Source organism: Bos taurus, chromosome 2 (assembly GCF_002263795.3).
Source record: "Bos taurus isolate L1 Dominette 01449 registration number 42190680 breed Hereford chromosome 2, ARS-UCD2.0, whole genome shotgun sequence".
NCBI classification, from domain to species: Eukaryota; Metazoa; Chordata; class Mammalia; order Artiodactyla; family Bovidae; genus Bos; species Bos taurus.
In genome coordinates, this window is record NC_037329.1 from 108,312,793 (window position 1) to 108,456,971 (window position 144,179).

Below are 144,179 nucleotides of genomic sequence, written 5' to 3' on the forward strand. Positions count from 1 at the left end.
TCTTTGGGTTGCACTGTCCTACACATGTCTTTTGCTACTAAGTGACAAATAGAATGAGAGATACTGCAGTTTTCAGGTAATAATTTAAAAATCCTCCAATTTGTTTTCCATTGATGAGTGGCACTAAGAAATTAAAATCAGAGTGGAATTTAGGGAAGAGAATTATGCTTATGGCAAGCTTTTGGTGGGTCAAGATGTATGGTTTCTGGACTTAGACTTCATGTAAGGGCAGGGTCTTTTGACATTGGTGATTGGAGGGTCATATTAGACTAGATGAGTTTTTATAGTTATACAGTTGGCATTTAATGGCTCTGATCTGAATGAGAGTCTTAAAGACAGGTACACGGTACTTTGACCTTGGTGAGTGCTCGAAAATTTTGGAGGTTTTCTACACAGGCAAAAAGCTATTTTTATATAGAGAGTTACGTGTATGAGTTTGGAGAAGGCAATGGCAACCCACTCCAGTACTCTTGCCTGGAAAATCCCATGGGCAGAGGAGCCTGGTAGGCTGCAGTCTGTGGGGTCGTGAAGAGTCGGACATGACTGAGTGACTTCACTTTCACTTTTCACTTTCATGCATCGGAGAAGGAAATGGCAACCCATTTCCTTCCTGGAGAATCCCAGGGACAGTGGAGTCTGGTGGGCTGCCGTCTATGGGATCGCACAGAGTCGGACACGACTGAAGTGACTAAGCAGCAGCAGGAACAGCATATGTATGAGTTACTTTAACTAGCCCATGTGGGTACTAGAAAGTTATACCTTGGGCCCATGCATGGTGTGGCTGAAGGGGACAAAGCTGAAACAATTAAAGACAAAAGCGACTCTCTACCAGTCTTGGCATTGATGGGCAGAACAATACTAGCTGCATTTAAAGGACATGACAACTAAATTCCATGCATGCTATGAGGCACTGACGTGGCTCTAGCTTCAAATTGTTAATAACAGGCCAGAGAAACAGCGTTGAATTGGCTATTATGAATCCCTTTCTGCATTTAGAAGTCAGGAGGAAACTGTGGAGACATAAACTCTGAATTCATGTGAGTAGCCCATGGGTTCAATAGTGGAAAATATTCAAAGAACACCTGGGAGAGTTTCAAGGTGATTTGGATATTTATAGGGGGACAGGTACCTTGAAAGATCATACCAGAGCATGTATGGAGTTCAGGTCAGAGGAAACCATTGTTCTGAGGAACACTTGGGAAAAAGGATCTTGATTTCACTAAGTGCCTGAATGATTCCACTAGGTAGGTGCCTGAATGAGCACAGTGGTAAAGAATCCACCTGCCAATGCAGGGGATGCAAGACATGCAGGTTCAATCCCTGGGTCAGGAAAATCCCTGGGAGTAGGAAATGGAAATCCACTCCAGTATACTTGCATGGAAAATTCCATGGACAGAGGAGCTTGGTGGGCTGCGGTCCACGGGATCACAAAGAGTTGGACACGACTGAAGCGACTTAGCAGCAGCAGCAGCAGCAGCAGCAGCAGAGCTTTAGGAGTAAAGACAAAGATAGATGCAATGTATCAGAGGAAGAAGTGGTCGTGAAATAAAGGAAGATAATGATCAGAGCCACTTAAGTTTGAGGAATCAAGGCACATGTCATGGGGCAGTTGGTGTTTAAAATGGATCTTGAGGATCATGTCATCTGTAAACAATGAGAGTTTTACTTCTTCTTTTCCAATTTGGATCCCTTTTATTTCTTTTTCTGCTCCGATTGCTGTGGCCAAAACTTCCAAAACTATGTTGAATAGTAATGGTGAAAGTGGGCACCCTTGTCTTGTTCCTGACTTTAGAGGAAATGCATGATCCTCTACATAGAAAACCCTAAAGACTCCACCAGAAAATTATTAGAACTAATCAATGATTATAGTAAAGTTGCAGGATATAAAATCAACACACAGAAATCCCTTGCATTCCTGTACACTAATAATGAGAAAATAGAAAGAGAAATTAAGGAATCAATTCCATTCACCATTGCAATGAAAAGAATAAAATACTTAGGAATATATCTACCTAAAGAAACTAAAGACCTATATATAGAAAACTATAAAACACTGGTGAAAGAAATCAAAGAGGTCACTAATAGATGGAGAAATATACCATGTTCATGGATTGAAAGAATCAATATAGTGAAAATGAGTATATTACCCAAAGCAATTTATAGATTCAATGCAATCCCTATCAAGCTACCAACAGTATTCTTCACAGAGCTAGAACAAATAATTTCACAATTTGTATGGAAATACAAAAAAACCTCGAATAGCCAAAGCGATCTTGAGAAAGAAGAATGGAACTGGAGGAATCAACCTACCTGACTTCAGGCTCTACTACAAAGCCACAGTTATCAAGACAGTATGGTACTGGCACAAAGACAGAAATATAGATCAATGGAACAAAATAGAAAGCCCAGAGATAAATCCACGCACATATGGACACCTTATCTTTGACAAAGGAGGCAAGAATATACAATGGATTAAAGACAATCTCTTTAACAAGTGGTGCTGGGAAAACTGGTCAACCACTTGTAAAAGAATGAAACTAGAGCACTTTCTAACACCATACACAAAAATAAACTCAAAATGGATTAAAGATCTAAACGTAAGACCAGAAACTATAAAACTCCTAGAGGAGAACATAGGCAAAACACTCTCCGACATACATCACAGCAGGGTCCTCTATGACCCACCTCCCAGAATATTGGAAATAAAAGCAAAAATAAACAAATGGGACCTAATTAAACTTAAAAGCTTCTGCACAACAAAGGAAACTATAAGCAAGGTGAAAAGACAGCCTTCAGAATGGGAGAAAATAATAGCAAATGAAGCAACTGACAAACAACTAATCTCAAAAATATACAAGAAACTCCTACAGCTCAATTCCAGAAAAATAAATGACCCAATCAAAAAATGGGCCAAAGAACTAAATAGACATTTCTCCAAAGAAGACATACAGATGGCGAACAAACACATGAAAAGATGCTCAACATCACTCAGTATCAGAGACATGCAAATCAAAACCACCATGAGGTACCATTTCATGCCAGTCAGAATGGCTGCGATCCAAAAGTCTACAAGCAATAAATGCTGGAGAGGGTGTGGAGAAAAGGGAACCCTCTTACACTGTTGGTGGGAATGTAAACTAGTACAGCCACTATAGAGAACAGTGTGGAGATTCCTTAAAAAACTGGAAATAGAACTGCCTTATGACCCAGCAATTCCACTGCTGGGCATACACACTGAGGGAACCAGAAGGGAAAGAGACACGTGTACCCCAATGTTCATCGTAGCACTGTTTATAATAGCCAGGACATGGAAGCAACCTAGATGTCCATCAGCAGATGAATGGATAAGAAAGTTGTGGTACATATACACATTAAAAAGAATACATTTGAATCAGTTCTAACGAGGTGGATGAAACTGGAGCCTATTATACAGAGTGAAGTAAGCCAGAAGGAAAAACACCAATACAGTATACTAACGCATATATATGGAATTTAGAAAGATGGTAACAATAACCCTGTATACGAGACAGCAAAAGAGACACTGATGTATAGAACAGTCTTTTGGACTCGGTGGGAGAGGGAGAGGGTGGGATGATTTGGGAGAATGGCATTGAAACATGTATAATATCATATATGAAACAAGTCGCCAGTCCAGGTTCGATGCACGATACTGGATTCTTGGGGCTGGTGCACTGGGATGACCCAGAGGGATGGTACGGGGAGGGAGGAGGGAGGAGGGTTCAGGATGGGGAACGCATGTATACCTGTGGCGGATTCATTTCGATATATGGCAAAACCAATACAATATCGTAAAGTAAAAAAAAATAAAAAAAATAAAATGGATCTTGACAAAATAGCAGAGAATTTTAGGCTTCTTGTTCCAGAAGGGCCATGGCTAAGTCTAGTGCAGGAGGAGGAGATTTGGAAGTCCCAGCACCATCTCTGGTTCCCAGCTTCCTTCTCAGCTAGTGTGGATTCATTTTAATGATACATTTGTGTCAGGTGGGCTTTTAAAACAATCTCATTAAGGGTAAATAGCAGCCAGAAAAGGAAACATGGACATGTGTATTCTTCTATAGTTAAAATGGATAACCAACAAGGACCTACTGTATAGCACATGGGACTCTGGTCAGGTGTTACGTAGCAGCCTGGATGGGAGAGGAGTTTGGGGAAGATTGCATACATATATATGTATGGCTGAGTCCCTTCGCTGTTCACCTGAAACTCTCACGGCATTGTTAACTGGCTATACTTCAATACAAAATAAAACGTTTAAACAACAACAACAAAAAGGAAATAGAGTAGAACTATTCTCTGTTCTTTTCTGGACTTGTTCTTTCCCTATCCTCCTGCTATAACCCTTAGGAATTTGGAAGTTTTCAGGTGTGAGTTCCAGTAAAGTCAGAGATAAAATGCAATTACAGTGAACTCTTCTTGGTTAAATTGAGATTCTTGGATTATCTCCCTCATTATTTGTCAAAATAATTATTAGGTCTCAGCATGTGTGTCTGAAATCAACAGAGAAACCCCCTTTTCCATGGCCCAATCATCTGGCATGGACAAATGTTTTATATCCTCCATGTTATGATTTCTTATGCCAGATACGGGGACAGTGTAAATTTTGTGATGTTTTAAACCCTGGAATAACTTTGTTCTTGTCAGGATTATCTGAGAAATTGCCCTATTGCAATTTACCCCTAATATAAACCATTGGGCTTTTGCTATGCTTGCCTATAATGGGACTGGGACTTTTAACACATTGCTAAAGGTTAGTTTACAGACATGCTACCTTGGTGTGCTTAAATATGAAATATCTTAAATCCCATGAAAAAACACATGTTAGTGGATATCTACCAATGGTAAGGGATAAAAGAGAAGTTCATCTTGCTCAATTACATAGAAATTGAACAGATGATAGGAGGAAAAAGGGCTCCCTCAGCAAAGGAAAGCATGTTTGGGAAACAATGGAAAATCAACTTTGGCTAAAGAGTTGATTCTGAGTAGATGAGAAATAAAGATAAAATCATAAAGCTACCAAGAACAGAATTTTGAATTAGAAGAGTCTTAAAGTAGAATCAGTATAACTTTATTCAGATCAAATCTATGGAATTAGTAGGTATGTAACTTTATTCAAGTCAACATCATTTGCCTAGAGTTTGCTCATTTTAAAATGAGGCTTAAATAAAGTGAATATTGTAATATGGGAAAATGCCAGGTGAAATTCAAATATATATTAGGTGTTCAATGAGTAATCTTTAAATATTCTGAATCCAAATATATTCCCTCTTCTAATTTAATACATGAGGTACCTGGGGCTCAAAGAAATTAACTTATCTATTTAAGTTTCCAGAGTTAATAGTGGCAGAGATGAGATTCAAATCTACTTTTCTCTTCCTTCCTTGTCTAGTGGGCTTTTGACTGCATCATGTTTAAAGTGGCATGATTATTTTAGTAATAGCCTTAGAGATAGAAAGTTAGATTATGAGCACACCAGGGCCCTTGAAAGATAAGGAAAAGAATTGTGCTGTTTTTGTCAAATCACTGATGATTTGGAGCTGAGGGGAAACATGAGTCTGGTGATCTGCAGGATGGATTAGGAAAAGGAAATTTTCTGGAAGACATTAATTTCTGTTCCATCTGTAGGCTCCAAGAATATGAGGAAGGGGAGAGAGGCTCTCCCATTACCCAGAATGTGATCAGCTTCAAGCAATGTCTAGTTCATAGATGTAGTTAATAAATATGTATAATGAAAAATTTGAAAGAATTAATTAAAAAGTCAATTGAATAAATAAATAAATGAAATATCTTCATGAATGAATGTAATGGTATTTTGATTACAAACTGGCCTTTCACTTTCTTCTCCTAGTTGAACAGTAGAGCGTTCAAATTGGGACCTGAAAGCTCATAAGGATATGGTCAGTGTCTTCCAGGTTATTATTGTTAGGAATGGACTAATTTGACCAAAACCCATTATTTTTGGGGAGTAGATTATGATCCAGTAGATCCAGTCTAGTTAGGAGAATTAGATTCATAGTCAGATAGAATTGGATTTGAGTCATGGCATGGTTGTAACACTTGCTGGGTGTTCCCTGGTGGCTCAGATAGTAGAGAATCTGCCTGCAAAGCAGGAGATCCAGGTTTGATCCCTGGATCCTGGAAGATCTCCTGGAGAAGGGAATGGCTACCTACTCTGGTATTCTTGTCTGGATAATTCCATGGACAAAAGAGTCAGATAGAATTGGATTTAAACCATAGATTTGTTGTGATACTTATTAGCTCTATGATTTTGAGTGATGACTCAAGGGCAGGAAGCAGGGCAGAAGAGGGAAAAAATAGTCTACATAAGATGATTGACAGGGATTTAAAAAAAAGAAAACATGCATTTCTAACCCATGGGGATTCCCAGAAATGCTTATGATCAAAGCTCTTTCCTCTGGGCTGGGCTCTATTTTAGCTGGTGAGAGAAGAACCAGTTAAATATGAATTGTTCATCAATATAGAGCTATCACGGGAATGTGAAAATACATTTATGTGTCCACATACACTGAGAAGCAGGAATATGGTCAGTTTGTCACTTATTCATTTACTTTGCTTTACCTTTGTCCTTCCATTTTTGGACATGAAGCAGAAACCATATCCAAATAGAGCTCAGTTGTCTATTTATTACAAAGTTCTGGGGAGAAAATGTTCAGCAAAGAGAGATGTTCTCTCATTCATCTACATTCTCAGAGTGCATTCCACCTCCCTTGCATGCTGAACTTTCTACCTGGTGGTTCAGCTGTTTGTTTGTGTTTTATCCTTGTTTTAACCTCAGTTTTCCTTCCCTCTTGGGCTTCCCCGATGGCTCAGATGGTAAAGAATCTGCCTGCAATGTGGGAGACCTGGGTTCAGTCTGAGTTTGGAAGATCCCTTAGAGAAGGGAATGGCTACCTACTCCAGTATTCTTGCCTAGAGAATTATATGGACAGAGGAGCGTGGCAGCTACAGTCCATGGTGTGACAAAGAGTTGGACACAACTGAGTGACTAACACTTTCATTTTCCTTCCTTCTTACTGCCCATATCAGAGACATTCATGTCAGTTGCATCACTGATTTAAAGGAGAGCCTTAAAAGGTTCTATTTAGCTAAAAATCATTTTTATTTATGTCTTTTTAATTTATTGTTATAAACTAAGAAGAATACAAGGTATTTACTTGGTGTACCTAAGTTTCTCCTATTGCTGGAGAATTTAAACATCTAAATACATGACTAGGGGCCAGAGCCAACTGCAAGCATTCCACAATGGCAATTAATTAGCTGAGCAAGGAGAGAGCAGGAAAGGACCTGGGCAGAGGGACCCATCTCTTCTCTATGTCATAAATATCATAGGAAAAGAAAGGAAAAATTCTTCAAGTATTCTATGCTACTTAACGCACTTACTTAAAACTCTAGATGAGACTTTTCCTGATATGGTGCTTGTCTCATTTTCTTGACTTTTTCCCATAGAATTTCTCCCCTACTGCATCATAAGCACATTTAACTACTGATCATTTCCCTAATTTTTCTTGCTTTTCATACACGCTGCCTTGCATGTGTTTTCTCTGTCTGACGTCCCTTTGGACAACTTAGTTTTCTGAGCCCATTTCATCAATTGTTAGATAAAGAAAAAATTATCTACCTCATTGGGGCTGTCATGTGGATTAAATAAGATTATCCACATGATCCATGTTAAGGGCTCAGCACAGTTTCTGGCACATATAAGTGTGGCAATTTTTCATTTGTTTCTTCCTTTGTTTGGTGAATTTCTACTCATACCCCCAAGAACCATCTCAAATATACTTTTTGCTTTGAAACCTTCCCTGTTTCTGTTCAGGAAAATCATTGTTTTTATTTTATGCTTCCATATGATTCTGTCCATATTTACATTACACTCAGTTGGAATTTGGGGCTTTCCCCGGTGGCTCAGCAGTAAAGAATCTGCCTGCCAATGCAGGAGACACAAAAGACATGGGTTCACTCTCTGGGTTGGGAAGATCCATTGGAGGAGACAACGGCAACCCATCCAGTATCTTTGCCTGGAAAATTCCATGGCCAGAAGAGCCTAGTGGACTATAGTCCATGGGGTCTCAAAGAGTCCAACACGACTTTGCAACGAAACAATAACAACTGTCTTCCCCAAAGAACTGTGACCTTCTGAAATGGACACTATACCTTGGTCATGTTATTTTTTCAACATCTAACACAGTTCCTTTGCAAATAAAAATTTAACTTTTAACAAATGATTTTTTGAGCAGATGAGCAAGTGAGTCAGTGAGTGAATGAATAAATGAAAGGAAGATTGTAAAACAATGGACCATGGTGGAGTAATTGTTCCTAAAAGTGTACCTGAGTGACCGTAGGTTTTGCCTAACTAACTGGTACCTCATTCTTTTGAGAAAAGTCAGGCTGTTGTTTTTATGAGAATGTGAATAGAATAAGTTAAGAGAGCTTACTGAGTTAAGCTCACTTTTCTAGATAAGAGATGGAGAAGATGCACTGGGAGAACCTAATCACCTTTGATGGTGGGGACAAGAAGAGTAGAGAAAGTAAATAGAAAAAAAAGAAGTTAATAAAGGGAGAGCTGGCGGAGTCTGGACAGAGGGAGAATTGTGACAGCTGCTGGAAAGAGAAGAGATTTGGGAGAAGGTGAGGGAAAATTCAAAAGGCATTTTAGAAACTTTAAGCCAGCTCTCTTACCTATCTTTTGAAAGGATAAGACAGGGAATTGCTAGTGTCTCAGTGGTAAAGAATTTGCCTGCAATGCAGGAGACAGAGTTTGATCCCTGGATCTGGAAGATCCCATGAAGAAGGAAATGGCAACCCACTCCAGTATTCTTGCCTAGAGAATTCCATGAACAGAGGAGCCTGGCAGGCTATAGTCCATGGAGTCACAAGAATTGGCCATGACTTAGAGACTAAATTACCACCCCCATCCTGAACACAAACCCCAATTTACCTATTCCTGAGACTAATAATATTTTTTCTGTCATTTTCTCTAGAAACCCCCAGCTCAGAGACTGGGAATTCCTGAGGGTTGGCTCTTATCTAACAGTTGGAAATGAATTATCTGAGGAGATGCACATGCTAACAAAGCAAAAGACTTTATTGGGAAGGGACACCTGGATGGAGAACAGGAGGGTAAGGGAACCCAAGAGGACTGCTCTGCTACTTGGCTTGCAGTCTCAGGTTTTAGGGTAATGCGGTTAGTTTCTGGGTTTTCTCTCCCTAATCATTCTGATTCAAGGTACTTGCTGTTGGCCTGTGCACCATTCAGCCAAAACAAATTCTAGTGTGAGAGTTCCTGGGAGGTTGGCAGGACATATTGTATCCTCTCTCCTCCTTTTGACCCTTATCAAATTCTTCTGGATTGGTTTTACATAATATGGGCTGGGATGTCCTCCTTCCTTTAAGTTCAGTTCAGTTTAGTTCAGTTCAGTCCCTCAGTCATGTCTGACTCTTTGCCACCCCATGGACTGCAGGATGCTAGGCTTCCCTGTCCATCACCAATTTCTGGAGCTTGTACAAACTCACATGCATTGAGTCGGTGATGACACTTAACCAGCTCATCCTCTATCGTCCAAGTATCCTCCTGCCTTCAATCTTTCCCAGCATGAGGGTCTTTTCCAATGAGTCAGTTCATCTCATCAGTTCAGTTCAGTGGCTCATTCATGTCCGACTCTTTGTGACCCCATGAACCACAGCACGCCAGGCCTCCCTGTCCATCACCAACTCCCAGAGTTTACCCAAACTCATGTCCATTGAGTCGGTGATGCCATCTAACCATCTCATCCTCTGTTGTCCCCTTCCCCTCCTACTTCAGTCTTTCCCAATATCAGGGTCTTTTGAAATGAGTCAGCTCTTCACATCAGGTGGCCAAAATATTGGAGTTTCAGCTTCAATATCACTCCTTCCAATGAACACCCCGGGACTGATTTCCTTAAAGATGGACTGGTTGGATCTCCTTGCAGTCCAAGGGACTCTCAAGAGTCTTCTCCAACACCACAGTCAAAAGCATCAATTCTTCTGCACTCAGCTTTCTTTATAGTCCAATTGTCACATCCATACATGACTACTGGAAAAACCATAGCCTTAACTAGACGGACTTTTGTTGGCAAAGTAATGTCTCTGCTTTTCAATATGCTATCTAGGTTGGTCATAACTTTCCTTCCAAGGAGTAAGCGTCTTTTAATTTCATGTCTGCAGTCACCATCTGCAGTGATTTTGGAGCCCAGAAAAATAAAGTCAGCCACTGTTTCCACTGTTTCCCCATCTATTTCCCATGAAGTGATGGGACTGGATGCCATGATCTTCATTTTCTGAATGTTGAACTTTAAGCCAACTTTTTCACTCTCCTCTTTCACTTTCATCAAGAGGCTATTTAGTTCCTCTTCACTTTCTGTCATAAGGGTGGTATCATCTGCATATCTGAGGTATTGATATTTCTCCCGGCAATCTTGATTCCAGCTTGTGCTTCTTCCAGCCCAGTATTTCTTATGATGTACTCTGCATATAAGTTAAATAAGCACGGTGACAATATACAGCCTTGACATACTCCTTTTCCTATTTGGAACCAGTCTGTTGTTCCATGTCCAGTTCTAACTGTTGCTTCCTGACCTGCATACAGGTTTCTCAAGAGGCAGGCCAGATGGTCTGGTATTCCCATGTCTTGAAGAATTTTCCACAGTTTATTGTGCTCCACACAGTCAAAGGCTTTGGCATAGTCAATAAAGCAGAAATAGATGTTTTTTCTGGAACTCTCTTGCTTTTTCGATGATCCAGTGGCTGTTGGCAATTTGATCTCTGGTTCCTCTGCCTTTTCTAAAACCAGCTTGAACATCTGGAAGTTTATGGTTCACGTATTGCTGAAGCCTGGCTTGGAGAATTTTGAGCATTACTTCACTAGTGTGTGAGATGAGTGCAATTGTGCAGTAGTTTGAGCATTCTTTGGCATTGCCTTTCTTTGGGATTGGAATGAAAAGTGACCTTTTCCAGGCCTGTGGCCACTGCTGAGTTTTCCAAATTTGCTGGCATATTGAGTGCAGCACTTTCACAGCATCATCTTTTAGGATTTGGAATAGCTCAACAGGATTATCTTCACATCAGGTAGCCAAATATTGGAACTTCAGCATCAGTCCTTCCAGGGAGTATTCAGGATTGATTTCCTTTAGGATTGACTGGTTGGATCTCCTTGCAGTCCAAAGGACTCTCAAGAGTCTTCTCCAACACCACAGTTCAAAAGCATCAATTCTTTGGTGCTCAGCTTTCTTATGGTCCAACTTTACATCCATACATGACTATCGGGAAAACCATAGCTTTGACTAGATGGACCTTTGTTGGCAAAGTAATGTCTCTGCTTTTTAATATGAGGTCTACATTTGTCATAGATTTTCTTCTAGGGAGCAAGCATCTTTTAATTTCCTGGCTGCAGTCACCATCTGCAGTGATTTTGGAGCCCCCAAAAATAAAGTCTGTCACTGTTTCCATTGTTTCCCAATCTATTTGCCATGAAGTGATGGGAATGGGTGCCATGATCTTTGTTCTTTGAATGTTTTGTTTGAAGCCAGCTTTTTCACTCTCCTCTTTCACGTTCATCAAGAAGCTCTTCAGTTCCTTTTCTCTTTCTGCCATAACGGTGGTGTAATTTGCATATCTGAGGTTATTGATATTTCTTCCGGCAATCTTGATTCCAGCTTGTGCTTTACAATAGGCTTCCTTCCCTTCAGCCTCTCCGAAATTTTCCTGGTTAGTTTTCAGCAGCATGGAGTTCTTTATAGGGTCGTCCTATTGTGAAACCACTCAGGCAAGCTGTAATCATCCTTCCTGGCCAAGATGGGCAGTTTCGGTTCCCTAACCCTTTTAGCCCTCTGCATGGACTTCCCTGGTAACAGCTAAGTTTTCATCTTACCCTCCTTGATAGCTCTGACCATGGCTTCTGAGGATGTGTCCTTCCCAAGTACCGCCTGAGAGGACTTGTTCACTGACCTGTGTTGAACTTCAGCTTAACCATGTACCTTCAGAATTGATTCCTGCCTGAGAAGAGGAACTATCTCTGCTACTCTGCCTTTGCTATACTCCTTATGATCCATCTTTAACCCCAGGTGGTGCTAGTGATAAAGAACCTGCCTGCCAATGCAGGAGACATAAGAGAGTCAGGTTCCATCCCTGAGTCAGGAAGATCCCCTGGAGGAGGGCATGGCAAAAGAATTCCACGCACAGAGAAGCCTTAGGGTGGCAACGAGTCGTACATGACTGAAGGGCTTAGCACGCACACGCATACAATCCATCTCTGATCCGAGATGAGTATTCACTGAATGTGTGGGGTAGTTGGGAGCATGATGCATGACATTTGCCTTCTTGGAAAAATTTCAAAGCATTAACATCAGCTAGTCCCTCTCATAAAGCAATAATGTAAATATCTTTTTATTACTAGCCTATTTCTGCTTTGTGACAGAGGAGGAAAAAAAGTTATTTTCTCCTATGTATCATCCTATTATGTTGAAAATAAGTGAGCTCTGAAGGAAATAACTAAAATGTGATGTACTTGGTTAGTAACTGATTCTTTAAATTGATCATGTGGCAGTCAGCACAATAACATGGGTGATTTTCCCATCAGTAGAAGGAGAATCACTACAGAAATATCAAAGGGCAAAGAGAGACCCAAGATTAACAGCCATAAGCTCTTCTGAGTTTATTAGAGAATGGATTTCTGCAGGGGTTTGGGACAGAATCACTGATTTAGTAAATTATAAAATTACAAAATCAGACTGGTAACATGCTGAGCTGTTTACAAGCTAATGTTTATGAGTGAAAAGTAGACAACAGGGATGAAAATGAATTTATATGGTTTCTGTACCCTATCGTATGATTTCCCAAAGGCTATCTTAAACATGACATGTATTTTCACTAGAGGAATAATTGGGTGTGCTGGTGGATTTGTCTTAGGCCTAGCTCCTGGTGGTCAGTAAACAGGGGTTTCCTGTCCTACCTAGTATGATTCCAGAGAAGTAAGATCCTTCTTGTGACACTTGAAACAGTAATGATTTACCCCTTTGGAGTGCATTAATCTCTTTATGTGACCATCTCAAAAAAGGCAGTAAATTCTTCCTTGGTTTAGTAAGAGATTTTTGTTTCTAATACTAGAGCTCAAAGGTTTTATGTGTGTGGTAGTAATGATGAAAAGGGCAGAACACTGAATAAATAAATTGTAATTTTATCCTAATATGAAGTTATTTGGGAAATTGATTCCTAAAACTGACAGTTGAACTGTCAGCCCCAGTCATTCAGGATATGTTTGATTAATTGATCTCATGAAACTGCTGGAGACAATACAAAATCAAAGATGCCTTCAAACTCAAAACAAATGATGGACCCCACAATAAGATAAGACAGAGGAACTAGGTCCTTATTGCGTGATTTTAATAACATTTTGCCCTTTGGCAAGAGTTTTCTCTCTAAATGAAACTCTGAACTTTGGAAATTGAAGTTGGGTAGGGAAAAGAAAGGGGGTTGGCTGAAGAGATCTTAGGTTGTGTAAAATGACAGCTATTCCCACATGGCTGTCTCCAAGAGGCCTGACTTTGACGCTCAGCTGAAACATCTGCAGAAAATATGAAGAAAGCACACCCACATACAACTCAAAAGAGGACCCTTCACATGTGGCTGTTGGAATCGTTAACCAAAAAGTCAAAGCAAGTCATAGGCCAAAAGTTCACTGTAAACATAAGATCACAGAACTAACCCATTGCAATCCATGATTTGTGTCAGTGCTAAATAATCCCCATAAACAATACAAATAGAAACTTATTTTTTTCTGGTACTTTAGAACTTACAAAACACTTTTCCTTTCAGGGGACTAAGGCTTTGAATTACTCTCCTCATTTTACACATGTGGAAGCTGAGGCTTCATGAAGCTAAGTCCTTTTGTAAAGTCATACAGGAGAGCCTAGGCTTATATGCAAACATTCTGCTCACAAACCCTAGCTAATCACACTAATTTTTAGAACCCAATTAAACATTGCCATGATATATTACCTTTTAGAAAATTACATCCTAGAGTTATCTTCCAAAGGTTCTATTAGAGGAGATCAAAACTAATTAACTAATCTAAGGACTACTGAATCAGTTGATAAAATAAACCAGCCTTGCCCTCTCCATTTGTCAGTTCTAAACAGAGAGACTGGAATGAATGGGGCTGGGGCTTTAATGTCCATCTGGAAGATATCTTCTTTGCAACATTGCTGTATATCACCATATGGGTCAGAGAACCAGACTCATCATCTATATAAATATTGTTGTTAAATTACTTCTCATTGTGAAGGTTTGAGCCTCATTAGATCTAGAATAGAAAGAACACATTAGCTCAGTGTTTACAGCTAACTACTGTTTTCCATTTTAGATTTAGTGCAATAAATTTAGCAAACAACACTGAAAACAGCCCTTACTTGCTTGAAAGATATAATTGAAATGTATTATAGCATTGAAATATTACAACTGGATACAAACTTTATCTATTAGCAGTTCATTTTCATTAAAAGCTTCTAGTTTGGAGGACCCAATGGATACCACTTGGAAAGTAGAAAGAGTGAAATCATTAAGGATGCCAGTGACAGTGTTTGTTTGTTTGTTTTTTCTTTTGTAGTTGTTTGCTTCTGCTTTGTAAAAGAGAATGGTAAAGGGTTGAAGAATTTGAGAAAATTGCAAGTGAATTTGTGAAGTCAGTTTTAAAAGGCTAGGCTCTGCCACTTGTAATACTTATGCTGTGACTGGGCACCAAGTTTAATATGCTGGAGGTCTGCTGATTGCACCAGCAATGGACCACTCGCATTTGCAATTAGCCACTCACACCCTTGTTTTTCCTCACAACCCAAGAGGTTGATTATGTGATTGTTGGTATAACAATTAGTACATGTGAAGAGAAAAACTCCCCAGAAGCCTCCTAAGAGTGTTTTTTCATTGAAAGCCTCAAACATGAACTAATTAGGTCAGAAAGCACAGGAGATGGTCCACAACATATATGCTTGTTGTATGATAGAAATTGTCCCCTCCAACCAATTCTACATAGGGATGGTTCTCTGCTCCAGCCCAGAGCGGTGGTGGTGGTGGTGGTGATGGTGAGGGCGGTGTAATATAAAGGGAACTGGAAGCCATCCTATTCTTAGATACATCTTCCTCAATATAATCTGACACTGAAAACTTTAAACTACCTAGACAAAGGATAACCCAGAGGAACATACAGAAAATTAACCATCTTTCAGAATGACTTTTTCTCTTCCTCCCTCATTTCCTTCCTTCCTTCTTCCCCTCCTCCCTTCCTTCCTTCCCTTCAATTACATTCTGCTTCTAGAAGAATGGCAAATTAATAAAAAAATAAACAATAAACCACGAACAGCTTTTCAGTATAAACACTTAGAAAAGTATATAAAATATTTTAAAATATTACAAATATATGGTTGAGGTCACAAGAAAGGAAGGGCAATTTTCATATACTTACCAGCAGTAATAAATTATTAACTATAGGAAACAATTTAGATGCTTGAGGTTGGTATATTGAAGGAAAGTCAGCAGAATTATAAGTAGAATTTGACAAATGCTTTAACACGTAAGATTTTAATCCATTTCAAAAATCTAGGATTAATATGTTTAGAAAGTACCATTTAGGAAAAATATATAGAGTTTTCAAACAGTGCAATTGAAAGTTTGATGTAATGGGCTATGGGCAAGGCATATGGAACTTGCCATTCTGTATTTAAGAATCTGCATTCTTCAAACCTCGGGGAATCACATCATTCTGACTCTTCCATATCACCTTATGGTGCCTCAGCCACTTCTCTTTGTCCCTAGCCACAAGTCTAATAAAGGATTAACAAAGGGCGGAAAAAAATGAATCTGCATTCCTCAGAAGTATATATGGAACTTTTATGAAAAATGACCACATTCTAGGCTACAAATATATAAAAAATAATTTTATAGACTATTTTCTCTGACAACATGAAATAAAAATACAGCTAAAGAGAGGAAAAATCTATCCTCTTTCCTCTATATTTGGAAACAAAAGAAAAACAGTAGAGTTCTAAATTATCTGTGAGCAAAAAACAAACTTAGGTGTGAGAAAAAATGAAAATACTGAGAACTGAATAGCAGTGAAACACTCTCTTAAAAGCTAGAGGGATGCAGCTAAAGCAGCACTCAGAGGTGAATGTACAGCATTAAATGCCCTTATTAGAGAAGAAGAAAGACAAAAAACTAATGATCCTATTTAAAATAAAAGAGTTAGAAGAAAAGCAGAGCAAGAATAAGCACAATGGAATGAAGTGAGCTTAATGTAAGAATAAGAAATAATGAATTAGAGCAAATTATGTAAAAGAATGCCAATAGAACCAAAAGTTGGTTCTGTGAATGATGAATAATAGATAGGAATAACAGCAAATAAAACTAATGAGAATTATAGCATATATATTATATTAATAAATGATATTAACAATAAATATAAATACATAATTAGAGATTAAAGAAATCATAAGAATATAATATAGAATGACTTTAGGATTAGAAAATATAGACCAAATGGAGAATTTCTTAGGAGAATAAAATTTTCCATAACTAACTAAAGAAAAAAACGGGAAGCTTAAATAAATCTGTAAGTATTAAAGATATCAAACTGGTACTAAAACTTCTAGGCCCCAATTTCATTAGGTTCAGATGGTTTTAGGTTATTTTTACCAAAATGTCAATAAAAGTAATAATTACATAGACTCTTTCAGAAAACAGAAAAATTTCACAACTAATGTAAGAGGCTAATATTACTAATACTTTATTACAAACCAATTAAAACAATACAAGAAAAAATATAGACCAAATCTTACTTAAAAATATAAATACAAAAATATCAAATAAAATCTGGTGAATTAAATTCAGCAGTGCATGTCAATGGAGAAGGAAATGGCAAGCCACTCCAGTATTCTTGCCTAGAGAATCCTGTGGACAGAGTGGCCTGGTGGGCTGTTGTCCATGGGGTTGCACAGAGTTGGACACGACTGAAGTGACTTAGCATGCATGCATTGGAGAAGAAAATGGCAACCCACTCTGGTATTGTTGTCTGGAGAATCCCAGGGACAGAGGAGCCTGGTGGACTGCTGTTTATGGGGTCAGACAGTTGGACAGAACTGAAGCGACTTAGCAGCAGCAGCAGTATATGTCAAAAATTAATCACCATAAAAAGGAAGGTTTTATTCAAGGAATATAAGAAAGTTTTAACCTCAACAAATCTATCATTATAATACAACACAGTAGAAGAAAAAGTTTATGAACATTCTAATGAATTAATAAAAAAAGCATTTGATAAAATTCAGCCTATGTTTATTAGGAAATCCTCTTAGTATACCATGAACAGGCATAAAACTTTGTAATTTATAAAAGACACCTATGAAAAATCTTTAGCAAATATCCTTATTAATAATGAATCTTTTGTTGTATCTTATTCAAGTCAAGAAAGAAAAGTATGCTTATTATTGTTAGTTTTACTCTGCATTGACCAGTAGGTCCTAGGTAGTATGGTAAGATATGAAAAGTAAAACATAAATATTGGAAAGGAATAAACACTCACTCTTATATTATTGTATAGGAGAAAAAATGATTCTACAAACTACTTGAACTAATAAGAGAGCTTAATAAGGTTGTTGGTAAGATGATCAATACATAAAAAGTGATGGAACTCTATGTATGAACAACAAATATGTAGAAAATGTAAATTAAAAAGAAGGTACCATTAAGAACAGCAACAACAGCATACAAAAATGTGTGCCTATGAACAAATCTAGCAAAAGATGGAGAATCTTAGGAACCTAAAGTCTTAAAGCAGAAAAAAGTAAAAGAAAAACTGAGTAAATGGAAAAAAGTACACCTCGTTTTTTAGAGATAGAATCAATACACTGTTTTGGATTTCTCCCACATTGATCTATAATTAAAATGAAACTCCAACCAAATTGATAGTAGGATTTCACAAACTCTTCATAAAATGTTTCATTGGAAAAACATAGAGCCAAAATAGCCATCAGAATCTTAAGAAGAAAAGTAGGGGAAAATTTGACTTGTTTGACAAAAAACTAACACTAAAGTGTAGACGGTAATGACATAGCAATAGACAAAGAGATTAGAAATAGAAAAAGAAGACCCAGACTTAATTATACATCGGATAAGGTTTACAACGCAAGTGCCATTGCAGACCACTGGAGGAAGGAGAGACTATTAAAAAAAGTTGCCTCCCATCTAGAAAAAGTAAAGTTGGATCTCTCCCTAACATACAGAAATAAATTCCAGATGGAAACAACACCAAAATGTGAGAAGAAAAACTGTTAAGTGTTTAGAAGGAAATACAGGAAAGTATTTTTATAATATTTTGATAGGGAAGGTTATTTTAAGATTCAGAAAACACGAACCATTGGAAAAAAGATTACGTTCTAACCAACATTTCTAATAAGTAACAATATACACAGAGACCAAGACACTGGTTTGGTAGTGATGGTGGATGCCTAGGAATCTGTTACTTAATGTTCTGTACACTTCAAATATTTGAAAAGACTCATAGTTAAAAACGATAAGGACTAAAAGATACTTTAGACAATGTGGAATGGAGTATAGGGCAGTAAAGCTGGAAATGATAGCTTGTTTTCCAACCTTCTTGCTTCTCTCTTTCCTCCACCCTGCTAAAGTATCATTTATTCTACTTATAAGCACTTGCCTCTAGTCTCTTTCCAGTTCAGCTCAGGACACAATGCTTTAATGATGCTGAGATTATCTGAGGCTGACTATCGACAGAATTATGACTAAGAGATTCTGCTCCAAGTCCCTGGAGGCATTTTTTCTCTGACATACCAAGAAGTGTTTATCGGGTTTATGACAAAATATTTCTTAGGGGGTAGATGTATACTCCTTTCCATAAATTGGCACCCAGTCGCAGCAGGCCAATCCATTTATGAATGTTGAAAATGCCCATTCAGTGATAATTCAGCTTGTGAATTTGCACAGACAATTCCCAGAAGAGTTTGTTTGCAATTTACTTGCTGTGATCCTCCCACTTGGCCTCACCCTATGTTGCAATTGCCCCAAGCTGCCAGCCCACACAGCCCCACGTGGGTGAGGATGGTATGTGGTGAGGATCTCATTCCACCATTTGTTTTTATTATCTGAAGTCCTTTTTCTAGGACATCAGATTTCACAGGGAGGGTTTATTGTTTACACAGATTGAGCTTGCATTTTACTAGGTTCTTGGGCTCCCTATGCCATGAAAAAGCTGAGTTTATGGTAACGTGAAGACTGTTGAAGCCAGTCTGACCAGAGCTGCCCTGTTGACATGTGTGCATCCATGGAAGCGTGATGGGGCTGTCAGTTTATTGCTCTATCACCAAGAAATAGTCCCAAAGTACAAAGACAATGTAACATCAAGGTTAGTTCAGGATATAGTTGGACAAATACTGGCTTGACAGATGAAATCACGTGCAGTTATATGTACTACAGAGCCAACTAAACTTAACTAAACTTTTTGGCTCATGATGATTTTCCAGGAACAATAGATGAGTTCAGTAACCATTTAAAGTTTATTTACATAGTTGAATTAGGGAGCTTTAGGTAAGTACAGATATTAAAAGAACTCTAAACACTAATTTCTGAAATTCTAAACTGATGCCATCAGCCCGAGGTTTTGATCACTGCTGCAACACGGTGATCCATCAGGTCAGTGTGATGGACACTGCTGGCACTCTGCCCTGACCACCTATGGCCACTTTAACCCTTCAAGTGCTTTCTTCCCCTGGTTTTGATTTGTCTTTGTTGCAATGGCCCAAACCTGCAGAGAGATGGAACTGTTGGGCCTTTAGGACTTAATCCCACCATACTTCCATGTGGCCTTTAGTAGATGACAGCTGGGGCTTTGACTTTCAGAGGCCAACTCCCAGCTTCAAATAGGATCACAGTGATTCTGAGCAATATCTTACTCTTCAAACTTCTTCCAAGGGATCAGACTTCTTGCTAGTCTGTAGCCTGCATCCCATACTCTTTCAGTGACTTCTCCTGAGCAATAGACGAGAGATTGGGAATATAAAAATAAAACCCAGTAGCACACTTACTTATACCTGTCCTTAATGGGACACATATATAGGCTTCCCAGGTGGCTCAGTGATAAAGAATACATCTGCCAATGCAGGAGACTCAGGAGACATTTGATCTCTGGGTTGGGAAAACCCCCTGAATAGGACATGGCAACCTATTCCAGTATTTTTATCTGAAAATCTCATAGACAGAGGAGCATGGTAAACTGCAGTCCATGGGGTTGCAAAGAGTCAGACATGGCTGAGCGACGGAGCACACAGGCAGAACACATACCTGGATGTATTTATCTCAGCCTTGGTCACTAGGGAACCCAGTAGAATACACAGATGGTTTATTAGAGCTTTTCAGAGATGGGGAAGAAAACTGAGGGGCCCCAAACTGTTGAGGTGGCTGAGATTGAATCTATGGGTTGGGAGGAGCCAGATGGGAGACTGAGGAAGATCCTCATTAGAGAATCTGAATGTTCAAAGAAAACATTAAGCAACTTCACAGGTTTGCTTCTGGACAACGTTTATCTAAGATATTGGATGATCACCTCAGTTATTTGGATTTATTTTGCTGGTGAAGACAATTGTAGAGTTCCTTGCTTGATACTATGCCCCTCCATGACTCTGCCCTACTTCAGAATGATCTTCATATGTGAGTTTAAATAAATACAAGCTTGCCGTTTCCTCCAGAGACAGACTTTACAATCCCCAGCTTGGTAGGCTACTTGGAAACATGTCTCAGAAATCATCTGGTTTGGGGAAACATCCATGTTTTATAAGGATGTAAATTCTCTTCCAGTTAGGGATCTAGTCATCTGAAGGGCACATTATGGGCTTTGGCCCATTTGAAGAATTCTGTCTTTGTTTATGGATACATATATAGTAAAAGTTAAAAGCATGACTGGAAATGATAAACACCAAGCCAAGATGGTGGTTACTTCTTGGTGGGAAGGAGGGAGAGGAATGTGGCTAGAGAAAGGTTCACAGAGATTCAGTTATTCATGTATATTTAATTTAATTTGGCTGACAGGAATATAAAGTTTTTTAAAAAAATAGAAGTGTCCTCCAAACATTTTATTTCTTTTTAGAAAAATTTACTGGATTATAATTGATTTACAGTGTTGTATTAGTTCCAGGTATACAGCAAAGTAATTCAGTTATAAATATATATATATTCATTATTTTTCAGATTCTTTTCTCATATAAGTTATCACAGAATATTGAGTAGAGTTCCCTGTGCTATATAGTAGGTCCTTGCTGGTTATCTATCTTATATATATATATAAGATATATATATATCTTATATATATATATATTATAATAATATATATATATTAATGCTAATCCCATGTTCCTTACGTATTCCTTCCCTTCTCATAGTCCCTTTAGTAACTCAGTTTGTTTTCTATGTCTTCAAGTCTGTTTCTCTTCTGTAAATAAGTTCAGTGATTGCTTTTCTGTTTCTGAATGAGAAAGACTCCAGGTGGAAGGGGTATATCCCCTTTGCCCTTTAGGTACTCTGTCTACCTTTCTCTATCAAAGACCCCCTTGTCCTCTGGCTTCTGGTTGGGTTTACGGGGAACCCATTGACAGAATTTGGGTTTAAAGGAGGAGCATAAGAGTGTGGAATGTGTTTTTTCACTTCCTTCTCTGAGGGCCTCTGGAGACCTAACTCCTGTAGGTCTAACATCTCCATGTCATCCTCCTTGAAGCAGGCAGGGCTCCACAGAAGACACTAAGTAGTCTCCAACTAGGTGATTTGAAGACAGTTTAATAAGGAGCTATTGATAAGTGACAGATCTTATAAATCTTATATAAGTAGAGATCTTATAGCATCTGGTTCCAGAAGGGAGAGGTAAGAGAGAGGTTTTGCAACAGAGTAAGAATTCTACTTTCCTCTTCTCTGCTTCTAAGATACATATGTGTTTTTTCAGTAACAAGAAAATTCTTCCTGGGTCAGAGATTGAGGAGAGGGTTTATACTTTCTTTCAGCCTCCAAATTTGTCTTTCTACATGTGCAGCTACAGAGACCTAAATCAGTTATTACTGGGCATCTACAATTGAGAATGTAGTATGTTAGCCATCTTTGGGATACAGAATAGAAGGATTTGTCTCTGCTTTTGAGGCCCTTGCTATCTATCTGAATATTTAAGACATACATGTATGAAATCATCTGACTATAAATGAATCTCAGAAGAAATGTATAACTCATGTATATAATATATATTTGCATATTATGTATATATAACTGTCATGTACGGATATGAGAGTTGGACCATAAAGAAGGCTGAGCACAGAATTGATACTTTTGAACTGTGGTGTTGGAGAACACTCTTGAGAGTCCCTCAGACTACAAGGAGATCAAACCAGTCAATCCTAGAGAACATCAATTCTGAATAGGCACTGATGCCAAAGCTGAAACTCCAATACTTTGGCCACATGATGCAAAGGGCCGATTCCTTAGAAAAGACCCTGATGTTGGGAAAGATTGAAGGCAGGAGGCGAGGGGGACAACAGAGGATGAGATGGTTGGATGGCATCACCAGACTGATGGACACGAGTTTGAGCGAGCTCCAGCAATGGTGACGGACGGGGAGCCTGGCATTCTGCAGTCCATGGGGGCAAAGAGTTGGACATGACCGAGTGACTGAACAACATATATATAATATCTGATGCTTTCTAGCTATATTGTCTTTGGCCAGGTTGTTTAATTCTTCTGAGCTTTTGTTCACCTGCAAAAGTAGGGTTACTTTTAGGGTCAATATGATTAAAATGATAATTTTGTAAAGTTTATACACTTGCCTAGTGTACACCTCTACTTAGATGGACATCTCTACTAGACAGCTTAACTTTTACATTTAGTATTTTTCAAGTGACTTCCTAATTTGCTCTGCACTTCCAAATATCCACTTCCATGATAGAGTTCCCATTTGAGTTAATGATGACTTTATTATGTCAAAAGCCTCATCTTCCTATTTTCTGTTACATCTCACGTTCCAGCCATTGGAAAATATTCTTGGATTTCCCTTCCAATAAATCTCAAGTCCACTCACTTCTTACCATATGCACTATGGTCAGTGTGGTCGAAGCAACCATCATCTCTAGTCTGGATCATTGGAAAGTTTCCTAACTAATCTACATGCTTCTATATAAACCTCTTAGCATATGGCATGGTTGTCTCTTTTCTTAGTTTTGTTTAGATGGCCTAGAACTGTTGAAATTTAGATTCCAGAACTTTAACAATATTTTTCTTGTGGCTATCATATCTTATTGGGAACCCTTTTTTTGACCATTTTCCCTAATTTGTGACTTTTATAGTTTTTGGTAAGGAAAACATACACCCTTGCCAGAAATCATGAAGAACTCATAGAGAGTCAGCCACTGAGCTCTAAAAATTTAAAATAACATTGAATGATTATGTTAATCTGGGTGGCTAGATGCTCTATCCACACTTACTGAGAAATTTCTAAGGAGTGTTTCCCAATAAAATTCAGAAATTTGCTTAATAGTCTCTGTCTTGAGACATTCTTTTTCCTTCCAAATATGGATGATTTAAAGTTTTCTGTCACTAAAAGATTCTGAACCAAAACTCAGTCATGATATATCAATCAAACAAATCCTCATTCACCTTTGGACTATGTATGCAATGTGTTTGATAAGCATTCATAGAGGACAATCTTTATTCAAGGTGCACAGATGCATGCAGATCTAATTCGGAGAAGAATATATTTGACCTTATCCTTGAAAAACTTATGTTTCAGTGGCAGAGACAGAAATGTACACAACTTACTTTAATATACTGCATAAAGATATGATCCATGTGTGTGTAGGTCATATCAGAAGACTAAGCAGCTATTAATGTCCACAGTATGGAAATATAATTAGCAAGATGATTCTCAATCAGAGTTCATTTACACTTGCATTGTGCAACAGAGTAATTTGCCAGTTTAACTAAAATGTTGTGATTTGATAACAGGTGTTGAAACAGAAAACTGTTAATAGAATCTGGGTCCTTGCCATAAAATGTAGAGGTTATGGAAATCCAAACACAGTTTACATTTTCTCCATGACACTAAAACATTTTTGAAGGCAGGAAAATTCTTTCCCTTAAAACAACTAGTCATTTGCCTAAAGAAATGACATGAAAGCAAAATCCTTATTCTAAGCTCATCTTCTCTGTATGGACATGAGTGTGGACATACATATCTAAGCTGTGACATGTGTATCTCTCTCCTGCAGATTGGCATCCCCTTTCCTTTCTTTATTCTTTCTCTTTTAAGATATGAAATTGAAAATGTTAGTCACTCAGTCTTGTCTGACTCTGCAACCCCTTGGACTGTAGCCCACCAGATTCCTCTATCTATGGAGTTCTCCAGGCAAAAATACTGAAGTGGGTAGCTATTCCCTCCTCCAGGGGATTTTCCTGACCCAGGGATCGAACTCCGGTCTCCAGCATTGCAAAGTTTCTTTACCATCTGAGCCATCAGAGAAGACCGTTTTAACATATGCTCTCTCATTAATTCCATGTTTCAGTTTTTCTGCTTGAGGAACTTGAGCCCAAGCTAATACCTTCTGTTATACTGGTCCATTTCTCATATCCTTTCCATAGGTGCATTTCAGATGGTCACATGCTTTTCCCCTTCATCCCATTTCAGTCTAGAATTCCTCAAGTCTTCCCTGGAGCACAAATCTTTCCTAAGATCAATATGTAGTAAATTTGCCTTTGGGATTTGTTGATCCATTCCCAGCAAACCCAGTGATAAATGCTGCTTTAAAACTTGCTTTCAGCTCTAGATAGAGAATGAGTTCAATTAGTTATTTCCAAAGTGAGAGTTGATATTGATGCATGTATAATTTCATGTTATGAGATGATTCGTAATAAATCCTGCATCTTTGGAAGCCATTCACAGGAATTATCATTGCTTTCATTAATTTTATGATTTGTTTCTCTCCACCAAAAAGTTCACCGACTACATATTTAAAAGAACTTGAAAAAAATATAAAGCACAAAATCCAAGAGAAGTATCCATCAAAAAATAATTTTTTGTGTGAATAATATGTAAATTCACATCAGAGTTTCTCATAAATGGCAATGGTTTCATGGTAAATTAAAAAGTAGATTTAATAGATGCACAACATTTGGTAATGTTTAAAGAGATGACATGGATTCCCAATACAATACATCTTGTTAGAGGAGATAATGGATTGGAGCATTTTAACCCTCTCATTACAGATGAGAAAAGTTCTAAGTAGTGACAATAATGTTCACCCAATATCTGAATGCTCCCCTTCATTTCCTAGCCTTTCTTGTAGTTAACATGGCACCATATGGTCAGTTCTGGACAATGTCCTGTGAATAAAAGTGATCCTTGCAGATCTGAGGGATTGAGGGTGGCCATGAGTTTTCTGTGCTCTCTTCCTCGGATGCAGCAATCCTGAATGTCATGTGTTGGCATCACCATAAATAAGATGGTGAAAGTGAAAATGGAGTCGTGAAAGCTCAGTCGTGTCTGACTCTTTGCGACCCCATGGACTGTAGCCTATCAGGCTCCTCTGTCCATGGGATTTTCCAGGCAAGAGTGCTGGAGTGGATTGCCGTTTCCTTCTTCCAGGGGATCTTCCCGACCCAGGAATCGAACCTGGGTCTCCCGCATTGCACGCAGATGCTTTACCGTCTCAGCCACCAGGCGGGTATCATCAAATCACTCCTTTTGTTGACAGTGGAACAATGCCTTCTGCTGACCTCTGTTGGATGCAGAGTGTGAGCAACCGTCTTAGCTTGAGCTGCTATAACAAATACCACGGACTGGGGGACTTAAACCACAAACATCTATTTCTGATAGTTCTGGAGGCTGGCATGTTTAAGATCAAGATGCCAGCAGATTCAGCGTCTGGTAAGAATCTATTCTTGGTCTACGGATAATCATCTTCCTGGTATATCCTTACCTAGTTGAGAGAGAGATTGCCTCTCTTGTGTCTCTTCTTTTAAGGGTAGTAATTCCATTCATGAGAGCTCCACCCTCATGACCTAATTTCCTCCCAAAGACCTCACACCACAGTGGGGACCAAGGGGGCTTCAATGTAGGCCTTTTGGAGAAACACAAACATTCATAGCAGCAACATGTAAACCTTCACAGTGCGCTGTCACTGAGATTTGGGGTCAGTTTGTTACTAAGCATTACTTGGCCTAATAAAAATACCTTCTGCAGAGAAATAATGCTTCCTGCCTGGATTTTTTCAACACAGTGTGCTGTGCTGGGCTGTGCCTAGCTATTCAGTCATGTCCAGCTGTTTGTGACCCTATGGACTGTAGCCCACCAGGCTCTTCTGTCCATGGTGATTTACCAGGCAAGAATACTAGAGTGGGTTGCCATGCCCTCCTCCAGGGGATCTTTCCAACCCAGGGATTGAACCCAGGTCAGACCCAGGTCAGATTCTTTACCGTCTGAGCCACCAGGAAAGCCCAAGAATGCTAGAGTGGGTAGCTGATCCCTCCTCTAGGGGATCTTCCCAACCTAGGAATTGAACCCAAGTCTCCTGCATTGCAGGCAGATTCTTTACCAGCTCAGCTGCCAGGGAAGCCCTTTCAATGTACTATCTGAATTTAATGTGGATATTTACCATAGAAGCAGGTTGCATGTCCTTTTGTATGGAAAAAGGAGGGAAACATGACACCTGAACTTACAAATAATGTCATTGCCAAAAAAAGCTGCCTACATCTACATGGCTTATCATGATAATGAAATTAATAAAAAAATCTTAAAAATAAATTAATAAAAAAAGCTTAAAATAAGGAATACAAAGAATATAACATATTTTCTGTCTGATTTTTCTTCCTTTCTAAATATACTACACAGATGTAAAGGCACCTGGATGTGCTATGACTCAAAATTGTGACCGTCTAATGTGGAAATTCAGCCTATTAACATGTACAAATGCAATGAGATTCATTTCCCTGCAGCTGTTTCTAATGCACAGTTCATTGTCTATCTCAATTAGAAGCTCATCTTTTGCAATACCATTTCCTTCTCTGTGGCTGATTTGATCAAACATCCTATTGTTTAAGCCAAAAACATAGCTTTACCAAATCAGCCATAGTATTGTTCAAAACTCATCATTCATTATATTATTCTTCATCAATGCTTATGATACTAATATCTGCAAAAAAGTAACTGAATCTTAAATGAAGCTTTTCAAATCCACTTGAAGTAGTTTGTGAACAGAGAGTTTTCTTTACTTCTTATTTTTTTTTTAAAGGAAAGCAAAATGATTCAGTCTTGGATGGATCATGACAATACCAAACAGATGCAAATAAATATTAAAGTAATATATTTTATGGTTGGCTCACAGCCCACATTCTTTGCCCCAGAAAATTACATAAATGCTCTAGTGTGCATGTGGTTTATATTTAAGGTGTAATGAGCTGTTCAAATAGAGAAGGGCAGGCAACCATATTAAAAATAAACATCAAATTTTAACAAAGACACATCCACTTAGTTTGCAAATAGTCCTAATGGTTTCAGTATACTGCAACTAGTCCAGCCTACAACATCTTTGGTTGAAACCAATTTCCAGTTTCAGAGTCTTCCAGTTAAATTTTGATCACATTGTCAGAGAAAGAACAGTCTGTGATGAGAGGATAGAAATAAGAGTAAAATAGGGTAGCAGGGATAGGAGTACTTAAGACTGTCTAACCAAGGCTAGTGGATCAAAAGTCAGCCTCAATCTATGCGTGATGTGCATCGTAGTGGTATCTTCCTGACTGGTCCTGGGCACCTCCCTCTGCGTTTTGACACCAACTTCTTACACAGTACTATTTATAAAACCTTAGGGGAAACAATAAGTCACTCCTCTCTGCTTATTTTAGGTTTAAAACACATGCAGGATAGATTTCAAGTGCTTAAAGCACACGCATACACACACACACACACACACACACACCCCTCATATTCATCATCTTCTCTATTTATAATGGCAAATCTGCCCTGATATTTGCCTCAATAAGTGGTCTTTGTAACCAGGGAACTAACCTTGATTCTCAGCCCAAAGAAATGCTGGGATTCTGTCTTTGAAAAGATCAAAAGTGAGATCTATGGTTCCAATAAAACCCTATGTTCTAGTTTATAGTTTATAAACCATAAAATGTTAACTCTCCTTGGAGTCTTCCAAGTTTCAACCGAAAAAATGCCAACCGATCTTGAAATAAAACAGCTAATCTCGGAGTTTTACATTGCTGAGGGTTGACAACTTCATCTCTCTTTTTGCTTGCTAGAGACTAGGAGTTGGAAAGCAGTTATATCACCCACTTGGACTTGACTTACAAATAAGTAGCCAAAGATATTTTGAGTGGCAGGTTTCCAAGTTTGCAGAAACAAGATGATGAACCTAAACAAAACAAAACCTAGTTGGAGCTATACACTCTAGGTCATCTAACACCAGTCAGTGCATTAACTAGATTTTCAAATTCGTTGATGATGCCAATATTTCTGTCAGTATGATCATTAAGGTAAGCCCTGTTTCCTATAATATCAAAATGACTTCAAATCCTGTCTTTGGTTCTTATGTTTCTTGTAGATTTTTCTTTCCAAAAATCAGATGGTACTTTTCACCTACCCATCGAGTGAAACTTTCCCTAACTATCTGAAACATCTCTGGTTTCCAAAAACTACAATGAAAAACTTGTAAAAACATTTCAAGAAAAAGATAACATGGAAACATGGGCTAAAGTTTAGTCTGTCACAAAGATGAATTTCACATCTGGAATTTGCTTGGACCCACTTTCTGCAGGCTAGGACATGGAGGGATTTTGCAGAAAAATAAAGTTGACTATCCTAGGGTTATTTCATGGCATATCTGACTCTCTGATGTCTTGAAAGTGGTTGCAGTATCTCAGACAGGAAATTCCACTATTTACCCTCTGACAAGGAGGAATCACAAACTTCTAAGCTTTTTGCATTTTACAAAGAGTTGGAGGCAGTGGGGGCTTTATAAGGCATTTGGCTGAATGAGTTGAGTCATTAGGCAGATAATTGGAAAAAAATCTGAAAGAGGTCAGTTTAACGTAGAGGTGGGAAAAATATAAAAATAAGAATCTCTCTTAGAAATTTTACAGTTTTATTGGAAAACATTTGAGAATGGGAGAAAACTACATGGCTATCTATTATTAGGAAGAAGAAAAAATGTTTCATCCTCTGGCTAATAATTAAAATTGCCTTGTTGCTTGTTCTGTTAGATGTCTTTTTTTCATTGTTAAAGTAATACGTACCTTAAAAATTCCAAAGATATAGAAGTGTATGGAGTTAATGATAGTTTTTCTTTTGTCCTCTACTTTTCACTTTTAACCATTACCTCTTTCCCTCATTTTAATAATGGTCAAAATCAAAGAAAGTACATATTGCGTAAACTTGCTACTCAAAGCCTTGTCCACAAACCAGCAGCATTGACATCCTAAGAACTAGGTAGAAATGCAGAATTTTAGATCATATTTTGGACTTATTGAATCAGAATCTGCATTTTAATAAGGTCCCTAGTGATTTGTATGTCTATGTATTAAAGTTAGCATGCATTGTCCTACAACCCTGAACTCTCACTTGTTGGAATCTATTATACAGAAATACAATACATACATAAAGCTACAAATATATATATACACAAACACAAATATACATATGTGTGTGTATATATATATATATATATATATATGTATAGGCTTCCCTGTGGCTCAGCAGTGAAGAATCTGCCTGCAATGCAGGACACACAGATTCGATCGCTGGGTCAAGAAGATCCTCTGGAGGAGGGCATGACAACTCATTCCAGTATTCTTGCTGGGAAAATCCCATGGAGAGAGGAGTCAGGCAGTCTACAGTCCATGGGGTCACACAGAGTTGGACATGACTGAAGCAACTGAACACACACACAAAAACATATGTGTATATGCTTGTATTATATATTATAATATTTATATTTGGGCTTCCCTTGTGGCTCAGCTGGTAAAGGATTTGCCTGCAGTGTGGGAGACCTGGGTTGAATCCCTGGATTGGGAAGATCCCCTGGAAAAGGGAAAGGCTACCCACTCCACTCCAGTATTCTGCCATAGAGAATTCCATGGATTGTACAGTCCATGAGGTCACAAAGAGTCGGACACAACTGAGCAACTTTCACTCACTCACTCATATTTATATTTAAAGTGAACAAAATATTATATAGCCATTTGTAAGAGCAAAAAATTAGAAACAACCAAAATATCCATTATTAGGGAACAATCAATCATAGTGCAGTCTTAAGGTTGAACACAACACAGAGTGACGTCTTTCTTCGAGCCTCACCGATGCTCACCTGAGATCCACCTGATGCTTTGGGGCATTTCATTTCATAGCCAAAAAGCCCCAAAACATGTTTTACTAAATGGATGAAGATAAACAGATAGGTGAGTTATATCTTTCAGATATAGAATCATCCAGAGTCAAGTTTTCCAATTACTTTTTCCAAATTGTATATTGTACAACTATATATAATAATTTTGAGGTTATATAACATATATGATATATTAAGTAATGAGTTAACAATGCTAAACTGGCACTTAGCATTTAGCATTTATAGGAAATTTGGTATCTCTCCTGGGTCTCTAAATTCCTCTCCTCATCCAATCTCAGCCCCTTAGTTGATCAAGCACCATGGGATTTGCTTAGATCAAAAGGAGTCAGATCTATTCTCAAATGACAAATTGAGGAAGAACCAGAGCGTGTGATCAGTTCCCTGGTGGAATCTTGTTTTCTCCCATTTTTGCTTTAGCTGTTACTTGGTGGAGTCCCTGTTGAACCAGGTATCAGTTCAGTTCAGTTCAGTCGCTCAGTCATGTCCGACTCTTTGTGACCCCATGAATCGCAGCACGCCAGGCCCCCCTGTCCATCACCATCTCCTGGAGTTCACTCAAACTCACGTCCATCGAGTCAGTGATGCCATCCAGCCATCTCATCCTCTGTAATCCCCTTCTCCTCCTGCCCCCAATCCCTCCCAGCATCAGAGTCTTTTCCAATGAGTCAACTCTTCACATGAGATGGGCAAAGTACTGGAGTTTCGGCTTTAGCATCATTCCTTCCAAAGAACACCCAGGGCTGATCTCCTTTAGGATGGACTGGTTGGATCTCCTTGAAGTCCAAGGGACTCTCAAGAGTCTTCTCCAACACCACAGTTCAAAAGCATCAATTCTTTGGCGCTCAGCTTCCTTCACACTCCAACTCTCACATCCATACATGACCACTGGAAAAACCATAGCCTGGATGAAACAGACCTTTGTTGGCAAAGTAATGTCTCTGCTTTTGAATATGCTATCTAGGTTGGTCATAACTTTTCTTCCAAGGAGTAAGTGTCTTTTAATTTCATGGCTGCAGTCACCATCTGCAGTGATTTTGCAGCCCAGAAAAATAAAGTCTGACAGTTTCCACTGTTTCCCCATCTATTTCCCATGAAGACATAGGACCAGATTCCATGATCTTTGTTTTCTGAATGTTGAGCTTTAAGCCAACTTGTTCACTCTCTTCTCTCACTCTCATCAAGAGGCTTTTGAGTTCCTCTTCACTTTCTGCCATAAGGGTGGTGTCATCTGCATATCTGAGGATATTGATATTTCTCCCATTTATCTTGATTCCAGCTTGTGCTTCTTCCAGCCCAGCGTTTCTCATGATGTACTCTGCATAAAAGTTAAATAAGCAGGGTGACAATATACAGTCTTGACGTACTCCTTTTCCTATTTGGAACCAGTCTGTTGTTCCATGTCCAGTTCTAACTGTTGCTTCCTGACCTGCATATAGGTTTCTCAAGAGGCAGGTCAGGTGGTCTGGTATTTCCATCTCTTTCAGAATGTTCCATAGTTTATTGTGATCCACACAGTCAAAGGCTTTGGCATAATCAGTAAATCAGAAATAGATGTTTTTCTGGAACTCTCTTGCTTTTTCCATGATGCAGCAATTTGATCTCTGGTTCCTCTGCCTTCTCTAAAACCAGTTTGAACATCTGGAAGTTCACAGTTCACGTATTGCTGAAGCCTGGTTTGGAGAATTTTGAGCATTAATTTACTAGCGTGTGAGATGAGTGCAATTGTACGGTAGTTTGAGCATTCTTTGGCATTGCCTTTCTTTGGGATTGGAATGAAAACTGAACCAGGTATAGCCTAGCCAATTTTGATACTAATTGCAAGGCTGCTTCTCCATGGCTGGCATTCTGCCTGGGCCACAGGGGTATTTGCAGGGCCAATGACACCCCTGCAATGTTACCCACCCATATGTGGGCTCTGCAGGTTTCCCTTCACAGATTCATCTGTCCCTGAAACACATGTGCTCTATCTAAGTGACTGAGGTTCTGAAGAGCTTCCTGCCTAATGGCATGATGATATGTGAGTGTATATTTGTAGATCAAACTTCTACTTATATAAGAGAGAAAAATCTCAAGAGACATTTTTTTTAACTCACTGATCCTCCACTCTCGATGATCACCTTTATATAATGCTGTTACCAAGGGCCCTGCTTTCAGAGATGGAGATCAACTTGCATTACATGTGAAAACATCTCAAGGGGAATTCATAATCACCACAATCACTGAAGAGAGGCAGGGATGAAGACCTGAAGCCTAATAAGCCGTAGAATGAAAAACCAAGGCCCCTGACTAAAGACTTCTTACCGTCCTATTTGCATGCGTGTGTGCTAAGTCACTTCAATCGTGTCTGATGCTTTGTGATTCTATGGACTTTAACCCACCAGGATCCTCTGTCCATGGGATTCTCTAGGCAAGAGTACTGGTGTGGGTTGCCATGCCCTCCTCTAGGGGATCTTCCCTACCCAGGGATTGAACTTAAATCTCCTGTGTCTCCTGCATTGGCAGGTGGATTCTTTACCACTAGCACCACCTGGGAAACCCTACTATCCTACTATTTACTCTTTTTTTTTTTTTTTTAAATTATTGGAGTATAGTTGATTTACAGTGTTGTGTTTTTTGTTTGCTTTGGTAGTTTTGTTGTTTGTTTTTTGGCAGTGAGGCTTGAAGTTCAAGCACTAGAATGTCTCCAAGCTCCATTTCTCCAGTACAGATTTGGCCTCTTGAATGTGTCTGTTGTGGAGTCGGGCTCCAAAGTCTGAGTGACACACAATATATCTTATGAGCTGCCAAGGTCTGGATTCTCCATTCAGAGCACAATCTGAGAGCATCAGACACTCCTGCTGGGAAAGAGGAAAAAGACTGAAGCGTTCAATATTTTTTCTTAAAATGTAAAGTTAATGGAGCAGCCTGACTAATATGATGTATTTATTTTGATCTATAACATACCGTTTGATATGTTAGAATGAATTTTAGATTAGCTACAGTAAACAACAAAGAAATGTATGAAGATCATTCTAGGAAAGGCTTTTTAAAAAAATAACCATAATAATTTTTCAATTTGATATGGAATTCAGATACCAGTAGAAGGAGCTATTGTTGGATGGGTTGGGTACATGAACAGATGCTTTTTTGGACAGGATCTGTGTGCAGTGTGGGTGGATTACCAAGCCATTTACAATTCATTACTGCATTGTAGGTATTCATATCCCTTCCATTTTTATCAGATCATGAGGCCAAGAATTTTTTTAAAAGGTCATTTAGCTTTCAGAAAACTATGAATTATGGTGAAAGCATTGTTCTTTCTCTGACTTTAATGTGCTCATTTAGAGAAAAGTTACTGGAACATACTTTTGCTTAAGCTCTGAATCTGACCCTCCTGCAATCCCTCACATAAAATAACTTGTCACTAATGACTTCTTGTAGTCTCTGTGCTTATTGCTGATTACATAAATATTTTCTTAACCTAAGATAGCATCCAGAGTAAAAGTATGTTTGTCATTTTTAGAATTATAATCAAATTGTGAAAACTCAGGTACTGACTTACCAGATGAGTTAAGGTTGCTTTGGAATGCTTGAATCACTCAGAGAAGGCAGGAAGAATTTCAACTGCTAAATGTCAAGTATAGAAAAGGAAACCATTTAGTTTTTACAATAAAAAGAAGAAGATAGAACTGTTGTTGCATTGGGTGACTTTTGAGGGATACCTAAGGTGAGGAGTAGCTACTGATCAATATAATTTAATAGTATACAGTGAAAGTGAAAGTCACTCAGTCATGTCTGACTTTTTGCAACCCCATGGACTATACAGTCCATGGAATTCTCCGGCCAGAATACTGGAGTGGGTAGCCTTTCCCTTCTCCAGGAGATCTTCCCAGCCCAGGTCTTCTGCATTGCGGGAGATTCTTTACCAACTGAGCCGCAAGGGAAGCCTAATAGTATACAAGGAACCACTTATTTTAAAAAAAAGTAAAGGGTTTAAGCACAACACTTCTTTAACTAGAGGTTGATTCTTTTTTTCTTTTCAGTTCTGTTCCTTGAGAAATGAAAGCAGGAGCTAAGATTCAACATTGGAGGGGTTTAAGGATGGATTGATTTGATCAACATTCAATTTTATTTCAACATCTTGGAACAACCTTGTTCTTAGTAGTCATTACAAAATTATTTGGTTGCCATTATGTGTAATTCTAGAATTTGATTGTATGAATATCATAACCATGATTACATTAAAGAGAACATTAATAATGAGAGGTTGACAGTACAATGTTTATTGGAAATTGAGTCCAAACCAGGATCTTTTGGTCAAATGATTATTTAGGCAGGAGTTATGGTCTGTGGTCATCTTGGCTTAAGGCCGTTACATTTCATAAAATGAATATCTAAGACTATTTTGCTTGTGATGAACATTTACACTGAAATATATATTAGGAAAAAACAATTTTTTTGCATCATAAATCAATAATGAAAGTGCTTAATTCCCATTGATCTGTGGCTAAATGGAAAGGGGGCCAAAGCTGGAGATATGAATCTAGAAGACCTTGAAGCTTTTCACTTTCCACTGCTGCTGAGTCACATAGAACGGTTTCTGTGCTCCAGTTTCCTCCCTTTTCTGAAGTTCCTATATCTCTGGAAGTGTGAGATGAGCTTGAAGAAAGAACATACTCCTATAATTTTTAAAGATTCAAGGTCAATAAAGTCAATAGACTATTGAAGGAGAACAGTAAATCTTAACTGAGTTTCCATTAATGAATAATGAAGAATGATTAATAAACTCTCAAGTGTCTGGTGTGTGACTATTCTAAAATTAATCTTTTTGGAATATCTTATGGTAAGTAAGAAAGAGTCTATTAGTGACGTGAAAGCAAACTAAAACTCAGCAAAGGAAGGCAACCACAATGACAGTGTTCTAGAATAATTACATTAAGAGGCAAGACAAAAATATCTATATGGTCAGATAACTACTGAACAAAAGATACTGTAGAAAGCACTACTTCCAAACTGTAGTCCCTCAAGGCTCTTTCCAAAATTCACCTTGCAGGACTGCAGCTGGCCTGTAGGGGGCACAGCACAAGCTTTGGCCCCAGGCAGAGCTGCAGATACTCAAATCCTGCCTCTCAAGGTGTATGGGCCATGTGACCTTAAGATAGTCAATAATGTTCAGTCTTAGTTTCCACTCTTGGAAAAATGAGGATGATAATGAACTTAAAATAATGTACAGTTGACTCATTATTTGTGGGTGTTGTATTAGCAAATTCACCTACTTGACTACATTTATTCATATCACCACACCAATACTCAGCAGCCTGTTAGCGGTCCTTTGTGGATGTGGACACTCACCGAGTGGCAAAAACTTTCAGTCTCCAGCCTCCTGGGAACCATGTTCCCAGATTTTACGTAAGGGGGTGAGAAGACACTTATTCAGTTCTCATACTGAAAACAAGAAGCCTTCCAGGGCATATTTAATGCCATGCTTTTTTCATTTTCATCCTTTTTGTTGATGATTTTGCTTTTTAAAATGGCCCAGGCATTGGTACTGAAGTGCTATCTAAGTGTTCCTGAGGTTGTTGACCTTAAAGCAATAACATGGGCTGCTATTCTATCAGCAAAATGGGTATATTTGGGGACAGTGATGAATTGCAATTTGGGGCATGCAGTCTATGGAAAACTGCAAGTAAATCTGGAGAGCAAAGAAGAATGTTCTTTGATAGAGAAAAGGGAGTTGGGAGGGGATGTGATAAACAGACACCATTGGAGGAAACTGGGAGTTTGAAGTGTAATGAGTTTTCATTGGCTGGGATGTCACCAGGCAAAGATAAATTCTTCCTTCATTCTGCTTGGTAGTAAAGTAGTAACCTTTCTGTTGGAGATGCAAAGGTATGTCTCTTCCTGTTAAACCTGCAATTGGCATCCAAGTGTGGAGCATGAGTGCTTTCCCTCCTGGCCTCCCGACTCCATTTTAAATGAGTTTTCTTTTTATTTATTTTTAAACTAAACACAAGAAGGCTGTGATGTATTCATTCTAATGAAGAAAATATGAATCTTAGGTAAATTTTGTTCAGGCATGAGTTATAAAGTTGTTGGCAGTGAGTTTAAGGTTAATGATTCAACAATATATATTGAATAAATTATCTTTAAGCAGAAACACACACGACAAGTTTATGCATTGGCTGGTTGATGAAAATCCTGTTATCAGAGGTTCATCAATATCTAATCCTGTATTTCTCCTAGAAGCAATTTTCTAGTACTATTTTATGCATTTTTAATATAGATGTTTATTTGACATTAAAAAAAAAAAAGATTCTAAAATCCTGCCTAAACATCTCTGTTATATTATTCTGGAAACCTGGTCCTCACAATACAGCCCAGTTCCTCTTGCTAGGGACAATGGTTCAGTATTCTTAGTGACTTCAGAAAACATAACTACTGTGAATAATCAACTGTATATGAAGTATCTGTACATTTTGAATTTAAGCCTATTTTCAAAACTTAAATTCCTTACACCTAACTTGGTAGACTTACAATATGTTTGTGTGAACCTGGCTTTTCTCCATTTTCTCAACTTCTGTCTGCTTCACTCCATCTTTTAGCCTTTTTCACACAATAGAATGAATCAGTTTCTTAAAACACATATTTATTAAGTACAGAATGTATACCAGGCATTTTGCTAAAAAATAGATGCCCTAAAGTTGCTTGGAGATTTATTGAGAAGATGGAAACATAAATATCAACTCAGAATAATACATGGTCAGTGCTGTGATGGATTATGGACAAAATTCTGTAGTAGCACCGGGATGAACCAGATGAATCTCTGGAAAAGAGGGGAACAGAGGAGTCACACAGGGCTTAAGACATTTGGCCCGAGCTTTAGTTAATAAGGCAACATTCACCAAGCCAAAAAAAAAAAAACTTAAAAAGAACAGGTCAAGCAGAGAGAATTTCATGCTCAAAGGCAGAAAGGTGTAAAAAAGCATTGTTTTACAGTAATCAGTGAGGCTGGAAGGTTCAGTGTGAAGTGGGGGAGGGGAGGAGGACTGGGGGAGAGGCAGAGAGTGCCTGGAGATGAGGTTGGGACATATTGTGAGGACCAAACATTCAGAATAACACAATAGAGACTTTTAGGCAGGTTATTAAAAATTTTCCATAAATTCCTATATTGAAATGCATAAGATGTAAATGTATAGGTTTAAAATGAAAGTAAAAGAGGAGAGTGAAAAGTTGGCTTTGAGCTCAACATTCAGAAAACTAAGATCATGCCATCTGGTCCCATCACTTTATGGCAAATAGATGAGGAAACAATGGAAGCAGTGGCAGACTTTATTTTGCGGGGGGGTCCAAAATCACTGCAGATAGTGACTGCAGCCATGAAATTAAAAGATTTTTGCTCCTTGAAAGGAAAAGCTATGACAAACCTCGACAGCATATTAAAAAGCAGAGACATTACTTTGTCAACAAAGGTTCGTCTAATCAAAGCTGTGGTTTTTCCAGTAGTCATGCATGGATGTGAGAGTTGGACTATAAAGAAAGCTGAGTGCTGAAGAATTGATGTTTTTGAACTGTGGTGTTGGAGAAGACTCTTGGACTCAAGTCCCTTGGACTGCATGGAGATCTAACCAGTCCATCCTAAAGGAAACCAGTCCTGAATATTCATTGGAAGGACTGATGCTGAAGCTGAAACTCCAATACTTTGGCCACCTGATGTGAAGAGCTGACTCATTTGAAAAGACTCTGATGCTGGGAAACTTTGAAGGTGGGAGAAGGGGATGACAGAGGATGAGATGGTTGGATGGCATCACCGACTCAATGGACATGAGTTTGAGTAAATTCCAGGAGTTGGTGATAGACAGGGAAGCCTGGCTTGCTGCAGTCCATGGGGTCACGACTGAGCGACTGAATTGAACTGAACTGAAAATATTTTTTCAAGTGAATACTCACATAACTACCACTTGGTTCAGGAGAATGCAAATTTCCAGCCCCTAGTAACTTGTTTCTGCATACATTCTTTCTAACCACAACCCTTTTCTACCATGTAAAGGTAAACTCTATTTTGACTTTCATGGTCATCACTTCCTGGGCTTCTCTATCAATTTTTAGCACTGGTGGTGGACAGAATAATGCCTTCCCCTGCACACCCCCAGGTGGCGCTAGTGATAAAGAACCTGTCTGCCAATACAAGAGACATAAGAGAAGCGGGTTCCATCTCCAGGTCAGGAATATCCCCTGGAGGACAGCATGGCAACCCACTCCAGTACTCTTGCCTGGAGAATCCTATGGACAGAGGTGCCTGGTGGGCTACAGTCTAGAGGGTCACAAAGAGTTAGACACAGCTGAAACGACTTAGCACACACACCGGCCCCAGCTACCACCCAGTATGGATGCCCCTGTCCTAATCTCTGGAACCTGTAAACTGGTAACCTTGCAAGGAAAAATGGACTTTACAGACATGATTAAGGTAAGGATTTTGAGATGGAGAGATTATCCTGGATTATCTGGCTGGGTCCACATACTCACAAATGTCCTTATAAATGAAAGAGGTCAGCAGAAGAGTCAGAATAAGAAGTGCTGAAAGAAACAGAGCTGGAGTGATCTGACAGCTGGAAAGGGGTGCCATCAAAGGAATGTACGTGGTCTCTAAAAGCTGGAAGAAGCAAAGAATGGATTCTCTGTTTGAGTCTCCAGAAAAAACACAGCTTAGCTAATACTTTAATCTTAACCTTTAAAGACAGATTTCAGACTTCTGACCTCCAAAACTACAAGGTAATGAATTTGTGTTGTTTTAAGCCACTAAGTTTCTGGTCATTTGCTTCAGCAGCAGCAAGATGAGAATATACCAGCCACCTGTGCATCCCTAGACACTGCCCATCTAAAAAAAAATTTTCATTTATTTATTTTTGGCTCTGCTGGATCTTCACTGCTGTGCAGGCTTCTCTCTAGTTGCAGTGAGAGAGGGCTAGTTTCTAGGTGTGGTGTACGGGCTTACTGCCGTGGCTTCTCTCGTTGTGGAGCACTGGCTGTACGGCACGCAAGCTTCAGCAGCTGTGGCATAAGGGCTCAGTTGCTGAGGCTGCCAGGCTCAAGAGCACAGCCTCAGTAGTTGTGGTGCATGGGTTTAGTTGTTCCTCGGCATGTGGGATCTTCTCAGATCAGGGATCGAACCCGTGTTTCCAGCATTGGCAGGTGAATTCTTCATCACTGAGCCACCAGGGAAGACCCAACTTTGCCTACTTTTTAATGTTCTGTAACTGCAATTCTTATTTCTTGTCTGGCTTCTTCTGAACTCTATATTGTTGACTTTAGACCATTTTTAACGCAGGAAAGTGCCATGCCTAGATCTACATTTTCGAAGTTTATCTTGACATCAGTGTTCTGTGTGTAGCCTGGGAAGTTGAGAGGCTGAGGGTGGCAAGACTTGGCTAGAGGCAAATACAACAGGCTTGGCAAGAAATGGCCAGTACCTAAAAAAAGACAGTGGAAATAGAGAACGGGAAAGATGACTCAGAACAGATAGAAGTTTATAACATAGAATTGTTAAGAATTAATGTCCAGGGAATTCCCTGGTGGTTCAGTGGTTTAGACTCCATTTTCACTGCCAAGGGCCTGGATTCAACCCCTGGCCTGGCAGAGAAACTAAGATCCCACAAGCTGCAGGCGTGGCAGAAAAAAAAAAAAAAAAAGAATTGACATCTAAATACAGGCATACCTCATTTTATTGCACTTCGCAGTTATACTTTTTATAAGTTGAAGGTTTGTGGCAACCCCACATTGACGGTTGCCAACCCTACAAGTCCATTGGCACCGTGTTTTTCAACAGCATTTGCTCACTTTCTGTCTCTGTGCCACGTTTTGGTAATTCAGGCAATATTTCAAGCTTTGTTTTATTATTGTATTTGTTATGGTGATTTGTGATTGGTGATGGTCCTTGTGACTATGGCAAAAAGATCAACAGTCATTTAAGGCTCAGATAATGATTAGCACTTTTCAGCAATTATGTATTTTTTAATTAAGGTATGTATTTTTTTTAAGACATAATGCTATTGCACACTTAATAGACTACAGTATAGTGTAAATATAACTTTTATATATATTGGGAACCCAACAAAATTGTGTGACGTGTTTTATTGCAATATTTTCTTTATTGTGGTGGTCTGGAAGCAAGCCCTCAATATAGCTCTGAGGTATGCCTATAGGTGTAAGAGATGAGAGAACAGCTAAGAATAATTCCAAGCATTCTGTTGGGCAACAGTTTGGGTGAAGGTGGTGAATACAGGAGGGATAGTCAGGTTGAGGTTGATACATTTGGATCCCAGGCTGGTGTATATTTCTAGATGTTGAAAAATTTATCCTGTGAGTAATATTCTAGCTGCTGGGTTGACCTTCATTTTAGGTCATGCAGATGTAGAGGGGGCAACAAAACCGCTGATATATGAATCCATATTAAAATACAATGGAGATGTCCTACCTTATCTTCAATGGTGGGTAATTACCTTGTTGCTCAATGGAAGTTAATTTCTACTCCCTCTTTTCTGCTCCTATCACATAATAGGTGCAATTATATCTCTCACTCAGGGTGATATAATTAAATATCAGCCTTTGTAGAAGTGCATTTCCAGAGAGTCTTCTTACGCAGCTGATTTACGCACTTGTCAGATTTATCACACTATAGATAAATGTTTTCTTCATGTAGCTTAATATAACAGGTATCTGCCTCCAAATGGGAGTGTTTCTAGATAGTCCAGGCAAAGGGTCTGTTTATTGCATCTGACAGCTTTATTGGTTTATCAGTTATTTGCTTAGGCAGGATTTTATTATATGTAAAATACTGACATAAATTATGGGGAGGGGAATTGATTTTTTTTCACATGGGTTTGACTCATTTTTCATTGTTTGTATGTGCCAAGTTTGATATTGCACATTTTCTCCTAGTGTGTCAATTTAGTTTACAACTTATTTCCCTGCTTCTACAAATACTGTTATTTAGTTCTCAATTGTTCTATTTTTGTGACTGCTCATGTTCTCAAACTAAGCCACCTATAGAGTTAATAAAAAAAAAATAGCTGTATACACAAACATAGATAAAACATAAAACTAATGAAAGTAAATAGATTGACTCTAAGAAAAATTCTGGATAATTCTTAGAATTCTTCTCTTAAAAATTAGGAGAGATTGAGTGCCATATCCCCTTCTGCCAGTTGGGAGAGAAACAAGGCTAGAACTTGGCTGGCATCAGCCATGTAGATAAGCATGTTTGGGGAGATCCAGGGGTTTTCAAAATAGAAAACAGCCTGGGAGTCATTCTCATGCGGACTGGCATGTAGAAGTCTGGGTCTGGAAGACTCATTCAGCTCTCAAGTCAAACATGGCTAGGCATAGACAAAATGTGGTCAGTTGGTAGATCCAGATAGGCAGGTACTGAGCATGGACAGTCAATGACAGATTGCACCGATTCAGTCATAGAAAGTAGCCAGCACTATGGGCGGGCTGTCAAAGCCCCTCAAATCTCCTCTACCACTTTTGTGGACCCACACTTTTCTACTAAAATCTTCAGTGGGTTGCCTTTAGGATCCCGGAGTTGCTTCATCTCAATGGAGAGCCTAAAGTTCTCAGAAGTTTCACCTCCTCGGGGACATTACAAATCCCCTCCTATACCTTAAGCAGTGATAACAGGTGCAGGGATACAAAAAGCCCAGCAACTATGAGATGGGACAAACTCCAGGGTACACTTTACATTCTGCAACTCGTTCTGAAATCAGACCAAGGCTGAACTTCAACTAAGATTGCACTGTTGCTTGACTACTTTCCCTTTCCTGTTCTGCTCGACAACTCCTGCATTGGTTCCTCCGAGGAACAGCCCCTTAATAAGGCACTTGAATTAAAAACCTTAGCTCAGAGTCTGGTTCTGGGACAGACTGCCCTAAGACAACTAATAAAGCAATAGCCAAGACAGCAGGGCTATAAGAACAAGGATAATGATTATCAGGATAATATAATAATAGCTAACCTTGACTGATTCTTACTGTTTCCCAGGAATGGTTCTAAATTGTTTTATATATAGTTTTTCCATTGGATTCTTTTAAGAGTTAAATGGGGTAGAGTTATTATTCCCATTTTACAGCTTAAAAAATTGAGACTGAGAATTCTCTTGTGGTCCAGTGGTTAAGATTCAGTGTTTTCACTGCCAAGGGCCTGTGTTTAATTCCTAGGTGGGAAACTAAGATCCCACAAGCCAGGCAGCATAGCCCCCAAAAATGGAAATTTAGAGATATGAAGCAACTTGTTCAATATCATATGGCTAAAAAACAAAAAAAGAACATTTTAGAGAGAAGTCAGTAGGATCATTGTGGCATATCAAGCATATAATGTGAGATTTTAGGACTATTTGTCTCTGTGTATTCCACCCCTCCACCCCCATCCCATTCAGAATATGTCTGGCTCTGAGCCTATTATGTGGAGTGATGTAGATTTATCTATTGAAGAGATGAACTTGGGATGGGAAGCGACTGATCATTTCAGTGATTCTAGTTTGCAGCCTTGCAAATTAATCATCTTGTGAATATTAGGTAGCTCGATAAGGGACTCTGGATGATTTGGGATAAATTCAATACTATTGTTAGAACAAAACAAAGGAAATATTGCTTGGTACCTAGTTGATAACTATTGAATGACCACATTGAAAGAGTTGTTGTATTCAGGTGACTGATACAAGTAATGTATACAGTAAATAGAGAACGAGAAAGATGTTGTATGTTTGAGGAGTAGTGTCCAGGTAGAAATCTTGGGTTTTTCAACTTGCATTGACCGTTGTCTCTGTAGGTGGTCAAGATGCTGGCTTGGGGCACGGTAGCACTGAGTCTAGAAGGGTCATAACCAGGAGTTTTTTTCATTATGCAAAAATTTTTGAATTTTTATGTACCTAACGGAAGGACAATAGATTGAACTAAAAAGCTTAAACCCTTTTATAGAGAACATCAAGATGTTTTCTTATCCAAAAGAATGCTGTGTGGTGAAAGAATGCCAGACTGAGTCATAGTATTTAGTTTCTAGTCCACTCTGCTATCAAATAGATTGTTAACCTTGAGAAAGCCAGTTTTTATTCTCTCCAGGATCTGAATTCCAAGGTTGTCTTCTGTAAAACAAAATTAATAGGTGGCATTAGGAAAAGGTACCTCATCCCCTGTGACCCTTCACCTTTTTTACTTGATGAAAATTATACCTGTTTTGATATCAATGGCAGCCCACTCCAGTATTGTTGTCTGGAAAATCCCATGAACAGAGGAGCCTGGCAAGCTGCAGTCCATGGGGTCGCAAAGAGTCAGACACGACTGAGCAACTTCACTTTCACTTTCATATCTGATATCAGATCAGATCAGATCAGTCGCTCAGTCATGTCCGACTCGTTGCGACCCCATGAATCGCAGCACGCCAGGCCTCCCTGTCCATCACCAACTCCCGGAGTTCACTGAGACTCACGTCCATCGAGTCAGTGATGCCATCCAGCCATCTCATCCTCTGTAATCCCCTTCTCCTGCCCCCAATCCCTCCCAGCATCAGAGTCTTTTCCAATGAGTCAACTCTTCACATGAGGTGGCCAAAGTACTGGAGTTTCAGCTTTAACATCATTCCTTCCAAAGAAATCCCAGGGCTGATCTCCTTCAGGACAGACTGGTTGGATCTCCTTGCAGTCCAAGGGACTCTCAAGAGTCTTCTCCAACACCACAGTTCAAAAGCATCAATTCTTCGGCGCTCAGCCTTCTTCACAGTCCAACTCTCACATCCATACATGACCACAGGAAAAACCATAGCCTTGACTAGATGAACCTTTATTGGCAAAGTAATGTCTCTGCTTTTGAATATGCTATCTAGGTTGGTCATAACTTTTCTCCCAAGGAGTAAGCGTCTTTTAATTTCATGGCTGCGGTCACTCTGTAGTGATTTTGGAGCCCAGAAAAATAAAGTCTGACACTGTTTCCACTGTTTCCCCATCTATTTCCCATGAAGTGGTGGGACCAGAGGCCATGATCTTCGTTTTCTGAATGTTGAGCTTTAAGCCAACTTTTTCACTCTCCACTTTCACTTTCATCAAGAGGCTTTTGAGTTCCTCTTCACTTTCTGCCATAAGGGTGGTGTCATCTGCATATCTGAGGTTATTGATATTTCTCCCGGCAATCTTGATTCCAGCTTGTGCTGCTTCCAGTCCAGCGTTTCTCATGATGTACTCTGCATATAAGTTAAATAAACAGGGTGACAATATACAGCCTTGACGAACTCCTTTTCCTAACATATCACTAATTTGTATCAATTTGTTAAACGAATTCATTGTATGAAATAATAGTGAGAAATGTAGAAATCATAAGAACACAGTTTAATGAATATTCAGAAAATAAACACACCTATGGAACAAGCACTAAGACTAAAAATAGAACTTACCAGCATCACTGAAGTGCTTCCATATCCTTTCTAGTCATTAGCAAATCCCTCTCCTCAAGAGTAAAGACTACCCTGATTTTTAACACCATAGCTTAGGATTCCCTGTGTGTATACATAATAAAATGAAATCAAATTATATGTAGTCTTTTATGTCAAGCTTCTTTCACTCAATATTATTGATGAGATTTATCCACACTGAATGTAATTTTAGTTTATTCATTCTCTTTGCTATATAATAATTCTATTGGATGAACATAACTCAATTTATCCATTCCACTGTAGGGGAAAAGCTGGTTCATTTCCTGTTTTTTTGTTTTTTAATATTACTTAGAGTGAAACTATGAACATTCTTTCTTATTTATTTAGTGGAACATGTATGAGCATTTGTGATGGGTACATACCAAGGAGTTGAAAGGGTAGGTCCTAATGGTTGCAAATATTTAGCTTTGTATATACTTCCAAGTAGTTTTCCAAAATGATTGTACAGGAATAATGGACTTTAACATATAAAAGAAGGAACAGAAAGTCCCTGGGCACATCAGAATATTCCTCGACTGGCCAGCTGGTGGGTCTGGACTGGGGTGATTAGGACTTATTAAGCTAGAGGAGAAGGCCTGGCAATAGAAATGAGAAAATCATGCATACTAGTAAGTAAAAGAATTTTTTTCTGTGGGAAGACAGGCGGCCTGCCAGGCAAAGAACAGGAAAGTGAGTCCATCTCCTATAAGTAACCAAGAATGAAACTCTATACCAGGGAGGCCATTACCTAGTTGCATGGGCACCCAGAGATCTGGATCTCTGTGTTTACATTGACTACCTGACTAGGAGCCTTGACTCCCCTTGGGAAGGAGAACTGTCCAGAACGGACTAGTGAGCATTATAAATGAAAGCCCAGACAAGGGCAGACAGGTGGCTTAGGCCACGGATTGTACATTAAGAATCTTGAGTTGGCCATAATCCATTTGGTCCAAGAATCAGAGATGTGGTTAATAAACAATTTGTAACAAGGAGTAGATAAAACCACTGTGGTTGTAATTGTTTGAGAATGTTCCTTATACTTTATTCTTCCCATAATTGCCTTTACTTAATGTCTTTCAGCACATGAATAACTTTTCGTGTGGTTTCTGCAGTATAGACTGTAGAGAGTAATTTGCAGACACAGCCAAGATAATCACTGGGGAGACACTGGTCACAAAGGATCTTAGTGTACCTTTGTCAATCCTTCAGATCTAGGGCTTTGAAGACAAAAAGAAAAGGGCAACTTTCAGAGAGAAAAGATTAGCAAATAGCAGGAATTAGGCAGAGAGAAGAGTAGGACCTGAAATAATATTTAGTAGGCTCCCTCCGGACTGTATTCTGCTCAAATTTATAATTCCTAGAGTATAGTATTATGCATTTTATATGGGCTTTTTTTGACATTGACCTTCTTAGTACATCCAATAATATCAATGAGTTCCCACTGATCAGTGACAGACATTATAGTTGATGATTGCCAGGTGCTTATAAAACCTATAGAAACAGGAAAAATTCAAAGAGAGGAGGGTGTCTGTGGGGTGGGTGTAGTGAGATGAAAAACTAAGGTGTTGAAAGGTGCTAATACTGAGAAGGGGCAGAGGCAGTGATTCAGTTCATTCCTTGGTTCTAGTCCTGAGAGACAGCGAAGGACAGGGAAGCCTGGCATGCTGCAGTCCACTGGGTCACAGTCAGACATGACTTAGTGACTGACCGCAGGCCTGCCTCCAGCCCAGGCAGATGGATTCTCCTGCCTGGGTTCTCAGCATTGGTTTTAGAGCTCAACTAAGACCCTAAAGTCATAAAGAGTATACATTTTCCTAATCTTATCTTCTATGCATATAGATCCCATTGAGCCTTCACATGGGGAAAGGGAGATAACTAAAGGACAGTATGATGGTTAATTTTATGTTTCAATTTGCCTGGGACCCTTAGTACCCAGACATTTGGGCAAACATTATTCTGGGTGTGTCTGTGAGGGTTTGTCTGGATGGGATTAAAATATGAATCAGTAGACTGAGTAAAACAGGTTGTCCTCCGTAATGAGAGTGGGCCTCATCCAATCAGCTGAAGACCTAAATGGAACGAAACAGTTGAGTAAAAGGGATTCCCCTCCAGCCTGACTGTATGGGCTGGGACACTGGTCTTTTCTTGTGTTCAGATTTGGACTGAAACACTGGCTCTTCTTTGGTGTTGAGACTGAAAGCTTTTGGACTAGAATTTATACCATTGGCTCTCCTGATTCTCCAGTCTTTGGACTTAGTCAAGAACTATATGTCAGCTCTTCTGGTTCTCCAGTTTGCTGACTGCAGTTATCAGGCTCTAATTGGAAGTTCTCAGACTCTAATTGAGAAACCAATTCCAAATAATAAAGAGTACACACACACACACACACACACACACATATCTATCTTCTTGGGCTTCTCAGGTGGCTCAGTGATAAAGAATGCACTTGTCAAGGCAAGGGATGGAACGTGGGTTCTATCCTTGGGTCAGGAAGATTTCTTGGGGGAGGAAATGGCAACAAACTCCAGTATTCTTGCCTGAAAAATCCCATAGACAGAGGAGCATGGTAGGCTACAGTCTATGGAATTGCAAAGAGACGGACATGACTGAGCTACTGAGCGCACCTACACACACATCCTACTATTGATTCTATTTCCCTGGGAAATCCTTGAGTGATACAGACAGGATTCCTCACTTTGACTTCCTGTCATCTCCCACTTGCTCAATGAAAATATGACTGCCTTTTAGAGCATTTAAAAAATTATGTATATATATTTAGAGCAGATTTAGAGTCATAGAAAAATTAAGTAGAAAATATAGAGAGAATATACCATTTGCCCCCACATATGCATAGCTTCCCCTACTATCACTGTCTCACATCAGAATTGTGCATTTGTTATAATGAATAAATCTGCATGGGCATGTCCCTATTATGAAAGTCTACACTTTATATTAGGATTGACTCTTGTTATATATGCCATGGGTTTTGACAAATGTATTATGAAATTTATCCACTATTATAATATCATACAGAATAGTTTCACTGTCTTGAAAATCTTCTGTGCATTCAACTTCTGTCTTCAAAGCTCATTTCTTTTTATTGTTGAATAAAATTCTGTTGTCTGGGTGTACCACAGTTTATACTTAGTTGCTGATAAAGGTCTGTACAGATAAAGCTATGGTTTTACCAGTAGTCATGTATGGATGTGACAGTTGGACCATAAAGAAGGCTGAGCACTGAAGAACTGATACTTTTGAACTGTGGTGTTGGAGAAGACTCTTGAGAGTTCCTTGGACTGCAAGATCAGTCAATCCTAAAGGAAATCAACACTGAATGTTCATTGGAAGGACTGATGCTGAAGCTGAAGCTCCAATACTTTGGCCACCTGATGCGAAGAGCAGACTCATTGTAAAAGACCCTAATGGTGGGAAAGATTGAAGGCAGGAGAAGAAGCAGGCAACAGAGGATGAGATGGTTGGATGGCATCACCCACTGAATGGACATGAGTTTGAGCAAACTCCAGGAGATAGTGAAGGACAGGGAAGCCTGCAGTCCACAGGGTTGCAAAGAGTCAGACATGACTGAGCCACTGAACTTACTGAAGAACATTTTGGTTGTTTCCAAATTTGGCAATTATGAATAAAACATAAGACGTTCATGTGTGGGTTTTGCTGTGGACATAAACTTTCAACTCCTTTGGGTAAATACTAAGAAGTGTGATCACTAGATCATATGGTAAAAGTATGTTAAGTTTTGTAAGAAGCTATGAAACTCTTCTAAAGCGGCTGTACATTTTGCTTCCCCACAAGCAAGGCATGAAATTTACTGTTTCTCCACATTCTCACCAGTGTTTAGTTCTGCCAGTGTTTGGGAGTTCGGCCATTTCAGTAATGTGTAGTGGTATCTCTACACACTGCTGTTTTAATTTACATTTTCCTGATAACATGCGATGTGGAACATATTTTCATGTGATTATCTTCCATCTGTACATTTTCTTTGATAAAGTGAAAGTGTTAGTTGCTCGGTAGTGTCTGACTCTTTGTTACCCCAATGACTGTAGCCCCCAGGCTCCTCTGTCCATAGAATTCTCCAGGCAAGAGTACTGGAGTGGGTTGCCACTTCCTTCTCCAGGGGATCTTCCTGACTCAGGGGTTGAAACCAAATCTCCTGCACTGCAGGCAGATTCTTTACTGTCTGAGCCGCCAGGGAAGCCCCTTTCTTTGGTAAGTGAAAGTGAAAGCACTAGTCCCTCAGCTGTGTAGTAGTCACTCTTTGCAACCCCATGGACTGCAGCCTGCCAGGCTTCTCCATCCACGTGATTTTCCAGGCAAGAATACTGCAGTGGGTTGCCATTTCCTTCTCCAGAGGATCTTCCCTACCCAGGGATCAAACCCGGATCTCCTGTACTGCAGACACATCTTTACCTTCTGAGCCACCAGGGAAGACTTTCTTTGGTAAAGTGACTATCAAAAATTTTGACCTGCTTTTCTATTTTGGAGTAGGTGTTGGGAGAGAGTGTTTGTTTCCTTCATATTGAGAGTTTTTATTTTAATGGATATTAGCCCTTATCAGGTGTATCCTTTTCAAATGTTTTTCTTATTTTGTGGCTTATGTATTTATTTTCTAATAGTATCTTTTGAAGTACAGAAATGTTTAATTTTTACAAAGTTTTATTTATTACATTTTTTCTTATATGGGTCATGCTTTTGTTGTCGAATTTAAGGAATCTTTGCCTTTATAAACTTTGCCACAATTTTCTATTGTTTTCTTCTAGAAGGTTTACTGTTTTAGGCTTCATATTCACTCTGGAATCCATTTGAGTTTAATTTTTATATATTGTGTGAGATACTAATCAAGATTTTTTTTGCATATGTTTATTCCATATGCAAAAAATTAGTTCAGTACTATTTGTTGAAGAGACTATACTTCTCTACTAAATTGTTTTGCACCTTTGTTGAAAATTAATTGTGTATATACAGGTGGATCTACTTTCGAAATGTCTATTCTTTCTTTACTATATTCTGTTACTGCTCTATCTTTCTGCCAGTGTCACATTATCTTGATTAGTGTAGCACTGAAATAAGTCTTAAAATCAGGAAGTGTCAGCTCTTTAACTTTTCTCATCTCTTTCAGATTTGTTTTTGTTATTGGTCCTTAGCATTTCCATTTGGATTTTAGACTCAAAATGTTAAGGGCTTCAGAAAGCCTGCTAAAATGTTGATTGAGATCACATTGAATTTATATATCAAATATAGGGGGCTCAATATTTTACACTGACACTTTTGACTCCTGGAGATGGAATATTTTGTATTTACTTAGATTTTTTTTTTAACTTTTATTTAGCAATATCTTACAGTTTTCAGTATATAGATCTTGCACAACTTTTGTCAGATCTGTCGCTAGTTAGTTAATATTTTTGAAAGTATTATAAATTGCATTTTTTGTTTATTTCAAATTCTGATTTTTCATGATTAGCATAAAGGAATACTATTGACTTTCTATATTTACTGAAAGCATTAAATATTTTATTATTAAATACTAATATTGAATTTTTAAATGTTCTTTCTGCATCTGTAGAGATAATATACTTTGGTTGGGTTTAGTTTGCTAATCTGGTGGGTTACATTAACTGATTTTTAGATATTAAAACAATCTTTTATAATGGGGAAAATTTCACTTGGTCAAAATGTATTACCCTTTTAATATATTATTGATGTAAATTTGCTGCAATCTTGCTTAGAACTTTTTATGTCTATGTTTATTAGTAATATTAGTCTGCAATTATCTTTTATTTAGAGCCTTTGTCTAGATTTAATACCATGGTAATGTTGCTCATAGAATGTGTTGGGAAGAATTGCATTTGCTATAGTTGTATGGAAGAATGTATAGAATTGGTACTTACTCATTACAATTTTAGTATATCTCACCAGTGAAATCATCTGAACCTGAGGTTTTACATGTGGAAAGGTTCTAAACTATATGTTTCCTTTAAAAAAGATATAGGGCTACTCATTGTATTTTCCTTATTTGAGCTTTTATAATTTGTGTCTTTTAAGGAATGTGTCCATTTTATTCAGTATCAAATTTATTGTCATAGAGTTATTAATAATATTCCCTTGTACTCCTCTCGTAATCAATAGAATCTATAATAATGAACATTTCTCTTAATCCTAATTTTTTATGATAATTTGTTTCAGATTAATTTCTCTGGAAGATTATGTTTTGTTGATCTTCTAAAAGGCCAACTTTGGGTTTCGTTGATTTTCTCTTTTGTGTTTTGTTTGTTTGTTTTCTATTTCATTGATTACTTTTTCTGATCTTTTTTTCTCTTCTGGTTACTTTGGCTTTATTTACTCTTTTTTACTAGTGTCTTTTTTTTTTTTTCCCTCTAATGTCTTACATTAAGATGACATTTTGATTTATTTGAGAGCCTTTTTTCTAATGTAGGTGTTTCATGATGTAAAATTTCTTTCATTTACTACTTTGGCATAATCCCACAAATTTTGATATGTTGTATTTTCATTTTATTTACTTCAAAATAGTTTCTAACTTCTCTTTTGGTTTATTCTTTGACCAATATCTTGTTAGAAGTATGGTATTCTGTTTCTAAATATTTGGGATATTTTCAAGTTATCTTTCTGTCATCAATTTTGGGGTTTAATTTTATCATGGTTAGAAAGTGTGTTTTGTATGGCTTGAATTCTTTTAAACTTATTAAGCCCTGTTTTATGACCCATATTCTAAGTTAGCAAATGTTCCATGCACACTCAAAAATAAGGCATTATGCTATTGCTAAGTGAAGTATTTTATAAATGTCAATTAGATCAAGTTGATAGTTTTATTCAGGTCTTCTATGTCTTTTCTGTTTTCTGTGCATTTGTTATTAAGATAATATTATTGAAATCTGTTATACCTGTGGATTTGTCTATATATTATTTCAGATTTCTGTTTTTGCTTCATGTATTTTGAAGTTTTATCACTAGCTGCATAGATTTTGAAGTTGTTATGTCTTCTTGATGAATTGATTCTTTATCATTATCAAATGATCATCTTTGTCCATGGTCATGCACTTTATTCTGAAATCTCCTTTGTTTGATACTAACATAGATACTCCAGCTTTCCTTTGATTCATATAAATATGGCACAAATGTTTCCATCCTTTTACTTCTAACTTGTTTATCATTTTATATTTTATGTGTGTTTCTTATGTTTAGTAGGGTCTTATTTAGTTTCTGCAACTCTCTCCTCTCCAGTACTTCACAAGTGAATTCTGGCTGCCTGATCTCCCTAAACTCTTAGCTCTGTTTCATCAATGCAGTCTGTTGGGCTCCACCTACATTATTCTCTATACTACAGTCTGGAAGCTCTTTAAGACTATAAGCAGAGGCAATCCGAGGGCTCATCTCATTTTCATCCTGTTTCTAGGGGATCACTATGCTTTGTTGACTAATACTTAACGTCTTGAAAAATATTGTTTCATTGATTTTCTCTAGTTTTCTTGGTTGTTTTGGGTGGGAATATAAATTTAGTCCCTCTTATTCCATTTTGTCTGGTAGTAGAAGTTCTCTACAGACTCTTATTTGAATATGATCACTGCTAATTCTGAGTTTTTGACTCTTGGAAAGAGTTCACCAGTTGCCTGATATTGACGTCAAAGAACTAATTTAGGGGGACCTTCTCACTTCTTAACCTATCCCAGTCCCACTCGAGTTTTGTGTTGAATGTATCCTATACTGAAGTAAAATACAGCAAAAGTTTTTCTATTCCAGCCACAAGAGGGGAGACAGAAGACTTCTTAAGGAAGATGAGAATAATTTCCCCTTCGCTCCATCCAGCAGAGTTTTCTACCCAGGGTGATGTCCTTACTGTGCGTCCTCCACTTATCTTTGAAGAATTCGGTTTCTCCCTGAATTGAAGTTGAAAGGGCTAATGTAGGAAGGAAGGAAAATGTGGGAAAGAAAGCTGAGGAGCTTCTGACTAGATTCATCTGACTTTATATTCATCTCTGTGGGAAGAAAGATGTTAGAAAGGCTGGCTTCTCCACATGTGAGACTGTCTCTAAACTTGTGGGAAAATGGGCTTGAATAGATTATTCAGATATACTTATGTGATAAACACACAAGATGATTTCTTGATATTCTGAACATGTTTTAGAAAGGGATTTGTACAGCCAAATAATGATAAAATAGATGTTCTAAATATGTCACAAGCTTAATATTGAAAAAGCATTTTCCCCCACAGAACACAGTTCTTATCTCTACAGTCAATATTCGATGCAAGTTCTTTGCTATTTCCTCATAGTCAGTCATTCGGAAAAAGGTGGATCTTCCTCTAAGTGATTTATCATCACAGATTTACTCTGCAATATTAGGAGAAAGATAAATTATGGCATAATATACACTTCAAACAGCCATTCTGTTGGCCTCTCAACGAAGTCAGAAGGATCAAAGCTAAGTTTTCAGAAGCACTCTTGTTTCTTCAGAAGTATGAAGGGTGATTAATATACCTTGCAGAAAACAAAAATACTTACTCTGAAAAGCTAAAGAGAGGGTAAAATGTAGCTTCTTATTTGCCTTTGTAAAGGAATCCTAATGGAAAAGTCCATTTTGGTTTTATGGAGGGGAGGTGTGTGTTTATTGACTGAATTGAAAATTTCATAAATTATAGTAGTCAATATGTAGAGAGAGTAGAATGAAAATGTATAGGCTGTGATTAACAGCAGGTAAGAAAAACCAGATGTTTTGGCAAAAATAAGACTTGGAGGAGGTTTCTGCCAAAGCTACAATAGTTTCTCACAAGTAGTTGCCAGAGTCAGTACTAACATACACTGGCTATGTGTGATGTGCTGAGCTAGGACGTATCTAAGGAAACATGAGACATTCCTACTGTCCAGAAACTGCAATCCAGTTTGAGATATTGGTCAGAACCTTAAAAGGATAAGTGGTCCTAAATGTGAGTCTGAGGCATTCTGAGAGTATAATTAAAGAGTTGATTCTAGAAGAAAGAATAATGTTTGTATTAGTGTGTGCATGTGTGTTTGTGAGTCGTGTTTGACTCTTTGTGACGCCATGGACTGTAGCCCACCAGGCTCCTCTGTCCATGGGATTTCTCATGCCAGAATACTGGAGTGGGTAGCCTTTCCCTTCTTGATCCAGGGATTGAACCCAGGTCTCCTGCATTGCAGGTGAATTCTTTACCATCTCAGCCACCAGGGAAGCCTGTTTGTATTCTTACTCTGGCTCAAAGTGTTGAGGATGAACTGGATCTACAAACAGCTATTTACTGAGATAAAACCACACGTTAAACAATGTTCTAGTATCTGGCAACACAGCCATTAAAATGAAGTTTAATTCTAGTGGAATTAACTGAATAGCTAAAACCTTAAATTCTAAAGGCAGAATCAAGCAGAATAAGTTTTGAAAACAGAGTTGGACAAACTCTGCTTCTTCAAGAAAATACTCTCACACAGATTAAAGGCTAATTCAGCACCTTAAACATTATTGTTGCTCATATAGAAGATACTCTGTGCTCATCGTGACCTTCCTCCTGAAAAGTATCCATTCCTTCCACTTGCAAGTGAGAAAAGAGAGGTTCAGTCAAATTATATTGTGTAGCTAAGACGGGAATCCTTGGACTCAGATCCAAATCTATTTGACACCAATATCTCTGTTCTTCTCAGGACACTATGCTGCCTCTGGTATTGGAAGCCTTGCTTTGTTGGGTAATTTTCCCTGGGTATTTCAGCCAGTTTGTTGCAGGAAAGAAAGGAAGGTGTGAAAGGATGGTCAGGTTGCAGGCCTCAGGCAAATCCTTTTGTTGGCTGAGGAGTGTGGATTCTTGGCTTCTCGCAGGAAAGAATTCAAGAGCAAGTCATAGTAAAGTGAAAGAAGGTTTATTCATGGAGAAATACTCTCCATAAACAGAGTGTGGGCCATCTCAGAAGTCAAGAGAAGAGCAAGGGAACAGGTTGTTAGTTTTCAGGGGCTAGGCAATTTCATTGACTAATGAGTAGGAGGATTATTCCAACTATTTTGGGGAAGGGTCAGAAATTTCTAGGAATTGAGCCACTGCCCACTTTTTGGCCTTTTATGGTTAACATCAGAACTGTCATGGTACCCATGGGTGAGTCATTTATTGTTCTGATATATTACAAGAAATGTATACTGAGGCTCAAGGTGTAGTGGAAGTCAACTGTCTACCATCTTGAACCTAGTTGGTTTTAACCAGTTAGTGTTGTGTCTTCAATAGCTATGACTATGTCATTCTTTTAAAGGCTGTGTCCTACCCACTTCCTATTTCAAGTTCACCTTCAGTTCAGTTTCCTGTGCCCGTGAGAGTCCTCTTTCTCACTCAGGCTGCTTCGGAAAGGCATTACAGGTCTTCAGTTGTGGTCTCCTTGTACTTTGGGTCAAGGAGTCTAAAACAAGAGACAGAGTAGTGGGGATGACGGGAACCTTGCTGATCACTTCCGGAATGGGAGAAGTTACTGTGCTCACATTAGAAACTCAAATGTAGGACACAAGCCAGGGCATATTTTAAGTCTCTTATCTATCTAGAGTGCTGTATGATAGAGATTTGATTTCACTGGCCTCATGCCTGCTTAGGACATACTTAAATAAACATAAGACTTTGATGAGGGTTGATGTTTTCCCAGAAGCTGGTGACAGCTCTTCAGTGGCAGATTGATAGGCTCTGTAAGGAAGATAGAAGGGACTCCATAGTGAGATGCTGGGGTGCGGATCCTTTCAATTCCAAACAGTCCATGTCTCTCTAGTCTAACTCCGTTCCACAGGGTCCAGGTCGGCTTTCAAGAAGCCATGCTTCAAAGGACCCAGGAGGTTCCTCAAGCTGAAAGGAGTCCCATGACCAGTAGGAATCATTTTAAGAGACTGTAAATGTGTGACCTTGAGGAAAAGTGCACTTCCTGAAGAGTAAAGAGCCCCCGTGGTAGCTGGCAGGATATTGAAGCCAGGAGAGTCTGACAGTGGCATCAAGCTGCGCTGTAAATCCCAGACATTCACAAGCCCCAGGCTGCAGAATCTCTCCCAAGTTTTGCTTTTGTTTCCAATCAATGGTGTTAACAGCTCTGCCAATGTTCAGCAATTGTGTGAGGAGGACAATACTTAGACAGAAAAATCAGTACAGTATTGTTTTATTTTTATGCCATATCCAGACAGAAAGATCTCATCTATTCATTGTAATACATTTGTCATTTTAGTCAGAATAAATGCAAAGCTTCGAGAAAATGCTGATACCAGTTGTCAGAGAAAACTATTTACAATGGTCCCTCCCTTTCTTTCTTTCTTTAGGCATTTTCATTATAATCTTTTCAGCTTCACAGAGAGATGAACAAAACTCGTGCATGGAGTATAAAGCAGACGGCTGAACTGCATTGATTGTGACCTTCACTTTTAAGGTTAACAGTGGGGGGAAAAACAAACTGTTGACTTCAGTAGTTCTGGTTACTGTTTTCTGGAAGAGGGAGTAGCCATTTCTTTCCTTTTATCATGTCTCATTGTCTAGGTTCCTACATGAAGAACTTAAGTTCAATTGTTCATTCATTCATTCAGTACTTATGCATGCCAACTATGGCAAGACACTGGAGGCCCTGGAGATAAGGTGGTGAAAGTGACCTCTGAGGTCTTAGAGGCTGGAGATCCTAGTGAGGAAGATAGGAAATCCTATTATCAAATCTTTAATGGTCTTTCAAGACAAAAGAACAGACATAGATCAGGCTGTAGTTCTCTATCAGAGAGTTTCATACATCTCTCCACCATGTGTCTAGTAAGCTTAAAATAAACCTCTGGCTTTTGACCTTCCATTTCTGGCCAAAATACACTTATTTTTGTAAGTTTCAGTGTGAATCACTTTAAGTGAAATATATGAAGGGAAGGAGTCACATATTGTTTACTCCTTTTTTACTTAATTTTACCAGACATTTTTTTTTAAGATAAAGGAAACTGATGTATTTAGCTAATAAATATTAAAAGACATCCTTAAAATAATCTTTAAAACATCAGACAATTTTTTCTTAAGGGTTTAATACAGATTTTATTTATGTATGTCTTTTGTTTCTGAAATCTTTATCACTGTACTGAGGACTAACCTCAGTCCTTTGTGTGGTTTTTGATCTAAATCCCTGATAAACCAGAATTTTCCAAACTTCAGTCATTTGTGCAAAACCGTAATTTTTTTCCCTGCATACTTGTACTATGACTTTTCTTCTTTATTTTATCCTGGTACCATATCTGCTATTACTTACATGATATTCTACTGAAATTGACTTACATTTTTTTTCACTTATGCTAATTTATTTCCAAAAAAAGGAAACTTCATGTGACCACCATAAATGAAGTGCCAGTTTTGTTTCCACATAATAACAGGTAATTAGAAAAACAAATAAAATGTAAACTGATATTCCTACATTCCCTCTAGGTACTGGAGACAGTCCTCTTTCTTTTTTAAAAAGGAAGATGAGTGCATGATGGGTAGTGTTAACGAAACACTCAAGCCAGCTGAGACTTATCCTGGAAATAAAAATAATGTTTTCTTTAATATGTGATTCCGGGCGTATAATGCCATGCCTGGCATTCTCTCTTAAGGTCATTTTCTGAACCGTTGGAGGCATTTCAAAGGGTCACAATATGCCACACTCTGTGCTCTGGTGGGAAATTCTTTGGCAGGTTTGGGAAGAGGATGCCTTCCCCATTGCCAAGGGACTTCTGTAGTAAATAGGGGCAGTGCTTATTTCAAACAATTCTTTCTTTCCCCTAAGATCTATAATAATTGACTTCACTCAACTATTCAGAGATATGTGATAATTTAAGGAAATCCATGTATCTTTTCAATAGACTTTAACACCTGCAGCTGGTGACATCTGTCACCACCTTTCTATGCATGCTTCCTGTCTTCATTATTCTTCTCTTTAATTAACAGTTTAATCCTTAAAAATAAACTTTATAGTATGTGGTTATGAGTGATTGTTTCCAGTCAGCATAACAGAAGGCAATAACACTAGATCATGCCTGAACTCCATCCAATAATAGAGTATCTGACGATAATGACAACAGGAAGTCATTTATCAGGCCTAGGTTTCTCCCATTTCATCTAGAAATATAAATATCTTATTTTTAAAAGGGAGAAAGATGAGCTGAGAAGATGATGATGGATCAAGCGGGTGACACTGTGGACCAGCCAAAGCTTTTAAATATGACATTTTTCAAATCACAGGAGAAAAGAAGAGCTCAGGGAGGAAAAGGAGAGAATATCCAACTACGTTAAAAAAAAAAAAAAAACACAGGCCAGGCTGCAATAATTGTGCATCGCATTCTTTCCTGAGTCTAAGAACAAATGCAAAGTTTCTTCAGGTCTCTCCATCCTATGATATTGTCACATTTCAGAGAAACCCACTTCAAATCAAAGATGATTGTTGACAGTGAAGGGAAATAGTCAATTCCTACTACAAATTCATCATGTGGTATCTTTAAAGAAGAGCTTTGTGTTTCAGGAAAATAGTAAGTGCAGAGAAAGATTGCTAAGAATGACCCAGGTCAAGAAAGAGAAAGCCTATCCAGGTACATGTTAGTAAAATACGGGGACAGGTCCTGAACAGAAAATTCCATGCTGTAATAGATAATGGAGTGCAGATGATACTCTGTAAGTGTACACCATGACACTGAGATGGGGGATAAGATCATAACTTTAAAAATATAATCACTTAATAAAAAGTGTTTTCCTAAAGAAAGAATGTTTTGAGAAGTGTGAATGGGGAAGAAAGAAGTTTGGAGCTGGGCTAATGTTTACAGTCATCTTTTTTTCCCGTTTAAAAAATAAATATCCCTCCAAATAAAGCAATACCTTTTTCAATATCTCAGCATCTTTTTCTTTTTCCAGGATTTTTGAACTTAAAATGTAAAAACAAACATGCAAACAAAATATAAAAATTACTATGAGAGCCCCTGAGAAGAGTCAAAGAAGAACATTTTAGGAACTGATTTCATTCTACTATTTGCCATACTGTATCTGCTCCTAGTTTGCAAAGAGCAGAACCACTGTAGAAGCTGATTCTTAACAGTTTTCTTTCTTTTTTTTCTTAAAAAGTTTTTTCTTTTTATTTTAATTGGAGGCTAATTACTTTACAATATTGTGGTGGTTTTGCCAGCCATACATTCACATGAATCAGCCATGGGTGTGCATGTGTTCCCCATCCTGACCTTCCCTCCTACCTCCCTTCCCATTTCATCTCTCAGGGTCATCCCAGTGCACCAGCCCTGAGCACCCTGCCTCATGCAGCGAACTTGGACTGGTGATCTATTTCATATAAGTTAATATACATGTTTCAGCAGTTTTCTGTGGTCTGCAGACTCACCAAGTGATCGAGAATAAGGGAGGGTGGATAACTAGTTAGGGGAAATCTTCAGTGGTAGGAAGGGATGGGGGGTAGTCACTAAATTGTCTACTGATTTTTAAAAAGACACTGTGCAAAGCTTTTGGTCAGAAAAACAGCCTCAAGCAAGCAATGCACTTTACATAAAGGAAACCTTCTCAGGAAAGATGGCTATGAATGTAATTATAAGCTCCTCTCTTTGCATAAATTTGGTTCGGTCTAAACAAGACTTGAAACATGGAACAATGTCCATGGAGTACAATTCACCAATTGTTACTTTTAATTATGTTCACATGCATAATTCATAAATACACTGCATGGACAAGAGGAGAGAAAAGATAAGAAGGAACAAAAGAGATGAATTTTCCATCAAACAATTACTATATAAATAGACAACATATTTAATACATTAGTTAGCAAAGTGATTCTTTGTTCTTGCCAGTCTGGGGCTTAAAAATGTTAAAAGAATCCCCAGATATAACATTGTTACATTTTGCTAATGTCTTTTTTAAATGAAAGAAATGAGGATTATCATCCTTCATGAAAATAAAATAAGAAAATCACCCCCCAAATGTGGAGATATACGTATGACATAGAATAATATTATACTATGTAATATTGTAATAGACTCTAATAGGAAGCTAAAAACATAATAGATTCTTAACACAGAAACATTTAAGAATGGCATTATTTCCTTGTTAGGAGAAAATGAGTCTTTTTTTTTTTTTTGGTGCCAAGTACATCATTTCACTTTGCTGCAAAATGTTTGCTTTGTTTCATCTTCTTAGCAGTACATGCATCTTCCTAGGAAAGAAAGAAGTGATGTGGTCAGAGAGTTTAAACTATTTATTAAATGATATTTTTATGAAAGAGTTTGATGTCACAGTTCAATCATAGTCTGTTCCTGAGATGGCAAATATCAAATAAAATATTGCTTAGCAAAAACATATGTTAAACAAAGAATTAAAGCTTTGTGCTTCAGTATAAATTTGAATTATTCCTGCAAATTCTGTCTTACGTAGAAACATCTTTTGGTTTATGGTGCATTGGAGGGCCCAGTAAGTAGCATCAGTCTTCCATATTTCAGAACCATCAAGATTAGACATGCAAATGGGCATATAGAGACCAAAGTGTCAGTTTCCCTTCCATCAGAGCTATTGGAATCTTTCTTGGGGTAGATGTGGCAACAGTGTTCTTCACACTGAACTTCAAAATTAGACATGTTTGCTCACCCATCACAAGTAGCACTCTCATTGTGGGCTCTTCCCCCGTTCATCAGTTGGAATCACTCTATTAAACTGAGAGGCTGGAGAACAATGTGTACAGCTTGTAGGCACTAGGTTATGAAAAGGAAGAGGAAGGCATGCTCAGATCCAATTAGATACGTCACTCCTCTTACCTGGGAGCAGGGGTAGGTGGTGAGGGGTGAGACAGAGTGATAACCTGATAGAATGCCTGCCATGCAGAGATGATAGACAAGCATCCATAGGCTGAGAGAAGGCTGATAGCCTTACCTTACAAGTTATTAAAATGTCTAAGCATCCATACCTAACTTTCTGACTATACCTACTTTCATGTAGAAGGAACAATGTTAAGTACAGAATAATTGTTTAAATAAGGAAAGGAATATTTAACCCCAATTATCTTATGAAAATCTGAATCTATTTAAAATACAAATCAGTCTGTATGCTATATCCATGAAAGGAAACTTTTTACATAGAAATTCTTTTACTTTCTATGATCAGGGTTTGGTGTCTAATTTTCTTCTACCATAAAATGGTGACAATAACAGTATATATATCATACGATTGCATCATGTCAAATAAGTACAGTAACACATGGTGCTTTTAAAGAGTATATTGCTTATGGAAAGTGCTTAAGAAGTATTAATGGATAACATTAATGTTGTCACCATCATCACTATCACCACCACCTTCATCACCACCACCACCATCCTCATCATTATCATCATCGTCACCACCACCAAGACCCTCATCATCATTATTATCACTTTCATCATTTGAAGCATAGGTGAAAACCTGTGGATGAATGGCAAGGACTTAATGGCAAGTGCATAGTCCATTGGAAGAATGACTTCCATTCACTATGTGATCAATAAGCAGTTATTCAGGACCCATGGCATGCCTACATTTTTTGTGAATATGCAAGTATGATATTTCTCTGTTTAAAGTTTACAGTCTACATAATTGCACAATCTGCCAGTTCTCAGCAGAGTTCAGAAACCAGAGCTATATGTGAGCCCAAGGACTGAGGACATTCTAAAGGAAGCCGATGACACCACCCTTATGGCAGAAAGTGAAGAACTAAAGAGCCTCTTGATAAAAGCGAATGAGGAGAGTGAAAAAGTTGGCTTAAAACTCAACATTCAGAAAATGAAGATCATGGCATCTGGTGTCATCAGTGGAAACATTGGCTGAATTTATTTTTTTGGGCGGGGCTCCAGAATCACTGCAGATGGTGACTGCAGCCATGAAATTAAAAGATGCTTGTTCTTGGAAGAAAAGTTATGACCAACCTAGATAGCATATTAAAAAGCAGAGACATTATTTTGTCAACTAACGTCCGTCTAATCAAAGCTGTGGTTTTTCCAGTGGTCATGTATGGATGTGAGAGTTGGATTGTAAAGAAAGCTGAGCACCGAAAGAATTGATGCTTTTGAACTGTGGTGTTGAAGACTCTTGAGAGTCCCTTGGACTGCAAGGAGATCCAACCAGTCCATCCTAGAGGAAATCAGTCCTGAATATTCATTGGAAAGACAGATGCTGAAACTCCAATACTTTGGCCACCTGATGTGAAGAACTGACTCAATAGAAAAGATCCTGATGCTGGGAAAGATTGAAGGCAGGAGAAGAAGGGGATGACAGAGGATGAGATGGTTGGATGGCATCACCAACTCAATGGACATGAGTTTGAGTAAACTCTGGGAGTTTTTGATGGACAGGGAGGCCTCATGTGTTGCAGTCCATGGGGTTGCAAAGAGTCGGACACGACTGAACGACTGAACTGAACAGAACTGAAAGGAAGCAGACTTTCCATCTGACCTTGACAGTTGGTTGGATGTGTTCCTGAAGGATCAGCATGAGTAAAAGCAAAGGCTTAGAAAGAAACATAGGGGGTTAGAGGCCAACAAGGGGACTGAATTGATCAGATATTGTTTGTCTTAAGTCCTGGACAGAATTCTGAAACCAAAGTTTGTTCTGGAGGATTCAAGATGGAAAATACCACATCTTTCTACTCCTGTTGCCCTCACATGAGGCCCCTTCCACACAGCTTGGTAGTGTCCATCCTGCCTGGAGCATTGTTCTGTAGCCCCTTCCAAGCTTTTGCTCATGCTCTTCCCCAACCCACTCCCTTCCTTTTTGCCCTTTGAAATTTTACCTCTCTTCCAAGGCCTAGATTTTGTCACCATTGTTTACTTGCTTCCTTTTTTAAAAAACACTTATTTATTCAGTAAAGCTTTTTTTACCCTACTTGTTACATCGTTATTATTTTCTCTTCTGAATTCCTAAACTAATCTGTGTATTCATTATTTGACAATATATCTGTAAAGCAGTCTGGTAAACTAGCAGGAACATAGATACAAGTTCTGGGCCAGACTATCTGGCCATCTGTGTAGCCACAGGCAAGATGCTTCATCTCTCTTGGTCTTAGTTTCCTCAACTAGAAAATGAAAGGATTGGTTTGAGTGATCTTTAATGGCTTACCCAACTTTGTTGATTTTCATCCTAAAATTTATCTTTTGCCTTTTCCATGTCACTTTTATTCAGTTTTATGATAGATCTGTATTATTTTGGCCATAGGGCTTAAAATCCATCTAGAGTAGGGAATTTGATACCTATCCATTACTAATCCCACCTAATCCCTGTATTGTGATTGTAATCATGAACTAAACATCTGGTGAAATTTACTGCTACTTGCCTACCTATCTGCTGCTGCTGCTGCTAAGTCACTTCAGTCGTGTCTGACTCTGTGCCACCCCATAGACGACAGCCGACCAGGCTTCCCCATCCCTGGGATTCTGCAGACAAGAACACTGGAGTGGGTTGCCATTTCCTTCTCCAATGCATGAAAGTGAAAAGTGAAAGTGAAGTCACTCAGTGGTATCTGACTCTTAGTGACCCCATGGACTGCAGCCTACCAGGCTCCTCCATCCATAGGATTTTCCAGGCAAGAGTACTGGAGTGGGGTGCCATTGCCTTCTCTGATCTATCTGCTAAGTGTGAACTTAATCTCCCTGCCCCTTCCATTGCTCCCCAAGACGTCCTCCATCTCCAGTTTCTGTGTTAGCCAAGACAAGCAAATATTTCATATTGACTTTGGTGCATGTTGATACTTGTAAATCATAAACAATGAGATTTAATTAGCTATAACAAAGGCAAGCCTCTAGATGAGGGGCTGCCAAGGTGAGTCTATCATTTGTCCTCATTCAGCAAGTATGCCACAGCTCTGTGAAGCAGTGCAAGAGAAGTAAAACTCCTCCAACCTAAATAAGACCTCAAAAGGCCACTTTCTATCATAGCTGATGTGTTTGTCTCCACAGAGTTTCTGCATTGGGAGCTGCCTTACCCTTTGGGCACCAAACACTGTCAGAGTTTAAGAGAGTTTTGTTTTTAATGCCACATCCTTTTTATGCCAATTAGAGATAATCTCCCTGGGCTCTTAAGTAATTTGTCTGTGTAATCTCAGGCACACTGAAAAGAATCACAAATCCTTTGCGGATTGGAAGACAGTGGAAACTCCTCAGTCTCGGTTAGAAATTAGTCAAAACTTTTAAGACATCATGATGTCTTTTTTTCCCCTCCCTTCTTTTATCAAATAAAGAAAGCTTTCTCTTCAGATTAATGCACAAATTAATTTGAAAGAGGTTCATGGGGAATTTTCTTCAGGCTTGTAACACACACATACACACACACACTACCCACAATCGAATAGTCTTAATGAGTCTAAGAATTAGAAACTTTTCCCAAGGAGTCAAGATGCTTTGGTTGAATTCTGAGAGGTTTTCACTTTCTCATGGCTCTTTATTATCCTAGATATTTAGAAGGATTACTGGCCAAGAGTTTATTAGGAACTCTCTTAACTGCATTGGGATGCAAACTTCTGTAGAAGGAGCGGAATAGAGAGACTTAATTAATTCCTGATTGATTATAATAATTACATCTTTTCACCTCATCTTTGTTTATTATTTTAAAACACCTGAAAATGATCCTATTGCTATTCAAGTACTAACTTTCACATAGATGGATATCATTTCATGTTGACAAATTGCCAGTTTTAACTATCTAAGAAAGGCCTGTTTGGTTAGTCCTATCCAAAAGACAAAGTGGGTGAGCTCTGATCTAAGTGACATTTAGTATATGCCCCATGGCTACCATGGCCATGTCAAAGAGCATTACCCTGCCTGTTTCCTAGAAATCACCAGTCCAGAAACATATTTTTGGAAGATTTGTTTGAGTTGAATTTCTTCATTCAAAATGTGAATTTATCTTGCTTTTGAGTCCTGAATTAAAGCATGTCACCCCCTAAAACCCCAATTCTGTCAACTGTATCTGACAAAATTCATGAATTAATGTCCTAGTTTGAGCAATTGAGCATTCCTTTGCCTTTTATGGGGATATCTTCCCCTTCATCACTCTTTTCTATAAATATAAAACTAGTACTTTCATGCATACAATATGAATAATTTTTCTCATTTATTCAAATTCTACTTTGCAGTTCATAATTATTCCTTTAACAGATATTGAGAACTTATTATCTGACCCACCCTCACTCACAGTGTAAATGAATATCAGAAGACATGCCAAAACAGAGGGTCAAAAATATTATTCAACTTTTCTTTTTTCTATCTATACACACACAGACCAAGGAAGCTCTGCAGCCATTGCTGACATTATATTTTCTTTGTTTCTGTCTTTCTCTTGCCTTTTTTTTTTGGTCTCCATGAAAGATTCTTGTTCTCATCTTACAAAAATGTGGGCTTGACTGAAAGCTATTAGGACTACAGAGTTTAGTAAGAAATTAATAGTATTTAATTTAATAAAAGCTTCCCAATGCACCAGACATAACCAGTTTGTAAGATGAAAAGATTCCATCTTTCCAATCAAAAGAAAAAATTTTTTTATTGCTTAGAATTTTTTTAAAACCTTGACACATATTTTTAAGTGAAAAGACTAAATATTTTAAGTGTACAGAATTCTTCTAGATATAATTGTAGAATTGTTGCAATTCTAATTCATTGCATGGGGCTATACTGGATTGGTGTTTGCACTTGACAAAGTGATTTGTCTATCTATCTCTTGTAGAAAAGAAGAGAGGAAGGAAATACACCAACATCTTGAAAATGATGCTACTTAAATATTTGTAAATTTGAAAGTAAACATGTTTGCCTTGTAGTTGTTTTCTGGTTGCCAAAGCAGAAATTTAAGGAATTGAACTAATTATCTACCTACTTTCCTGATTTTACATTTCTGCAACAGTGACATGATGTAATGGAAGGCTTGATATATCTTGCTTGGCATTACAGAAAGGATCTTGGACATGTGGTCTTCTAAAGAATGTGCAGAGTGATTTGAGGCAGTGAACACAGAAAACAAATAATTTCAGGTCAATGCATAAAGGAATGCAAATCAACAGAAGACAAAAGAAGTCACTAAGGTCAGAGGATAGACATAAATTACAGAAAAGTTGTCTAGGAGATATTCAGTGACATTAACAGTGACATGCAATCTGTTGATTTCCCCAAAACTAATTTGCATGAGTAATAACAATCTCTTGAACAACCCTTGTAAAATAGGAACTAAATGATGAAGAGACAGCAGATCACCTTCCATATGTGTTGCCCTTTTTGTGGTAGGAGGACAAGTGTGGGGAGGGTGGGATGAGGTATGTAAGGACCATGGTGTGCAGGCATGACAAAAAGGGGAGAATTTGTCTATCTTTATCTAGAGGTTTTTTTCACCACAGGAAGGTTTTCAGGCAGATTTTTTTAGGTTGCTAGAACTGCAACTGTTTGTTCCATGTACAGACAGTGCTTTGATTATTTTCTATCTCAAATGTCATTTGAAAAAAAAAAAAAAAGAACTTATCTAAGGAATAAAAAATTCAGCAGCAATTAATTAAAGGGAGAAAAATGGTCTGTTCTGTGATGTTCCACTCAAGAGAGCATATCACTAATATTATTTTGAAAGACAAAAAGTGAATCAATTTTTCTTTCCAAGCAAACTAAACAAAAACAATTTCACTCATGAGCTGAGATGCTAACTGACAGCTCCCCATGTAAAGGTAGGTTATACCAGCAGTGATGTCATTTCTGAGAAGTGATGCTCAAAATAGAAACACTCTCAGAACTTCAAATGTCTCCAGCCCAAGCCATCTCCTCAAATATTTCATGTATGAATTTTCAGGTCATCTGAAAGAATCAGAAATTTCTTTCATTTCTTTTTCTTTGGATTCCCAGGAGACCATTCAGTTTTATGTAATGCAAGAACACTGCAGTTTGGGGTGGGAAGTCTCCACTGCTCAAACAGGCTGCCTCTTTGGGATTTGTAGCACTGTTTTAGATTTCAGCTTCCTGCTTCACATTTCTGCTTGGGTTTCCTGATGTTTCACCATCACACCAAATGGCTTTTCAGAACAGAGTTCTGTTTAAGTACTTTCTTTTATTGAATGTGGTGTATTTAGTACAGCTGGATTACATTACATAAAACTATGTTGGCAAATTAATTACTAAGCATCATCTTGTCATGGCAAACTTATATGTGCACACATACAAATGCAATAAATCATTGATGTTGAGTAAATGAGTTGCTGTAAAACATGCATTTCTACAGTCATAGAAACTGTAATTACTTTGTCATCACAGACCTCTTAGGTCTGCCCAATAGTACACAATTGTCTGGACAGTCAAAGAAGCAGACAATCCAACAGTTATGTTGATATACATGAAACAAAAACATCAGGTTGAATTATTCTCCACCCATCATCTCAAAACTATCAGGTCTCTTTTTGTCACAGAAATAACAGAGAGACGATATTGGACACTGTTTAGAGTTAAGCTTTTCTGAGTGGCAGGTATCAATTTTTAAGATAATAACTTGTGAAAGTATAATCACATCTCAAATAGGGTCATGGATTTTATGCTTATTTTAGAATACTTTGCTTTCATGATTTCCAGAAACTAAAGATCACCAAACTTGCAAATTATATTCTAAGAATAATTACTTGTTAACAGGTATAAAATGGCAACTCAAACTGTACGTATTTCTAAGTAACACAGATTGCTGTGCTGTGCTTAGTTGCTTTAGTCGTGTCCAACTCTTTGTGATCCTATGGATTGGAGACCACCAGGCTCCTCTGCCCATGGAATTCTCCAGGCAGGAATACTGGAGTGGGTTGCCATGCCCTCCTCCAGGGGATCTTCCCAACCCAGGGATGGAACCCAGGTATCCCGCATTGCAGGCAGATTCTTTATCATCTGAGCCACCAGGGAAGCCCAAGAATAATGGAGTGGGTATCCTGTCAGTTCTCCAGGGGGTCTTCCCAACCTAGAAGTTGAACTGGGGTTTCCTACATTGCAGGCGATTTCTTTACCAGCTGAGCTACCAGGGAAGTCTAGTAACACAGATTAACTGAAGTCATTTAGCAAAATTAAAAACTCAGTATCAGTTTCTATATATGTTTATCCTATTCAGTACTTCTAATAGCCCCCAGTTGTTGATAGAATTTTTCAGATGGGGACAATGAGGTACAGTAAGATTAAGTAAATTACCTGAGTGATGGGACTGGAATTCACTCTTAGATGGTCTGCCTGCAAAATCTGCCCTTAGCCACTGTACTGGGCTTCCCCATGAATTTGGTCCTCCCTCATCCTAACTCCCTTCACACTGCCTCCCTTGTTTACCTGAGTTCCCACCAGACTATAAACTCTGGATGCACGACTCTATACTGCTCACGGCTGTGAATCCAGCCCTGGAACTGGGCCAGGCAGACAACAGGTTCTTAAATAAGTGCTGGATGAATAAATGAATGAGTACTTAAAGCACTGTGAATTAAAAAATCTTTTTTATTAAAATATATTTGACATAATATTGTGTTAGTTTCAGGTGTACAGCCAAGTGAATCAGTCATATATATATATATATTTGATATAACACATGATGTATCTTCCAAATATTCTCAGTAAAGTTTGGAGAGATGAAGAGACTGGAGGGCCTCTTTTAATAGGTCAAAGCAGAGATAGGTAAATGCTAACCTCATCTTTATACCCAGGCTAGTGTTGCCTGAGGATATGAAGACTACAGTTGATTATGTTCAGAGACAGATGGCCTGGGGGTAACAAAACAAACCTATCAATTAACATGGTTGTGTAGGGTCAATGTGCAGAAGCAGAAGGGCCACACAATAAAAAAGAATATTGTTCTCCATCATGAAACCCAGTGAACCTTGGGTCTTGGAAACTTGTGCTTGTTACATGCCTATGTGTGGTGTGTTGGAAACATGGTGGGAGTCAAAGAAGATGTCAGTAGACAAGGGAATTGCTGTAAATCATTGTTGCTCTTCATAAAGAGATTGTGGCTGATTTGTGAATGTCTGTTGATTTTGGTCCCTTGAGGCCCCAGGAGCCTCTGTCATGGGTCCTAGATTATGTGACTTATGGGCTACCCAAACAAGTAGGCTGCAATAAAAGAGAATTTAATTGACACAACTACAGTTCTGGGAAATACATCAAATTTATCTTTTAATAAGAGTTTAGATATCGTTTTCCCCTCATTAAAATGAGTGGGGAGAGAATGCATAGGAAATTAAACCAAAGTGTTGAGGTGTGGGGAGTGGGGTGTGACTTCTAGAGGCCTTCAGGTTTGCCCTTTCTCGGGGCTTCTACCTTGGAGCTCTTTGGAAACACACACACACACACACACACACACACACACATAAAACCTTGCTCGGTAGATGAAGTCTCTTTGGATCCCCTTCACCTTAGCAAAGTTTTCCTCAAATGTGGGGCTGTTTCAGAGTCAAGAACTTTTATTTAGCTGGGTAACTGTGTTTGTGGAAGTCAGGAATGTTTTTTTTCCAAGCACAGGGGGAAAGAGTCAGGAAAGAAGATAAAAATTTCAAACATCACATACTTCATTGGGAAAAATAAACCTTTATGTAGGCATTCTGAATCTTAAGAGCAGGAGTCAATTCCCCAAACTTTCTGGCTCCAACTCTATCTGATATGACTTTCTATACAACAGCCATCTTCATTCTTGATGTTGATTCAGCCCCTGGTGAGATCCTCCTTAATCAGATAGTTGCATAAAACTCTTCCTTCTCTACTGCTCCTGCTTTGGCTGTCTTGAGTTTCTAATCTGTTGCTGACACCCTGCAGAGCTGCCTGCAACCCTGTCTTTTCCTCTGTTCTTCCCCTTGCTTCTTCCCCATGCTGGTCCACAAAGACCTAGGGAAATGTCTGGTCAGTAGAACTGGTTGGAGGTGAGGAGTGAGGGGAAGAGGGCCCCTTCTCTTGCCTTTGTTATCACCACCCTGCCCCCATGTTTGATACCCTCCATAGCTTTCCCAGTCCCAACCCATCTGTTCATCCCTTCCGCTCATATTCTAGACCTCTCTCTGTGCCCGTCCTAGTATCTGGCTTTGACTTCTATAATTATATACCTGGAATAGCTAAGTCTGAGACTGTATTTTCTTTCATATAATGAGAAAAAAACAAGCAAACAAAAAACCTTTCCTCTTTAATATACCCTACCAGGACTTCTGTGCACAAACAACAACAACAACAACAAAAAAAAACCTTTCCATTTCAATCCTCTTTTTTTGCAAGTACCATCAGAGCCATGTTTAAACATTGCAGAGACTGCTATTATGCTGGGGATGTGAGGAAAAGAAAGAGGCCAGGATAATATGTCATGTCTACCACTGGCCATAGAAGGAGGAAGCACCGGACTGGAAGGAACATATGACAAGGAGGAGACACACTGCATTCAGGGATTTTCTTAAGGAAGAGAAGGGCACCTGGAGAGTTGAGCTTAGACTGAGGCTATTCCAAAGGAGGTAAGGTGTGGGAAATCCTCACTCAATCCCTTACCCTTTACCCTGCTTTCTTCTCTGCCTCAGTCTGGGGTTGTGCTGGTGTTGACTTGGGGATGGAGGAGAGGGATTGCAGTGCCCTCTTTGCAGCAAAAGTGAGGGCTTGAGAGGTCTGGAGGGTCTGAGAGACCTGGAAGCCATGGATCCTGTTAGAAATATTTTAGACATCCAGAGAAGAGGAATTGTCATATTGTGATCATCACAATTTGTTGATGTAGATTTTGAACTTTATATGATTATAGAATATATACTATGAGTAAACAAACTTCCTGAGGGCTTCCCTGAGAAACAAAATATGTAGCAGTTGTGCTGTCCTGAGTTCTAAACAGTTGGCTTTCCAGAGAAAAAACATTTCTAACTCAGAGGCTGCCTGTGACAGGCAAAATAACACCTCTAAACAAGATAGCCCATGTATCATTGTAGGTAGTCTCTGGGTCATGTCTGACTCTCTGTCATCCTTTGGACTGGAGCCCACCAGACTCTTCTGTCCATGGGATTTTTCAGCCAAGAATACTGAAGTAGGTTGCCATTTCCTCCTCCAGAGGATCTTCCCGACCTAGGGATTGAACCTGCGTCTCCTGTGTCTCCTGCATTGGCAGGTGGGTTCTTTACCTACTGAGCCATCAGTGAACCCCATATGTCAAAAAAGATAGTACAAATTATTATTTTTGGATATATTATCTTTTTACTTCTGCATATACTTTTGGGAAAAGAACATTTTTCTTTTTTAATTATTTAAATATTTATTAAAATACTTAGATATTTATGATTATACTACTAATTTGGCTATTTTACTTAGTATTTATGACTGTACTACCAATTTGCCTCTTTTGAGAAAAAAATTAATAGACATACTCCAGCTAATCAAGAGTTGAATTAAAACCAGGGACACATTTATTATGAGGTGAGGCCTCATGCAAAGCCCCAGGCATGTAAAGTACATGAAAGATATTTAACCATACTGGTTAAGACCACTGTCTCTGTCCACTCTGGCATCAAATTGTGCCAAGTGAATCTGGGGTGGGCCTGAGCCATTTTTTTCCCTAAATATGCATTCATGTTCATACGTAATACCTAATTTTTGTTCATTCTTTCAGCAAATATTTATTGAGCATCAACTATATGTCAGACATAATGCTAGAGAATGGGGATCATAGTGAATCCTTTACTTTAGATATGCATCCTTCCTCTGATAAACCATATTTAGTAAATTGTTATCCAGCTTCTGTTTAAACTTTTCAGTAAGAGAATTTCCTATCTCACTTTGCTCTTCAATCAGTATCCAACAAATACAACAAGAAATATATGGCTCAACAAAATGTATTTCACATTTCCACTGTAAAAGAGACAGAACTGTTAATGGTAACATTCTTTTTTTTTTTTAGTAGCTAATACCTAATTTTGTATTTGCAATTTGATATTCTGTTTCTTAAAGAGCTTCCCAGATTTTTTATAAGATTCATATTCTTAAAAATCTTGATCTGCTGTAATCAAAATCAAGAGGAGTATTTTTTAAATACTAAAACTGATAGTAAAGTTTCCTATGAGCAAAGAAAGAAGTAAAATGAAGTAGTTCTTTGAAATATGCTAAAACCTTATTAGAGATTTATAGATATTTCCAGAAGAATGTAGGAATATTTTATGTTATGTGGTGGAGCATTCAGAATGTTGTCTTCTTCAGGATTAGGCCACCAGTTAAGACCTACTTTCAAAATTCTTCTCCTTTCCTAATCCATTCTGAAGTCATTCAATCTGCAGGCCAGCTGGGGTTATAACTGCCTATTTACACTGAATAGGTTTCAGAGTATAGTTCATTGAAAGTTTTTCTTTAAATCTTTTCTATTTAAAATGTGGTCCATGAATCAGCAACATCTCCTGGGAACTTGGTCAAAACTCAGAATCTTCTAACCCCAGATCTACTGAACCAGAATTTACATTATAACAAGATTTCTATGAATTTCTTCCACACCTTAAACATTGCTCTAAATGCCTGCTGCGGTTTTGAGATCAAGACTACTTAGAAATTGATTGTTTCTTTGAATTTAGATAAATATGATGATCTTCTTGTTGGAACATAACATAAAATTTATCTCAGAAGTCTGAGCCTTTTATGGTTATTATATTAAATTCAAAACTGCACACTCTGGTTAATTTCTTTTCCTCTTGAATTTCTGGTCTCCTCTCCTTTCTCCCCAGTTTTCAAAACGAAGAATGAGGTCTCTCGGTGTCAATCTTTCAATCTTCCATACAAAAGAATAACAAGCAAATCCAGTGGAAGGCACATACTGTGTCTTATCCTTCTCCCTGTGGCTCCAGCAATTGCCAATGGTTTTCATGGCCTCTCTAATGTTTCTCCTCCTTTGTTCTCTAAATCGACAATGGAGCTTTTAAAAGTTGATGTTTTCAGATCACAGAGAGGGTTGCAGTGAGGTAAGAACTGGGAGCAAGTTTGACATCTGACTTGTTCTGAAACACACATTCCTGCTTGCTCTGCGCTCCCACACCATATTGCTTATTCCTCTATTAGCAGTGCTTTTTTCCTTCTGTCTTTTATTATATTCATTATACGCCTGCCTCACCAACTGGATAATAAACTCCTTGGGGGCAAAAAGAATCCATATTCATTTTTTTCCTTCCATCACATCTACATTTAGTACAAAACCTTATAGTACTGCATGCTTAGTAAATTCACATGTCAGAAATTTACTATATACATATCTGTGTATGTATTGCCAATATCTCACTTTTTAAAATTAGATTTGTGGTTGTGGAGACATCAATGATTATGACTTGTAGATTAGAGATAGGAATTGAGCAATAAGTCTTGGTTATTGACTAGCAGAATGTAAAAGTTATTATTTCCTCAGCCCCAGTTATAGCAGATGGACTATAGCACTCTAAAATTTGATCTAGTAGCATTCATTAAAATCTGTGAATGAACCAGATGGTAAAGGGTTGTACTGGGGAGAGTGAATTTTAGAAGTGATAAAACAATAATTTTCTGATAACTTTTTTTCTTTTTAAATTTTATGACCTTGCAGAGAGTTTCTCCCATCCTTCACGATTTCACATCATCTATAAGTAACAAAGAGAGAAGGCGGCTTCCCCAGTTTAAATCTTGGCTCTGTTTCTTGCTAGTCCTGAAGCTGCTTTGTGTTTCCATTCATTTTTTTTTTTCATAAATTAAAAGAAAATAAAAAACAATGATGAATTTTCACAGAGCAGTATCTGACACATAATAGGTGACACATACTTGCTTGATGTTATTATTATCCTTCAATAAAAAGAATAAACACAACAATCCTGCAGTTCGGCTTAGAAGTGCAAACACCTGCATATTTTGAATATCCATTATGATTCTGAGGGTACACACTGACAGACAATCCTATCCATTCAGTCAAAACTTTATCCAGTGGGCTGAACACTATTTTTTCACAGGTCTGGAGCTTCTCCGCGAGGCTATGAGTTCTAGTGTGTTTCAGTTTTGGTTCCTGTTCTTGGCTCACATATGTGGCAATCAGACCCTAAGGGACATCTAGCAAGCTTCCACCTCATAGTGTCCATGATCTTGTGTAATTCCTTTTTCCTCAGCATTTGTGGGTTATATGACTTGTTTCTAATCAATGGAATATGGCAAAGATGGTGGAATATCACACCTGGGATTACCTCGTGCTATGACTTTTTCTTAGCAGACTGCAAACGTCTCCTAGCTGGCTTGACCGAGTAATGAGCCATGCTAAGGAAACCACTTGGAAAAGAGGATGGTCTTCCCCACAGGGCCTGAGGTACCCTCCAGGAAACAGCTAGCAAAAAGCTAGGGCCCTCAGTCACACACACACACATAAATTTTCCTAACAATCTGAATAACATGGAAGCAGATTCTTCCCCAATCAAGCTTCCAGATGGGTAGCAACTCAGTCAACATCTTGATTGGATACTGTGAGATCCTGAGCAGAGGACCCACCTAAGCCATGCCTGGATTCCTGACTCCCCAAAACTGTAACCCAATAAATGTATGTAGTTTTCAGTCACTAAGTTTGTGGTTGCTTGTTACATGGTCATAGAATAGTACTCTGGTGTAGTTACCAGCACAGAAGTGGGGCTCATACTTGGCGATGGGTCCAAGAGTCTAAGGTCTTTGCTGTGTCCTGTCGGTTATTTTGCAATGATTGGGGACCTTTAAAGTGGGCTTGCATGAGCTGATTGCAACTATTTTTAGGCCAAATTCCACTTTTCAGTAAGCAGTTAGTATGGAGTTGTGTTGGAGTTAAAAAATAATTGTTTCTTTATCAGGTTATTCTTTCAGTTCCTATTACCTTTTTTTTCTTTTTTAAGTAATAGATTTTTTTTTTCTTTTTTAAGAATAGTTTCAGATCTACAAAAGAATTGAGAAGACAGTATGGAGTATTCCCATAACCATTCCTCCTCTGAGTTCTCTATATTACTAACATCTTGCATTAATGTGGTCAGATCAGATCAGATCAATCCCTCAGCTGTGTCCGACTCTTTGCAACCCCATGAATTGCAGCACACCAGGCCTCCCTGTCCATCACCAACTCCTGGAGTTCACTCAGACTCATGTCCATCGAGTCAGTGATGCCATCCAGCCATCTCATCCTCTGTCGTCCCCTTCTCCTCTTGCCCCCAATCCCTCCCAGCATCAGAGTCTTTTCCAATGAGTCAACTCTTCGCATGAGGTGGCCAAAGTACTGGAGTTTCAGCTTCAGCATCATTCCTTCCAAAGAAATCCCAGGGCTGATCTCCTTCAGAATGGACTGGTTGGATCTCCTTGCAGTCCAAGGGACTCTCAAGAGTCTTCTCCAACACCACAGTTCAAAAGCATCAATTCTTTGGCACTCAGCCTTCTTCACAGTCCAACTCTCACATCCATACATGACCACAGGAAAAACCATAGCCTCGACTAGACGAACCTTTGTTGGCAAAGTAATCTCTCTTCTTTTGAATATGCTATCCAGGTTGGTCATAACTTTCCTTCCAAGGAGTAAGCGTCTTTTAATTTCATGGCTGCAGTCACCATCTGTAGTGATTTTGGAGCCCAGAAAAATAAAGTCTGACACTCTTTCCACTGTTTCCCCATCTATTTCCCATGAAGTGATGGGACTAGATGTCATGATCTTCATTTTCTGAATGTTGAGCTTTAAGCCAACTTTGTCACTCTCCACTTTCACTTTCATCAAGAGGCTTTTGAGTTCCTCTTCACTTTCTGCCATAAGGGTGGTGTCATCTGCATATCTGAGGTTACTGATATTTCTCCCGGCAATCTTGATTCCAGCTTGTGCTGCTTCCAGTCCAGCGTTTCTCATGATGTACTCTGCATAGAAGTTAAATAAGCAGGGTGAAAATATACAGCCTTTACGAACTCCTTTTCCTATTTGGAATCAGTCTATTGTTCCATGTCCAGTTCTAACTGTTGCTTCCTGACCTGCATACAAATTTCTCAAGAGGCATATCAGGTGGTCTGGTATTCCCATCTCTTTCAGAATTTTCCACAGTTTATTGTGATCCACACAGTCAAAGGCTTTGGCATAGTCAATAAAGCAGAAATAGATGCTTTTCTGGAACTCTCTTGCTTTTTCAATTATCCAATGGATGTTGGCAATTTGATCTCTGGTTCCTCTGCCTTTTCTAAAACCAGCTTGAACATCAGGAAGTTCACGGTTCACGTATTGCTGAAGCCTGGCTTGGAGAATTTTGAGCATTACTTTACTGGCGTGTGAGATGAGTGCAATTGTGTGGTAGTTTGAGCATTCTTTGGCATTGCCTTTCTTTGGGATTGGAATGAAAACTGACTTTTCCCAGTCCTGTGGCCACTGCTGAGTTTTCCAAATTTGCTGGCATATTGAGTGCAGCACTTTCACAGCATCATCTTTCAGAATTTGAAAGAGCTCCACTGGAATTCCATCACCTCCACTAGCTTTGTTCATAGTGATGCTTTCTAAGGCCCACTTGCCTTCACATTCCAGGATGTCTGGCTCTAGGTCAGTGATCACACCATCGTGATTATCTGGGTCATGAAGATCTTTTTTGTACAGTTTTTCTGTGTATTCTCTTCTTAATATCTTCTGCTTCTGTTAGGTCCATACCATTTCTGTCCTTTATCAAGCCCGTCTTTGCATGAAATGTTCCTTTGGTATCTCTGATTTTCTTGAAGAGATCCCTAGTCTTTCCCATTCTGTTGTTTTCCTCTATTTCTTTGCACTTATCGCTGAAGAAGCCTTTCTTATCTCTTCTTGCTATTCTTTGGAACTCTGCATTCAGATGTTTATATCTTTCCTTTTCTCCTTTGCTTTTTGCTTCTCTTCTTTTCACAGCTATTTGTAAGGCCTCCCCAGACAGCCATTTTGCTTTTTTGCATTTCTTTTCCATGGGGATGGTCTTGATCCCTGTCTCCTGTACAATGTCACGAACCTCATTCTGTAGTTCATCAGGCACTCTATCAGATCTAGGCCCTTAAATCTATTTCACTTCCACTGTATAATCATAAGGGATTTGACTTAGGTCATACCTGAATGGTTTAGTGGTTTTCCCTACTTTCTTCAATTTCAGTCTGAATTTGGCAATAAGGAGTTCATGGTCTGAGCCACAGTCAGCTCCTCGTCTTGTTTTTGCTGACTGCATAGAGCTTCTCCATCTTTGGCTGAAAAGAATATAATCAATCTGATTTCGGTGTTGACCATCTGGTGATGTCCATGTATAGAGTCTTCTCTTGTGTTGTTGGAAGAGGGTGTTTGTTATGACCAGTGCATTTTCTTGGCAAAACTCTTTGCCCTGCTTCATTCCGTATTCGAAGGCCAAACTTGCCTGTTACTCCAGGTGTTTCTTGACTTCCTAGTTTTGCATTCCAGTCCCCTATAATGAAAAGGACATCTTTTTTGGGTGTTAGTTCTAAAAGGTCTTGTAGGTTTTCATAGAACCGTTCAACTTCAGCTTCTTCAGCGTTACTGGTTGCGGCGTAGACTTGGATTACTGTGATACTGAATGGTTTGCCTTGGAAACGAACAGAGATCATTCTGTCATTTTTGAGATTGGATCCAAGTACTGCATTTTGGACTCTTTTGTTGACCATGATGGCTACTCCATTTCTTCTGAGGGATTCCTGCCCGCAGTAGTAGATATAATGGTCATCTGAGTTAAATTCACCCATTCCAGTCCATTTCAGTTCACTGATTCCTACAATGTTGACTTTCACTCTTGCCATGTCTTGTTTGACCACTTCCAATTTGCCTTGATTCATGGCCCTGACATTCCAGGTTCCTATGCAATACTTTTTTTTACAGCATCGGACCTTGCTTCTGTCAGCAGTCACATCCACAGCTGGGTATTGTTTTTGCTTTGGCTCCATCCCTTCATTCTTTCTGGAGTTATTTCTCCACTGATCTCCAGTAGCATATTGGGCACCTACTGACCTGGGGAGTTTCTCTTTCAGTATCCTATCATTTTGCCTTTTCATACTGTTCATGGGGTTCTCAAGGCAAGAATACTGAAGTGGTTTGCCATTCCCTTCTCCAGTGGTACATATGTTATAATTAATGAGTTTGCATTGACATATTATTAAGTGTTTTGCCGGAGTCCAACTCCAGCAACCAAGGATTCAACCTGAAGAGATGGACAGTGTCAGCGAATGAGACAGCCTCTCAGTTTTCTATGGACTGCCTGTTTATTTCAAGTTTAAGATTCTCTTTTATACTTTTACAAAAACATTAGGCCAGAGGTTTGACATTTTCAGTTCCCCCTCTCCCAGATTTATTATCTCCATAAATCATTGTTGCTCTTCAAACAGAGTTCCTGCTTCAGTGATTCTCTCCGAATTGGCCTTATCATCTAGTATCTACCTCCTCTAATATGTCCTATAGTTAACTTGTGATTACATTGTAGCTCATGCTACATTCCTCAGTTTACTACTTATCTTCCTAAATCCTGTTTGCTTCTAACATTCTGAGCTCACTATCTCTTAAAAAGGCTTCTAGCTATAGTGTCTCTAAAAATTCCTAACTTCTATAAGCTATAGTAAAATATGCTAACTTTACAACATTCCTTAAATCTTTAACTTTTAACGATTTTAATTATTTCTAAGCCCTAAATTCAGTAAGCTCCTTTGCCATAAACATTCTCCTCACAAATAGGCTTCAGATATCAATCCCTCCCATGGCCTCAAGCTACGGCCTATGTGCTCATCCTGGAACACTCTTTTGTAAAAGTCCTTGAACAAATGTTAGTGATTAACTTCATGAATTATTTTCTGAGCACAACTGCAGAAGGCTTTGTGCCTTCTCATGCTCCTCTCAACAACAATAAGCACCTTAATATTCCTTTTCAGTCAACTCAGCTGAGGAGAGGAAAAGACAAGTCAGAATTACAAGGCCTAACTCCTTCATCCTGGGATCCATGCCTTCGGAATGAAGAGAGGGGTCTGGGGACCGTGTCTCCATTTTGTCAGTAATGCCTAACATGGTTCCCAACAGTGTTTATTAAGTAGAGCATAACATTTATATGCACCATTGCAATATTTTAAAGAGTAGTTTTACCACCATAGAAATCCTGTTCATCTTTCCTCTCCCCTCCATCAAAATCCATGGCAATTACTGATCTTTTTATTGTCTGCATAGTTTTATCTTTTTCCATAATGTGATACAGTTTGAATCACATGATATCTAGACTTTTCAGACTGGCTTCATTCACTTACACATTTAAGATTCCTCCATGTTTCCTAATGGTTTAATAGCTCATTTATTTTTATTGCTAATATTCCATTGTAAGAATGTACCACAAGTTTGTTTATCCATTTATCTACTGAAAGTCATCTTGGTTGTCTCCATATTTGGCTAATTACGAATAAATCTGCTAAACTCGTTCAAATGCAAGTTTTTCTATGAATAAAGATTTTCAGCTCAAAGAGTTAATATTAATATCTAGGAATTTGATTGCCTGATCATATAAAACTACTTTAGCTTTCTAGGAAACTGCCAACTTTCTTCCAAAGTGACTATATCATTTTGCATTTCCACTGGCAAGAAAAGAAAGTTCCGGTTACTCCAAATCCTTGTTAGCATTTGATATTGTCAGGTTTTATTTTGAACCATCCTAATAGGTATGTAGTAATATCACATTGTTTTAATTTGCAAAAATAATGGCATACAATGCTGAACGCTTTTTCATATACTTATTTATCATCTGTGAGGTGTGTCTGTTCTGATCTTTTGCACCATTTTAATATTGAGTTGTTTGTTTTCTTTCTGTTGAGTTTTAACTGTTATTTGTATATTTTGTCTAATAGTTCTTTATCAAATGTGTCTTTTGCAAATATATTCTCACAGTCTTTGGCTTACATTTTAATTACCTTAATGGTGTCTTTTGCAGAGCAAAAAAATTTTAAATTTTGATTAAATGTCATCTGTTTTCCAGTGTCATGACTGAATTGGGCTAGCCCTTCAATGGAGAAATTTCCTGGCTTTGAGGACTCTGGGAAAAAGTCAGCTATGCATTTGCTACCCATACTTGCTCCTGTTGGTTTGCTTTAGAAACCTATTATATTTTGACGTACATGGAAGAACAGAAGGTTTTGTTAAAAACTTACATTTGAAACTCAGCATGACAAATATATAAGTCCCTAAATGGAACATATATAAGTGGCATATATAATTTTATGCTTTTCATGGGAATTTTTTCCAATAACTCAACTGTAATCTGATCATCTGAGTAAAAGCACAGATAATTTCATTTGTGTTCAAGATTTAAATCACTTTGGCTTTTAAAGTAGTTTTTAGAGAGGAACTAAATAATTCACTCTAGAATCTTTTCTTTTTGGATAGTTATAAAGAAATGGGAACTTTAAGATCTAGTAGTTGTTTGGACTTTTTCAGGTTTTGTTTTTCCTATTTAATTAATGAAAATTGTTGAAGGTTCACTGTGCCACCCCTTTACCTAAATCCTCCAATTTTTTTATGGCAAAAAAAAAAAAAAAAAGACTTTCATTAATTGGCTATAACTTGCTTTCCTAGCATTATTCACTCCATTTTCACTTTCCTCATACATATTCAGTAATACACAAAGTTTTCAGTTGAACTGTGAACCTTTTCGTGTACTGCTTTGGCTGCCTGAAATGTCCTTTTCACTTCACCTTGATAGGCAGAACTTAACCCTGTCTCTATTAGCTTTGATAACTTTTTTTTTTTCAAGTTTGTGCTACATTTTTTCCTTGTGCTTTATTTAGCTTTTTTTTTTTTCCCCCACACCAGATGACTTCTGGGATCTTAGTTCCCCAATCAGGGTTTGAACTTGTGCCCTCTTCAGTGGAAAAGTGGAGTCTTAAACACTGAACCGCCAGGGAAGCCCCAGCTCTGAAAACTTTTGATAGTAATTGCTTACCTGTCAGTACTCTCTCCTGGAGAGGCAGCTCCTAAAAGGAAGGGGGCATTTTACTTTTTTTTCATTTTCTGTCTTTTCTGTATTTAGTATAATGTTTTATTCATTGTAGTTGCTCAACAAATGCATGTTGTAATATTAGAGATAGATAAAATATCTCTTGCAATCCTTATCTATTGCTAGAGAAACATCTGGTTGTCTATTGGCTCACAAAGACTTCATGAAGGCCTATCACAGCAGATAAAAATTTCTTTTCAATAATCATTTACTACTTTTATATGACTGAAGAAAAGAGAGTGGATTATTTTTCTCTTCCCTCCAGTTGTTCAACAGATTTAAATAAGTTGTACATGGATGCCAAGTAACGTGTAAGATACAACAGCAATTTTTTATTAGATAACTTTAAAAAGCAAAAGAAGAAGTTGCAAGTGATGACTTTTCTCTAGAGATCTTTATATTGGTGACATGATGCTATATGATGCAGTAAATAAGTAAAATTTTCTTTGGGAAAAATGGGTGAAAAGATTCATTTTTGATTAATTTTCTTGTTAATAGATGTCCTTCAAAGTACAACATTGGCCATATGCTTTATCATAATGTGAAAATACAAATAAATGACTTCAGATCTTGCTGCCTCATGATATAGTGCTTAGTACATTAAAGATAATCATAGATATTAATAAATATTAATTGAGTCAATAGAGTCAAATGAATTAATGAATTTAAGGGAGTTCTTCACATACTACATCCATTTTAAATAAGTGCTACAGGACTATTTTTAGATCATCTTTCTCTTCAAGATATTAATGTGAGGTCAGAAGGGTTTAGATAAGAAGAGAATCATGAACAGTCTTATCTATATTTGGCCATGCTTTGTGGATTGATTAACTTTCATGCAGAATGATGGGGGTGTGTCTGTAAGGACAACTGAATTGGCTGTGCTCATCATGGAGTATGTGTTCAGTTCTATGTCTAGTCTATCTCCAGTCGAGAGGTCCAAAAGGTTGATATGTGGTCATTACTTCGCAGAATTGATCCCTTAGTCACAGGGAACATAAAATGACTTTGGAAGAGTAGAAAACCATTGCAGGAAAGAGCTGAAGGTGGGAAGTATGGAAAGTAATTTGATTGATACTTTCCTAATCATTGACTTTCTGAATCATGGACTTCCCTGGTGGCTCAGATGGTAAAGCCTCTGCCTACAGTGTGGAAGACCTGGGTTCAATCCCTGTTTCGGGAAGATCTCCTGGAGAAGGAAGTGGCAACCCACTCCAGCATTCTTACCTGGAAAATCCAATGGATGGAGGTGCCTGGTAGACTACAGTCCATGGGGTCACAAGGAGTCGGGCATGACTGAGCGACTTCACTTTCTTCACTTTTCTTTTACTAATCATTGTCATCAACATTGTCCATCTGACTCAAGTACATTGCTGACCCTTTACCTTCTTGTTTATTTATTCATTCATCTGTTCATTCATTAAACAAATATGAATTGACAAGTATTATATTTCGTGTTTCTTGCTAGATGCAGAAGATATTCAGTTCATTTCAGTTGCTCAGTCATGTCTGACTCTTTGAGACTCCATGTACTGCAGTATTCCAGGCTTGCCTGTCCATCACCAACTCTTGGAGGCTACTCAGACTCACATCCATTGAGTCAGTGATGCCATCCAACCATTTCATCCTCTGTCGTCCCCTTCTCCTCCCACCTTCAATCATTCCCAGCATCGGGGTCTTTTCTAATGAGTCAGTTCTTCGAATCAGGTGGCCAAAGTATTGGAGTTTCAGCTTCAGCATCAGTCCTTCCAATGAATATTCAGGACTGATTTCCTTTAGGATAGACTGGTTGGATCTCCTTGCAGTCCAAGGGACCCTCAAGAGTCTTCTCCAACACCACAGTTCAAAAGAATTGCTCCTTCAGCACTCAGCTTTCTTTACAATCCAACTCTCACATTCATACATGATTACTGGAAAAACAATAGCTTGACTAAATGGATCTTTGTTGGTAAAATAATGTCTCTGCTTTTTAATATGCTGTCTAGGTTGGTCATAATTTTCCTTCCAAGGAGCAAGCATCTTTTGATTTCATGGCTGCAGTCACCATCTGCAATGATTTTGGAGCCCCCCAAAATAAAGTCAGCCACTGTTTCCATTGTTTCCCCATCTATTTGCCATGAAATGATGGGATGAGTTAGTTTTTTGAATGTTGAGCTTTAAGCCAACTTTTTCACTCTGCTTGTTCACTTTCATTAAGAGGCTCTTTAGTTCTTCTTCACTTTCTACCATGAGTATGATGTCATCTGCATATCTGAGGTTATTGATATTTCTCTTGGCAATCTTGATTCCAACTTGTGCTTCATCCAGTCCAGCATTTCTCTTGATGTACTCTGCATATAAGTTAAATAAGCAGGGTGACAATATACAGCCTTGACTTATTCTTTCTCCTATTTGGAACCAGTCTGTTGTTCCATGTCCAGTTCTAACTGTTGCTTCTTGACCTGCATACAGATTTCTCAAGAGGCAGGTCAAGTGGTCTGGTATTCCTATCTCTTAAAGAATTTTCCACAGTTATGACCCACACGGTCAAAGGCTTTGACATAGTCAATTAAGCAGAGGTAGATGCTTTTCTGAAACTCTCTTGCTTTTTCAATGATCTAATTGATCATTGACAATTTGATCTCTGGTTCCTCTGTCTTTCCTAAATCCAGCTTGAACATCTAGAAGTTCACGGTTCACATATTGCTGAAGCCTGGCTTGGAGAATTTTGAACATTACTTTATTAGCGTGTGAGATGAGTGCAATTGTGTGGTAGTTTGAGCATTCTTTGGCATTGCCTTTCTTTGGGATTTGAATGAAAACTGACCTTTTCTGGTCCTGTGGCCACTGCTGAGTTTTCCAAATTTGCTGGCATATTGAGTACAGTATTTTCATAGCATCATCTTTTAGGATTTGAAATAGCTCAACTTCAATTTCGTCACCTCCACTAGCTTTGCTTATAGTGATGTGTTAGAGGCAATGTTTTGTAAGGGGAGGAAAGTGGGGCTTATAAATCATTCTGACAATTTCTAACTCTGAGACCTTGGAATAATAATACCCTGTCACTTACTGTTATGAGAATCACCTGAGACTATGTAATACATAGATATAATTACATTTAACATAATAGTCATTCCCTAAACACTGCAGTGCATAGTGTGGGGAAAGCTAAACTAACAGAATCACAGCTAAAAGGAAGTGTGTTAACTTTTTACTGTTGTTCAGTTGCTAAATTGTGTCCAGCTTTATGCAACCCTGTGAAGTGCAGCATGCTAGGCTTTCCTGTCCTTCACTATCTCCTGGAGTTTGCTCAAAATCATGTCCGTTGAGTCATTGATGCCATCCAAACAGCTCATTCTCTGTTACCGCCTTCTCCTCCTGCCTTCAGTCTTTCCCAGAATCAGGGTCTTTCCCAATGAGTCATCAGCTCTTCTCATCGGGTGGCCAAAGTATTGGAGCTTCAGCTTCAGGATCAGTCTTTCCAACGAATATTCAAGGTTGATTTCTTTTAGGATTGAGTCGAATTTGATCTCCTTGTTGTCCAAGGGAGTCTCTAGAGTTTTCTCCATAATGTGCATTCATACTAAGTTGCTTTAGTTGTGTCCAACTTTTGGCAATCCTGTGGACTGTAGCCTGCCAGGCTCCTCTGTCCATGGGATTCTCCAGGCAAGAATACTAGAGTGTGTTGCTATTCTCTTCTGTAGGGGATCTTCCCAACCCAGGAATCGAACCTGCATCTCTTATGTCTCCTGCATTGGCAGGCAGGTTCTTTACCACTAGCACCACCTGGAAAGCCCAGGCATTCTCCAGAACAATAGTGATCTATTTTTTCACATTATTCTTACGTCAGAGGCAACTACTTTCAATTCTTTTCGATTATTATTTTTGGTATTTACCCTCTTCATGTTTCCAGGTCACTTTATTGGATTGCTATTTTTATTTATTCATTTTTTAAAAGAAATTTATTATTTGAAAATTATTTATTTACTTACTTTTGGACACATAACCAGGGATCAAACCCATGCTCCCCTACAGTGGAATTTCAGAGTCCCAATCACTGGACTGCCAAGAAAGCCTCTGAATTGGTATTTTTACACTTCAGTTTTAGTCATTTTATAATTATTTACAACTCTGTAAATTATTTTAAAAAATTCTTTCACTGTTCCTTTCACTCATGCATGGCTTCTCAGTCTACCATTTCCCTAAAATAGTGTACTTTCATAGATCAATATGCGGAGTCTACATATTTATGGCTAAGTGAATGTTATTTGTAGTAGAGCCTCATAGCAAATTATAAAACTCTTTTACTGTAAAACTCTTTTCTTGCATTTAAGAATCATTTTACTTTAATATATTCTAGTTTTCTCTGTATTGACCCAGAATTTAACCTCAAATCCATGCTGATTATCTAACTCTCTTTTCAAAAACTAGCACTCGTTAGATCCACAGATAGTTTCTTCTTCCTGAAGATGTATTTCCTGGAGACTTCTGACTTGCTTGTGTGGACAGGGTGCTCTTTATGCATGTTGCCTATCATCCCGAGAAGTCTTTGACTATTATCCTGAAAACTGAAGTCATCTCTTTCTTATGGTGCATTCTTTTCCCTTTGTCTCATTTCAGTCTAGCACCAAAATATAAGTAGCTTTATTACTGAAAGGTATGTGGGGCCAGAGTGGGCAGTGGGAGGGTCTGGCTGCTTGCCACTCAAAAGCCAATAAACAGGCCAGGTTGGTGCAAAGGAAAGTTTGCTTTATTTCAGATGTGGCAATGGGGGGAGAGGGTGGCAGGCATCTGTCCAAAGGCAGACTACCCCCCTGACAAGCAGAGGGTGAGAGCATTTATAGGCAGAGTCTGGAGAGGCGGGGAGCTACGTGCAGGAACAGCATCAGTTCAGTTCAGTCGCTCAGTCATGTCTGACTCTTTGCAACCCCATGAATCACAGCACACCAGCCTCCCTGTCCATCACCAATTCCTGGAGTTCACTCAGACTCATGTCCATCGAGTCAGTGATGCCATCCAGCCATTTCATCCTCTGTCGTCCCCTTCTCCTCCTGCCCCCAATCCCTCCCAGCATCAGAGTCTTTTCCAGTGAGTCAGCTCTTCGCATGAGGTGGCCAAAGTACTGGAGTTTCAGCTTTAGCATCATTCCTTCCAAAGAAATCCAAAGAAACATAGTCATCTTTAACAGCCATCTTCAAGTTGGTCTTCAAGTTGGTCTTCAGTGATCTGACCAGCATGATCTTGAATGTTTTAGGTGCAGTTAATCTTCAGTTCCAGGGTCCATTTGCTCTCATTTCTTTGTGGTCAACTCTTCGAATTGTGGCAGCTCATGTCCTGGGTACAGTCTGGTCATCATATAGTTAACTTCTCCACTTGGGGTTTTAGTATCTACAAGACAGTTCACAGTATATGGCTCAGAATATTACCTACAGCCCTTGAGAAAGAACTAAAGTTCCTTAACTATGCTTAATGACTATATTATTATTATTTAGACTCCTTAGACTGTTTTCCTTTGTTTCAGCATTTCTCTCTTCTCTGATTAAACTTATTCTTTGAATAAAGTTTTCCACAGGCATAAGGCAGGCAGAGGACAAGGCTGGGGAGAGGGTCCTGCTCTGTTTCAGCTTCACAGGTCAAAAGTTATTTGTCACTTGTATAAAGTTCTTTTCAGTTGTGGATAACTCTTGATGACTTTCCAGGATGAATCTGTTGCAGGAAGGGGGACCCCTTCCAGGGCCTGAGAGTGGGCTGTTATCTAACTCTCAGAAATAAAATTTCCAAGGATACACATGCTGACAAGGCAAAAGATTTTATTGGAAAGGGCACCTGAGTGGAGAGCAGTTGGGTGAGTGAACCCAGGAGAACTGCTCTATCACATGGCTCACAGTCTCATGTTCTACAGTGATAGAATTAGTTTCTGGGTTGTCTTTGGCCAATAATTCTCACTCAGTCCCTCCTGGTGGTACACAGATCTCTCAGCCAAGATGGATTCTGGTAAGAAGGATGCTGGGAGGCTGGTGGGACTTACAGACTAGAGCACCATCTCCCCTTTGGGCCCCTCCAGAATTCTCCAGGCTAGTTTTCAGTAGCAGCATTCTATTCCTTATTGGGACTTCTTATTGTGAGACAATTCCCCCAAGTGTTATCACTGTGCCTGGCCAAAGTGGATGGTTTCAGTCAATGGTTCCCTAACAATTATCTTCTTTGTTGGATCAGCATTCCTGGTGACTTTGATATTGTGGTGCTTCCACATTGATGTGCATGTCCATTATGGCAGACGATGGGGACAAGAGCATGGAATAAAGTCCACCAGCTCTTCAGTGCTCCAATCTGGAAGTTTCATCATGTCTTATGCTCCTATACATCATTGACCACACCAAGTTACCTGGCCATGCTGCAAGGGTGTAGAGAAATGTGTGCTTGGAAAGAGAGGATAATTGGAAATATGAATGTGTAATGTAAGGCTCCCATATCTCTTTTGCACATTTCAGATTCTCCTGACTATCCAATCATTGCCTCTTTCTTAATCCAGCCACACTGTGATGATCAGTTCTGTGTATGTTCTAAGCAACTTTAGGAAGAATCAACATGGAGCAACTCAGCTTGAACTTGCACTGATGATTCTTGCTTCTGATTCTGAGCTCCTCAGACACCTGGACCCACTTGCCACTCATGCATGGCCCCCTGAAAGGGTCTGTAACTGAGCAGGACCATATTGGGTCTTCCTGGGACAGACCCCTCTCCTATATCCTCTGCTTTAGTTCCTCTCTGAAATACCTATATAATAGTATCTGATGCACATTTCCTGAGTTGTTTTATTGTTGCTAAAATCCCCACCAAATGGAAATCTTTATCTACTTGATGCCCATAAGAACATAGCTGCCAGACCTACAGGAGCCTAAGGATTGCTAAGTTGCTTCAGTCATTTCCAACTCTTTGTGATGCTATGGACAGTAGCCTGCCAGTCTCCTTTGTCCGTGGGATTTTCCAAGACAGAATATCGGAGTGGCTCACCATTTCCTTCTCCAGGAGCCTAAGGATTAATAATGTTAAGCCCTGTGACACTGCCCTGTTACCTCACCATCAACCAGTTAGAGAATTGTGCATGAGCTGATCACATATTGTGGGACTCTCCTTCCTTCCCTTGCCTATAAGATGCTTTGCTGAAACCCATCAGGGAGTTTGGCTCTTTGAGCATTAGCTGGCCCTGACTCTTTGTATGGCACCTTATGTCCTTTCATGCATTGCAACCTGGTTTCTGTAGGATGGCTTTATTTCATGTGGGTGAGTAGACCCGTTTTGATTCAGTAACAGGCTGAAGAGTTGGCACCCTTAGGAGAAAGTCTGAGCAACATTCGACAGGAACTAAAGGAAAAATTCTTGCCCATTTCTTCCCAGGATGGATTTCCTTATAATATCTCTTCCTGTTTCCCTAAATTTCCTCCCCACATCCCTCACTCCTACTCCTAGCATCATACTTCCTAATAAAATACTACTTGCCCTAGGCTTGGCTTTCTGGCTCAACTGGGCTAAGCTACCTTGTCTTCTTCCTTGGTTTACTATCATGTTTTGTTGGAAGAAGAGTGTTTCCTAAGAGAGGGTGCATGAGAGATAAATTTTTTGTAAACTTGATGTCTAAAATCTTTTAATAACAATTGATGAGCATTTGCCTTTGTATGGAGGTCAAGTTTGGAAACAATTTTGCTTTGGAATCCTGAAGGCATGGTTCTCCTTCTAGCTTCCACCTACTGAGCAATCTAAGATACATTTTGTAACCTCTTATGTAAATTGATTTTTATGTTTACATTTTCTGGAGGCTTTTGGATTATTTCTTTATCTCAGTTGGAAATATATAACTCAATGCTTTGATAGGAATTCAATATCTTGAGTTATTTTATTGCTGATTTTTTACTCCCTATTTTCTTTGTGTTCTTTATCTGGAAATCTTACCATTCAGATAATGAATATTCAAAACTTGTCTTCAAATTTTCTTACTGTGTGTGTGTCTTTTCCCCTCATTTTACATTCTGGGAAATTTCTTCAAATTTACCTTTCAAACCTTCTGTTGAATGTTTCATTTCTGCTCACAAATTTTAAATCTCCCAGAACCTCTTTTTCCTTGAATTAAAAAACAAAGTCCTTGTTCTTTTTTAAAGTTTACAAAATTTTTCTTATCTCTGCCAGCATTCTGAGAGTTGAGTGGGACTGAGTTAGAGAGTCGTGGTTAAGGTCTCAGCATCCTATATGCGTCTGTTTCCTTAACTCCTTTGTTATCAGTTCAGAATTTCCCTTCTGATCATGATTTGGTGTGTCCCATTCCAAAGAACATTTGCTTTTACCTCTTTTCTGGGTGGCACTAGAAGAGTGACCATTTGTACAGAGCAAGGGAGGAGACCCAAGCCTCTGATTGTTCCTTTAACAGACTTTGAAATCCTCTGTACTTCGGGCATTAGCTTCAGCACTTCTTGCAGGAGCTTGTTTTGCCAGTTCCCAAGGCTTTGGACAGGCTTCCCCAATGGTTCAGCAGGTAGAGAATCTGCTTACAATGCAGGAGATTCAGGAGACTCGGATTCAATTCCAGGGTCAGAAAGCTCCCCTGGAGGAGAAAATGGCAACCCACTCCAGTATTCTTGCCTAAAAAAAAAAAAAAAAAAACACCCATAGAGAGAGGAACCTGTTGAGGTACAGTCGAAAGTGTTACAAAAAGTCGGACACTACTGAATACAAGGCTTTGGAGAATTACTTGGTGAAAATCTGGTTGGTTCTCAGTTTTCTCACTGCCACTGTAGGAATCATTTCCCTAGGTCTCCTATTATTTCCCATTGCTCTATTTGCTCCCCATCTTCCAACGTGTTGCCAAGATCTTATCTGACATCATTCTCATTCTTATAGGATTATAACTAAATAAAGATCCTTTTTACTGTTTTTTAGTTGGCTTTTGAGAATACTTTAAAGTAGATGGCTGTGTTCTGTCAACCATCTTTGCACAGAAGTCTTTAAATCATATATTTTATGGATTATATTTGTATAATGCAATAATATCAAGCATATAGCTTGTACATTTTCTTTTTGGAAGAAACAAATATTTTGAAAAGTCTAGTCAATGTTCAACTCATTGGTATAATAACATATATTACAAATGCCATTAAAATTGTAGATTTCATGAAGTTATGTAGAGGGACCATAAAAATTTCATTATAAAGAGGATTTGCAATGGGAATGTTTCTCAGTCCCAGCACTACTGACATTTTGAGCTGAATAATTAATTCTTTATTGTGGAGGACTGTTCTGCATTGTCGGATGTTTAGCAGCATCTGTGGCCTCCACATACTGAGGTTCCAGTAGCATCCCCAAGTTGGAAAAGCTAAAATGTCTCCAGACATTGCAAATGTCCCCTGGGGGCAAACTGCCCCAACTGAGAACATTATGGTATGATATAGTGCAAAAAGTTGGCAAACATATTCTGTAAAGGGTCAGATAGTAAATATTTTCAGCTTGGTGGGTGATACTGTTTCTGTCAAAGCTGTTCAACTGTGCTATTATAGAGTGAAAACAGCCACAGATAATATGGAAACAAATGGGCATGGCTGTGTTCCATTAAAACTTTATTTATAAAACCGGGCAGCAGACCATATTTAGTCTTTGGATGAGAGTTTGCCAACTTCTGGTATTGCACAAAGAGTAAAGCTTTTGGGGATAGAGCTGGATTTAAGCCACTTACTGGTTACATGATGTCAGGTAAACTTGATGGAAATAATAATGCCTGTTTTTTGGGGCTGTAGTGAGGATCAGATACAAACTTAAATAAGAACATTTGTAAGATATAATAATACTATTCACCTTTTCTGATCCTTATCAAATAAATACTGTTCATAAATAAAACAACAATCCCCTTTAAAATCAAATGTACCTTCTCCTTGCACCAGATGGTGAGCTTCTAGAAGCCAGCAAATGAATCACTGATATATTTTTATGTCTTTGGTCCATCAGTGTCTGGCACAGTGTTCTTGGTTATGAAATATTTGACGAAGAAGCAAGTAACTTGGTGTATTTTGTGCACTCAATGCAGTTTTATTTCATATTTATGTTTCTACTCGGAGAAGGCAATGGCAACCCACTCCAGTACTCTTGCCTGGAAAATCCCATGGACGGAGGAGCCTGGTGGGCTGCAGTCCATGGGGTCGCTAAGAGTCGGACACATCTGAGCGACTTCACTTTCACTTTTCACTTTCATTCATTGGAGAAGGAAATGGCAACCCACTCTGGTGTTCTTGCCTGGAGAATCCCAGGGACGGGGGAGCCTAATGGGCTGCCGTCTATGGGGTCGCACACGACTGAAGCGACTTAGCAGCAGCAGCAGCAGTATGTTTCTACTATTTCTCAAGGAGAAACACATTTTCAATAACTGAAAAAATCTGCTTCACCACTAATAGACATGTTAAAATAATTTGCCTGACAATTTATAGACCAAATGATTTTACAAATACTTGTAAAAAACATTTTGTACTTTGCCACAGACTCCAAAACAGCTGAAATGAAACATTTTTCAATTAAGTATATGCTATTAGGAGCAGAAAAAAATTGTGATATGATTTTATTATATTAGTTATTAGAATTGATTATCTTTTAAGCATATTAGCATAAAATGTACTTTTTACTGTTCCTACCTAAATTTAAAAAACTGACCCTGCTTTTAGGGTCTAACAATTTACCTCGTGTATTTGCAGCACTTTTTTATCCTGCTGAAATAGCTACAATAAAATAAATATAAAAAATTGAGATATTGAGACAGACTTAACATTCTGCTTCCTATCATGAAGCTGAATAAGTCAAAATAATGGAACTGAGTCAAGAGGTAGAAGACTTTGGGTTTCCAGGACCATGACTAGGTTTTGATTTTTTTTAATGGCCAGACCACAGGGCTTGCGGGATCTTAGTTCCCCAATCAGGGACTGAACCCAGGCCTCAGAAGTGAAAGCCCTGAGTCCCAACTACTGGCCTGCCAGGGAATTCTTTAGATTTTGATCTTTACATATTCCCTTATGTCCAACGAAGTTGTGGGATGTGGACAATTTAAGATATTGCCAAGCCTTGGAAGAAATGAGTGACTTTACCCTGAAACAACTTTGGAGAAGGGTTTTAGAGGGAGTCTGCTAGTTCTAGAAACTGCTAAGGGAGCTGAGTCCTGTCTTGGGAAGAAAGGAAAAATGTTGAGTGCTTCAAAGTAACTCTGATACCTTTCAATTCCTGAACTTGGAAACCAGTTTGGATACTGCTCGCATTTCACATTCACTGGTTACTTTCTTGTGGGGTATGGAAAGAAAAGAATAAGCAACACTACGTAGGAGCAATGTAAGGCATCAGAAGCCAAACTCATGGCAGGATAGCCCCACTGTGTGCGGAGGGTCCAGATCCAGGTTGGGGGTGGATAACCAAGGCAGCTGCTAAAGGCACTGATCTCCTAGTCAAACTACAACATTACAGTAAGAAAATCAGAAATATGATGCCATATTTACTCATGATAATCTATACAGAGATAGTGGTGTGACCTATAGAAAATTTAAATTGCCCCCTCTCTTTCTCCTGTAGCAAGATTCCCAAGACCATCTTTGGGGTCTGAGGGCAGTGTGACTCCTTAGGCAAGAGTAGAAGTCATTTGTTTTCCCTTTCCTAGAAGAATGCATAGGCTTTTGTGATCCTAATGCCTAGGACAGTCCATGTTTCCCATGAGGCATAAGGCTCTATTATGTAAAGAACAGTAGAATGGCAACCTTTTTTGGAAATGGGGTAAGAAAAGTGGATTGGCCCATGAGATAGACAAACAGATACAGTGAAACACCTCCCAGAGCCTTCACTCCCACTCCAGAACCAAGACTGCTGACTGAACACAATTGATTCACTCTCCAAGAATTACCCCGACTAAGCAAAACTGTTTGTCTCATGCTTAAACTTCTGTTTTGTGGCAGCCTATATCTGATACCTGGTGAGTGTGGGTGTAAGAACATCTGACCCTTTTACCACCAATGGGGCAACTCTTCAGTTCTAGAAGCTCCTATCGCAACTGCCTCATAGTTCATCTTCCTCCTCTGCTCCATTTCTTTCCTCATTCCTGACAGGTGTGGTTCCCAAGGGCACTTCTCAGTAAACATCCCACATGTAAATCTTAGGGTTTCATTATCTTTTTTTTTTCCCGCTGTGGGACTTGACCTGCAAAAGTAGACTATAGAGGGGTTCCAAGGAAGACTGTCATTTTGGAGCTTGTTCACCCACCAGTAGGAGCAATTGCATTTGTGAGCTTTAAGGGAAATAGCAGTTACAGGCACTATGGTATTGGCTGATTGTTACTGGGTCCACTGATGGTGCTAGAGAAAGATGTTCAAAGGCTAAGAATGATTAATTACAAATAGAAGTTTAAGTGTGAAAGCCTAGGGGCCTCTGTGTTAGTTTACTAGGGTTACTATAAAAAAGCACTAAAGACTGGGTAGCTTAAATAACAAAAATTTATTTTTTCACAATTCTGGAGGCTAGAACTCAAGGTTTCAGCAGAGCTGATTCGTTCTGTGAAGGAATCTGTTTCAGAAAGGATCTGTTCCAGGCTTCTCTCCTTGACATGTAGATGGCCTTCATGTTCACACGGCATTCTTCTTTCAAAGATGTTTGTGAAAACTTTTCCTCTTCTTATAAGAGCAGCAGTCATTGGATTAGGACTCAATCTAATCATTATTATTTTAACTTAATTATATCTTTAAAGAGTGTGTCTCCAAATACAGCCACATTCTGACATACCAGGGGTGAGGATTTCATTACATGAATTTTTAGAGGACACAATTCATCCCCAAATCATCTCCCTGGCAACACAAAGAGATTTTCATCTCATCTATAGCCAATGGAATAGATCAAAAGAATGTTGGATTTTCAGCCATGAATTGTCTTCTGTGTCAGCATCATGGCTCTGATTTTAAAGCTTGTAACTTGGGATGAATACATCTAAATTGATGCACTTAAAAATGCCTGACTTCCCAGAGTACCGTGGGCCTTAGGAGTGGACTACTCCTCCTTGGCAAAGGCTGCTTCTTCCTACTTGCTTGAATATGTTGCAGAGAATTTTGCCTGCATGATAATAAGGGATCTACTTTCACTTTCTCTTCTGTCTGTCACCTCAACAACAACATAAGGCAGCTGGAAATGAGCTGAGCCTGGCAAAGGAGGGAAGGTCGATACCCACAGAAGGTATAAGGATTAATCAGTATATACTGGCAGGACCAGGAGAGAAGGCATAGCATTGAACTAGAGGAGAAGGCAGGTGTAAAGGATACTTTACTTTTATCCTCTACACTCAATACTCCTGACCTTAGATGTATCAGATTTTTTCCCATGCCAAGCAATTTTCAAATTTGCAATGGAGACCAGGTGTCTTATGAATTTAACTCAACCCTGACACTAACTATCTGTTAGTACAGACCCCACAGGTTAAGGGGTCAGTCTCACAAGACTGCTTCTGTTTCAGATGCCAGTCACAAATCCCAGTCTTCTGCATCTCTGACCTACCAGCTATGTACCATATGTTACAACAACCACCTCCTTGGGTTCATCAGTTGTCTAGAGTGACTCATAGAACTCAGGAAACATTTAGTTACATTTACCAATTTATTATAAAATATTAGAATGCAGAAACAGCCTGATGGAAGAGGTATATAGGGTAAAGTATTGGTTGAAGTGGGTGCTTGAAGCTTCAGTGCCCTCCCTGGGCACAACTTTCCAGCACCTTGGTATATTTACCAACATAGAGTCTCATTAAATCTCATTGTTCAAGAGTTATTATGGAACTTAATTTCTAGCCTCCACAATCCTTTTTCTTCTCAGAAGCCAGTGGCAGCAGGGGTTAGAAATCCCATCTAATCACGTGGTTTTTCTGATGAAACCTCATCCTGAGGTTATCTAGGGGCTCCAACATAAGTCATCATATTAACATACATTCAGGTGTCTTAACAAAGTGCTTCTTACAAATTAAAAAAAAAAAAAAAGATACTCCTGTCACTCAAAACAGTACCAGGATTCCTGAAGCCTGGTGCCAGGAAACAAGGACAAAGAACAAACACATTTCTAATTATACCAAAGCAGAGCAGAACATACATTTGGATGATTGTTATTGATATGATAGCACTTTCCTGAATGCAGTATTTAATCCCTGCACAAGAATCCAGTGTTATGGACTAAAAGTTTGTGGCCCCCCCATGAAATCCATACGTTAAAGCCCTAATCCCCAGTGTGATTGTACTTGAACATAGGGCCTATGAAGAGATGATGAGAATCAAATGAGGCCATAAGGATGGGACCCTACTCTGACAGTGGTGGTGATGTTGTAAGAGGGAAAGACACCAGAATTCTCAGTCTTGACCACTTCAGGACACAGCAAGAAGGCAGCCATACTCAAGCCAGAAAGAGAGCTCTCACCTGGAACCAAATTTGCTAGCACCTGATCTTGAACTTCCAGCCTTTAGAATTGTGAGAAAATAAGTTTCTATTGTTTAAGCCCACTCAGTCTGTGGAATTTTGTTATTGCCTCTCAAATTAAGATTCCCTGGGGAGGGTGTGAACCCACTGCTTGGTAGAACATGCATAGGACTGGATCTTGAGGGTGCTAGATCAAGAAAGAAAGAAATTAAAGTTAGGTAAAAGAGAGTTTATTGCTATGGAAACAGTCTCCTGTGATACGGAATTCAATGCTGGTATGATCCCAGGGGATGTTATTAATCTAACACTGGGTTGACCCTTGAAAATATGGAAAAGTGTTGGTACACTAAATGAAGCAGAAATGTCAAAACTTTTGTGTAGAGGAAAAGATCAAAAAATTCTCAGGGAACTGAACCTGCTATAATGGACTTACTGTATATGGCCAGAAAATCCACTAATTGACTATGTTCAGTGGAAAAGTCTGAGGATACTTCCCTTACCAAAACCATAAGCAATCTGCTAATGAGAAAGTACCAGCATTCTTAAGAAGTACGAAGGGGGTTGTCCTTTGTAGGTCGGCTCTGATTTAGAGAGATGCTATCATGCAGTTGGGCTCCCTGATGGCAATGTAGATGATATGATTCTATAAAAATAAATGCCAGTTGATGATGCTTAACTGGCAGAAGCAAAGTGGGTGCATTTGTTATAACGATGAGTGAGGTCCAAGTGGAACTAGGGGGCCTGACCTAAAAACAACTATGGGTATGGTGAAGAGAGCTTGTTATTCCCTGCGGCAGTATAAATTGTCAGCCAACAAGGGTATTGTTCAGTCATGTACAACAGAAGAAGACAAGGATGGATGCTCAGCAGGTAGCAGACAATTGCTTCAATCAAAATTCATCATCTCTTGATGAGCTTCCAAAACTGAGCCAGTTCTCAGAACCAAGACCCACTGAAAAGAGGGTGATGGTGAATCCTTATAATGAAGGATCTTCTGAAACCACAGAAAGTATGCTCAGTCACGATTACTCCAAGGATCCCTCAAAGGCAACTATAATCACTTACTCAAATCCTCATATAATGAGAACAGAAGGATATAAATCCATTTTCGGGACTTTTAGATGTAGGATCTGAGTTGACAGGATAGAGTGTGGACATATAAGGACTAAGTCCAAAGAGAATCTGGACTCCGGTCTTCTGGCTTACCGGTCTTCTGAGTCCATGACCAGGATGCCATTTACCTTTGGTCCCTGAATGAGTGCTTGGCATGGATATACTTGATAATTTGAAGAACTCCTGAATTGGTTCCTTATCGTGTGCTCTGATTGATTGACCAAGTGACCTGAAAAGCTGCCAGCCCTGAGTGAGACACAGAGCCATCAGGACAGGGCTCAGCAGCAGGTCCAGCCTGTGATCAAAATAAATGATCCAGCAGACCTTATGGAGTTAGAGGTGTATGTACTGGGGAAAGGCGCTTGTAGTGCTTGACTAGTTGATCAAAGGATAGAAGCGGAAAATCCAGGAATAAGTGTTCTGGGGAGAAAGATCATTCCAACTAGCCCCTTGGTAGGAATTTGATTATGTTGAACCTCTTCCATCCTGAAAATGGAAGGTCTTTATTTTGAGAGAAGTAGTCTCTCAAATTATTTTTTTGAGAGAAATTTTGGGTGTGAGTATACTTTTCCTGCCCACAGGGCTTTAGCCTGCATCACTGAGGACCAAACAGTTTGATCCAGTGGCATGAAGCTTACCTAACCTTGTATCAGACCAAAGGACCTGTGCTATAGTAAAGGGGGTGTGACAGTTAACACATCACCATGGAATCCACTATTATTATATAAACCATACCACCCAGAAACTGATGGCCTGATAGAGAGATGGGATGATTCTCTGAAGGCTAAGATGAGGTACTGGATTAGAGACTAGTCTCTGCAGGGATGAGGGGCTATTCCCCAGGTTCTAAATATTTGACTATGATACAGGGAGATACATTGTGGTTTCCCAAACAGGAGGAATACTTGGTCCAGGAGCCAAGGGGTAGAAGTAGGAGTGGCCCTGATGTCATCGCAACCAATGATCCCTTGGGGAATTTGTGGTTTCTGTAACCCTAGGCTCTGTAGGTTTTAAAATTTCTGTGTCATAGAAGGGGAGCATTTCCACAGTGAGTGTCCCATTAAACTGTACACTGTGGCTGCTAATCTATCATTTTTAGATCCTTGTGCCAAAGATAAGCAGACAAGGCACAGAATCACCTTTTCTGAATGATCAGGGATAACTGACCCTGAGTATTCAGAGATGGTAAAATTGCTGTTGCACAGTGAGGGTAGGGAAGAATTTGTTTGGCTATGGGTGATCCACTGGGACATGACCTGGCACACCCTTACCCATCTTGATGGCACTTGGACAAATGCCCAAGCATGAGAAAGGCATGTCAATAGGAGGCCAGACCCCTCAAAGATGAGAGTCTTGGTTACCCAACTAAGTAAATTGCCAAGAGCAAAAGAGGCACTAATCAAGGATACGAGGAATCTAAAATGAGTGGCAAAAGAGGGAAAAGAGGAGCACCAGCTGCAGTGGTGGGGGCTGTAGTTGTCCTATTAACCTTCATCTCGTAGGTTACTTTAGGAAAAGAGATCAGTCCAATCCAGAAAAATCATTTTTTTTTTCCAGAGAGGATGAGCTCTGTATATAAGAGGCAAATAGCACACAAAGAATAGGAGGTAGCAGATGCTGTGTTCTATCGCCTTTACTCCCCACTGGGATGGAGGACTCATTCTCCAGCTGGCAGGAAAGCTGGCCACTGATGGTCCATAGCTGAGTCCCTCTTTGGAGAATTGCTCTCCATTTGAAGGAGCTTGCTTTGTCCAAGGTTTACATTCCTTCTGTGGAGGGAACTCATAGCCATAAATGGATTGATGTAGGGGTACAGAACCAGGACCTTTGCCTTAGCTGGAACAAGTCTGAAGGGCCAATCTAACTTCAGAACTCCTCATCAGATGGGCCGAGGTGATTCCTGCAACTGGATCAGATTTCACCTTTTCCGTCTGCTGGGCCTCACCTCTCACCAGTGCTACTTATGGTGTGTTCCCTGTTAAACCTCTGCATGGAAAGCTCAGAGTCTGTTTCCCAGGGAACCCAGTCTGTGATGGCTAGTAAAAGGAACTCTTAAACATACTTGCAATAAGCCTTTGGAAGTATATTCATGTTAGTTACCTCTAACCTGAGTGTGAGTGATGAATCCCACCCACTAAAAGGAAACACTGGATGAAATGAAGGAAAGACTGTGACTTGAAATATAATTCCAAATACATTTAATGATATGCTACTTTCCGCAAAATCTCTTCATCGGATCATAAAGAAAGAATATAATTTTTAAGAATGGAAAACCAGCTCACCTCTTCAAAAATTAAAGTTGAAATAACTGTTAAAGATACCTAACCCTTTGGGAGAGGATTCTAGAGGAGGGAGACTCAAGGAGTACTGATGATAGATATGTGGGTCCCAAGGTAACAGGGGCTTGGGTGGCACCTGTCCCCTCCCCCAATGCCTAGTTTTCCCTATGAGTATTTGCTCTTTTTCCAGTGTATGTTTGTTCTGGGAAGGAGAGATTCCCAGCACTTACCTCCCAATGCTCCCAGCATCAGATAGTATATCTTCCTGTAGAAGAGGGGAAAACAGCCCTTAGATATTTGGTTGATGATGTAATCCATGATAGAGAGGAACATGTACATATCAGAAGGTTATAGTTACCCACATTTACTTGTGTGGACCTCCAGATTGAAAAAAAAAAAAAAAGAATTGTCCTGCCTATGTTTAGTCTGAGGTCTGTGTGACCCTGGGGTCCTGGACTCTGAACGCGGACTCATCCCAGAATAATAAAGAACCCAGAAGACTCAGAAGATGAAGTCCAATTGCCACAGAGCCTTAGGCAATCTCTGGACATTGAATACATCCCTGATGACAGCTTGCTTAGTTGTCATTCGTTTCTTTCTCAAAAAAGAATACAAAATGTGCAAAATGCTTTTAGTTTCTGGTTTTGTAATTGCAAGCCGGCTAAACGGTAATTTACTGTACTTTTCTGTTTGGAGACGCTACCGCTTTTTAAAAACATTTTCTACATTTTTCTTCATTTGTTGTCTTATAGTAGGAAATAATGCGCATACTTGAGCCTGCATTTTCATCACATTAGGGACCACTAGAAGAGTCTCCTTCCTAAAGAGGGAGGCAAGGATGGCGAGGAGGCGGAATGTGCTGAAAAACATGTTCCAGAGTTTGTCTCACCCACACAACTGGGAGGGGACTAAATGCTCTCTACACAGAAGCAGCTCACAAGGTTTCATCTTGATCTACTCCACCTCCGTGCTGCAAAGTTTCACAACTGAGAAAAAAAAAAAAAAAAAAGAGGGGGCCTGAAGTCTTTTTAACATGGATCATGCAGAGCTAGGTTATTTTTAAATTCGATCAAGACATCTGGCCCAGAGACCTTCGACAGCAAAACGTCTTCCCTCTTTCTTTGGTTTTTATATTTAGCATCCACCATAAGTAAGCCAGGGATAAATATAGTATAACCATCTAGGTAATTCCACATAGACTCCACTTCATGTAAGTGTCGGAGGACCCTGTGGAAGCTGCTTCCCCTTTCTGGATATCACGGGGGCAACAGGGATCTCACACAAACTCTTACCAAGACTGTTTTTTAAAAATTGACTTTAAAACGATACTTCTGCCTTGCAGATAAATGAACTTCTTGAGGTTCACTATGTCTTATGATGAACAAGATCAATCTGTGCCTCTCATGGTTAAATTTTAGCATTAGATGCTCTAATTGGTCTATGTGTCTAATTTTTCTATCCTTAAATTAAAAAGTATAGTTATATATACCTGTAGCTGAAACCACAGTCCCACTAGCTTTCCACAGAGGAACAGAAATACCTTATATATAAAGTGTTTCTAAAGCCTTTCGCTGTTACCTTTGCAAAACAAGACTGGGTTTCTAGTGTGAGATCTCTACTAGTAGCAGTGCAAAACAGAGGGACTGTCCTGAGCAGAGAGAGAGAAGAATTGGGGTTTCCTTTTTTTTTCATGAATTTTATTAGCCTTGTTAAGTAGGGTCATCTAGGCAGCTTATCGAGATACTGGTTTGTAGATGAAATATGACCATATCTCAAAGTCAAAGTAGACCTCTTTAGAGTGGTGCTGGGGTGGGGTTCTCAGGGCCTCCTACTGCAACTTCCCATCTTCTTCCCTTTCTCAGATCGTTTCTGACACTGCTACTCAAGATTCTCGAGCACTGAAGAAGCACAGATACCCTGGAAAACTGTCTGGAAAAATTCTGCTATAATTAAATTGTAATATCATATGGTGTGGTCCTAATAGTTCCATTATGTAAAAAGTTTAGACAGCAGGAGCCTCCTGGGAGGTGTGATTTGAGGAATGACAGTGATGTTTCTGCTTTTGGGACCCTGCTAGGCATCCTTCTTCCCATCACTATGTGGCATTTCTGTATTGGAATCACTTTGGGTTAAGGCACAATTACTATTAAGGGTCCTTGTTAGAAAACAAAACAAAACTTTATTTGAAACTATCACCATATTCTACTGGAAGCCATCATTCCATGTGGAATGGGGATATTTTCCATGATGATACAGAGCTGGGATAAACCAGTCCCACCAGCAAAATTGAGAGTCAGGGAGAGACCCTTTTTCGACTGTGACCTTGTGAAGTCAGCCAGTGGACAGAGAGATGCTGATGTAGAGAGAGGCACGAGGAAATGACTTAGACAAGAGACACTGTTTAATGCAGCTGATTCTGCAGCTATGATGGGCCTCCCTGTGTAACTACACGGCAAAGGAAGAATTGGGCATTTTCACTAGAAAAGAAGTGCCAAGAAAAGGAAGATGGTGGCATGTAGCCCAGACTCTGTGTTATGATTTTGTCCAAGACTGGCCTGTTGGTATTTCCAAGTGCCTAATGGAATGAATTAACATTAGTGAACTGATTTGTTACTGGTCCCTGCATAGCAGACTATCATTTGTGGGATAAGAGCAAGGTCTCTTAAATATGCAGAAGGAGGTTGGATGACCGGACAGCTAGTTATCAAGAATTTCAAGCTACAGATTTATTAGATTTGGGGTAAGGCACTTGTTTTGAGTAATATTCTATTTCTTAAAAACTGTTATCAAATTTGTTTTCTTGTGTCCGCCTTTATTGATTACAAATGTTCCCAGATGTCAAGACTATGGAAAATGACAACAAAGTATCAATTCCTTAAGCTAACAAGCACCACATTTACTCCAAAAGATTACAAAGAATAGGGGGGAAAAAGAATCACCACACAGATGATTTGAATCATGTCGTTTATAAAGATGTAGAGAAACAGACTTTAGTTGGGGTGCAAGCTGCTTGAATTTGAATTTAATTTAAAGATGGACAGTTTTTCTATGGGGTTGGCATTTTGTCTTCCTGAAGCTAGAATAGATTTCATCCAGATGCTTCATGTTTTTGCCCTGAAAGCAAACATTTACATGGGAACTGAGCTGAAGGAACTGAACAAAGCAACCTTATAAACTCTAAATTTGGGTGATTGCATCACTGAAGTTCTAAACATACTATGAGTCAAATCCAGGTTTTATTTTTATTGAGCATTTGCAACTAATTCCCACTGATCAAAGACAATTTAGTCTCTCTCTCTCTCTTTTTTTCAATCTTTCTTTTTGGCAAATAAATCTTGTTCTGGGAGGATGACATGGGAATCACTTGTCTTCCCAACAGCCACACAATTTGATTCCACTGTTGCAATGGGAATGTGGAATGGGGGAAGGTTGTGCATTTGAGGAATTCATTAAGCAACTGAATTCATTAAATGTTGGGAGTAGATAATTTAGACCTTTTTTGTTAACATAGTAATTTACAACTGTGTCATTTTTAGGGCTTGCTTTAGTCTAGGACACAATTTTACATTTGTATTAAATTAAAATTATCTACTACTTATATTGACAAAAATATAAGAGTCTTAGTTGTAGTTATTGGTGGGGCTACAGAGTCCCCACCTTGCTCTTCACTAATCAACTTGAACAGTGTGAGGAGTGGGCAGAGGAGGAGATGTGACCCATGGTGGAGATGGTGCCAGTGTAAGGCAGGCAACTCATGTAGAAGCTTCACTTTGAAGTTGGAACTAAGAAGCTCAGGTCTTATTTCTGATGATCTCGGGTATTTCTTTACTTTGGCTGTAAAATAATGAAGATGATATTCTTATTGTGAGTTCAGGAATAGATCAATATTTTAGAAGGTCCAGAACTAACACAATTTGAGTGTGCGTGCTCAGTCGCTCAGTCATGTCCAGCTGTCTGCCACCCTATGGACTGTGCCTGCCAGAATCCTCTGTCCATGGACTTTTCCAGGCAAGAATACTGGAATGAGTTGCTATTTTCTCCTCCAGGGTATCTTCTGGACCCAGGTATCAAACCCACATCTCTCTCTCTCTCTCTCTTTTTTTTTTTTTGCATTTTATTTTACTTATTTTTTTATTTTTTAACTTTACTATATTGTATTGGTTTTGCCATATATCAACATGAATCATGAATCAAACCCACATCTCTTACATCTCTTGCTTCTTCAAAAAAGATTATAAATATAAATTCTTATTGTTGTTCTGTCACTCAGTTGTGTCCGACTCTTTGCGACCCCATGGAGTGCAGCATGCCAGTCTTCCTTGTCCTTCACCATCTCCCAGAGCTTGCTCAAACTCATGTCCATTGAGTCAGTGAGCCCATCCAACCATCTCATCCTCTGTCGTCCCCTTCTCCTCCTGCCCTCAATCTTTCCCAGCATCAGGGTCTTTTCAAATGAGTCGGCTCTTTGCATCAGGTGGCGGAAGTATTGGAGCTTCAGCTTTAGCCTGAGTCCTTCCAATAATATTCAGGGTTGATTTCCTTTAGGATTAACTGATTTGATCTCCTTGCAGTCAAAGGGACTCTCAAGAGTCTTCACCAATACCACAGTTCAAAAGCATCAGTTCTTCTGTGCTCAACTTTTTTTATGGTCCAATACTCACATCCACACATGACTACTGGAAAAACTATAGCTTTGACTAGACGGACCTTTTTCGGTAAAGTAATGTCTCTGCTTTTGAATGTGCTGTCTAGGTTTGTCATAGCTTTCTTCCTTATACCCAATGTAAGCTCTAAGTTGGGTATAAGACATTGAAATGGACCATTACAATTAAAGTGCTTTGAAGCTTAAGCCTTATCAACTTCATGCTAAATCCACCCCTGCTTGTGCTAGTGTCACTAAGGGAAAGAATGAGGTTGCCCATCATCCATCAAAGAGCTGCCGTTTGTGCTGATGGGGCTGCCTTTCTGAGGGAGGCAGTAAGTTCTTCTCTAGAACTGGAAAGGGTGTAACAGGAGATTGGTGTTTGCTGATAACTAAAGCTTGTTAACAGGAATTTTAAGCTGTTGTCACATCATGAACCTCTTCCGATAAAGCGATCTCTGCTTTATACTCCCAGGTACAAGTTTCTTTCCCAGGTGGCTCAGAAAGAATTACTCAGTGGTAAAGAATCTGCCTGCTGATCAGGAAATGCAGGTTCGATCCTTGCATTGGGAAGATCCCCTGGAGAAGGAAATGGCAACCCACTCCAGTATTCTTGCCTGGGAAATCCCATGGACAGAGGAGCCTGGTGGGCTACAGTCTATGGGGTCACAAAGAGTTGGACACAACTTAGTGAGCAGACAACAACACAAGTTTCCTAGGTGGGAATATTTGAACTCCCATGTTCCGGACCATCCGCATGCTAGACCATTCAGTACTCTTAGGTGCCCAAGGAACATTTTCAACCTCATTTTGTAGGCATTGACCTGCTCAGCATCACAGAGTCAGATGTTGGATGTGCCAACCCTGAAATCCATGCTCACTCACCACCCCTTAGTGCTGAGGGACTTCAATCTTGGACAGTTTCCACAGGTGGTTTGGGCTCTCTGTGTGATGAACAGATTAGCTCTCACCGATTAGCTGTTCATTCAGTCAAAGTGACATCCCACCTCTTGGGATGATGCCCTAAACACACTTCCACTATGGAGGGTTGTGCCCTTCTTCCTGGTGTGATAGCTGGTCACTGGAATAAAGATATTTCCTCTGTTTGGGGCTTACTCATGCCCTGACCTGGAAAAATCTACTTAAAAAATAATTTTAAATTCCTAGGGTCAGTAAATAACCATGAAGTGGTTACCATCAATTTCTTGCTGGTATATATTCTAGAATGGGCTTTCCAGGTGGCAGAATGGTAAATAATCCACCTGCTAGTACAGGTGATTCAAGAGACATGAGTTCAATCCCTGGGGTGGGAAGTTTCCCTGAGGAAGGAAATGGCAACCCACTCCAGTATTCTTGCCTGGGAAATCCCATGGATCGAGGAGCCTGGCGGGCTATAGTCCACGGGGTCACAAAGAGTCTGACATGACTGAGTACACACACACAAATATTTTAGAGCAGTGGTCCCCAATCATTTTGGCACCATGGACTGGTTTTGTAGAAAATGTTTTCACAGACTAGTGTGGAGGATGGTTTCAGGATGATTCAAGACATTACATTTGTTGTGCATTTTATTTCTATTATTATTGTATTAGCTCCTCCTCAGATCATCAGGTATTACATCCTGGAGTTTAGGGACCCCTGTTCTAGAGTATACCCTCATTCAGAGGCTGTTTATTTTGAAAGTTCATTTTGTGGCCAGATTCTCTGGGGAATTATTATTAGTCCTGGGGAAAAAGCAAGAGAGTTTCAGAAAAACATCTATTTCTCCTTTATTGACTATGCCAAATCCTTTGACTGTGTGGATCACAGTAAACTGTGGAAAATTCTGAAAGAGATGGGAATACCAGACCACCTGACCTGCCTCTTGAGAAACTTGTATGCAGGTCAGGAAGCAAGAGTTAGAACTGGACATGGAACAACAGACTGTTTCCAAATAGGAGAAGGAGTATGTCAAGGCTGTATATTGTCACCCTACTTATTTAATTTCTATGCAGAGTACATCATGAGAAATGCTGGGCTAGAGGAAGCGCAAGCTGGAATCAAGATTGCCGAGAGAAATATTAATAGACTCAGATATGCAGATGACACCACCCTTATGGGAGAAAGTGAAGAGGAACTAAAGAGTCTCTTGATGAAATTGAATGAGGAGAGTGAAAAAGTTGGCTTAAAGCTCAACATTCAGAAAATGAAGATCATGGCATCTGGTCCCATCACTTCATGGGAAATAGATGGGGAAACAGTGGAAACAGTGGCTGACTTTATTTTTATGGGCTCCAAAATCACTGAAGATGGTGATTGCAGCCATGAAATTAAAAGATGCTTACTCCTTGGAAGGAAAGTTATGACCAACCTAGACAGCATATTATAAAGCAGAGACATTACTTTGCCAACAAATGTCTGTCTAGTCAAGGCTATGGTTTTTCCAGTGGTCATGTATGGATGTGAGAGTTGGACTATAAAGAAAGCTGAGCACCGAAGAATTAATGCTTTTAACTGTGGTGTTGGAGAAGACTATTGAGAGTCCCTTGGACTGCAAGGAAATCCAACCAGTCCATTCTAGAGGGATCAGTCCTGTTCATTGGAAGGACTGATGTTGAAGCTGAGACTCCAATACTTTGGCCACCTGATGTGAAGAGCTGACTCATTTGAAAAGACCCTGATGCTGGGAAAGATTGAGGGCAGGAGGAGAAGGGGACAACAGAGGATGAGATGATTGGATGGCATCACCAACTCAATGGACATGACATGGGTTTGGGTGGACTCTGGGAGCTGGTGATGGAGAGGGAGGCCTGGCGTGCTGCGGTTCATGGGGTCGGAAGAGTTGGACACGACTGAGCGACTGAACTGAACTGAACTGGGGCTCACCAGACATAGGAATTGCATGGGAGAGAAGAAGGATTTCTAAAAAGAGAGACAAAAGATTCTACCTCAGAGCAGGGCTCCTTTGTAGAGAAATTCTCCTCTACAGACACTGCGTTTTTTTTCTCTGCTGTTCTTCAACTCCTCCTACTGTCAAACACACACACACAGAGTCATCATAGGTACTAATAAAAATGTCTACTAGGATCCAGTAGCATTTGACTGCTTAAGTTTCTCAAAAGCCTTCTCAAGTCCTTATGCAAGAAGGGAGTTCTCTTTCTCCCAGATTCATCTCAACCAACTTCATGTTTAGAAGTGTGACCTGTTGAGACCAGCATGCTGGTCTGTATGTGCTGGATTTACAGTGATTGAATACATATTTCTTTTTCAAAGCTGTTAAGAACCACATGGCTACTTACCCCAGAGGTGGGGCATTTTTAGAGATGATGAAATGGAGACTTTTGATTTGAAGGCTTGTGCAAAAGGAACAACTCTGGACTCCCTCAAAGCTCTCCAGTCTGGAAATTAAACTGAACTCACTCTCATTCTGGTGACTCCTCCTAGGAGCTTGGAAACAATAACTGTGCTAGTGAAGGCTTGGAATACATTGAAATAGGCCTGTCAAGTGTCCGTTTATACAGGAGGTGATGCAGTATGTGCTGACATCATGTAATCAAAAGGAAAAAAAAAAATTACACCGTGTGTCTTGCCTGGGAAAAATAGACTGCAACTTAGCAAGTTGTATTTCATGCTCCCTGAACAGAGCTGCAATTCTCTCCTGTATTTATTCATTGAGTGCCTATTTAACTACATGGTGGTGGTTTACAAATAATCAGAGTGTGGGGCTGTTTTCTGGGCTTTTAAAGACATCAGCTCTGGTGGATCAGATCAAATCCAACCCACCTCAGCAGGTACTAACTTGTTTAAGAAAACCAGCTGTCAACAGGAAAGAGAAACTCAGAGGGTTCACCAACTTAATCATCCCTTTGGCAGGCCCTGGGAAATGTGCTGCCTGATTTTTCAGTGATGTGTTGGGCAAATGTAGAAAGGCAGTGCCTTCCATCAATCGGGAATCAATTATGAAGCTGATTGAGGTGTTGGTTTTTTAAATTACCCAAATAGATGGAGATTCAGGGAACAGCAGATACCTTAAGGAATTAATCTAAAAGAGCGCACAGGGTAGGGATAAGGGGAAGAGGAGTTCAGAGAAAGCAAGCGGGACTGGGAAACCTGCTTCTCCCCTCCCAGACTGCAGACAGAATAGCATCTTCTCTGCTCCTGTCTCCCTGGAAACATTATTCTTCTGGTGGCTGCCACTGAGTGTTCTCCTGCAAGTTACCTGGCAGGGTCACAGGCAAAGCTATTACAGAAATCTGCTTCCTTCCTTTGCCCTCCCCTGGAACTTCCAGGCTTTCCTGGAAACACCTTTTCTAAATTTCTATTCATTTCAGCTGTGCAGTGCACATGTCAAATGCCAACTCAATGAGATGATCCTGATGATGTTTCTAAACATTTTTTGCCCATCTGGGAATTCACAAGGACTTTGTTCTGTAAACCCCCAATGTTATCAGCTTGGTGTCCAGTTGCCTAAGAGTCAGTATTTTCCTGGAAGGAATTTTGAATGACATACCCTCCCCCACCCACTCAGCACAAAGGGATATTTTTGTTCTATTGACGTATTTTTTAAACAGTTTAATTGTGAAATATAACCAAAAATGAGTAAGACAATACCATCAGTATTAGTTAATGCAGGAAGCTTTCTGGCAGCAAGATGAGTAAAGTCATAATCACTGTACCAAACAAGGGCTATTTTGCACTGTTTTAGTCGGTGGTTCCCTGATAGCTCAGTTGGTAAAGAATCCGCCTGCAATGTGGGAGACCTGGGTTTGTTCCCTGAGTTGGGAAGACTCCCTAGAGAAGGGAAAGGCTACCCACTCCAGTATTCTGGCATGGGGAATTCCATGAACTGTATAGTCCATGGGGTCACGAATAGTTGGACATGACTGAGTGACTTTCACTTTAGTCGGTGAAGGAGGAAATTGGTGGGAAGGGACCAAGGGACGATTTCATTTTGACTCTGCTGATCTGCTCCGTGAGTGAAATCAGGTCCTTCTCAAGCATGATATGTCTCAAATTTCCAAGATGTTGCTTTGTAAGTAAATCGGGATGGCAAGTTTTTTATCTAATAAGAGAACTAGACTAAAGTTATCAACAAACACAGCACCTAGACAGGATACCTCTCACTGCACAATTTTCATACAACTTGCTGACTTCAATAGGAGGTTTATTAGATAAGAGAGAAGTTACAGGAGATGAGAAACAAGGTGGATATGTTATGGTTCAAATGGCTTGTATAAAAGGGTTAAATAGGAATGCTTGGTGGAATGCAGTTATAATTTGGCTTTAAAAAATAATTTTCATTGGAGTATGGTTGCTTTACAATGTGTTAATTTCTACTGTACAGTGAAATGAATCAGCCACATATTCACATATATCCCCTCCTTTTAGGATTTCCTTCCCATTCAGGTCCTCACAGAGCATTACGTACTTCCCTGTGCTATACAGTATGTTCTCATTAGTTATCTATTTTATAGTGTCAGTATTATATCCGTGTCAATCCCAATCTTCCAGTTCTTCCCTTCCCTTCTTTCCCTCTTTGGTATCCATACATATGTTCCATAATGTGACTTTTAAGGGCATGTATTCAGAGGTCAGAGTGCTCAATGTAGAGTCTAAGTCCTACAGCTTTTCTGGCTGCATGACACTGGGTGATTAGTATTTTATCCCAGCCTGTTTCCTAAGTTGTCAAATAGGGGTAGTAATACACATATCCGGAGAAGGCAATGGCACCCCACTCAGTGTTCTTGCCTGGAGAATCCCAGGGATGGGGGAGCCTGGTGGGCTGCTGTCTATGGGGTCGAACAGAGTCGGACACGACTGAAGTGACTTAGCATAGCAGCAATACACATATCACATAAAGAATGATACATGTAGGGAGCCCATGTAAAATCTTAGCACAGTGGCTGGCACTTAGTAAGAACTCAGTAAATGCAAGCTGCTCCTGCTGTTACCACCAGTACTATTAGTACAAGCGCTGCTGCTTCTGTGGGGCTTCTCAGAACTCCCAATATAATAATGAGTCCCTGAGTTTATAGAAGAAGCCTGCAGAGCTCAGCCTGTCCAAGACTTACCTAAATCACTAACGCTTTTTCCATAGAACATCTGGCTGGATTCATGTTTTCTGGCCTACCGTTTAGGAAATATTGTGACAGACGTATCCCCATGGGATCCTGACTCATAGTCTTTAACATTTTCTGGAGAAATTCCTCTCACTTCTCTCTACCTACTCAAATTCTCTGCATTCTGTTCAGCTCAACTCCTGTCCTGCCTCCAAGAGCCAGCTCTCACCTCCCTGGTCAGCATTCAGTTCCTTTCTCCGAATTCAGTTGGCCCACGTCATTTGCAATATATGTCTCTTGGATTTTTTCTTGATGTTGGCACTGTTTTCATAGATTTTTTATCACACTTAATTTGTCTTCTCTAACTTTATTTTACATAGTAAGTTTTCAGCTTAGCAACCCTTCACTTCACTGGCTAGTCTTAGATCTGCTGTGCTTGCTCAAGACCTAATTGAGTAAAGGTTTCCTGATGGTTCACCAGGTAAAGAATCTGCCTGCAATGTAGGAGATGCAGGAGATGCCAGTTCAATCCCTGGGTCAGGAAGACCCCTGGAGGAGGAAATGGCAACCCATTCCGGTATTCTTGTCTGGAAAATTCCATGGACAGAGAAGCCTGGCCGGCTACAGTCCATGGGGTCACAAAGAGTCAGACATAACTGAACACACATGAGCATGAGCCATCAGTAAACAGTTGGAGCCTTACACTGTACATTGATTTCCCCTGCAGAGAAGTCTGAAGCCTCACTTGTCACCCTCAACTTCTTCCAGGGCCAGAGTTCTTAGTCTTTAGTCCAGCTGTGTTATCCCCCCTTCTGTTGTCTTTCCTAACCCATAGGACAGTATCTGTCATCAAGCTCAAGTTTGACTGCTCACCTCTCAGAGACAATAATTGAGAAGCAAATGTTGGTAGAAAGGAAAGTTGCTTTAATCAGAAAGTCAGCAATCTAGGGAGAAGGTGGATTCATGTCCCAAGACTCACTCCAAAGATCTGCTCAGCCATGACAATTCTTAAAGGGAGAAAGAGGAAACAGTCTCAGATAGTTATTAAGATTGGCGGTCATAGTCTTCATCATTTTTCCATTGAATGCAGGACTTCTGACTTCTCCAAATAGTCCTTTGGCTGTTGTCTTGCCCGCATGGTCTGACTACAAATTTACGAAGAGGAAAGGGGCTTCCCTGGTAACTCAGATGGTAAAGTATCGGCCTGTAATGCAGGAGATGCAGGTTCACTCCTTGGAGGAAGATCCCCTGGAGTAGGAAATGGCAACCCACTCCAGTATTCTTGCCTGGGGAATTTCACAGACAGAGGAGCCTGGTGGGCTACAGTCCATGGATTGCAAAGAGTCAGACACAACTGAACAACTAACACCAAGGGGAAGACTGTCAGTCATTCTTTAGCTACTTAATTCTTCATTAGTGCTTCTAATCCAGGAAAGAAATCAACAGGTTAGACAAGGCACTGTGTACATTCAGTAAAGCAAAAATCAGGAGTAAAGGTTAAATGTTATCTAGGTTAAATGTTGATCTTATTTTTAGGATTAAGTTCTGAGAAAAACAGAGATGGACAAACAGAAAAACATCAAAAGAGCTGCTTACATATCTACTGTGCAAAAAGCTGATTTGTTGAGGAGACTATATTTGCCTTTTTATTGTGTCTTTTTTTCTGAAGTCAATATTTCATTCTGTTCCTTGGTAATATATATTTTCTCTATCTTTAATTTTATTCTTTTCTTTATATTTCCTAGTGAGGCTTTGATTTATCCACATTTTATTGATTTACTGTGCCTAAAAACTATGTTGATGTAGGGAGTTGATTACAAGAGGAGATGTAATACAAGTTTATTAAAGAGATTAAGAACACAGGCACTTGAACTAAAATAATCTGGCATTAACTCCATCCTTTACTAGCTGTGTGGCCTTGTATAAGTTAATTACACTCTACTACAGTCTTACTTATGAAATGAGCCACCTGGTAGGGTTGCTTTCCACATTAAACAAGACAATGGAAGACTATCCGCAGAGTGCACTCTGGAAGGCTTATAATCATGGTTCAGATTTAAGACACATTGCTGTCATCTGGAGCAGAAGCAGAGGGGGCTTTAGAAGGAGGAAGGATGTGAGCAGGAATTGCAGATGAATAGGGAGAGTTACCGGAGAAGGCAATGGCACCCCACTCCAGTACTCTTGCCTGGAAAATCCCATGGATGGAGGAGCCTGGTAGGCTGCAGTCCATGGGGTCGCAAAGAGTCAGACAGGACTGAGCGACTTCACTTTCACTTTTCACTTTCATGCATTGGAGAAGGAAATGGCAACCCACTCCAGTGTTCTTGCCTGAAGAATCCCAGGGACAGGGGAGCCTGGTGGGCTGCCGTCTCTGGGGTCACACAGAGTCGGACACAACCAGCGACTTAGCAGCAACAGCAGCAAGGAGAGTTGCAAAGATTGGTTCTACTGGGGCAGAGTGAGAGATGAGTTTGGCATCATAGATTGGAGACAAATAGTGGAGGGTTTTAAATCCAAAATTATGGAATTTTAGACAATGGAGAGTCACTAAACATTTCTAAACAAAATAGTAATATGATCTCCTCTGTGTGTTAGGAAGCTACCTATAGGAATACTAAGGAGGATGAATTGGAGCGGAGAGATCAATCAAGAGATTAAGCTCCACCATTCCCTTTTTTTTTTTTTTTTTTCCTGTTTCTGTCCCCCTGCTTCAGTTTCTTTTTAGATAATAGGAGGCAATTTTTCACGCAACTTCCATTGATAATCCTTGATGAGACTCTCCTTGAACTTTTTAATCTTTCTTTATCTGACTAGGCCTATTTAGTTCATCTGGCCCAAAGAATGTGTCCAGAAACAAAACAGATCATACGTTTTCTGTTTTATATGTAAGCCTCAACTCCCATTCTTCAACAGATAGGAATACCAGACCAGCCTGCCTCCTGAGAAATCTGTATGCAGGTCAAGAAACACCAGTTAGAGCCGGACATGGAACAAAGGTCTGATTCCAAATTGGGAAAGGAGTATGTCAAGGCTGTATATTGTCACCCTGCTTATTTAACTTACATGCAGAGTTAATGTGAAATGCTGGGCTGGATGAATCACAAGCTGAAATCAAGATTGCTGGGAGAAATACCAATAACCTCAGATATGCAGATGACACCACCCTTATGGCAGAAAGTGAAGAGGAACTAAAGAGCCTCTTAATGAAGGTGAAAGAGAAGAGTGAAAAAGTTGGCTCAAAACTCAACATTCAGAAAGCTAAGATCATGGCATCTGGTACTATCACTTCATGTCAAATTCATTGGGAAACAACGGAAACAGTGACAGACTTTATTTTCTTGGGCTCCAAAAGCACTGAAGCTGGTGACTGCAGACATGAAATTAAAAGATGTTTGCTCCTTAGAAGAAAAGCTATGACAAACCTAGGCAGTGTATTAAAAAGCAGAGACGTTACTTTGCCTGAAAACGTCCATCTAGTCAAAGCTATGGTTTTTCCAGTAGTCATGTATGGATGTGGAATTTGGACCACAAAGAAGGCCGGATGCCAAAGAATTCAAGCTTTTGAGCTGTAGCATTGGAGAAGACTCTTGAGAGTCCCTTGGTTTGCAAGGAGATCAAATCAGTCAATCCTAAATGAAATCAACCCTGAATATTCATTAGAAGGACTGATGCTGAAGCTGACGCTCCAATGCTCTGGTCACCTGATGAGAGGAGTCAACTCATTAGACAGGACCCTGATGTTGGGAAAGACTGAAGACAGGAGGAGAAGGGGAGGACAGAGGACGAGATGTTTGGATGGCATCACCAACTTAATGGACATGAGTATGAGCAAGCTCCGGGAGGTGGTGAAGGACAGGAAAGCCTGGCGTGCTGCAGTCCATGGGGTCACAAAGAATCAGACAAGACTGAATGAGAACAACATTTCCCAAAGCTGCTGTCCACTACTATAACTTTGCTTCAGAGAATCACCACTCCTTTCTTCCAGTCTGTGCCATGTGTTCTCAGTTGAGTGCTGAATTCCAAGGGTAAGTGCTTTATTTATACATGAACTAGAAAATGGATAGTAAGAAAGATTTCAATAACTATCAGCCCCTTGGTTACAACAGATTCTTAACCTCAGGAAGCAGAACTGCATTCTGTTCTGAAGTCCTCTGAAAACAAAAATATATTTACACCAGATGAGGTTGCCCAATGCAAACCTTCAATCCAGTTAGATGCACAGGAGTGTCTACTGATGACCTTTCAGCTGCTTGTCAGCACCTTCCTATTAAACTCTCAGTCTGCTTAAAATAGAGCACCAATACCTCTGGGCACCTCGATTTTTGAAAAGCAAACTAAGCCATCAGATAAGACCATGGAGACCTGGGCTTTATCTAATGCTACACACTCTTTTTAAAATTGATTCACTTTTCTGCCAACCCAAAATGTCCATGAAATAGCCTAGCTGCTGCTACAAGAACAATTATTATTCCACCTGAGGTGACTCGTATGGTCTCAAGGCCTTGCAAACCTCCATTTATACTGAAGATGGGTTGGAGATAAAGCAGACACGAGTTGGCACTTCAGGCAGACAATGATTGTCAGACATGCCACATTGTGACAGCTGGAGAACAGCCCCATGGCCTGATGGAAGAAGACACTTCCATATTTCCTGGAGATCAGCATGCATGGAAATGTGCTAAATTTTGTCCTAACAGAAATACCATAAGGGTACAAAAGGCCTTCGAATCAGAATTGTCTGAATTTTCAAACTGAAAGACTTGATGTTTATAAGCAAACATGGAAGCCTTGTGGAAACTTCAATTCACCTGCTGTATCTCTCCCTATAATCTAATGCCAAGGTTCAATTAACTGTAATTCATGGTGTACATAATTGCAACTCATCCAGAAGAGATTATTTTTTTGAGAGCTTCAAAATGAGAAAATGTGCACATTCCTTTACAGGTTTCATTGAAAGAAAGTTGATTTAAATAAATCCACAGGCACATATACTGTAGTGATTGATTTACCCCAAACAAAATGTACTATTGACATCTGTAGAATATACATAGTAATTTATTTCTCAGATTACTATTATCTCATTAGTGATGTCATGAACTACAAGTAGAAATATCATTTGAGTCACCATTTTGCAATTTCTCTATAAAATTCCAGTTCATGTTTGGATTTATAAGACAAAAATGTGTTTTTAAGTCTGAACTAGATATATTTGTATTGTCTGGTTACAAATTAGTTCCCAGTGATTCATGAGGTCATCACAGGAAAATGTGAGGGATCCCTTTGGGGTATCATAATACTCTAACAGGGAAATAAGTATTAACATCTGAAGCCATAAGAGCAGGGACATCTATATTTCAAGGAAAACCTGACACCGGAAATTTCAATCCTATCATAAAAATGAGTTGCAACAAAATTACTCTCCAGGGTCACTGAAGAGTATCTCTGTGAGATAACTGAATTAGCCACTCAGAATGTTAAAGACAAAGGTGGATCTTGTTCAATCAAAATGTTTATTCTGCTTATTAGTCCAGCTGAACACTTCTGTGAAATCAAAACAGTGTAAATGTTTGAACTAAATTTCAATTCAGTCAGAATGATCAATCTTTAGGCTTATGTTTCACACACAAACAATAAAAATAATAAATTGTCTCTTATATGTATGAGTCTGGACACAAAAGGTAAGGGCAGAATTACATCAAGTTTTTGACTTTGATTTCAGTGAGTCACACAAATCTCTGTCACAAAATGGAGAATCATAAGTAAGTTCATTGCAGATAAATGATTTCAGAGCAGCCAATACTCATTCTGCCCAAATTGCTGAGTTCCCAGATTATCTGCAGCCTTGACCTTGCCTCTGAGGGTTTACTTGGGTCTTGAGAGAGGGGACAGGCCTCCCACTATGGAGAAAAATAAACCAAGTCAGTTGGTTTAGATTTAGGTCTTAAAAAGTTCAAAGGTCTTCTGTGGCACTTAGGGAATTCCCAGCCCATTCTAGATTTGAGCCTTCGAAATATTGAAGGGTCCATCTGGTCACTGGATGAGAGCCATGGGAACTTACAACCAAAGGCTACCAGGAAGTACCCTAGAAAAGACTCTAAATTTGGTTTTCATCAATCTGAATCTCAGTGACCTGTTTCTACTTTTAGCACAGAAAGCTGACCAAATTAGAATGTTATTACTAGCAATCAAAGCAGTTTTTAAAATTATTATTATTATTGCATTTTGGAGAAGGCAATGGCACCCCACTCCAGTACTCTTGCCTGGAAGATCCCATGGACGGAGGAGCCTGGTGGGCTGCAGTCCATGGGGTCGCTAAGAGTCAGACACGACTGAGAGACTTCACTTTCACTTTTCACTTGCATGCATTGGAGAAGGAAATGGCAACCCACCCCAGTGTTCTTGCCTGGAGAATCCCAGGGACGGGGGAGTCTGGTGGGCTGCCGTCTATGGGGTCGCACAGAGTCGGACACGACTGAAGCGACTTAGCAGCAGCAGCAGCAGCATTACTGCATTTTGGACTTCGGCTTCTGCCAAGGATTAGATGCTGAATTGAAATTAACCTCTCCTTTGCCCACAATCCAAGTGTACTTTGTTTCTATAACTTATGAATTACTCATTACAGTCTGCACTCATTAGCTTAGAAACATAGATCTGCCTGTATAGTTCTTCAAACCTTCAATATTTCTTGGCTTCATATTTAATATACTTCCTTCAATATTTTTTGGCTTCATATTTAATACACTTCCTTCAATATTTCTTGGCTTGGTATTTAATATACTTCTTAATCTGGCCTAAGCTTATACCTTTACCATCTCTTTTCACTTTTCTCAACACAAACTTGATTTCTTAGCTGTATCAGATTATTTGCTGTTTGCAAATGATGTTTTTTGATGCCTTTGCTTGCATTGTTCTCTCTGTCATTGTCCATCTCATCACTGATATTCATCTTTCAAAGTCTATCACAAATGTTATCTACCTCCATACACATTTTCTCAACTCTCAGAGACAAAATTAATGACCTCCCTAGCATGGTCACTTTAATGCTTCACACTTCTTCTATGGCCACTCAGTCATAGTAGCACTTTCCATATAAAAACTAGTGAGATAGGAGAGCTTATTATTTCCTGTGCTGAAAATTGTATTATTTGAGTTCTGATAACATATCCTTGGGTAGGAAGTGGTCCCGGTGAACCTGAGAGGTGGAGAGGTCTGAAAGTTCCTTCATGTTCATGATGAGTCATGTAAATAATTGTAAATGAGATGCATAGGAAGACAGAGCTAGGGGCTAAAACTTTCTACAAACGAGAAGAATGATCAGGAGGTTGTAGATGACCACACCAATTGAGCGCAAGAGTGACATATTTGCATGATGTGAGTTTCAAGAAAGGAGCTGTTTCGGCAAGAAATGGGGCATAGTATTGGACTAGAAGTGGCAATGAGAGTCAGAAAGGACATTCCAACATATGAGTGAGGCAATAGAAGTCTCCTCCACGTCAGCAGTCTTCAAAGCAGTACTTTGAGGACAATTGGGTTTTAGTTAAGACAAGAAATGAGAAGAATGTTCTGAGAAAGGATGATGGGTAGGGAGGAATATTTAACTGACCAAGGTTTGAGAGGGAGGGGAAAAGAGAGGGATGGGTCAGATTAAATGCACCAACCAGGATAAAGACAGTGTCTGGGTTGGTAGAGTAGACTTTAAATGGCAATGAAGAGTATGGTGGTATGAGGCATAGCATGTTGGTCTTGCTAAGTACCTGGACAGCTGGACAAATTACCATGATTTAAAAAGCTTTCCTCTGTGCTATGATGGCTCACAGAACCAGGGCTGTCTGTGACTTCTTGGAGGTTGATGATTTATGTGGTCTAGAACTTAATCCTGGGTTTGCCTTGGGGTGTGTACAAATGCAGGCCAGTGGTGCACCTCGCTGGACTTCTATCCCCTTGCATATAATACAAGGAGATTAGATCTAATAATCGTGGAGCTTGACTCTAGCTATTAGTCTACAAAAAGTTTTGTTTATGTTTCAGTGATTTTAGGCAGTCTATGTCTCTTAAGTTAATTTAACAATTGAAAGAGGGCTACTTCCTAAAGACTAAAAGAAGAATATATTATTTTCTTCACTTTCATGCAGGAAGAATTTATTACGCACTGATTTTGTGTCTCACTCGATGTGCTATGAAGAAATGTATATATTCTTTGCCCTGGAAGATCTTTCAAACTACTGGGAGCCATGACATATGCTCAGAAATAAATGGTGAATGCTGAAGACATATGCCTTCATGCAAGCTTTTAAAATGAGACTCCCCTCACCATGGTCCACTTCTTGCTTAGACAAATCGCTTAGCATTCACCATTTTTATTTGTCCTTCAATATCTTGTAGGGTTAATTGGGAAGTTCATGACCTTACGTCTAAAGTTCTTGAAGATTCTAGTGATAAGGTCGGATTTAAAGTGTCTTGATGTTCAAGCTGGTTTTAGAAAAGGCAGAGGAACCAGAGATCAAATTGCCAACAGCCACTGGATCATCGAAAAAGCAAGAGAGTTCCAGAAAAACATCTATTTCTGCTTAATTGACTATGCCAAAGCCTTTGACTGTGTGGATCACAATAAACTGTGGAAAATTCTGAAAGAGATGGGAAACCAGACCACCTGATCTGCCTCTTGAGAAATTTGTATGCAGGTCAGGAAGCAACAGTTAGAACTGGACATGGAACAACAGACTGGTTCCAAATAGGAAAAGGAGTACGTCAAGGCTGTATATTGTCACCCTGCTTATTTAACTTCTATGCAGAGTACATCATGAGAAATGCTGGACTGGAAGCAGCACAAGCTGGAATCAAGTTTTCCGGGAGAAATATCAATAACCTCAGATATGCAGATGACACCACCCTTATGGCAGAAAGTGAAGAGGAACTCAAAAGCCTCTTGATGAAGGTGAAAGAGGAGAGTGACAAAGTTGGCTTAAAGCTCAACATTCAGAAAACGAAGATCATGGCATCTGGTCCCATTACTTCATGGGAAATAGATGGGGAAACAGTGTCAGACTTTATTTTTTGGGGCTCCAAAATCACTGCAGATGGTGACTGTAGCCATGAAATTCAAAGACGCTTACTCCTTGGAAGGAAAGTTATGACCAACCTAGATAGCATCTTCAAAAGCAGAGACATTACTTTGCCAACAAAGGTCCGTCTAGTCAAGGCTATGGTTTTTCCTGTGGTCATGTATGGATGTGAGAGTTGGACTGTGAAGAAGGCTAAGCACCGAAGAATTGATGCTTTTGAACTGTGGTGTTAGAGAAGACTCTTGAGAGTCCCTTGGACTGCAAGGAGATCCAACCAGTCCATTCTGAAGGAGATCAGCCCTGGGATTTCTTTGGAAGGAATGATGCTAAGGCTGAAACTCCAGTACTTTGGCCACCTCATGCGAAGAGTTGACTCATTGGAAAAGACTCTGATGCTGGGAGGGATTGGGGACAGGAGGAGAAGGGGACGACAGAGGATGATATGGCTGGATGGCATCACTGAGTGGATGGACGTGAGTCTAAGTGAACTCTGGGAGTTGGTGATGGACAGGGAGGCCTGGCGTGCTGTGATTCATGGGGTCGCAAAGAGTCGGACACGACTGAGCGACTGAACTGAATTGGCCTCAAGAGAATACAATTTTAATACCAGAGGCAGAGGTGGTGAAATACACACATAGCTTCCTCCTCTCCTTTCCTTTAAACAGTTTATTTTCCTCTGAGAAAATCCGGAAGTAGGAAATGAGAAGATATTTCTTGGTTCCTGTTCCAGGTGGAGGAAAACATTCAGGTAGCTTGCAGCTGATTGATTCCAAGAACTGCTGCTTAGGTGACCAGGCACCTTGCTACTATCAAATCATAGCAGAGAAGCCTTAGACAGGGGTCATGAGACTTCTGTTTTAAATTTTGCTCAGACACTAATTCATTGAGTGATCTATGAAAAGTCACTTCTTGAAACTGGTCTTTCTCCCTTGGGAAAGTGAGAGATTTGGGATAGAGATTTTATAACCCTTTCCAGCTTAAATGTCTATTGTTCCAAAAGTCCACCTTTGAAGTGCTGGGATCAGTAGGCAACTGGCTTTTAGGTGTTTGAATGCCTTGGCATTCTGAGAACAGCTGATATATTGGATCATGTTCATTCAAATTCAAAATTCATTTTTTAATTGTAAAATTTTGTTCAGATATATTTTGAAATGATTTTTGTTCCTCTGCCTAGACAAATGTCTCTGGAAAGGGATAGAGCTGATAATTTAATGATACTGATAATTTATGCATAAAGTAGTTTTGTTTTGTTTGAAAACACATCCTTGAATCCCTGGAAACCTGAGGCAGAAAATGTAATATGTCTCAGAACAGACTCCAGATGAGTTCAAGACCATCCAGCTATGAGGACATATGTGTTTGTATTTTAAACCAATTTTTCTTGGAGTATAGTTGATTTACCATGTTGTGTTAGTTTCTGCTGTACAGCCAAGTGAATCAGTTATATGTATATATATATTCACTCTTTTGTAGATTCTCTTCCCATATAGGTCATTACAGAGTACCGAGTACACTTCCCCGTACTGTGCCATTCAACACCTCGTGGTTTGCCATATCCCACAGGGCACCAACTGGTAATCTCTGGTTAGGAAAATACTGCTAGTGAATGAGGTTGTCTCTCTGGGTTACAAAGAAAGAGGCTGTGTCACAATCTGGCCATTTCTAATAAATGGTTGTTCTAATTCATTTACTTTACCATTGCAGCTATGTGTACAGTTGTTTGTACTGTTTCTGTGTGACTTTAAGAAGTTATTTAATTGCTTAGAACTTTCTTTCCTTCATTTGTTTAAGTAAGCACATCAACTTCACGGAGTTGTTGTGAGAGTTTTATAGATGATGTTTGAGAAAACATATTTTAAACTGTTAAACACCATTGACATGTGAGTTATTGTATCCAATTGGACAAGTAATGACCAAAACAAATTTATTTTGCTTTTGTAAGCCCTCAAAGACAATAATTTTTTCTACACCAGATTTTTTTCTCATCATTGTTTTGCAAAGTGTAATCTACTCCATCTACTTTTGGTAAATTTGCCAATTTGGTAGCTTTGGATCAGATTGGACAAATTTTCTGTAAATCCATTCTGAGCAGGACCCTGTTATTGTTGGAAGCCCAGATTATTAATTGATGCTTGCAGCTGCCAAGACTTTACCACAATTGGAGAAATAACTGTGGAAATTAAACTCACACCTGAATTCCCTTAGATTTGTTCATTTAAATCTGATCCTCAAAGTATTTGTTTTACTCATTATGCTACCTAATTTGCCAAAAATAAATCAGGAGCCAGTCAACACTCAAATCCTGGGGTAATTGGAGTTTTCAGTGTCAGCAGTAATACCTGCTAGTTCTGCAAGTGTGGAGTATGTGTGTGTGTGTGTGTGTGTCGGAAATATGAACTAAGAGGATTCCTTTTGCCTGCAATTGCAAATAGTATTTGGGAGTATTTTCAGCTCATCTGGAAATGGATTTGAAATGCTAAAATCTAGTAAAAATAAAAGGCTGTTTGTTTTCAAATACCAGTCTTACCAGAAGAAAACAGGATGCTTTCAAATGTTAATCTTACCTGAAGAAATGGACTGGAGGAATATATCCTAACTTATTGTCATAGAAATATGGGTAGTATCTTTCAAAATTAATGTATGCTTCTGATGCAACAACCTTAGGGGACAAGTAAGTGTGTGAATACAGCCATTAGAATAAGATGGAATAACATTATTCTGACATTAGTTACTTAATGATTCTTTATAAGAGCACGTAAAGGAACAAACAGGCTTCCCTGGTGGCTCAGACAGTAAATAATCTGCCCACAATGTGGGAGACCTGGGTTTGATCCCTGGGTTGGGAAGGTCCCCTAGAAGAAGCCATGGCAACCCACTCCAGTATTCTTGCCTGGAGAATCCCTGTGGACAGAGGAGCCTAGAGGGCTACAGTCCATCGGGTTACAAAGAGTTGGACATGACTAAGCACAGCACAGCACAAAGGAACAAACAGACGACATGAGACAGATTTCATTGTTTTGACTTGATAGTCAGCAATGGTACCCTGACTGCTTGAAATCTGTGTAGTATTTTGTTGTGAATAACAAAATGTTATTTTATTATTTTTATTTTATAATTATTATTTTTATGTTATAATAATTATAATGTTATAATTATTATTTTATGTCAGGAAATAAATAAGAGGTGAGGATTCAGGCAAGTAAAATTCTCACTTACTCAGTAAAAATTGTTTACGTATTGGAGGTTAGGGAGCCTGCTTCTTATTTAGGGCTCTGAACAGAGGGAACTTCACAAAGAGAATGACAGGCAGGGGATCATTCATTTCTGCCCTGTACTTTGTGAACTGGTTCTGTACTGGTGGTTTCTCCTCACTGATTCACCTAGTCACCAGCAGAGATGATGGAACAGCAGAGAAGTTGGGAGAATGGCTAAGGATTCTGTGAGTGCTCAGTCACTTCAGTGGTGTCTGACTCTCTGTGACCCTATGGACTGTAGCCCACCAGGCTCCTCTGTCCATGGGTTGCCATGTCCCCCTCTGGGGGATCTTCCCTACCAGGGATTGAACCTGTGTCTCTTGTGTCTCCTGCTCTGCAGGCTGATTCTTTGCCGCTGAGCCATCAGGGAAGCCCAAGGATTCTGACTTGTGGGGTTTTCCCTTGTACCACCGAAGAATTCTCATATACCAGCTGAGCATCCTACAATTCATCTCAACTCAACTCAATAGCTATGATCAGCTGCCACAGGTTAAGGGCTCAGTCTCACAAGACTGCCCTCCACTTCAGAAAGAGTGAATGTGTTAGTCTCTCAGTCATGTCAGATTCTTTATGACCCCATGGACTATAGCCCTCCAGGCTCCTCTGTCCTTGGAATTCACCAGGCAAGAACACTGGAGTGGGTTGCCATTCCCTTTTCCAGGGCAGCTTCCTGACTCAGGGATCAAACCAGGCTCTCCTGGATTGCAGGTGGATTCTTTACCATTTGAGACCAGGGGAGCCTTATGAGCCACCAAGGAGATGGCCATCACAAATCCAGGTTGTTATCTGTACTTCTGACTGGTGGGTTATAAATGTGAAGTTCCCACAACCCCTTCTTGGGTTGATTAATTTGCTAGAACGGCTTACAGACTCAGGAAACCAGTTTGCTCACTAGATCATCCATTTACTACAAAGAATATTAATCAACCTTCAGATAAAGAGATACTTAGGGTGAGGTCCTGAACAAAGGAACTTCTGTTCCTATGGAGTTTGGGGCCTAACACAATGGTACATAGAAGCATTCTCGTTCCCCAACCTGGAAACTCTTAGAACCCAGATTTTTTGGTTTTAATGGTCTCATTACACAGGCCTGATTAATTACATCATTGACTGTTGGTAATAATTCAATTTCAATCCCTCTCCCCTTCCCCAGGCCTCAGGGGGTGAGACTGAAAGTTCCAGTTCACAAATTACATGTTGGTTCCTTTGATGACCAGCCCAGTTTTAGGTGGGGTCTAAAAGTCATCTCATTCACCAAATAAAGGACATCTTCATGATTTTTATCACTTAGGGAACCTGAAAAGTTTTAGGAGCTCTGTGTCTGAAAAGAAGACAATGATACAGTGTATATTTCATACCATCACCCTGGGCCTAGGGTCTTGAGTATATCATAGGTGAACAAAAGGAGAGGAGATGGGCACTGTGGAGCAATGACCTTGAACCCCAGTAAAGTGGCCCAGCTGTGGTTGGGATGACACCAGTAACCTTGGCTACTTTTCCCTGGGGGAGGAAAGAGATGAGTGGAAAGCCAGAAACAGGGCCTATGCTCAGGCCAGTGCCAACTGTGGGGGATAGGAGGGATGGCAGAGACCCCCCTGAGCACTCTGGAAGAGACAGAAATACTCAAGAAAATGTCTCTGCCTTAAAGAAGCTAATCAACCTGTGAAAGCAAACACCACATTTTTTTTTTTTTTTTTGCACAGAATGAAGACAAAGAAATTCCTATACATTCTAAAAGATAGCATCCAAGAAAAATGTCTGTTTATATTTACATGCTTTAAATCAAAGTCTTTAAGAGGGATTGGAGGAAATTCTTAGTGGACAGGTTGGCATTTGGAGAGATATATGAATATGTGCTTCTGCCATCATCTCCAATTTGGTTCCAAGATAAGGAAAGTATTTTCTGCAACAAAATCAATGGATTGATTCTGATAATGAGATATAATATTTAAAATGAGGACAGACTTAAATATTACAACCTGGTTGACCTCTTTTTTTCCCCATAGAACATGACCGGCAGCAGCTAAACCAGGACCCTGCCCCTGCCCAGCTGTTATCTCCAGTTATTTATTTCAGCAGATTAATGCAGAGAACTGTTGCCCTGTTATTAGAAATGGAATGGTGATTTTAATAGAAGTCTTCATTGACACCCAAACTCAGATAGCATAATATGAAATGTTGTGATCCTCTAAGTGATTACTGTGGTTCAAAATCAAGTATCTGTAAGATTTTCTGAATCCTTTCATTTTCATCCAACTATCTGGTTGTCATATTGATATTGGGTATAATTAAATGGCAGTGTTCTGTGCTGCTTTCCACAAGGAGTCTGTTGCCTAGAATATATAGGAATTGTGAGGCAGCGTGATGTTTCTGCCAAATGTGGAAGTGTTTTTAGATCAGACAAAGCAGACAGAGGCTCTTAATCCTATTGGAGTTTAAAGATTGTCCCATGCCAAGTGCCCTGTCCTCTCGGCTTTCCACTCTGTGCAGGGAATGCTGAAGCCCCCATCCTCACCCCAGACCTCCACAGTGAATGATAAAAATCACTGAGATGATTCATGCTGAAGCCTCACACACCTGTAACGAGCAGGGCACACTGAAAGGAATTAAGCATCTCTGCAGAAACTCACTGAGGCAAAATCATTTTTCAAAGATTGTTTGGAGACACTGTGACCTCAGAGTAATGGCCTTCCCGATGGAAGAAGCAACCCAGGACATGAGGGAAAACAGGGACTCTGGAGAGCAGACAGAACAATGAAAAATTAGCTAGGGAGGATCACCACTAAAATGAGTGAGGAAGAACCAGAGATTCTTGTTAAAATCCACCATACACTCTAATTATGTCAATTTTGTCTATTTTTCATTGAGTGTAGATTTTTTCACTGTCAGCAAAAACTTTTGATATCTTTAAAAGACCGAGTTAAAAACTTCTTCCAGGGTTAGTGAAAGGGGACACTTTCCCCAAGACCTCTGTCCATTAAGAGACAAGACATGATGCCTATAGTTGGCAAAGCCGGCTAAGCAGCTCCCTTAGAGCAGGGGTCCCCAACCTCTGGGATCTAATGCCTGATGATCTGAGGTGGAACTGATGTAATAATAATAATAGAAATAAATTGCACAATAAATGTAATGCTCTTGAATCATCCCCAAACCATCCCTCTACCTGGGTCCGTGGAAAAAATTGTCTTCACGAAACTGGTCCCTGATGCCAGGGACCAAAAAAGTTGAGGACCTCAAAAAAGTTGAGGACCATTACATTAGAGAATTCTGACTTAATGAAGTTTCCAGAAATGTAGGGAGAACAGAGGTCAGCAAGCTATGGCCTGGGGGCCAAATCTATCTTAAACAAAGTTTAATCAGAACACACCCATCCTCATTTATTTGTGTATTGTCCATGGCTGTCTTTGTGCTATGATAGCCAAGTTGAATAGGTATGGCAAAAATCATATGACCCACAAACCTGAAAATATTTCCGTCTGACCCTTTCTAGTAAAAGTCTGCAACCCCTTGTGATTGACTCACACAAAACATTGCTTGTCATAAGCATCTACAATTAGAACCATAGACATCTATCTGTTCATTGTTTTCTGTTCATTTGCAAACATTCACTGGGCACCGACTATGTGTCCCACTCTTCTGGGATGCTTAAATGACTGAAAAAGACAAAAATTCCTTTCTTCATGGTGCTTACTTTCTCGTGGGGAGAGATAGACCATAAATAATAAACAAAATAAAAGTGACATTATTTGCGAAGTGCTGAGGCAAATAAGAGGAGAAGGCAATGGCACCCCACTCCAGTACTCTTGCCTGGAAAATCCCATGGACGGAGGAGCCTGGTAGGTTGCAGTCTATGGGGTCGCTCAGAGTCGGACACGACTGAGCCACTTCACTTTCACTTTTCACTTGCATGCATTGGAGAAGGAAATGGCAACCCACTCCAGTGTTCTTGCCTGAAGAATCCCAGGGACGGCGGAGCCTGGTGGGCTGCCGTCTCTGGGGTCACACAGAGTTGGACACGACCGAAGCGACTTAGCAGCAGCAGTAGCAGCAGAGGCAAATAAGAGAGCAGGTATACAAGGATGGGAACCCTTGGAAAGCGCTGCACATTGTGGAAGCCTGTTTGAGAAGGTGACATCTGAATGAAGACGTGAAGGAACTCAAGGCTGCAGATCTGGAGGTAAAGTGTTTCAGACCAGGGAGCAGCCAGTGTGAAACTCTGAGTAACAGCTTATGGGACCACAGGCTGGCTTTCCAGATGTGTGCAAATAATCTCCAAAGTTCACCCCCTAAACCCAAGCTAATTTTAATGACTCCTGAAGATTTTGATCTAGAAAGTCTAGGGTGGGGACCGGAAATTTGTATTCTGTGAAATGGGGGAGCATTTTTATTTTTTCAGGTGTCTCATTTTGGGAATCACTATCTAAATCAAAATCAGAGTGCCCTCCAAATATGCTGAGTGTCATTCAGCCTCTGCTTAAACATTTCCAGTAATGGGAAGCTATCAACTCTTTGAGAGAGTTCATTCCATAAAACATTTATAACATTTAATTAATTTATTCATTTATTCAACAAAAGATGTGTAGCCTTCCTACTGTGAGTCAGGTACCAGGGATATGAGCAAACACGTTCTGTGTCTTCATTGTTTATTTTGCTTGTCTGTTTCCAATTGCAAAATGTATATGGTATTTTAATTTTAGACAGATTGGGGAAAAAAATAAAACACATAAGAAAAAAGTTACTCTTTATCTTACAAGTAGCAATGTTAGGATTTTGATATTTTTCATTTTTTTCTCTCTAGATTTAAAAATTTGAGCTCCCTTTTTCAACTAATAGTTCGTTATGAATATTTCTGTTTGTACAAAATTTTTTTGTTATGTGCTTTTAAAATAACAGTTTAGTATTCTATTTTAGATACATATATATTCCATATGTACACACTAGTGGAATATATATATATATATATATATAATGGCTATTTAGGTTGTCTCAGAATGTACACTACTACCCAAAACTCTGCAATTAATTAATTAATTTTATTTTAAGTTTTTTCCAGCATTTCTAGTTATGTAGGTAAATAAATGTCTACAGGTGGAATTTCTGAATTAAAAGATATAGACTCTTAAGTCTTTTGAATACTTTGCCAAATTGCCTCTCCAGAAAGAATGATACAATTTCCACCTCCATTTCAATTATATAAAAATATTCATATTTTCATACCCCTGGCAATACTTGTATTTTATTCTTTTTATTAAAAAGCTATAATTACTAGAAAGTTCTTTTTTTATGCTGAGCTCAATTTTGCCTATTCAAATCTTCAATCTATTGATTTGACTTTTGTCTCCTGGAGTTTTGTGGGTAAGTTCAACCCCCATTCTTTAAAATGAAATCTCAAATATTTAAAAATAATGATCATGCCTCTACTGTACTCTGACTCCAGTTAGATAATTATTCCTTTCACCCACTTTCTAGACTCTCCGTGGTTCTGGTCTCACTGTTCTAGGTAAGCCTTTGTTAATCAGTCTTTCTCTTAAAATGTGGTGACAAGGATTAACTGAAGACTGTCACTGAAAAACACTGACTTCTTTGTTTTGAGCAGGAGTCTTCTAATTGGTGTAGGCAAGGTAGGCATTAGTGTTTCTTGGCAAACACGCCATCCTTTTGGCTCTTACAGAGATTGATATGAACCAAAATTCCTAAGCATTTTTTATAAACAATCTCGTTGTCATATCAGGCATCTGCTGTACTTCACTGCTGTAGTTGTTTTCTGAGACCCAACTGAAGGACTTTAATAAAAATCAGCACAACCATTAATTCTAACTTGTCAAGTTCTTTTGAAAGCTGATTTCATCACCAGATGTGTATCCTATACAAACTCGATAAAGATATCTCTTGACTTGTAATTAAGAAAAATACAAGCTCATGTCTATTGCAGAATCCTGCCGCACCGTATTAGTCTGTATTGATCCATTAATCAAACAGACTCTGGGTATAACACTGAGTCCAGTCAGGCTACTTGAAGCTCATCCAGTGTGTGTGTGTGTGTGTGTGTGTGTGTGCGCGTGCATGTGCACCGGGGCATGTGTGTGTGTACGGTATTCCCATTGCTAAGGATGGACAGGGAAACTCTCTAAAAAAAACCACAAACAAAATATTTTATATGTGCTGAAATCAATGCATGGTATTTCCTTGACCCTCCAGCCTATGATTACTTCTTTTTTTCACCCTCCAGCCTATGATTACTTCTTTTTTTCCTAAAATGGAAATTAGTTTGGCATAAAGAGTCAGTTATCCATATTGCATCTTTGATTTCAGCTTTACTTCAGAATGGTTAGGGTCAACATCAAACTAAGCTTGATGCAGTTTCTAGTTATAACTTTATTTCTCTATTTTGAAACATTGGAATATTTGCCCGTATCTTATCCACTGGAAGCTCTTGCTTTTGTACAAAATTAAGAATTGTGTCTTTTTCCCCTTTCTATTTTTCAGCTTGCTTGGTGTATAGCTTATTTGGATCTGAGGGCTTTTATTCATTTCAAGCAAAGAGACTTTTTTCCTATCCTCTAGATCTTCTAGTACCTTTAATTTCAGTTTCCCGATAACTTCACGTGGTACCTACACTTTCCAATTTGAAAGTCATTCTGCTTGATGGAGATGATTTTAAGTAGGACTTGAATGCATGTGCTTTTGTATTATTTGTTAACAATGTGTTATATATCTCCATTTGTAGATTTAAGCCTTTCTCATTTTAATATAATTTTAATGATACAATTCATTATTCTTGACACTTCTGCCACATCTGTTTTTAACATATATGTGAAATGAATTGCCCTATCATAGTTGATCTCTACATGCCAAACAATTCAGATTATTGCAAAACTAGTTTAGCTCTGGTGATATTTATATGTGAATAGATCAGTAGTTAACTCAGGCTTGCTTTCTTACATGTGTGCTGCTTTTAAATAGTTTCAAAGCATTTTGTACTTTTTATCTTAAAACCTATATCCAGTCATAAAATTAGATGGATCATGTCTAGCTTTATACCATTTATACTGTTCAGTATAAAAAGACAAAAGGATATGACACCAAAAGATGAGCCCCCCTTCCCTCAACAAGGTCGGATGGCATCCAATATGCTACTGGGAAGAGCAGAGGGGGCGATTACTAATATCTCCAGAAAGAATGAAGCGGCTGGGCTAAAGTGGGAATGACACTCAGTTTCAAATGTGTCTGGTGGTAAAAGTAAAATCCAGTGCTGTAAAGAACAGTACTGTATGGGAACCTGGAATGTTAAGTCTTTGAATAAAAGTAAATTGGATGTGGCCAAGCAAGAAATGGCAAAAGTAAATATCAACATCTTAGGAATCAGTGAGGTAAAATGGACCGGAATGGGTGAATTTAATTTAGATGATCATTATATTGACTATTGTGGGCAAGAATCCCATAGAAGAAATGGCGCATAGTAAACAAAAGAGTCCGAAATTCAGTACTTGGGTTCAACCTCAAAAACAACAGAATGACCTTGGTTTGTTTCGAAGGCAAACCATTCAACATCACAGTAATTCAAATCTATACTCCAACCACTGATGCTGAAGAAGCTAAAGTTGATCAGCTCTATGAAGACTTCCAAGTCCTTCTAGAACTAACACCAAAGAAAGATGTCCTTTTCATTATAGGGAATTGAAATGCAAAAGTAGGAAGTCAAGAGATACCTGGAGTAACAGGCAAATTTGGCCTTGGGGTACAAGATGAAGCAGGGCAAAGGCTTACAGAGTTTTGCCAAGAGAATGCACCAGTCATAGCAAACATTCTTTTCTAATAACACAAGAGACAACTCTACATACAGCCATCACAGAATGATCAATACCCAAATCAGATTGATTACATTCTTTGTAGCCAAAGATGGAAAAACTCTATACAGTGAGCAAAAACAAGACCTGGAGCTGACCGTGGCTAATTATCAGCTCCTTATAGCAAAATTGAGACTTAAGCTAAAGAAAGTGGGGGAAATCACTAGGCCATTCAGGTATGACCTAAATCAAATCCCTTATGATTATACAGTGGAGGTGACGAATAGGTTCAAGGGATTAGATCTGGTAGAGTGCCTGAAGAACTATGGACAGAGGTGGTGGCTCAGATCAGACATGAACTTGGGTGAACTCCAGGAGATAGAGGGACAGGGAGGCCTGGCATGCTGCAGTCCATGGGGTTGCAGAGTTGGACACAACTTAGCGAGTGAACAACAACAAACTCTCATTTACTTGTTGGCCTATGCAGTATCAGGTGGTGATGAATCAGTTCAGTCAGTTCAGTTCAGTCACTCAGTCGTGTCCGACTCTTTGCAACCCCATGAATCACAGCACACCAGGCCTCCCTGTCCATCACCAACTCCCGGAGTTCACTCAGACTCACGTCCATCGAGTCAGTGATGCCATCCAGCCATCTCATCCTCTGTCGTCCCCTTCTCCTCCTGCCCCCAATCCCTCCCAGCATGGAGACAATTGAATTTTCTTAAGGATAAGAATTATGTATATGTATATGTGTGTGTATATGTATGAAGATGAATAAATCCTTTCTCTGTGCTCCTTATTTGGCAGTTACCATATTTTCTACAGAACTTAAAATATATATAAAACAAAACTAATTGGTTTTTTTACTAAATATAGGAAAGGAAATTCAACCATTTCAATGTGAGAGTCATCTTAAAATAAAATAATGTAATATTTGACTATAGTTTTTTCCTAGGGTGATCCACCATTCCTATTTGCTAGAAACTGGGTAGTTTCCCAAGATGCAGAAATTTCAGTGCCCAAACTGGGAAAATTATGTGCAAACTGGGATGATTCAGTCAACTTATCTTTATCCTAATTCTTCCCCTATGACTACCTTTTTAAAAAAGCTAAAATGGTTGACTATTCTCCAATTCTAAATATGACCAGTTTTTATTTGGCCAATTCCTTGTTTTAAAATATTAATTTAAGATACTATTTCTGGCTAGTCTATAGACTACTCTTATTTTTTTAAACTACCTTCCCTTCTCTCTTTTACTCATCAATTTTCCTTTCTTTCTTTCTTTTTTTCTCAATGAGAGAGCACCTGGACACAGAGTGCACCATTAATACATCCATTTCCGTGTCCAGTGACCATAAAATGATTATTAATACCTCTGGATAATTAGTCTTTATTTTCATTGGGAAATTCATGCTATCTCTGTGTCTATGACCTATATTTTTGTGATTTAGACTCTGAACTGAAGAAAAAAAGAGGGACATAAGTTTTATGAAATACTTTTAAAGGCCAGGAGTAACCAACCCACCAGAAATTCTTGAAAGTGCCAGCATGATCTTGATGTTTTGTCCCCAGATGCCATCAAAATTGTAAATCCTTTATTGGTTAATGGAGCCAAGGTTCACACAGGGCCCAGTTACGTGTTGACTCCATCCATTCTGACTTACATGCCACTTAATATAGTAATCAATGGTTGCAAATGGGGGCTTATGTGCAAAAAGTCCATGATCGCCATGTTACATAACAATATCAAAAGACCTGTGAATAAGGTAGAACTTCCTCATTTCTCACTGGAAGAAACTGAGATCTAGAGCGACTAAGGGAATTTCCTAATATCAAAACTCTGGTTAGTGGCAGAGCTGAGCTCTCCATCACCCAGAATCCATGGCCTCATTCTAGACTCTAAACTCTCAAAGGGGAGGAGCTTAGACAGAGTAATAAAGGCAAGATTGTTCATGATCCAGCCTCCTCACGGTCATTTCCAGTGGAAACAGGCTTGAACCAACTTTGTAAAATATCTCCTTTCACCTTCTTCTTTGGCCACTTTGCAGCCTGAGGAGCTTACCAGTGACCAGACTGGGGTCATGCTCTATGTGCTCAGTTGCTCAGTCTTATAGACTCTTTGTAACCCTGTGAACTGCAACCCACCAGGCACCTCTGTCCCTGGGATTCTTCAGGCAAGAATTCTGGAGTGGGTTGCCATTTCCTATTCCAGAGGATCTTCCTGACTCAGGGATCAAACCCACATTTCCTGCATTGGCAGGTGGGTTCCATTGTGGTCACTGTTTTCCTTATTTTTACTCTTGCTTACTGTTGCCCAGATTTGTCCCCTAATACATTTCTTGCTCTTCCCATCCTCATTCCCTTGGACATAAAATTTTAAATTATGGAACTCCCACTTCATCTAGGCTTGATGACTGCCTAGAACAGTTACACAATTGACCATTGAAAAGCAGAACATAACTAATGTGGGAGCTGTCATCCTGAAGTGCTGTTACCTTTATCCATTGCTTTTATTCTTGCTTACCATGTACTTTATTGTCTCTGTTTATCATAAAGCTTCTACATGACTGATAATTATTAGTTTTGTTGAACACAATATGTTTTTGAAGCTCAACCCCTCTAAGTCTGCAATTTTCCCCCATCTGTCTTACATAGCAGAAAATTGCATATCTTTAAAATGTTTATTGAAAAAATCTTATGCTCTAATATTATTTTAATAAGATAAAATTGTAGCCTACAATTATTTTAAAATTGACTTTAAATTTTGGAATAGTTGGAAGTTACCAGAAAAGTTGCAAGAGAGCATAATGAGTGCCCCAGTGGTTTTTATTCCATTTCCCTCTGATGTGAACATCTTACATAACCATGGTGTATTTGTCCAACTAAGAAATAAATGTTGGTGCATCACTGTTAACTAAACTACAGACTTTATTTGGATTTCACTGTTTTGTTCCACTGACATCCTTTTTCCTATCCAAGATCCAAACCATGGTTCCACACTGCATTGTGTCATAACATTTTCCTAGTCTTCTTCAATCTGTGATAATTCTGGAGTCTTCTCTTGTTTTTTAAGATCTTGACAGTTTTGAGGAGGACTGCTCAAGGCTTTTGTGGAATGTCCCTCAATTTGGGTTTATCTGACATTTTTCTTGTGATCAGGCTGGGTTTTAGATTTAGGGAAAAATATCACGGACATGAAGTACCCTTCTTATTAAATCCTATTAGGACTGCATACCTTCAACATGTTTTATCACTGGTGATATTGCTCTTCATCACCTGGTTAAGGATGTATTTGCTGGGTATCTCCACTGTAAATTTATTATTTTTCCTTTACCATGCTCTTTTCCTTGGGAGTGAGTTACAAAGTCCAGCTCACACTCGGGGGAGGAAAAACTATGCTCTTGCCTCCAATCTTTTAAAGTATTTTATTTCTGCTGGTCAAGTTGCCTCATTTTGGAGTCTAAGCATCTCTACCACTAGGTGGACCACATTTAGTTCCTACTCCTCTTCTAAACACTTTACTCCTTCCCTTGTCTTGTAACCAACTCCCTAAAACTTCTCCGTTTTCATATATTCTTTCTTCTCTGCAGCATCAATCTGATTTTAATTGCCTTCAACTGAAACTTAGTGTGGCGTACCATGGCTGTTTTCCCTGATTCCCCAAAGTCTGAATTGAAAAATGAGGTGTGTTGGGCTAGGAAATTATTTATGAAGGAAGGAAGAAAGAAAATGTAGACTTAATAAATAAAAAGGTCAAATAACTCTCTTGATAAGCTAACAACTGATGAGAAAGCTACTAAGTAAATGTGATATAAGAATTTCAAGGCGTGTTCAGAGAGATGCAAAGATCTTTGTGGAAGAGGCCTTCTTTATTAATCTTCTTACATTTGTCAACTAACACACTGAAAGACACCAAGTTCATACCCAATACATCTTTGTTGTTTATAGAGATTTGTACATGCACATTGATAGAAACATATACCAATTTCTATATGACAGAAAAAGCAAAACTCTAGGAAAACCAAAGCATTGCTACATTGTAGCAAGACCTCCCAGCAGATGTGATGCTTCACTGTCTGGATTTAAATCCAAGCTCAACCACTTACTAGCTTTGTAATCATGGACAAGTTGTTTACCCTCTCTGGGCTGATTTATAGGATGAATATATTGTTAGCGATTATGGTGCAGAGAAGTTGAGAGAAATAAGTGAGTTAATTCATATAAAGCTCTTAGCGGAGTGCCTGGCACATAACAAGCATTAGGTTAATATGATTTATTGTTACTGCTATTACTCATAAAGTTTTAGGTATAGAGCAAACCATGAGTTTTTTCATATATATAAGCTTTTAAAGTAGATTCAGGTTCATAGCTAAATTGAGAGGCAAGTACAGAGATTTCTCATGTACTGTCTGCCCCTCACCTGTACAGCCTTCCACATCAACATCTCCCTTGGTTACCATTGGTGAACCTACACTGACACATCATAACTGCCCAGAATTTACTGTTTACCTTGCAGTTTAGTCCTGGTATTATAGATCCTATGGTTTGGACAAACGTGTAATGATATACTGAGCTTCCCAGGTAGTATTAGTAAAGAATTCACCTGCCAATGCAAGAGCTACAGGAGACACAGATTCAATACTCGGGTCAGGTAGATCTCCTGGAGGAGGAAATGCAACCCACTCCAGGATTCTTGCCTGAAGAACTCCATGGACAGAGGAGTATGGTGGGCTACAGTTCAAGGGGTCACACAGAGTTGAACACGACTGAGTGACTGAGCACACAAGTGTAATGACATGTATCCATCATTATAATATTCTACAAAGTATTTTCATTGCCCTGTGCTCTACCTATTTATCCTTGCCCTAAACAAGTTTTTTTTTTTTTTAAGTAATATCATTTCACAATAAAAATACCAAAGTTACCCAATGAATTAACTTCAAAATATTAATATTAAATTGTTTCTATGTAGTGATTAACCCCATTTCTCTCTTTTAAAGCAAAATTATCAATTTAATCCTTAAATTGATAATGATAAATTATCAATTTAACCCATCTTTTTTTTTTTTTTTTTCCTGGGCAAAGATTCACCTTTAATTACTTACACAAATAAACAATGTAAAGACAACAACAACAACAACAATGATCACAGGGCAACTATTAAGTCCACTTAAAACATCTACTGTTTAGGGAATTCTCTGTCAGGACTCAGCACTTTCATTGCCAGGGCCTGGATTGGATCCTTAAAAAAACTTTAACACCATTTGTTTATATACAAGCATTAAATATGCTAATTTAAAAGGGTTCTTAATTGATACATATTCATTAAAGCAGATCTGCAAGAACATCAGGTTAGGCATACTTTGTTCTTAGTCTGTCTGGAAAAGCAACCTTTCAACCAATGGACATAGGGTTAACCCATCTTTTATGCTAAACTTTTTCCTGCAGTTTGGGTTCCATCATTAAGATATTTTAAATAAAGTGGCTCTGCAAGCACTAAATACAAAATAAGATTCTGGCCAAAAGTTTTTGCTCTCTTTCACTTGATATAGGATAGGTCTAGGCAGAAGCTGCTCCCTGATCTAGGTGTCCTGATTCTGGTCATCCAGAGAAAGGCAAACCCTGGACCCTGAGTTTAGATTATTGGATGACTTTAGCAGTGTTTTAGGTCTTCCCCTGTGACTCAGTGATAAAAAGAATCTGCCTGCAGTTCAGGAGACTCAGGTTTGGTCCCTGGGGTGAGAAGATCCCCTGGAGAAGGACATGGCAACCCACTCCAGTAGTCTTACCTGGAGAAGTCAATGGACAGAAGAGCCTGGCAAGCTATAGTTCACAGGGTTACAAAGAGTCGGATATGACTGAAGTGCCTGAGCAAGCACACACACAGCAGTTTTTATATCTTTGTCAATGGTGATCTTTGCATAATTTGGAATTTTCCAAAAGACAGATTAATTAAACCATACATCTTTACCAATTAGGCCTCTTCTTCATTGATAAATATAGTCATAAATTATTTGTAGACATAGTTTTGAGATTAGCTACGAACAACTCTTTCACAAAGTAATTTAGTTAGTGAATTAAAAATATCACATCCGACTACAAGTAGCTGATCCCAAAGAACTGCTGAGTTGGGTTGCCATGTATTAGGTTCATTATGCAAATAGGCATCCCAAGAGAGCCATCCCAAAGACGATTAGCCTCTTTCACCTTTAATAACCTAAGATCTCTGGTTCGTGATGTGTGCAGATGAAAATATGTTCCGCCTGTGGGTAAGGGTGTTATTAATGCATAATTCTTTAGCTTCTTTCTCCCTACACTGGAATTCTATTTTGGCAAACCTCTTGGGTTCGGTTGTCAGAGAGATAAAAGTCTGTGTGTACTGCAGTAGAATCCGGAGTGAATCTTGGTAAATTTAGAGGGTCAGATCTACTGTCTTTATCTGTGGATAAAACTACATCTCCTCTACCCAGTTGTACTACTTTTTCCTTTTTGTTTTTTCTTCAAACTTTACACTTTTTATTTTGTATTGTGGTATAGCCGATTAACAATGTGATAGTTTCCGGTGAACAGCAAAGGGATTCAGCCATGCATACACATGTATCCATTCTCCCCCAAACTCCCTTCCCAGCCAGGCTGCCACATAGTATAGAGCAGACTTTCATGTGCTATACAGTAAGTAGGTCCTTGTTGGTTATCCATTTTGAATATAGCAGTGTGTACATGACCTTCCCAAAGTCCCTAACTATCTCTTCCCCCTAGCAGCTGATTGTACTATTGATTGTGCTGCAAGGAGTCTAACTGGCTCTCCTTGGGTTGGAAACCTTTTAAATGGGATCCTTTGTTTCTGTCTGTAGATATAAATATGTCAAAAAAAGCCAACTGGAATTCAGACACGGCCTTGGGTCCAGGAACTACTGATTCACAGGCAATGTTAGTCTTAAGCAAACTGTGCCTGTACATTGAAGAAAGTCAGCCAGGGCCCTTGGCAGGCTCAGAGAGAGTGTTACCATTTGGTGACTTGAATGGTCACTTCCAAAAATAAAATGTAATCTTACAGCCTTTTGGAAAGGTATTTGCTGGATGCAGGCATCTGCTGACATTGAGAAGGTGTGATAGTTCACAGGTCTGAAATAGTTACCATGGGTGTTCCCAGCAGTGAATCATCAGTAGCTTCAACCTTGGAAAAGTTCAAGAACGCTATCAGCGTAAGTGACTGTCAATCCTGATCGGCAGGATTTTCTGGCTTTGCTGAAAATGGTTCAATTAGTTAGTGATTTATAAAAAAGTAAATTAAAATAAATGCTTTTTGCTCCATCTTTTTTGCCCCTGAGAGTTCTGCTAGGAATTCCCTGTCATAATGGAGGATTTGGGGATATGAAGGCAGACTGTTTTTCTTGGAAGGATCCAATACAGACAGCCTTTAGAGTATTTGGAAATTTTTGGCCACTTGATTCATCTCCTGTTGGTGGCAATATATGATGGAGCAGTGACCAGAAGCTGTGCTTTATATCTCTCTTGGACTTAAAACAATGCCAAAAGGCCAAGGAAAACACTGCATTAAAAATCCAGCCAGCATTTTAGAGAAAGAGGTGATTCAATTTCTTTTATTATCTACTTTAAATAATTTGTTGTACTTCATCCAAAGGTTTCCTTACCTTTTCTTTTTCTTGTATACACTACATTGTCATCTTCTCCATGGTTCTCTAGGGATCTGCCCTTGTGAATTGCTGCAGTCATCATTTCTAGATACTAAAGAATATGGCACGTTCACATTATCTTCTATTCCTCTGTGCTGAAGTCTGATGTTCCTTCGACTGACTCTTTCTCTGGCACTTCTCTTTTTCTTTTCCTTTACTTATGTGCTGTGCTGTGCTTAGTTATTCAGTCATGTCTGACTCTACTTTCTTCTTATTCTCTTGTTTATTGTTTTTCCTTCCAATAAGAGGTGATGCTAGTGGTAAAGAAACCTTCTGCCAATGCAGGAGGCATAAGAGACCTAGGTTTGATCCCTGGGTCGGGAAGATCCCCTGGAGGAGGGCATGGCAACTCACTCCAGGATTCTTGCCTGAGAATCCCGTGGACAGAGGACCCTGGTGGGATATGGTCCATGGGGTCGCAAAGGGTTGGACACACCTGAAGCGACTTGGCACCCATGCACACACACAGGCCCTGTGTATTTGTGTGTTTACTTTTGATTCTCAGCCTTTAAGGATCATTCTTTTCCTCTTCTGATGTCTTTCATGCCCTGAAATACATTTGTTCAAACCTGGTCACAGAACAAGTTTCATATTTACTATCATAACTGTTTTCAAGGTTTAAAATCAATAAGAACTCTTTAACCTTGGTATCTCTTCTTCACAGATGGGAAACTGAGACCCTGACTGATCAAACAATTTCCCTGGGATCAGACAGTGGATTGCTAGAAGAGTGAGAGTTGTAACATAGGTTTCCTGAGTTCCAAGAGAAGTGATTAGCCAAGTGAACTCTCATTACTGAACATGTGGTCCCTGGACCAGTGGCATGGGCATTATGTGGAAATGGGTTAAAAATACAGATTCTTGGGCTCAGCCCCAGACCTACTGAATCAGCATTTGCATTTTACCAACGTCCAACGTGTTCAGTTCAGTTCAGTTCAGTTCAGTCGCTCAGTCATGTCTAACTCTTTGCAACCCCATGAACCATAGCATGCCAGGCCTCCCTGTCCATCATGAACCCTTGGAGTTCACCCAAACCCATGTCCATTGAGTTGGTGATACCATTCAACCATCTCATCCTCTGTTGTCCCCTTCACCTCCTGCTCTCAATCTTTCCCAGCATCAGGGTCTTTTCCAGTGAGTCAGCTCTTCACATCAGGTGGCCAAAGTATTGGAGTTTCAGCTTCAACATCAGTCTTTCCAATGAACACCCAGGACTGATCTTCTTTAGGATGGACTGGTTGGATCTCCTTGCAGTCCAAGGGACTCTCAAGAGTCTTCTCCAACACCACAGTTCAAAAGCATCAATTCTTCAGCACTCAGCTTTCTTTATAGTTCAACTCTCACATCCATACATGACCACTGGAAAAACCATAGCCTTGACTAGATGGACCTTTGTTGGCAAAGTAATGTTTCTGCTTTCGAATATGCTATCTAGGTTGGTCATAACTTTCCTTCCAAGGAGTAAGCGTCTTTTAATTTCATGGTTGCAATCACCATCTGCAGTGATTTTGGAGCCCAGAAAAATAAAGTCTGACACTGTTTCTACTGTTTCCCCATCTATTTGCCATGAAGTGATGGGACCAGATCCATGATCTTAGTTTTCTGAATGTTGAGCTTGATTCATATGCAATTTAAAGTTTGAACAACTTTGAACTAGACTCCTCTGTATTCAAGCACATCTCCCTGAAACACACTCTGTAGCATTGATAGGTTTGCTTTGCATCTGTGAGGTTTTTTCTCAGTCCTGGATACTCCTGATAGAAGTCTGTGTGAAGACAGACACAAGCTTTGGCTTTGGTTTCAGCATCTTGATTCCGGAATTTGGATTTCACATCAACTGCACTTGTGAAGAGTTTCAAGTGCAGTGACAAAGCAAGTGGAAATTGTTTCCTAAGCAATTAGTTTTCTGTGTGCTTACTTCTTTGTAGTTTGCTGATTCAATTTAATATCTGCAAACCTATTGGTAAAAATAGAGGCATTGCCGCTTTAACTGTCTTTATCTGCTTCTTTGAATATATTGTCTGCCATTTTCCAAGTGCCTCATGGGATATTTCAATATCCAAAATGATTTTTATTGTTTTCCCAAACTGTAATAAAAGAGGTGTTATCGCTTTCATTCCCCTGACTGGATTTTAAATTTAGAGGAAGCGTAGCGCATGCATTTGACAAGGAGAGGTGTAAAGTAAAATCTATTTGATACCAGAATTGAAATGAATCACTGGCATAGGAAACAGTGATGAATATTTTCTTGCAGAGAGAAAGTGTTGTCAGATGTAACTTCTATCATATCAGTTCATATATAAGGGACACGTTCCAGTTTAGGGTTTTAAAAGATAAGTGCTGAGTAATCGTTAAAAATGGGTGTTAAAGGAATTTCCAGGTAGGAAAGAATAAAGAATGAAAATGAATCTTGAGGAAATAAAAAAAACACTTTTGAATATTTTTCTATCTTTTTTTTTTCATTTTTCAGTTCCAAATAAACATCCTTTTCATATGAAAGACTCTCGAGAAGGGATTGTAATGGGAGGTGTGTCAGAGTCCTGAACATTCATGAATGTATCCGTGATTTGAGATTGAATTTATTTTATGCTCCTGAGTGTGTCTGCCAACTGAGAGGAGACCTTTAGAACGTACATTATTTAAGAAGATATGAGACAAGCTAGGGATGGTCCACAGATTGGCAGCCTCTGCCCATCGTAATTTGAACCTAGAATCAATGTTTTGCTCAATATCACAGCAAGCCTCAGCAAGTCAAGTTCCTGAAACTCATCTTCTATGATTTTTCTAACTCTATATGCCTAAAAATTAGAGTGAATGGCAAAATTAAAACCACCCTCCCTCCAAAATTCACTAAACCTACTGCTTCTATTTCTGATACAGAGGAGAATCTGAATATGACTAATGCCTTCGGACAAAGGTCACAAGTACGAAGCTTCAACATTCAGAAATATGCAGAAAAGACATCCCCCCAAACTTGCCAAAATATTTCTTCAGTCACACACAAGTTTACCTGATGTCAGTAACTCATAATTAATTAAGAAGTAGATGAGGAAAAAAAAAAAAAAACCAGTAACACCATGCCTTGAAGAAGGGGGACAAGAAATAATGGCTGATGTGACCCTCACCCTCATCCCCTCATGGAATATTCCTCACTTGTCCATGAAGAGGAAGGTCATAATCATTCAGAAATGGTTTTAGACTCTGGCCATCAGCTAGGCTGACAGTTGTCCTCACACACATTCTCACTTTTGTGACCTTTTGGAGGGGGACCTTCCACTCCCTCCCCATCCTTTACTCCCACCTCTGAAGAGTTATTGCCTGAGTCTGCTAAAATTCTCTAGCAGTTATCTGTGATGATAACTTTACAATTACAGAAAGTGATACAACTTCTGGAAGGCAAGATAAAAATGCATCTTATTTCCACTTTGCCATGTTGATGCATTTACCTTACTTTCAATTTTGAAATTCCTCAACAGTGAGCAAAAGAATGTTCTTTGACATTTGTGGTGATGTTATTATTAACTCAGTCTTTACTGTTTAGGAGGTGCAAAATGATGCTATTTGAGAGTAAATTTAAAATTCCCTGGCTTCTATGCATATATATAAAATATATATATATTTATATGTACAACTTCACATTCAAAGAAAGAGGATAGTCTTAATGTTGAAGCCTCTAACAGAAAGGATATTTTTGTTGAAACCTAAGTCAAAAATTCACAGTGATTCCCAGTAGCATACAAACGATGTCTTCTATATATTTTACATTAAGGTAGCCTAGAATACTTTTATACTACTCTAATTACCTTCCTTCTTAGGAATTTCTCTTAAAAATTGAAGAAAAAAATATGTGTTAGGAATCATGGCTGCTTTGCAAACAGTTCAGGTGTACTTTTGAGGCATTTCAAGCAAAATGCATTTTGGAAGGCTTTGGTTTATATCTTTCATATATCATTTCTCCTTTTGAAGACTTTCATACACTTTGAAATCTCTTCCTTGAAAGAGAATAAATGAAAGATGATAGCACTCTTAAACATGAATGATTCATTGATGTTAAGCATAGGATTTTGGCTCTTGGGTGTATCTATAAAAGGGATATTTGAAGAGTGTTTCATGTCCCTCCCACCAGCTCTTCCTTTACTCAAGTTCTTCTACTGTTGGTTCTGAGCAAGTGCTACATTTATACTAGCATCTCAAGGTTCCTGTGAGAGAAATATTTCATGTTCAGTTAAGTCAGTTGTGTCCAACTCTTGTGACCCCATGAACTATAGCATGCCAGGCTTCCTTTAACATCTCCCAGAGACTGCTCAAACTTATGTCCATTGAGTCAGTGATGCCATCCAACCACCTCATCCTCTGCCGTCCCCTTCTCCTCCTGCCTTCAATCTTTCCCAGCATCAGAGTCTTTTCCAGTGAGTCAGCCACACATGCAATTTAAAAAATTTTAGCAAGCACAAAAAAAAAGGAAAAAATGCTTCAAAAGTAAAAACAAACAAGTGAAATTGATTTAACTATATGTTTTACCATTTAAATGTGAAATCAAGTTCAGCATTATGAATGTAATATTTTACATTTTTTCATATAACTTTTTTCCAAATCTGGTGGGTATTTTATATATAAAGCATATCTCAACTCAGAATTGAAAGGTTTATTGAATGTAATTTATCTGAATTTTGATTACATAAAATTTATAATTGATAAAATAAGTTCCCTGTCCTTCTCTGAAGGACTAGGAAGCCTGGCACGCTCCCGTCCATGGACTTGCAAAGAATCAGACATGACTGAGTGACTGAACACAACAGGTTCATATATCCATGTCTGGACATACCTCAAGGTTTTCTGATCATTAAATTGGTAGCCATTTTAAATTTAAATTTACTGAGAATTAAAATAAGAAATTAGTTCTTCAGTCTCCTAGCAAACATTTCAATTACTCAAAAGGAACATATGGCTAATGGCTACTATAATGAAAAGTAAGAAGGTCAAACTGGCTGGAAAAGATCAGAGTATTTGGAGAGTTAGACAAAGGCCAGGAGACAGAAAGCTTAGGAGTCTTGGTGGGGAAATGTTTGGATTTCATTTGGCTTGTGCTTGAAAGTCTCTAAAAGTGTGTGAGTAGGTGAATGACACAGTCTGATGTGTGCCTAAGTAGATCCACTCTGGCTTCAGTAGGAGAGAGAGTAGAAACATGGAGACCCAGTCAGATCAGATCAGATCAGTTGCTCAGTCATGTCCAACTCTTTGCGACCCCATGAATCGCAGCACGCCAGGCCTCCCTGTCCATCACCAACTCCTGGAGTTCACTCAGACTCACGTCCATCCAGTCAGTGACGCCATCCAGCCGTCTCATCCTCTGTCATCCCCTTCTCCTCTTGCCCCCAATCCCTCCCAGCATCAGAGTTTTTTCCAATGAGTCAACTCTTTGCATGAGGTGGCCAAAGTACTGGAGTTTCAGCTTTAGCATCATTCCTTCCAAAGGAATCCCAGGGCTGATCTCCTTTAGAATGGACTGGTTGGATCTCCTTGCAGTCCAAGGGACTCTCAAGAGTCTTCTCCAACACCACAGTTCAAAAGCATCAATTCTTCAGTGCTCAGCCTTCTTCACAGTCCAACTCTCACATCCATACATGACCACAGGAAAAACCATAGCCTTGACTAGATGAACCTTTGTTGGCAAAGTAATGTCTCTGCTTTTGAATATGCTATCTAGGTTGGTCATAACTTTCCTTCCAAGGAGTAAGTGTCTTTTAATTTCATGGCTGCAGTCACCATCTGTAGTGATTTTGGAGCCCAGAAAAATAAAATCTGACACTGTTTCCACTGTTTCCCCATCTATTTCCCATGAAGTGGTGAGACCGGATGCCATGATCTTCGTTTTCTGAATGTTGAGCTTTAAGCCAACTTTGTCATTCTCCACTTTCACTTTCATCAAGAGGCTTTTGAGTTCCTCTTCACTTTCTGCCATAAGGGTGGTGTCATCTGCATATCTGAGGTTATTGATATTTCTCCCGGCAATCTTGATTCCAGCTTGTGTTTCTTCCCATCCAGCGTTTCTCATGATGTACTCTGCATATAAGTTAAATAAACAGGGTGACAATATACAGCCTTGACATACTCCTTTTCCTATTTGGAACCAGTCTGTTGTTCCATGTCCAGTTCTAACTGTTTGGCTAATTTGCATACAAATTTCTCAAGAGGCAGATCAGGTGGTCTGGTATTCCCATCTCTTTCAGAATTTTCCACAGTTTATTGTGATCCACACAGTCAAAGGCTTTGGCATAGTCAATAAAGCAGAAATAGATGTTTTTCTGGAACTCTCTTGCTTTTTCTATGATCCAGTGGATGTTGGCAATTTGATCTCTGGTTCCTCTGCCTTTTCTAAAACCAGCTTGAGCATCAGGAAGTTCATGGTTCACATATTGCTGAAGCCTGGCTTGGAGAATTTTGAGCATTATTTTACTAGCGTGTGAGATGAGTGCAATTGTGCGGTAGTTTGAGCATTCTTTGGCATTGCCTTTCTTTGTGATTGGAATGAAAACTGACCTTTTCCAGTCCTGTGGCCACTGCTGAGTTTTCCAAATTTGCTGGCATATTGAGTGCAGCACTTTCACAGCATCATCTTTCAGGATTTGGAATAGCTCAACTGGAAGTCTATCACCTCCACTAGCTTTGTTCGTAGTGATGCTTTCTAAGGCCCACTTGACTTCACATTCCAAGATGTCTGGCTCTAGGTCAGTGATCACACCATCGTGATTATCTGGGTCATGAAGATCTTTTTTGTACAGTTCTTCTGTGTATTCTTGCCATCTCTTCTTAATATCTTCTGCTTCTGTTAGGTCCATACCATTTCTGTCCTTTATCAAGCCCATCTTTGCATCAAATGTTCCTTTGGTATCTCTGATTTTCTTGAAGAGATCTCTAGTCTTTCCCATTCTGTTGTTTTCCTCTATTTCTTTGTACTGATTGCTGAAGAAGGCTTTCTTATCTCTTCTTGCTTTTCTTTGGAACTCTGCATTCAGAGG